Here is a 136611-nt window from a genome sequence, read left to right on the forward strand (position 1 = left end):
TGGAACAGGCTGCCCAGGGAGGTTGTGGAGTCTCCTTCCCCGGAGACATTCAAAACCCGCCTGGACGCATTCCTGTGTAACATTATCTAGGTGTTCCTGCTCCAGCAGGGGGATTGGACTAGATGATCTTTCGAGGTCCCTTCCAATCTCTAACATACTGTGATACTGTGATACTGTGATACTGTTTGGTGGCTCACCTGCCAGTGTTAGGTTTACAGTTGTACTAGATGTTAAGAGTCTTTTCCAACCGAAATTATTCCATGACTAATCACAGAGTATTTGCAGGACTAGAAAAGATATTTAATACAATGAATACCCATTTGACCAATATTAATCTATGTGATGATGCTGTCCTGTGTTCCAGGAAGGTTACTAGAGCCAGAATCTAACACTGTTTATAGAAAGTTGAAATAATATGGGTTGTATTCATCCTGCAGACATGAATCAGGATAGCCTCTTCATAGAACATAGTATCAAATGAAAATCTTGAAATGTTGTTCTGAATTGAAATCCAAACAATTTTGCAATGTAAAAAATATTTAAGCTGCTTTTTTCTTCCTCATTTTTTCCATATGAAGCCTGCACTTTTCAAATAAGAAAAATATTTATTCAAAAGATAATGTAGGTATTAGGTAAAATCATTGCTCATCAAGTAAACTTCTCACTTCTTTCCAGTTGCAGATCTCCTGGCTTCCTTCTTCCTCCCTAGTTCCATATATGTAGTCATTTGCATTGAGTGCGCATGATGCTAAGAGCTCATGTCATCAGCACAACTGTTTAGGGTTGCACTTCAATCATTCTGCTCCTTGTCAACATCATTTTTTATCAAAATCAAAAGTACTAACAGAAAGTGGTTTCCCACACATACTCTTTCAAGTAAACAAAAGACAACTTAAACTTTCTATTTATTCTTTCTTCCTGGAGTTAAGCCTTAAGTTCAAGCAGGTGGCATTTTTTTATATTTGGAGAGAATCAACCTTTGCAAGCAATGGTTCCAGACAGGCAGGGAGGGGATAAGGGCATTAAAAAGGAAGAGCTGATTTTCATCCTTGGCTGTAATAGTATAAGGCTATCATTTATTCTCACTGTGTATCAGTTTTCAGAACTAAAAATTTCAGTAAGAAGCTGTGGTCAGCTCATTAATTCCTTCAGTCATAACCTCTTTCTTCCTCACTCTTTCTTATAAATGATTTGGGTTAAAAGAGATAAGGCAGAACCTTTCTGCTTTGCACTTTTAGGACAAGAGAAGGCTTCAACCAGTGTCCATGGGACCCATTTGTGGTTGGTTAGTGTGCTCAAGCGTGCCCGTCTCCTGCTGTGATAAACACACTGGTCATTTACATGCAAGCACCAGTCTGGTTCTCATTTAAAGTCCTTTGAAAATGTTTCTAAGTTGCATTTGCTGTAAAACTGAAACGCTCTTCTGTCACTGCCCCTTCTGCCTCTAGCTGGCTGGTAGACTACTGATTACTTGTCTTTACCCATGACATGAACTATGCCAGCAATAACATAAATACATAATACTTAAATCTTGTTTGCATTAAGCTAACAGCAAGGTGTTGACAACATTAAGGAGGGAGAGAAACAGAGAAAGAAAACTTAAAAAATAAAATCTCCCAACAGAATGTAATTAGCCTGCTGCTCACCTTCTCCTGTATGGACTGTCAGAAGAAAACTTCTGTGTAATTATGGCATGATGAAATAACTCTTTTTTCCTTCTTCCTTGGCATAAATGAAGATCCTAGTAATACTCAACTGTTGAGTGGATTTAAAAAAAACTCCAACAAAACCTGGCCTGCAGATCACTGAAAACTGGCAGAGTATTCTAAGAAAATACCACGGTAGATTTGTGCTAATTCCGTATTTGACCCTTAATGTTTGCTGTTGGGGGAGGATACTGGGGTACATATACTGCTAGGTTGACATTGCCCAGTTGTTGCTATGTTCCTGTGGATTAGGAGAACTTTCCTTGGAAGGGCACTAACCCACTAATTTTGCTTTTCATGAGTGTTTGCATCTCCTGGCAGTAGCTGGCTGCAGGACTAAGCCCGTATGAGTTATCATTTCTAATAGAAGTGACACATTATGCTTAGCTGCCAAGTAAATGTTTCTGAAGGATTAAAATTCCATCTTTCCTATCCAGTGATGTGGAAGGGATGCCAAATATGGACACATATTCTCTTTTTAGTTCAAATGTTGAGACTGCAAGAAAAGCAGCTGAAGTAAGTCAGGCAGCTCTTTAAAGGCTGTCTTTATACTGAGGAATCATTTGGATATATGAATCAATATTTGTTATTCCACTGTTTTTAAAACCTTCTAACTTTTTAAAAGTGTGAAAATTCAAAACAATTGAAAAAGGAAATACACCAAAATAAACTCAAGTTTTCTTGGGTTTTGTATGACATTATTCCCCAGGTCCAGGTGAAGACACATAACAGAAGGGTTGCCCATTTCCCTAAGGGCCTACAATGTAAAAAAAGACATTATAAACAAATGCAATAATAGGAAAACACTGAGGAAAAAGCATGACAGAATTAAATACTGGGTTCAGGAACTTAACACTGCAACATCTTCACACCCTCTGTATATTTTATTTATTATTTTACAAAGCATTTTACTTTAAAAATGTATACGCACAGAGGAAAAGTAATTATCAAGATCCTTTTTTATAATAAATCTGCCATGTATTAACTCACAAAACCTCAGAAATCTCAGCTGCCTCCACTATTGATGAGCCTATGAAGCTGAGCAAACAGCCTAGCTTATTTTGCCTCCATTTCAGATTGCACCAGTGGTCTGTTTCAGATAATTCTAGTATTTGCCTCTTGGTCAAAGTGTATCTTGTCTGTCACTTGCTACACTATACGTCTGTGCAGCACATAGGATGCCTTCGTCCCATCCCTTGCTGTCATTGGAATGCTAGTATTAAAAATAATATATCAAATTGAGAATAACGGTAGCAAAAATAAGACAGAACTTTTATAAACCACAATACCACTTTCTGGGCTACTGATACGAAACTGGATTTTGACAGACAGAAATCAAAATAATGCTATCATGCCATCAGTTCCAACAAAGCTGCACCAGTTTACATTCCATAGTATATAAATTTAAGCATTTATAATGTTGTGAGTACACAGCTTTTCAACTATGATTTTTTTTCCTCATTTTTCTCCCCCCAAATGGAAACAAACTTACTGTCTACCAAGAGGAGATCTAACATATTAAATTAGATCATGGACCAACTGTATTAGATCAACATATGTGCTCCCAGAAAAGGCTTGCTTACTGTCAGTAATATAAGCTGACAGCTTTAGGATCAATCAACATCTTAAAACTCTCTTTTCTCTCATCTCTCTTCCCTCTCTCATTCCTTGAAGGAGCTTTGCAAAGTTTGTTTGTTTCTGCTTCAGAAGTTCTCTCACTAATACGTCCATAAGAAATAGATTTGCCTCAAGTAGCTTACATTAATCTGGGACACAATAATGAATAAATATTTGGAATAAATAATGCAGAATGTCTAAGTCTGATAATTATACTAATGATGACTGGCATTCTCCTGGTACCTTCCAATACCAAATCCCAAGGCACTTTATTGAATGAGTACAGATTTGGGGGTTGGGGAAGGAGATGGGGAAAGATCCCTAGCTACAGTAAGCTGTCAAAGCTTCTCTGATATTGGTTGAGCATCTTCACCATGCAAGAAGTCTGGTTTGTTTTTTTTTCATAACCCACACTATTAGCTATAAAATAGGATGCTTTTATTATAAAGTATTTTTTATGTTGGTGGCTTACTGGGTAAAGATATGTAAAAGGCTGATACTTAGGAGAACTAGGAGTGAGGTAGGAGGATACACCACCACTTGGAGCAGTTTATGCTTCACTGATGCCCATTTCCTGCAAGGACAGAAGCAGGTAGGTGACAGAGATCAACCAAAGGAAGGCAACAGCTGTTGCTGAGGCATAGGATAGTGCCCCATTGCATCCATACCACTTTGCTTCTGTGCTGTAGAATAGGTGTGGCCAACAAATAGCAGATGTCTTAGATGAGGACCAGCAAATAAGATATATGAGGCTGATGAGCTCTAAGGGTTGGGTAGACATGATAGCACACTTCTGAAAATGCCCACCAGCTCTGTCATGTTAATGAAGAAGTGTTGCACCATTCAGCCTTGTAGCTGTGGGTTGTTTTGTTGTTTTGATGGGTTGTTTTTTTTTCACAAACAGGGAGCAGTTCCTGGCATTGATGTCCACGGTCATGGGAGGCAGGATTCAAACCAGGGGCTTTTCTAATCAGCTTCCCCTGGACTTGATGTTCTCTAAATCCAAAGTGCAGGTGAGGGATAAATGGATGAAGGAGTTTCCAACTGAAGGATGACCCAAAGGTTGCAATTTCATAAAAGCCAGCATTAAAGGAAGCTGCTGGCTTTGGTCAGTATACTTAGCAAGATTTGGAGAACATTTCCAAAAGTAGTGGTCAATCTTTCTGCCAGAGAATCACTTTGAGCTCTGACAGAGAAGAAAAAGCTACTTTTTTTTTTTTTTTTTTTCCCTTTGATGAACAACTTTCTCCAGGCCACTTTGACCCAAAAACCACTTCCCCTGGAGAATTCAGAGTATCAGACCTGTGGGGTCCCCTCTTGATGAAAAGATCCTTCACTGTTGGTTGTTTTTTGTTTGGTTGTTGTTGTTTTGTTTTTCTTTCTGCTGGCAGCAGGAAGTAAATGTATTCTATATAAAGCTGGAAGGTCTTACAGTAGCTAGTGGTTGGAGTAATATCTGGACATCCCTTTCACAGTGGCCTGTGCAACACCGTAAATTTTGTGGACCTTCTACAAGTACCATGGAAAGCCTTAGGTGTCAGGGACATGAGAACCATTTTAAAAGTCTGCTTTGTCCCCAGTTAGATTCTAATGGAAGTAGAAAAGCTCCCAGATGTAAAGGGATAATTGTGAACCCGTGTGTTCTGGAGCAGATGTACACAGGAGGAGCACAGCAAGGACTTATTCACAGAGGTGCACAGATTTATCCACAGGGTCATAGTCTTTGATGAGCCATATACATCTTCCTTTTCATAAATGCTTCAGTGGGACTATTCACATGAGGAAAGATAATACAAAGATTTGCCTATATACGCATGGCAGACAGAAACACAATGTGCAGCTGGAGAGTGATAAGGGAAATTGATTTCTGTTTCCTTTTCCTTTTCACTTTATTTCTCCTGAGTGGCAGCAGCAGCTCTGTTCATCAGTTACATTGCCTCCTTCTCCTATACAGGAGCAAATTTTCCAACAAGCTCAAGCCCACTACATGTAGATATACTGAATAATCCGCCTCTTAAAAAAAAAAAAAAACAAACAGACTTTTCACAAAAATCTGCTTTATGTTCTTCAAGTTATTGAATATTTTCAATTTTTCTTTATACTCTTCACAAAGCTATAGGACTAAGAACATTGCTCTGCTGTGCAACTGTCCTAATCAGCAGGTGATTTGGAGAGATACATGCCCCCTAAACAAGGCTTTTATGTGCTAGATATAGTATTAAACACTTAACCACCCGTAAGATTTCTGTGCAGTCTCTGCTTGTGTTTAGGTTGCAGATGAGGCAATGTCAACACAAGCATGATAAATTGGAGGTTTCTTCTGCAGAGTGCTTGCACATACACAAGCAAACACTTCATTAGCAAGACGCTAAACAAAACAAAACCCACAGCAGTCCCTACGAATGTGTCAGCACGAATGTGTCAGTAAATTGCTTCAGGGTAAGAAAACACCCTCTGCATTAACTTCAGGATATCAGAGAGACTGGGAAGATGCTGCCTGGCTGGAAGCATCTCCTGTCATGCATGTTGCCTCTGTGAGAGGAGGCTGAAGATTAGAAATCCTCCCCTCCCACAAAGGGCTAATCTTGCTGGCCTCTGTCTGGCTGCAGCTGGGCTCCCACAGCTGTCAAGGATTTGGTACTTTGCCTGAAAGCTTATCCTGTGAAATTACTCAAGAAAAAGCAGCTGGAGTTGATGCAGTCTGGCACATGAGGAATGCTTGTGTCCCCCTCCAATTTAAAGGCAAGTTCTGAAATTCTGCTGCAGGGACCAATGCCCTTTAGGGAGAAGGGAAACATTTGGGTTTTCAAGAAAGAGTTGCAAATAATAGTTTCAATGCTGTTTATCTTTCTGCAATCAATTTGGAGAAAACTGCTTAAGAAATACACAGAGACAAGTTCTATTAGGAAGTATGTTTTTCCCTGTGTTTTTTTCTTCTAAGTTTTTATAATTTCTGACATTTCTAATTTCTAATTAGAAATGTTAACTTATTCAGTATTTTACACTCCTCCCACAATTTTTGCAATTGAGCACAACAGAAAGAGTGATACCTATGGGATTCATAGAATCATAGAATGTTTTGTGTTGGGAGGGACCTTAAAGATCGTTTAGTTCCAACTCCCTGCCATAGGCAGGGTACACCTACTAGATCAGGTTGCTCAAAGTGCCATCCAACCTGGCCTTGAACATTTCAAGGGAAATCCATGACTTCTCTGGGTAACTTGTTCCACAGCCTCACCACCCTCACAGTAAAGAACTTCTTCCTAATATTTAATCTAAATCTAACCTCTTCTAGTTCAGCTGTTTTCATTTTGTTTCCTTCACTTATATATTTATTCAGCTGCCTTAACTTTGTAAAAGGTAAATCAAAGGCATCTTCTCTTTCTGCCAAGATGGTCTGAGATGTATCTTGATTTTTTTTTTTTAAATTTTTTTTTACATGAACTTTGACAGTGTAACTCTACTGATTTCAAACATTACAATCTAAAGAAAACGAAATACAAGAAAAGATATTAAAAAAAAGTTATGAGGCTCATTCATAAAGTAGGATTCGTACCCTGAAAGTGGCGGAGCACATATTTAAAAAAAAAAAAAAAAAGGAAAAAAGGAAATGCAAATTATGTGAGATAAAAATAACACAATATTGGTAAGTTGTAAGTGTATTTCTGGAAGCATTGAGCCTGGACTGTTTGATGAATGATTTTCTCTGTGACTTATCAGATACCTGTTTCGTATGCTAACTTCAGAAAGTGTAATGTTCACATTCTCTAGAATCAAGAAGTCTAGGCTGTCTTCACTCATCCTTATCACTTGCTGATTCAAATTATTTGATTACAGGAATTCAGTGAAACTAAAAAAAGGTTCATTTCTTCCTAAAGAATTTTTCTTCAGAAGAACTTTAATACATTCGCCATCACTAACAAGTTTAAATGTTTTATGTTACATGTTATTTCTGAACCAATATAGCAAGGTAAGAAAACTGCCTTTTCTGGAAAGACTACCAACACATGCATTTGTTTGTTGTTTGTTTTGGTTTTTTTTACAGAAGCTTCTTTTCTCCCACACACCGCAAGCTAGCTCTTTAAATTGGCTTTTAAATTGGTAAAGACTTACAGATGTGATTTTAGTAGTAGCTCTGGTACAGTTATCTGCTTATATCAGCCTACTTCTAGCTAGTGAGTATTGGGGTTTATTTTTTTCATTCCTCATGGTGCTTGGGTGTTTCTTAGTATATTGTTCTGGTATTTATGCATCTCTGAGTGAGTTTGTTGTGGAATTAAATAAGTAACTGTTTGAAATATACTAGTTTACAGAAAAATTCGGTTAAAACCATAGGTTTTACATAGGTTAAAACTTTCATAGACAGAGGGAAAGCTTTTTTAATTATTTTTAATATTAAAAGTAGCTAGTATTTAAATAGTTTGTGTAGTATTGTTTCTTTTAAACAAGGTGCTGAAATAAGAGGCACAGTTCCAGAAAAATGTATATTGGACTTGTAAAACAACCCTGCCAAATTATGGTTGAATTGTTAGTCTTGATAGGTATGTTTCAGACATACTTGTGTCTCTTAGGTATTTTTTAATATGGATGCATATTATTTTAAAGACTTCCTCTGTATTTTTAACCTTCTCCAGATTCTTTGAAGATTTTTTTTTTTTTAATGTACTATAGAATCCTACATTTGTGGTACTGTCCCTTCAGTCTTTCCTCAACTGGAACATTTTCCTTCTTATTCCACTTCCTTTTGCCCCTGTCTTTAATTCAGTCTCAAGAGTTTATTTTTTTATTGCTTGTCTTATTATCTCTTTGTATTTCATTTTTAATTTTATATTTTATAGTCCTGTGTCATGGGTGTGATTCAGTTAATGAACAGCCTGAAAATTGGAGTTCATAGTGATAAATTTTCTTATATTTCAGATAGTTTTGCTTTTTTCATTCTTAACTTCTAAATAGGATCAAGTATGACTGGGAAGTGTCTCACTTTTCTTTCCCATAAAAATATTTGGGAGGGTCACATGGGCTTCTCAGAGGTTAATAAATTACGTAACTGGAATGAGTGGCAAAAATCAAAGCAGCAATCACATCAAAAGTGTTTACAGCTGTAACCCTATACTGGAGATGTTCAGAACTTCGTACCACTTAGTTTCTTGTTTACTGTATAATTTATATTAAATCAAATTATTTTCAGGCATACAACTAGTCTCTGCATGTGAGAAAACAACTGTTTATTCAATTACATGTTTTAAAATACTGCCAAAACTCACTTGTTGTCTCAGAACTAATTCTGTTCATGGAATTTTGATGCTTTCTGACTCTTACTGCTGTTAGAGTATTGACATCACAAATATAGAATTGTAAAATGAGGCTTTAGACAGAGCTATCTATGCCAAATGAATTGATTGCACAATGTTTTATGTTCCCTTTCTGAGTAATATTTGTGTCATTCTTTTTCAATTTTTGTCAAGTATTACATTTTGTATTTGCATTCAGTATGATGTTGGATGTTCACACCATTGCACTCTTCTTACCACTTCCCTCCCAAAATTATGGTGGGATTTTTACAGTGATTTATTTAGCAGTTCACTGGAATCTGACTCTTCAGTTTTATCACTTGCTTTGCTTTCAGTTTTGTAAACTTAGTATTGCCTGAATATAGAGAAGGGTTTTGGCATTTAACATACAGATAACTGTGCTTAAAATACCATTACTGTTGTAACAAACCAATAAACCCTGAAGAACTTGTTTGAAAGGCTGAAATTATATCCTTAATTTACATGCTTTTCCTTCTCCTTGTTAAGAACAGTGGTGATGAAGTGTCATCCTTAACTTTGAATTGCTCAACATCTGTTGGCTTGTAGCAGAGCCCAATCCTAAAATTATTTAAATGTAGTTTAGCACATCTGAATATTAAATGGTACCCTGAGGATTCAATCCAACAGCCAGGACTATAGTAGTTACAAGGTTATAATTTCTCCTGTGCTCATTTCGTGTTCAAGCATCTATCTAACCAGTTCAGTCAAAAAAACATAAAAGGGAGGAGGGGGGAAGGGAATCTGGATTCTATTTGTGGCAATATAATGGAGGTAGGGTTACCAATCTGTTTCTTTCCTTTAAACTTTCACATTAATTCCCCAGAGCAAGGATACTTTAAATTTCTAACAGCACTTCATGCCAGGTTTGCAAATTGCAGGGAATTCATCTGTTCTTAGGTTTGTTTCAGTTTTCCTTACAAAATGAACAGCAAAAACATATGCATATATAATGTATACATAACATGTCAGCTGAGGAACCCTGGAAGCTGAAATCTCTTTCTATCAGAAGAAAAAGGTAGAACTAATTTGAGAAGAAGCTCACTACAAAATCATCTAAGCTGGTAAAGGGTGGCAGGCTACTTCTGTGTAAAAAGCTGCCATTCTCAAGTGCTGCCATGACTTTGTATGGTGTTTACACAAGTTTAAATGGTGATAAATTCAGTAACTCTGTTTTAAATAGACAGATTGGTTTGCTAAAATTTGGATTAAGTTAATATTAAAAAATAGGGGGTTTGAGAATGTGGGTTTTAGTTTATTTTCTAGGACTAACAGAGTTCTTTTTTCAAAAGAACCCAGACAGCTTATTTAGATGCCTTTAAATAAAATGTAAGTAAACTCTGAAAAAAACGTTTTGTTTTACACTTAGATAGTGCCATAAATGTGAAATTTAAGATTTTTTTATTATTATTTTAAATAGTGATTTAGAATCATAGATGCTTTGAAAAGATTTAGTTTTCCATTCTTATTACTTTATTTCCTTTAAAAGCCGCATAAATTTCTTAGAACAGTTCAAGTGTTTGGGCTTAGTTAAAAAATGAATGTTGATACAATGTTGCAAGCCACACAGTAATTGTAGTTTTTCATTGCAAGTTTTGCTTCAGTTGAATGCTTTTTCCTTCTTGCTCACCAGATAATGTCAGCTGGCTTCATCCCAGAGCAACTTTTAGTTTTGTCAGGAGGAAGAATTTGCTTTGCTGAGGCAAATAAGAGCAATCACATTCTTTTTTTCCCATTCTTGGCACTTATTCATGTCTCTTTCTCCTAATTTTTCATCTTTCATATGGGGCCCAGAGCAGAATCTCATCTATTTACAATAATAGGAAAAATATTGAAAAAGAGTAGATCTTTTCCAAGCTCCATTAGCTAAGCAATATGATGCATGTTGATGGAAGGTGCTGACAGTCTCTCGTAACTCGGGTCTGGAGAATGGTTCCACAGCCAGTGTCAGCTTCATTGCTCAAAGCTCACCCTTAATGCTGCCACTTAAGGAGACCACATGAGGGATACCATTCTTTGACTGAGCTAACATTGCCACGAAACGTGCAAGGAGCTTGATTTCATACCTCTTCTGCTGACTTCTTGTTTGAGTGATGACAGTTTCTTTACAGGCAGAAAGTGCCTCAGGAGCCCCAAGTTGTCTTTAGGATTCTTTGATGTTTCTAAACAGCAAGGACATACAAGCAAATCATAGTTTTTTGTCAAATAACACCTGCAGTCTTGAATCACTGGTATACTCTTTACAGTATTACTCCATATTGTTTTGCTAGACTGTTTCTTTACAGTTAGTTCTTTGGCTGATTGTGAGGAGCCTCTTTGTGAGACCCATTTGAGGCCTGCTGATTGGTGGTGGTGTCTGAGGCTGTATTACTTCATGTAAATGTGTGCTTGGCTGAAAAACGTAAATTAATTTTGACATGAAGTGCAAAAGCTGCAAGTGAAACGTTTGCCTAGAACTCTATAAGGGCAAACCAGTGAGGATTAGAATGACACACAAGTACCTACACAAAACCAAGTGTAAAAATAACCTGTTTTCCAACATATCTTTGTCCAAAGGAAATAGAGAAACAGACTTGAACAACAGTGGTTTATCCTAGTTACTTGTTGCTTTCCAATGTGCAAATGATGTGCATAGCATATTTGTCAAAACATCAAGGAAGCACATCCAGGCAGTTGCTGAACACCTGCAAATCTCACTGGTGGAAGATGCAGCTGCCAAACTATAGTTTAGCTCCTTGAAATGGCTGACTACTGTGAGTAGTAACAAAAGCAATAACAAAAACTATTCAAAACCAGTCACAACTACCTTACAATATCTATTTTGAGGAGATGGGTTATATATCAGAAAAATCAAACTTCATGTCTTTACTGGAAATAAAATCAGATTACTTAACTGTTGCATACCAGTGACTATTCTGGTTGCTAACCAGAGCCTACTTAAGTTTTCTGACAGAAATTCTAGTAAGTACTTTTTTAAAGGACTCAGAAGGATCATGCACAACTGTTGAATGAAAAGCAGGAAAAGCACTGAAAAAATTAATTGCCATGTTTGATGCCAACAGGGGACTGTAATCAATGTTGACTCTGAATACCTGGGTCCTAAATTTAGACCACTGCATCTGCAGGAGATTAGCAAGTAGACACCAAATTGAGGTAATGAGTTTATGATTAAAAAAAATAATAAAACTTGTCTTCTTTCAAGGAGTTGCATGAGGGCCTTGAGGAACTCAGTCAAAGGCAAGCTGTGTGTAGCCTCCTATGGTTTCAGTTAAGACCTCTACCTCTATTTGCCTTGGTATTTTACAGACAGGTATGTATTTGCAATATTCTGTAGCCTGTCTGCAGTGAGCTGCTCTTTCTTCAAGACTAAGTAGAAAAAAATTACTTTACAGGCTTTCAGTTCTAATTCATTAAAATATTTTATTTACAGAGAAGGAGGCTGCTTGATTCTTCCATAATTGCTTTATTTATAAATATGTTGACTAGCCAACAGGTTACATTCACTTCAGGTCTCATTCATTTGCACTTTAAGTAAATCCCATGCTGTTTTAGCCATTTTTGCCTTTTGGGAAGACGTAAGTGGTGATTTTGGAAAAAACAGACATTTGTGCCTCAGGTTACTTTGCAAGTCTTTTGCTTCTCATTCACACAGAAAGTCTTGATTCTGACATAGAATCACCTGTATGGGATGCCTTTTTGGACTTCTGTGGGGCAAACAAGGACTGTATGAGTCATCTCTTAGCTTCATTCATTAAGTTCTCCAAAGAATTGAAAAGTTATAATGGCTTTTCATGTGATTTCTTATCATATTTATTCTACTGATTTTAAGACTGCATTACATAGAACAAAACCCACTGCATTGGTTATTTTATTGATGGATGTTGTGGACCTGCTGGGAACTTGGAGAACAGAATTGATCTTTTGTCTTTCCCTTCGTATCTCCCTTTAAGACTGACCTCATGAAGTAGACCACTTCAGTACCAGTGCATGATCCTAAAATAGATAGAATCATGTTTTCTAACATTTTATTTGAACTGCCATCATGTCCTTGTCTCATTTGTTGGTGTTTTGGTTTGGTTTGGGGGGGGGGGGGGGTGTTTGCTATTTTTGTGTTTTGGTTGGTTGGTAATCTTTCTCCTTGATTCGCTTCTATCTCAGGCTGTTAATATTCTTCAACTTTGAGTTAAAATGACCTGTGTGTAATTTGCAATTTGAACACAGAATTTCATTTATATTTGGCATTTAATCAACAGGGGGCAAAGCCCAATGTCAAATTAACACTATTCTGTTATAGAACACCATAGGAAAAGACAAAGTGTATTTTCTTTAAGTTTGTGTGTGAATCTTTTGCTCAGATATGCCTAGAACTGTGTGGAAATGTGTGCTGAGAGGGCAAGTTGCCTATATTTTTGTTACAAATATGCTTTTTTTTTTTGTAAGTAGCATTATGGATTAGGAGCATCACTATCAGCACAAATTAAACAGTCGGTGTTTAATGGCTTGCTTAACATCTTTTTTTTTCCATTATGGCCTAAGTCTCTCCTACACAAGATACCTGGTCTAGGTGTTCCCTTGTATAGAGGATAGACATGACAATAGTAGAGCTGCTGCTGTTCGTGGGCTGCAGCCTGGCTGCTTTCTCTTGTTTTTAACTGGTTTTGGACCCTAGACTACAGTTTGGAAGCATATGCCACATGTTTGTGTTCAATATACAGCATATGTGCATGCACACACACAAATACAGCATGAGTTCGTGTGACAGTTATGCTGTTCTGATCATTACCATGGGGACACAGCAGTTTCCCATGGCTTCTCTGTATGGAGTGTTTGAATACAACAATCTGGCTCTTTAGTAGCTCTGTAGCAGCAGAGTTTTTTTGCCCTGCCAGGTATTTTGTCATATTTCTCTGGAGCAGGGCTTTGGGTTTGTACTTGTGAAATACATGGAAGTCAGCATCATCTCTGCAGTTATCTATGCCTACATGTTGACATCCCTGGAGAAGTCAAGCCCATGAGTAAGGTTTGTGTTTAAGAAAACACTTTATTCCAAACCTGCGTGCTCTCCATAGGTAGTGGCTGAGGGAAGCTTGCTTTACATCCTAGAAGTTTGGACTGTAAGAAAACAAGGAAAAGACTAAGGGCAGTAGTAGAAAACAGAATGCATTCAGTTATTAAAAACCTATGGGCATCATGGGCAGTGTTATTTCCTTTTAAAAGTGAGGTTATGCAACTAAATTTCATATATGCTTTAGGAAAATATGAATGTTGATATTCATAAGAGATTATTTATTTGGTGAGACAGATCTTGCCGTTCTTTCCCAATTCTTTTCTTAGACCTCCAGTATATCACAAAGCTGAAGCATTTCTTAAACAAGATATTAACCATTTAAAGGCTAAAAAGCATTCTTTTCCTAAAGACAAACTATTCAGAGCTAGTATAAGGACTTGTCTAGGATAAATAAGTTCAAGAAAATAGTGTTAGTTTCAATTACCTAAAGGCTGGTAAATATTATTACTGCCTAATTTGATCTCTGGTTTGCTGCATTCTGTGTATTTTTACCCTATAACTTCTTTTTGAGTTATGACATATATTTGATATGGCTTTTAGCCACGATTCAACAGTTGCAGATAATGAAGATTCTACCACATCTATTAGCAGAATCTACTAATGGCTAATCACTTTGCTATTAACAGTGTGTTTTGCAACTTTATTGCGACAAATTTTCGGAATTTTTTTTTTTGTCTATTTTAAGTTTCCAGCTGTTGACTCTTTATCTTAAAAACTTGACCTGTCAGTTGTGGCCAAGTTGCTTTACAACACTATATTGGTTAAATGATATTGAGAGGCTTTCTTTCCTGTGTGTTTTTGGGGTTCACCCAGATGCTTTAATAGGTCATGTGAAAAATACAGGTTTGAAGAAGCAAAAAAAAATTGTGATGAGAGTCCCTCTCTCCCTAAATGTAAAATGAGAATTAGCGGAATTAGTGAGACACTAAAATTTCTGCATATGTACTATGTTATCCCAAGGATTTGTAACTCTCTTCCTCTCTTTTGAGCATCTCATGACAAATAACTTTTTTTAAAGATATGATTTTTAAAAAATATCATTATCCAAACACTCACCTTAAGGTAAGCTGACCCAGTGGTTCTGTGCATTTAAAATTATTAAATCTCTGCTAATATGTCTGTTAGAAATGAATGAAATAATGTTATGGATGAAGCTAAACTAAAGCACACAATTAATTAGATTTCATTTTCTGTTGTGGTGGATTCCTGGAGCTCTGTGGGCACTGACCAAGGATACATTTGCTTTTTTCATGTAGGATAATTGGATTACTAGGTAATATGAGTCTTTAGTCTTTGCTAGATAGAGATAAATGCTTGCTAAATACACTGAGCAAACGAGTAGCTTAAGAAAAGAAGTGACAAAAAAAGTTGTAGTGAATATAGAGGCTTTAGCAATATATCTTCTGGTGATGGAGAGGAAAAAGCTGTTCTGTTGTCACTTGGCTATTTAAACATATTGTGACAACAGGGATAGCTGCTTCTCTGCACACTTTAATAATGTTTCCCTGTATGCACTGAATTTCAAAAAGGGGTGTCTCTTTTGCATGTTTGCATGAGTGTCTGTGCTTTTCAGGGTGTCTGAAAATATTTGGAAAATTTTCTGAGTAACTCAGAAATATAGATTGGAAAAATTCAGGTGTTAGTAATTTCTGGGGTTGAAAATGGATATCATATTTGCATCTTGTGATCAGGAGTGAAAGTACACAATTTTGGAGTTGTGGGGGGACTTGTGTTTGTTATATTGTATTGGAACATAAAAAGAAATGTGACAGAAATAAAATGACTTTACAATTCTGGTAACTCATTCTACCAATCGCCACCCTAAAAAAAAAAAAAAAAAATGCCACTCATCTGTGACTAGTCATAGACCTTCATTCAAGAAAAAAGTGAGCATCAGACAGAGAAAAGATTATGAGCTGCACTGTTTGGTGGGGGAAAAGGAATAAATTTGGGGGGTTATGCTAATTTGATATTTGAAGCAATTTTCTGTGGAAGACCTTTCCTCCCAACCTGCAATTTATGGCCTGCTTGAATACTGAGGCAGAACCTGTTCTCTTTTGAATACCTGAGAAGCATAGAAGAATGCACAGTTGTAATTAACAGCTGTGAGAAATCTGAGTGCCTCTGCAGAACTCCAGGGCTGTCCTATGTAACCAGAGAGGGAGACTCAAAGAGACAGGATGTGACCAGCTTCTGTCCACCTTCCCTCAAAAGCCATCTGAGCTGAGTGTTTAACTCATCTGTGATGCTTGGAAAACCTGGCCTTTCAAGAAGCAGTTCCAGAGGACTATGCAAACAGCTTGAATGCCAGTAAGTGGGCAGACCACCTGCAGGAGCACTGTAATCCTGATGTCCTGTGATGAAGGCAACTCTGGGCTGTGAATGAGCTCAAAGGGTGGATCATGTTCTGGGAAGGAAGATCGCCACCAATTATAAAGCAACAGATACTGTCAAATTCACTTGTTAAAGCTTGTTTCAATAGACATCCTGAATTTGCTTCATTTTAGGAAGGTCAGCAATAAAGAGATGACACCCAGACCAGACACTAGAGACTGCATCTCCAATTTCTGTGACATTTTGTGGCTCTAGAATTCTGGGACGCATGCAAATATATTCTGAATTGTTTCATACATACCAGAGAGGTCAATCTCCTTTCCTTGCTGTTTCATGAGGAAGTGATTGATGCTTGGCAGTTCTGTATAATAATAAAACATTTCCAAAGTTTATGGTCAATAAATTTGTGTAATAAAGAATGCATCCCAATGCTATTATAGTTCATATCTCAACTTCAATAACTTCACAGGCTAAGATAATGTAAGTTTTGGTCATGCTTTTCTTGTTTTCAAAGAGCAAAGACTGAAATTTCTTTCAATCTAGTGCATGTTAAGGTTAGTGTCTCCTTCAACTAGTGATTTCTGCTGCAGTCAAAACTGTGATTTGTTTGTTTTTTTTTTTTTATGAGTCTTTTCAAAATAGAGTGGTCTGGGACTTTGAGTGGCTAATATTCATATGTTGCAGTGAAACTTTTTGTTCTCTTTTTCTAGGCACTTCTGAATACATCTGTATTTTTTTATTTATTTATTTGAAATACCACAGAAAACTGGCTTTCTGATCAGATATCTATTCGTTAGGTGTTTTGACATTTATTATCTGACCCAAAATATTGTTCAGTCACTGGATGAGTCTTCACTGCCTCTACCAATATTTGAAAAAACTAGTCAGGAAAAGAGATGTTATGAAAGCCTTTATCTTTCTTCAAGGCTTAGAGTTGATAAGGTCTTTGTTTTGATTTGTCCCCTTTTTTGGTTGTTTGGAGTTTTTTGTGAGGATTTTTTGTTTGGTTTTGTTTTTTTTTGTTGTTGTTATGGTTGTTGTTGTTCTCAGTCTCTCTTTTCTGACTTTGAATTCAGACACCAGCAGTAAATGGGGCTGATGAAGGAAATCCAGTCCTATTCTCATTGAAATGATGATGTGGATTTGTGTTAAGAGCTCATGTTCATGTGAGGAATATAAACAGGGTTTGGGGACCATATTAATTAGATTTTCAGTCACAGAAATTCCTAGCTGTTCCAGAACCACATTTCAGCTAGCTTTAGAAATAAGCTATAAAAGTTTTAAAAGCCTTTGTTTTCCTTTTGAAACTCCCTATCAGGTTTTTTTTTTTTTTTTCGAGACTTCTGGATATGTTAGGCAAGGTTTTATCTTTAATGTTTTCCATACAACCATGACAGCTAGGTACCAGTTCAGTTGCCAGAGTATAAATACAGAGATAGTGGCATAACCAGGCTTCAGACAACACTGAAGAATAGGGGAAGTTATTCTGTGGGTCCTGTACCACACCTGCTATCCTCGTCTGAGGCGTCTTAAGGGTTTTGCAGTATCACTATCTTTAGCTGTGTGTAAGCAACTGAATTAACATGCTAATATCTGATTCTGCTTCCATTTGAAAACATGAGGATGAAATTAAAATAGCCTGGGCTGAAAACCCCCTGAATTTCTCTTCATTACTAATTAAAAACATCAACATTTTTTATTTTTCTTACATTCTGTTTTGATAAAACTTCAAACATTTGTCTTCAAATGGTCTTGTCAGGAGATGCCATGTGCTGTCTGCTTTGTCCTCACACTTCTGTCTCATTTCTGCTGTTCTCATGCATGCTGATGGTATATGATATAGCCTTTTCTGCCTAAAAGATGTTGAATCCTATTTCTAGACATGTCCAGCCCTCAGCAATAGCTCGTATCTCTGACTGCTGACTTTTTCTTCTCACTCCACAAAGGCTGGGGCAATATTTTGTGCATTTAGGCAGTCCTTCAGCCTCACTGCAACTCTGGTACCTCAATTTATAATCTGTTACCAGCTGCTGTCCCCCTTTTGAAGAGTCACACAACAGTGACCTACAGGGAAAATTGATGCCTCCAAATTCCTCCATGAATGCCAGCAATTAATTTAAGCACAGAAAGCTTCATAAGGAGTCCTCAGTGTTCATGTATAGAAGTACTGGAGTAGACTTGCAGCTCTTGAGGAGTGGGTTTAAAAGAAGAAAACATAGCAATTGATGGCCAAAAGGAGACTGCATGTGGGCGAAAATACACAGTCACTTGTAAGTTGCAATCTGCTGAAACCCAGAGGGTTCTTTTAAGTTTGTCTTTTCTCTGATCTGTGTTTCTTTATTCCAGCAAAACATGTTTTTGTCCGGAAGATATTTTGTGCCTCAAATAAAACATGCAGCTTGGCATAGCTCTCTTTTAAACTGGTATCAACAATTATAAAGTTCATTGTGGAAACTGCACAAATAGAAATGTGAAGATTCAAGCTTTTAAGGAGAGCCTTTTCTCTTCGACTTGTGAGGTTGCAGCACCTATCTCTTCCTTGTAAAACTTGTATATTGCCAATAAAAGAATCAGGCCTCTTTTGAGGAGATAGAAAAGATAGGACAATTTTCCCATTCCTGGACTTAAAGTGACTCATGACCTTGTTCTGTGAACTGTTACTTTTAGGTAAAAAACTTGGGCTTAAATTAGAAGTATTTTTCTTTGTATTGGTCCTCTTTTTGTTTCATTTATTCTATTATAGTCAAACTAGGTATTGCTACAGAAACTGAACCACATTGTGTGTGACACTGTAAATACACAATAAGCTACATTTTCTGTGCTGAAGAAGCAAGTAGACCAAAGAGATGAGGGTATAAAGAGTAGGAGTAAAGAAAAATGAGCCCCTTTGTAAGTGGTGGGAACCTGAAGTTCAGAGCTTGTTCGAGGTCACTCAAGAGTTGTGCACCAGAGATGAAATTTAACCAGGCTTTCTGAATCTGAGGCTAGACTTGCAATCACAAAATATCTCTTCATCCAGAAGTTTGCAGTCACTTGACATTTGTGTTAATGCCTGACACTTGACTTCAGCATTTCAGCTTTGATAAGGCCACACTGGCTTCACTTAAGATGAAAAGAGTTTAAAAAGCAAAACAACAACAGAAAAGAAAAGCAGTTTTTTTGAAGGCTCCTCCATGGTATGTGAAAGATCTGTCAACTCACTTTCACTGAATTTGTGCCAGAAATTATCTCGGTAAAATCTTACTGTAAGGATAAAGCCTCAACAGATTAATATAATCAGTGGCTACTTGCACTGCTAGTTGAGACAAGGGAGGCAACTTGTCTTTTCAGCATGAATAGCTTAGGGAAATATTTGCCAATGCAAAACAGGTTGTTTCTACACTTTTTACAGAGATATTTGTTTATGGTAGAAATCACCTGGCCTTATGCCAATACCTGGCATGTGATAATTCTGAAGAATCAGTCTGGAGAGCATGGGATTTCACACATATTAAGAAAAAGTGACAGAACAAAGTGGGCTCATCTAACCTCAAGATGTGGGCTGTTATTGTTATTACTATTACCACCATCAGTAAATTCTCTGAGCATTTTCAGATAATCTAGGGATTGGCTGCGGGTTTGATCTGTGGGATATGCCATCGCACATTTTGGAGGGGGACTTATTTTCCATGATCCTTATGGCTTTCTCTTATGCCGCCCAGTCCTTTAGGGTAGGGAAAGCAGGTGGGAAGTAAAGCAGAAATAAGGCTGCACCTACAAGAGATACAGCTTGCGCAGAGGTAAATTTACTGGAAGAGGCCACCTTGTGGAAGCCAATAACACAGCTGCACCTTTCTGCAAACCACTGACTCCTGAGCAGAAGGATTTTTTGATTTCAGGACTATCAGTTGTTACTGACTAGGCAGGAGGGGAAAAAAAGAGCCCCTTCTTTGAGACCTGTCAGAGCAGCTTCATAGGGCAGACATACAGAGCGCTTAAGTTGTAGCACTTAACCTACTGGTGGCAAACAGCTTTGCAATTACAATATTTTCAAGAATATCTTCTCTCTTTTTCTCTCCTTTCCCTTTTCTCATACCCAGCTGCCAATTCTCCAGTAACTACTGGGAATCTGTTTATTTGTAAGAGGTTTTAGAGAGGCAGCTGGTCATAATACAAGCATCAACTCTCCAGGTTTCTAACTTGTTACTTGTTTTTCTAATACTGCTTGCCTCTGCTTCTGCTCTTTTCAAATGCTTTCATAGCTGCTAATTTTCTGGATTATATTCAGAAAATTATTATTATTATTATCATCATTATTATTATTATTTTAAACTATGTACTCAGAGTCACTTCCCTGTTTTCACAGAAGGAAGGACAAAGGCTGGGACAAGCATCTGTAAGCAAAGAATTGCTGTTATATTTAAAACTAAGTCAATAGCAGATCCTTTGAACAGGCAGTTCCTGCTAGGGGACATAGGTACCCAACTTAGAGGCAAAGGCACAGTGAGGAGGCAGGATATGGGGTACAATGATGATTTATGGTGTACAGTCCTCCCATGTATTTGGGGGGGGGTGGAGGGCAGTGTTTCGTTCACCTCTTGATTCCCTTTGGAATTTTTCTTATGTTATCGTTTTGACACATCAAGAGCGTGGTTGGTGGTCAAGGTTTGGCTTGAATATTCCAAAGTCAGAGAAGGCAAACGGTTTAGAGGGCAACATTTTAAGAGCTGGGCTAAAGAATGAATTGCAGTGTTTTATTTTCTTTCTTAAAGCAGACATGTAAAACACAAATAACCTTACAATGGGGTTAATGTCAGATTGTTTCAGAACCTAAAAAAATAGATGTACGCAAAATATATTAGTAACATTGGTGTATATTTTTCTACCTGAAAGATTTTGGGTTTTGTTTTTCTTGGGGTTTCTTAATATCTGAAGTTGTCAAATAGAATAGAGAATAGTGATATGGGCTTTGATTAAGAGGAGACATGTCAAATGAACTGTGGTGATTTTTCAATTTGGGGAGGCAGAGACAAGTTGGTTTTGAAGTACTTAAATGGGCGTTGAGTGGTTACATCTAATATGTTAAAGGAGTGACACCCTGTCTCCTAAATGATTCCTTGCAGTCGCCCCTGTTGGGATGCTGGGGGAAAACAAAAAAAAATTGAGTCTTTCTCCTGCCTGGCATAGCAGCAGAACTAGAAAAACAGACCAAACAAAAGAGAAATTGATCATAAGATGTGCTTGGTAGAGGAATCTGATGGGTAATGGCAAATGATGCCTCATCACTGTGTAGAGAGGACCAAGACCCGTTAGTCTGAAAACATCCTATGTTAACACAGCTTGTAAATCAGTGTGCTCTCAATGAAAGGAGTAGTGGGTAAGCTAGTGTTAATGTCAGGTTTATGTTAACATGCACTAAGGAAATCAATACAAGGTAACACTGTTTGCATAGGGTAAACAGATTTCTGGCATGCTTGCTGCTTTTGAGTATTCAAAATTGTGTACGCAGAGCTGTGTTTGCACTGCATTGTACAAATGCAGTGGGTAGCTCTCCTGTGTGGAGAAAGGAACACATTTCAATAAGACATCAGAAAGAGCTTAGAGCCAATTTCCCTGTTGCTTGGCACAGGGGTAGGGCCTGCCCTTTACAACAGCTTGTTTCTTTGGTCTGAATCATATTTGCTTGCACGTTAGCTTGTTCCTGGGGCAGTCTCTTTAACTCTGCCAGGGAAGTGTAAACTGAATTCTTTGTATGGAGGAGGGAGTGTGGGGGAAATCTTAGACACAACCAAAATACAGGACTTAGAAGAACCTGATTAAGGAAAAAGGTGCACGTAAGGGTGCTCAGGATGTTTCTTTCTTTGCCATGCATTTAGATCTGAAAGTCTATATGCAAACCTAGTCACAAATAGTATTTGATCAGAACTGGACTGTTTTTAAATGCTTTTTGTAATCCTAATCTGTTTTTTCATTAGTGGCTGAAATTTTCATAAGATGCAAATTACAGCATATCTAATAAAAACTTGAGAGAATTTGCATCTCTACAGCTCTGGTATTTCCCTCCTATACTTTGGTACTACCTGTTTTATACCTTTAATATCTAGTTTTTAGGTTAGTGTAACCTTTTCCTGGGAGAGCTGTTAGTGTGCTTGGTCTCCCACCCCTTAATGAACTGTGGATTGTTTACAGCTAATGAAGCTCACAGTAGCCCATTTTAATTTGAGGCTAATTTTCCTGGGTCCAACCAAAGCTTATAAACCATATAGAGCATAAATGGGGCCTGACTGAAGTCCTGAGGTTGTTCAGTCCTCAATTCCCTTTCCTGCCCTCATGCTGCTAAAAGTTATTTCTTTTCATAATGAGTTAAGGATGCGATGCTCCCAGCAGGACTGTGCTGTGGGGAAGCAAAGAAGTTTTGCCAGTCTTTGGCTGCTGCTGCTGCACCAGGTGTGGTGGACAGAGGCTTCAGGCTCTGAGCAATGTCTGTACCCCAGAGGCAGGGCATGCCAAGCTTCATACAGTTTTCATTTTCCAAGAATGAAAGCTTATTTTTTCACATCCCCAGCTGTGGAGATATCTCCAGTATGGGAACTGATCTGGTTTACATCTGATCATTTTGACCTGTTTGGGAACAGTTTCATTAAAGAAAAACCTTTCTCAGCGAGGAAGATAAAGAACTACTTCACCAAACAGCATATTTCTTTCTGTCCTTCTGAAAGAGCAGGTTAGTATTTTACAGTTAACTGTTAGGACATATTTCTCCTTAAAAGGATCCATCTTCCAGATCTCAAATGTGCAAAATATCTTTATGTGGTCAGAAACTTCTACACAAATTCCTATTTAGGTAAGAAAATTAAGCGGGGGGGGGGGGGGGAAATGTTGCTTTTTGCTAAAGCTTCACTCCAGAAACAACAGTATCTGCAGCATTTATTTCTAGATGGCATGATATTTGGTTTCTGCACCACAAGATGGAAGACTGATTTTTTTACTGCTTCTCCCAAACCCATCAGTATTAATAACCCAAATAATAAATCTAAAAAGAACTCAACTCCATCCAAGAGCAGCCTGTGTGTGTTGTGTTTTGCTTGATATAATGTTTCTGCTTTGTTTAATTCAGAAGCATTTATTTTTCCTTCCATCATTCATTTTACTGTATTACATTAGCAGTTGTGTGGGGATTCAGTTGATTAATGACTAATTTCCATCCTATGCATGCTCAAGAGGAACCTGTTCTCACAGTACTTCTCTCCAAAATAACTTATTCTTGAAAGAGGGGAGAATTTAGGGGAGCAAAACTTTCATGCAAAAACAAAAATCTCGTACAACTGCAACGGAAAAATGGGACATGTTGAAAAATTTGTATTTCAGTAGTTTCCTGGGTGAGAGAGCACTTACGAATTGGATGCCTGTATTCACGCTTTCCCCAGCAGCTGAAGATGTTACTTTTACCAACCAGTTTGTGTCATGACCCTCTAAGAGGTTAAACTTTACTGACTTCACTGGCTGTTTGAATTCCTGCCAGCTTATTTTGATTTCCTTCTTAGAGAGCTAGAAATTGATGGGTAAACACAGAATCATGATCTTTACTCCTCTGAGAGAGAACAGAAGCAGGAACAGCAAGTGTATTGCTCTAGGTCATGCTACACATTGCTGGCAGAATCAAGAACTGCTCCAAATCCAACTGTCTGCTTAGTTCTTCTTATTCATGCTTGTGGTATTCCTGGTCTGAGATTCCCCAAAATAGTCCATAAAACTCCCTGAATTGCTAAATGTATCCACTAAGACATCAAAAAATGGGCAGTTTTATCTCTCAGCAATGACTGAAGACTTCCAAACCCCACCCCATGCTTGGAAGTGTGCAACACTTCTGAGTGCCACTACCTTTGCAGGGAGGAAGTCGTATAAAAGTGAACCTGAGATTTTGCAGCACAGTTCAGTGAGGTGCTGGTAATAGCTGGTCTGTGAAGGATCCAAGCCTTCCTCTACAGGGTAGCCACATATCTTTTACTTGCAATATTTTAATCATTTGTATGTTCATTTACCCTTAATAATAAAAGAGAATCCAGCAAATACCATGGGCATTTTGGCAACCGTTCTTTTTCAAGGAATTACCTAGTTAAATCAGCATGTCAGCAAGTGAACTGAAATGCAGGTAGATACTGCATACACCAGAACTGACTTTCATTGTTTTGCATATCACAAAAGCCATAGACAGCTGGCAAAGGACACCAACAGACTGACCTTCTCTGGTTGCTTCCTTATGCTTCCTCTGAGGCTGCCACAATCTTTTAATAGGTATTCCAATGCAATCATAGATATTTCTTTTCTTTTATTTTATTTTTTATTTAGTTTTATTTTTCTTTTGGAGATGAAACAGAGGCAGAGTTCCCTTGCTAAATCAATTAGAAAGAAAACTACAGATGCTCTTGTAATGCTGCTTGCAGGAAGACGTATTTCCTGATAAATTAGTTCCTCTGACATTCTGTTAATGAGAAATTGAGAACCATGTTGTACTGCGTGCCTGGGCTTGACTGACTTAAATTTCCTTCCACTTCGAGTGTAACATATATTAGGGAAAAAAAAGTATAATAATTCCTAGAGCAAAGTAGATTTTTTTTTTTGCCTAATATGCACATTTATGCATCAGTCTAGACATATGATTGATAATATGCTGATAAGACTTTCCTTTGCCAGTTTCAAGGACGTACAAAAAAATGTTCTCTCTCTGATTACTAGCAGCTAAAGCATCTTGTCAAAATTTTTGGAAGTGAACTTGTGAAGTCAGAAATGAGCATGTAGCATCTTAACAACAAATCACAAGACAGAAGAGCTGCAACATAAAATCAGTCCCCAAACACAACATACTTATTTGGATCATCATTTTCTCCTATCTTAGATTTTGACTGTGAGTCTGTGATTTGCTTTGTGAATGAAGTTTTAGTCAACTTTTTTGGATGGACTGATATATAAGCATGTAGGTTCTGATACTGCAAGGTATAAAATGCCTTGTAAGAGCATGTCTATTGTCCACTGTGATGGGAAGTAAAAATGTTCAAATGCTGTATCTCTCTTCTTACGAATACAAAATTATTTCAGCATCAAAATGGTTCTGTTGCACTGTTATTGGACCTCATGAAGTGGAAAACAGTCCCAGATTCTGAAACAAAAATCATGCACTTGCTCTGTATGTTTTACTGGGAAGTTATCATCCATACTAGGGCTGGAAAATGAGAAGCAGGATCCCTCATCTGTCACAGTTCATAGTCACAGTGCAAACCTGCCCTCCCCAGCCCTTAAACATAAAATACCAGTCTAAAGTGTAACAGCTGACAAGTCAGCATGCAGTTCCTTTTGTTTTGGTCTGTGGAACATAAATTCCACGCAGAAGTTGAAGTTTGCAGGTATTAAACTACAGCAGGAAAAATTTCTAGATTCTCTCTTTATCAGTGTCTCAGGGACTTTTGCCATGATTTCTGTCTGTTTGTTTGTTTTGCAGGCAAGTTTGGTATTGAATGTGGGGTTTTTCTGGTGTTTTTTGCTTTGTTTTGTTTTGTTTTTTTCCTGCCAAGGGCAGTGAGCACGTTGTGCTGGCCCTAGTTAGCTAAAATCTCTCTCAGCACAACACAGACTCCATCCTGGGCTAACTCACAGTACTTAGTATGTTGTAATTCTATTTTTAACAGCTGAAATCTGTTAGCTGTTCATAAGCAGCCTGGTCTCACAAGATCATTTTTCCTCTGCAGATAATTACTTTTCCCCATGAGATTTTACAAAGGCAGTGCATATACAAGTACACACACATATTCTATTTTTAAAAAATCCTCTATTTGCTGTTTCATTAAGAAGTGGATAATCTTCATGTCCCTAGTGATACATTCTGGCTTTGTGTTCCAAGTTTATTAGTCTCATTTTTTATTAGATGACTTGCTTCCTGTTAGTCTTTCCTTATTTTGATATGTCACTTTGAAAATATACACTCTGTATTTGACAGAAAGTGGAACTGAAAAGTTTTTCAGTGCAGTTGCTATCAAAGGCGTGGTCCCTGACACAGCAGGGTAGGTCAGTAGTTAAAAGACTTCATGCTTTGCTAATGTAGATAAGAAAAGTTCTACTGAAGCCAGCAGAACTGAATCAGTTTGTATCAGATGGAGATGTAGTCAATATATTTAAGGATGGAGTGGATGCTTTTTAAAAAGTAAGTTAGGGTTTTTTTTTTCTAGCAACTATTTTAATTAGTCACATCTCATGTACAGTTCATATTACATTCATAGTGGACTAAACTATGAGATGTTACCACTCAGATGTATGTGGACCTGACTTCACAAGAATGCCAAGCTTACGAACATCAAACATTCTTTTGTTTCTGTTTCTAAGGTAAAAGTTAGGAGCTGAATTGCTAGATGAAAAGCTAATCTTTAAATAAGTAGCTAACCACGGTCTGCCAGCACAAAGTAATTGACCAATCAACACAAGTTCAGCCCCACAAGAAATTGTATTCTTTGCTTTATAATTAATTTATACAAGTTCAAGATAATCTCTCTGACCTTTACTAATTACTTACTAGGCAAAATTATGGACAAGTGCAACCCCTGCATTAACTGCTGTAAGCCACTGTTGCTCATCTGCAGACAGTGTTTGTGCAGTGCTTAGGAGGTCTTTTCCTTAGTGGCTTAAGAGAGGATGAAAAGTTTTCTCTCCATAAAAAAGTGCTACCAAAAATGGAAAAAGAAAATAAATGAAGAGAATGTCATCCTAGGATGCTATTTGCATCTGAGTGGTTGTATTAACAAAATTGCTGTTAACAAATGTCTAGATAAGCCCTCCTCGCCCCTGCACATATGAGTTGTTAAGACCAGCCTTTTTGCTCAGACACTTGAGGTGGTATCATACCATTTTTGTGCAGTTGATACTGCCCGTTTTATCTCCTACCACTCCTACTATACTCCTGAATACATATAATTTGCAGTATTTAAAGGCCTGGCTATGACTTCACTGAGCTCACTAGTAAAATCTCCACTGTTGTCAATGGCATCAGGTAAAAGCCCAGATAACTCCATATTTTACAATGAACCACCCAAGCCCCAGTCTCAAGGGCTGCTTGAAGGCATCATTCTCTGGATCTGCAACAAGGTCCTACCAGTACTCATATACCTAGCTAAGAGCCCTTTGTCTCTTGATTCTTATCAAGTGTCTGCTCACCATGCTCACTAATGCGCACCCAGTGATGGTGTACATTTATTGTTTTGAAGGAAAACTTGCTTCCTTTCCACCATGCTCTCTTGTATTTTTATCAGCTGCATATCTCCTCCCTCACCATTTAGTAACTTTGTATAATAGCAGGGCACTGCTTACAATAAAGTAATTTAGTTGCAAGCCATCAAAAATAGTGTGTGATCACAAAAAGCACAATGTTATACAAAGCAATACACCAGAGGAAAAAATCTCATCAAACAAAATCCAAAGCAAAGAAAATCAGAATGTGTGTTAAAGATAAATCTTATGTCATGACCTTAAAAAACTCCAGCTGGGACTCTGCTATTCAGAATAGCTCTTGGAAATTATTTTCAAAGGTTAACTGCATTTGAAAAAGGAACAAAATAAAGTTTGATCACCCAGGGATTTATTTGCGTGCTTCCCACATGCTTGTGGGAGCCACCAGAAGGCCCTGTACAGATGACTTGAACAGAGGAAGAAATAGTTCAGCTTTCCATCCAAGCAAGCAGGAGTGAATGTTCTGTAAACATTTGAATATCAAAGGAGGCTTTTTAAAACCAAAGCCCTACTTCACAGGAAGCCTAAAGCTGTGTTGAAGTCTAGGCTTGGTTTTCAATGCATCTTTTCAGAGAGACAAAGACACAGAGAAGCCTTAAAAAGCTGTGTTATGGATAGGTACCTTGAATGCAACCGTTCCAGTTTGATGAAGGGGAAATTAAATTCCTGCCAATTCTGTACCACATAGTCCTATGCACCAACAACTTCCATTTGCCCCCAATGAATCAAATACAAAAGTATGAGATAAAACCAGACCTTATTAATTTCAGCTTTTTTTTCTTTTCTTCTTTCTAGAGCTCCTTTCAAAGTGGTAGGACAGTTTTCAATCTCTTGGAGCTTCACTTTGTAAAAGTTAACTTCAGATATGCTCATTTTTGAGCAAGCACTGAAATACTGGTGCCCTTGCCTACCTTGTGCAAAGTCTCTGTGCATCTTACTGGCAAACTCAAGCAAAGGGGTTTTTTTGTTTGTTTTGTTTTTTGTTGTTTGTTTGGGTTTTTTTGTTTTTTGTTTTTTGTTTATAATGTCAAAAGTACAAATGGCTTCACCAAAGGGTTCATGTTTCTTAATAGTAGTTTAGTTGTTACTTCCAACTCCAGATGTTTCTGTACCACTAATCACAATATATCTGGAAGCTGTACTGAGGAAAAGATTGCTCTCACTACATGTTCATTATTATATTCCTCAATTAACACTAGGTCCTAGCTGGAGCTGGAAGGCTGAACTTGATGGGCTCAGCTCCACCCCAGTGCAATGCTTATGTCCACCTTACATGTAAAGCCTTTATGAAAAAAAATCTGGTTTTGATATAGAGAGCCTGACACAGGCAGGAACAATGTAACTATGCAGGAAATATAGGGCCAGAATCAGAAGTATGATGGGAGATAAAGATGGAAAAGAATTATGTCAGTATAGATCCACTGACAGCAATGAAAATGTACTGATTTACGCCAACTGTAGTCTTTACTAAGGTAACAATATAAAAGGACCACTGGGAGTATAACAAACGTTTCTTTGTAGCCACAATGTGTTACAGCCAGCCACGGCTGCAAGCTGCATGCACTTACTTCAGAGTTTAATTTGGTGCAGTAGTTATCATTATGATATGGTTTAGCAAACAATTTATGTTGGTTTTGTAGGTAGGTGACAACAGAGATCTCCCAGTAAAACTGTATCTTGGAGGTACAGGAAGAGAAGTGAGTGACATCTCAGAGGGCATGGCCACAGGAATCTGTACAGTGATATTTGTGTTGTCACAGTCCATCTATGTGAGCAAAGGACACTGAAGAAATGCATGACCATAAGGATCCTGCGTTCAGGGATGGGCAAATTATTTCATCTTGTGATGATCAATTCAACTCTGGAGGGTGTTGGAAGGGATAATTCTCCTGGGGTTATCAGGAGGAAAAGTTGTCCCTGCATAGGCCACTGGATTTGGCAGAGTCATCAGTGTGTTTCCAGTCTAGCATGTTTTCCTCTTTTCCTGCATCTATAGTGTGAATAGGTTTGTCCTTAGGTTTAGCAGCTTGAGAAAGGAAGGTAGGGAAAATCCATTGCTCTAAGAAAAACTGATGCAAACTGGCATTTCTATGGTTTCCCCTGGGGTGTTTGTAAATGACCCACCAGAGCTGAGCTATTTGGTCATACTAATTTGACATCATCAGAGGATATACAACTTGGGCAAATCTATAGAAGCAGCTCTGGCCCAGCAGAAAGTAATGAAATTTGAGTGTGCCAGAGATACTGTGAATGGTGAACAAACTGCAACCCTGAAAACCAGTGAGCATGAATAAAATAATAACAGTTCATACACATTACTTATCTGAAGAAGCATGTGGTAAAGATGATCTTGGTAGCTGTAGCATGTCTTGTGACCTGTCTCTTCTACATGGAATTGGCTCTGTTTGAAAGCAAAAGCACTTCGAAAACAGGCTGCTTTACATATTTTAAAGTAACCAATTATTAAAATATTTTTAAGCAATTATGCAGAAAGAATCATATTTCAGAGTTATTGACTCTTACAAATAATAGTTTAGAGAGAAAAAAAAAGCCAAACAAACAAAACCCCCACAAAACATGGCTGGCATTAGTAATTCTCACTGTGTTGCTTTGCCTTTGAGTGTTGCAACCAGGGCAAGACTGATGACTAAACTGGTCCTCAGAAGCACAGGGAAGACATAAATGTGATCTGGAGAACTGAAACTGGAGCGTGTGCCTCATATAAGCTAGGCACACATGGAATTTAAGGAAGTTTCCTTTATGAACAAAACAGATACATAATAATAGATATGTAAATATAATTATTATTAGTACAAGAAGGTGTAGAAGAATCTATGTTAAGAACATTTGCAGTTAGTAAAGCATGCACTGAAATAGATTGTCATGCTGTGTTTAGCACACTGTGAACTTCCCATGTTTTATCTCTGAAACAATTTGAGACCACCCATCTGCTTCTGTTCTGCAAGCTGCCTTGTGAGAGAAATTGCTTTGTATATCACATCAGCACATAGCTTGAAATATTAGTTTGTATTGTTGCTTTCTCTCTAGCATAGCCCGTATGAATAGTTGCCACCAAAGGATTCATGCATAGTCTAATGTGCTGTGGCACAGGAATATGTCCAGAGCAAGTTTCCATGCTGTGAATATAAGGAAACTATTCAAAAACAGGAGCAGGAATTAATTTCATTTCCTTTACTTTCCTTTCCATTTTATTTTTTCTTTTCCCTCTGGTTTTTCACTTCTACCTTGTTAACTGAGAGAACAAGGGAGTGAGAAGGGCAAATGGATAGGGAGACAATGTTTAGTATGAAGTCCTTGCTTTTGATATGTGCTTGTCTCATTTGTGTCTCTTCTGTGTGTGGAGCTTGTCTAAATGTCCGAACAGTGAAGCTTACTAAAGACTCCCTCATCTGTGATTCTGTTATACCTATCTGCTCTACAAAACTTGACCTTTTCCATGGTAAATGGTGTCTGAATTGTTAAAGCTTTTGGGGGGACAATAAAAGGGAATTATAACATTATTATATGTAAAGATGAAAAAAGGTTTGTGTGGGGTTTTGTTATTTCTGGGGGGTTGGTTGGTTTCTGATTTTGACTTTGTTTTCCCTAATAGTGAGAAATCAAAAGTCTCTTCACCATGCTGAGGAAGACACCAAGGCCGGTATCTTCTGCATAAATTCACCCTCTTGTATTTCTACAGGATTACAACACTGTGTGGCTCCAGTCTCTCTGTTTTTAGGGAGAAAAATGCTAAAACCTAAACCACGTTATAATGATCTTAAAAACATTTATTTGTTTTTTAAGTTGTCTATAAATCTGCAGAAGATTGCATGTACAAGGTTCAGTGTTCAGTACTGAAAAGATCTGCAGATGTTCAGCAGGACTCCTGTCATACTGTGAACATGAAAAACTTGGCCCTTTTGGGTGTTCAAGAGGATGCTGATTAATACTGAAGAAATGTGCCATAAAGAGCAGAAGAAATTTATAAGGCAGATCAAAGGTGTCAGGGTCTCCAGAACAGACTGTCATACTACATGGCAGGGCTGCGTGCACACCTGAGAAAGGAAGCAGCTGAAAGCAATGAGGCCAGGGGTTATTTCTGCTAAGATTTCTTGCACTTCTTTTTACACAGAGGTAGGTAGGTCAAAAGCAAAATGCAAATGGAAAGTCAGAAACTCAAGGGCAGTTACAAAGCATCTGAGGAATTAGCAGGCCAAGCACGTTTTGGTGGTTGCAGTTTTCAGTCAGTTTTCTTACGTGAATGATTATTTTGCCATTGTGGGTGTGAGAAATTGTGTAAATAAAAGATGGAGGGGGCAGGGAAAGGAGGGGGAAGAATCATGCAATAAGAGAAATTACTCCCAGAAAAGAAGCTTCCAAACCTTTAATCTTAGCCTCTCCTTTGTGTCCCTTGCTACTTAAATACCTCCTGTCCTCTGTCTTCTTTCTATTTTCACTGATTTCTGTACTGAGAGGAACAAGATCAGAAGAAAGGCCAGGATTCTGCACACACAGCTGAACACTTTGATGGTACTCACATTATTCTCATGTTTCTGATTAAAAACAGCAACTGAAGCAAGGACACACACCCCCCCCCCCCATCTGTGCAGTCATTTTTGGCTTGGGTGATGGATCAGCTGGTTTGTGGTTTTAACATAGGGGTCTCAAGGTGGTTTTAGTATTCTGTTCAAATGTTATTGTGTGGATAGGCAGCTATCAGCAGTCTGTGTGTTGCAAATCAAAAACTGAAATGTCATACAGATCAGGACCCTAGTAGTGTAGGTGTTGAAGAAAATTTGAAGTTAAAAAAATAAGCAGGTCTATCTCAAATGCAGATGATCAGGAGCCAGCAAAAACCTTGAGAAAAATGTATAATCTCGAGTCTTTGTTTTTTTCTTTCAGACCAGAATAATGCTCCAATTTTTTTTTTAATTCTTTTTTTTTCCACATTACAAGCAAAACTTCCCAAGGTTGATTTTTGTGTTTGCACTTGCTCAGTCTAAATTGGTTGCTATTCCACACTGTTTGCTTCAGCAACTTTAATTTCATTTAATTTTATCTGATTTTCAAGGCAATATTTTCTTGAAATCAGTGATATTTGGAAATTGGGGGTACCTTTAATGATTTGAACTTATTTTTTCAGAGTGATAGGCAGGTTTTGGATTACATCAGAGAACCAAATGCAAGTCATGCCAGTTTTAAGAGCTACTCAAACTTCTCTATCCCACAGAGAAACTAATATAGCAACTAGGCTGGACAGAGAAACTCTCTTCATGATGGTTAGTCCAGCTTTTCATCTTTTCTTTCTTCTTCCTTTACCTTATCTTCTAGTACCAGCAGGGACTAGAATCTTTTCACACCAGCAAATATACCTTCTAATCTAAAGCCATCACTAGTCTTATTAGACTAAAAGGTTTTAATCTCTGTTTGCTAGTAGTGATAGGCATTGTGAAGTAGGTGTTTTGAAGTAGTGAAGCATCTGATGCTTCCTTTTTTGTTGTATTTTTCATCTCATCAAACCTATTTATATTAATTCTCTTTCCCACTTAATCAGACTTCTGTCCTACTCTGCTAATGGTGTTTTTGTTGTAAAGATTTAAAAATATAGAGAGAAATAATACTTAAAAAAACGGTGAGAAAGAGGCACAGAGTTGATAAAATTCTTCAGCTATCCCAGACTCAGTTTCACCACCAAATGGAATGCAGAGAGCAAATACCCTTCACTTTGATTTGTGATCTAGCAGCTCTTAGAATTGCTTGGTGGGAAAGGTGCTGTGCATATGTTTAATGGCCTAAATTGCAAACAGTATTAACAAACAAGAAAGAGTCAGGAGGCAAATGAGGGTCTAAAGATGTGAATAAAATCAGATAGTACCAAGCACTAAGTCAGCAGTCCGCAATACTTCATTGAAACCTGCTAACCATCAAATCAGCTGACTGGCCCTGTCTTGCCCAAGTTGCAGTAGTGGTGGCCATCCTTGGCCTCGTTTGAAAAAACTCATCATGGAACAAGCTGGACTTATTTAAGTACCATAACTCTTGTCCTATATCTCCTGCACTAGAAAATTATGTTTATATAAGAGCAGTTTTTACTGTTCTTACACTTTCCCACTCTCAGCTAAAGATATTAATGATATTCTCACAGTATTTATTTATTAAGAAAATTTATTCTGGTTGGGGGATGACATTTATGCTGATTTTACCACAGCCTTTTCACTGCCTATGTCTTTTATTATAGCTGTATTTCTTTCATTGCCTGATGTTCATCCCCTCTTAGAAGTAAAATATTTTACGAAGCTGACCATCTGATGAAATATTTTTTCTGCTAGGTTCAGAATATACTTACGAAGTAGTATTGGAGGAGTGAAGATATATAACATTTTCAGACAGTGTGCGCAATATAAGGGTGATAAAGGTTTATGGGAGATAGAAGAGAAAGGAGGGAATCGCTTCCTTAGGGTGATTAAGCAGATTTTATTTACAGCACAAACTGGACACATGCAAATTGTGTATCCATTAAACACAATACTACTTTAGATTTCAGGCAGCTGGAGATGAATGCTTCAGTATTAATTTTTACCTACATATAAATGTTAGATCAAGTTAAGGTTTAGGATATATCAAGTATTCTTAAGGGGTTTGGGTTTTTTAAAGAAATCAGGAAAAGCAGGGGTGTTGTTCTCTCCCTAGAGAAACCATTGCAAGTAAAATAAAATGAAAATGCAAATCCAAATTTCCAAGAAAAGTAAATAACATAAGAGAAGGTAGTGCAAAGCTAAACCACACAGGCTATTTAGGCTCTGCCATCTTGTTTTCTTCATTCTTCTTTCACACCATTACAGGAACTGGTGAGAAGTGGGAGAAGTTAGGTTCCTTGCCTGTGTCTTGCCTCTAGCATCATATTCAGTCTTGCTTTCCAATAAATTAATCTGCACTCCCCACTGCTGACACTCTGTGCAGGAGAAGGGGTACAATTGGGGTTCACCTTTCCCATAGGAGAAGGGCTACATGTGCAGTGAAGCCCCTAGTAAAGAGGCACCAAAGGATCTGATGGAGGTCCCAGGAGATGCAGAGAGGTGGGAAACACTCGTGTGTCTGGCACAGAATTGAAGTAAGTGGCAGAAATGAATAAAAGCCAGCCTGGATCAGACCCAGTGATCAGTGAATGGCAACAGAGCAAGTTGCTCATCCAGGCATATTGTGAAACTGGTTTTTGTGCACTTCAAACTAAATACAGAAAAACACAGCATGTTATTTTCTTTAGAGTGAATTTCCTTGGGTGATGGTAGAACAGGGAGTAATAAAGCCTATTCTCTGGTGGGTCACAGGGCTGCCCTTAACTCCCAGCATTTCTTATGCAACATCTTATTGTCATCACACTGAGCTGCTGCTTTCCATCAGGTTTAGAACCTGTGAGTGACACCAGTTGGATCTTACCCTTGCTTGTTCATACACATATCAGGTATATTTCTTGTGAGTTAGATCATGCTTCTGAGAGCAAATCGGTGAACATGAAGCAGGCTGGCTTTTGTATCTTTTACTCAACAGCATGTACTTTGCACATATTCCCTTTTACCCCTTTCCTAATCTTTTCCACAGAAACAAAAATTGATAAAGTGAAAGAGAGAAAAATCTCAAAAGCTTTACAGGCTTCAGTTAAACACATCCATTAAAGTTATCCTCATGTGCTTATTTATAAACACAATTTATTCTGTAAGTCATTCATACAGCTGCTACTGCTGCTCCGAAAGTGTTTTCCTTCACTGCATATTTTACTATCAGCATATTTCTTTAGCTACTTTCCATTCGTCCTACCTTAGAAATAAAATATTTCATTGAAATGTCCATCTGATAAAATATTCCCCTATAGACATATATCTACTCAAAGAGTATTTGAAAAGTAAATTTGTATAATATTTAAGGCAGAAAGCATGCCAGCAGCAATAAATTAGTGGCAGGCTAACCTGCAGTTTGTAGGCATTCTCTTCCTGCAATAATATACAGTATGTCATTGTTAGTAAGGATATACATACTCCTATATGTCCCAGTTCAAGAAAGACTTACGGACATGATTTGAACAGTCAAGTGTTCCAGTTATCCAAACTGGAAGGGCCTTTAAGTACATATTTGAACTGTAGAATGAAGCTTCCCTGGGGAGTTTGGGGAGCTCATAAGGCCATGTTGTTTAAGAGTTCCCTAAATCAAAAAAAAGCAGAAAAGCTTCAGCAAAATACAGAAGTGAGTGTGTATTATATGTAAGCATGGTGTTCATTGCAAATTTAAGCATGGTTTTTAATTTAGAGCAGGTGACATTTTGCATTCAGAGCTCAAGGTTCAGAGTTCAAACCCCTCAGCAGAATATTCCATCAACTCACAGGGATTTCACCAGGGGCCAAATGTGGTTAGCTGCCAGCGTCTATGTTTCAGCTAATGGTGCTTCTGGTGAGTTACCCTTCCCATTGACTGTATTACAAAGCGTGAAGCCTGGTTTGTTGCCCACCCACTGATCAAATATGAAGAGCCAACAGGCACCTGTAGGTGAGCCAGAGGATTTGCTAGCAGTTCACTTTACACAGCTTCGCAGAGCACAGATTCCTGCTCTAATCCATCCATCCATGCTCAAGCTCCTTTCTGTAGCTTCAGCTATGTGTTCAGCTGGTACAAACTGGTATAGCTACTCAGCTTAAGTGGTGCAAATTCTGCTCCTTAAAATGCTATGAGACTCCAGTGTGACTGAACTTAAAATTCATGAACACTTGAATGTCCTGAATGTGATATACATTATGAATTACACAGGCCACAAGACAATGCAAAGATTTACCTCACTATACGTGAGCTCATTTCCACAATCTCCTACTTAATGCATTACATATGCTGATCAAGGAAGCCTGAAAACACAAGGGGATTAAGTGCAGAGAAAAGTCTCTCTGTGTTACTTCCTCTCAGGGCTGCTGTTCTAGGTACTTTGGCAACTGGGGACCATATATGTATTACAACAGACGCAGAGGGACTCCTCCGTATCTGACTAGTGTTTGTAAAAGGCCTTGCAAAAGGTAAGCTGTGTGTATTATTTTAGCCCCTTTGTTGACTCGTTACACAGTAAATAAAAGCCCTACAAGCCAGGGGAGGAATATACAGATGGATTAGAAGGTAAATAACTCCCATGCTCTGCTCTTTTCTAAAATCCTTGTTACACTGTCAGAGCATGGAAGGAGGCTTTTCTCTTTATACAGAAGTCCTTTTTCTAAAGTTAATTCCACCGCACACACACACATCCCCAGTTGTGATCTGATTTAGGCTTTCCTAGAGTATGCCTGAAAGGAATAGAAAGGTTTTGCCTCTCAAAGAAGCCAGGTGCCACGTGTTGTCCCTCTAGGCCTCTATTGTCCTTACCAGAGATAGCAGCTGCCAGTCCCTTTAAGTCTGGCAACTGCTGCCTTCCATGGGCATTTCACTTGGGGTCCTATGGATCTTACCTCCTCTGCTCTTTGCTGTGGGTGACTAGTGGGGTTTCTCTCCCTCCATTTGATGAAAGAATGGTGTAATGCTGCTTGGTAGCAAGAGCTAATGGGGCTGAGGGGCAGGAGATTTAAATCCCATATTTGTGTAGCATCACTCAGGGTGGATGTGGTAGCTCAGGTCTGCATTACCTCAGTGATCCTGCTTTCCCAAATCACTTCTCTTCTCCATAGTAACCTCAATGTATGCTTTTAAAGCTAAATGATACTGGAATGCTTAACATTATCTCTTTTTTTTTTTTTTCTTTATGCTGGTTATCCCAACTCTAATCTCAGTGAATGAGGAGCTAGGAGCTGGTGGGTTAGAACAGCATGCCAGTGGGGCTCACACTGCATGCTCTGTTCACCTGCCTGTGGCCCTGTTAAATGTGTAATCCCCCGTTTCTGACAAATTAATCTTTTCTGTATGCAAGCACTAACTGTGACACTACAAGAAGAGGATTATGCTTGCATACAGTGAAGAAGTAGCAGAGGAATGCGCACTTTGAGCGCTCCTTTAAGTTCCCGTTTCTTGTGTATCTTGGTAACAAAGTTGCATGGAAGGGTGAAAATGAGAATTTCTAAGACTAATATAAGTGCCTACAAGGGGCTTTGTGAAGGCCCCATAAAGTCTTCTTGATGCCATGCAAAGTCATCAATTAAATGAATATTTATTCTTTGAAAGTTTTGTTAGGAATGCGTCATTGAAATAAATTTTGAACTTTAAAGGAAGCTTTAGATAAAAAGCAGAGACTTGAGGCTAGAATGAGAAAGTGGATGTCAAATTTATTGGTGTTTTTCAGTGCTCATTTTCCAATGGTCAGCCAAACTGACCTGGACACCCTGTCTGCTGCTGGGGTACTTCTTTCCCTGCCACTGGGCTCAGGTGGCATATGACCTGGTGTGGATGGGGACATTGGACAGATTCAGAGCCTTTCCTCACATTTTCACTCCTTTTCATCACTTTGCCTCCCAGTTGTGCCTGTCAACACACATCCAGCATTAAACTCAACCCACATGTGGCTCCCAGCAGGGTAAAGTCCATGGTTTGTGACGCAGGTGCAGGTGAGAAGCCTCAGATGTCTGCTCTAGTTTGCTCTGCTGAAGGAAACTAAAGCATGTCTCCAGCCAGTCTGTCTTCCTGTCCTGCTCTCCTCTGGCCTTTTTGAACACAAGATGAGGAGGATTTGCTGCAAGATGCTTGCTGCTGCTATTACCATTTCTGTAGTTCTCATTAATTTCACAAAAGCCTTGTTTGTCTTGCAGCTGCTGGCAGCAGTTCATCGAGGGTGGAAGCAGGAGTCCCTTGAAGTGAAACTTCCTGTCTTAGAAAGAAATTTTATAGTGGTATAGTGTTTATGCCACAGATATCTTTAGCTATTTCATTTACGCATATTGGTGCACTACTTGTGCACTTGCTACCCGGAGTTCAGACCGTAATGTGGAGCAGCATGACACAGATATTACTAATTTTTCATCTTTGGGCTTTTCTTTCTAGCTCTCTTGTTAAAACCCAATTGAATTATGCCAGATATAAAAAAAAAAAAGTAAAGCTAACTAGTATTTGCCTTTTCTGTGGTAGGGTGATAAAAAGACTAAATATTGAATAAACACAGGCAGCATCTAATTGATAAAAATATTTGTCCTTGGGTATAGGTGAACACACTGGAGGGTAAGTCTGGGATACTTGTGAGATGGAATACTAAGTGAGATAATTCCTGCTGGTGATCCCAATGATGCAGAGCACTGTGCAGTGTCTGTAATGACTGATGTAGGCTGTGGGTATAGTGGAAAACGATTTCCAGTTCACCTGTCTGTTTGTATTCCTTTCTAAAATTTTATAAAACTTCCATTATTTGGAAAAATTATTCCTGTATTTTATGATGTATTTTCATTTCAAGCATAATATCTGCTTTTGAAATAAAACCTTTTGTCTTCAAGCAGTGAAAGAGAGAAAAAGAACAACCACAGATCATGAATATTTTTACAGTGCTATGGTGTATTAATATATTCAGATTTTTCCTAATAGAGATTTTGATTATTAAAAATACAAATTGTTTGATTAATTATAAATTATAATTTGATTTATAAGATGGTGTTACATATTAAATAATGCCAGATGGTGCCATGAGGGCATTAGCTCCTCGTAATAGATTCTGGATGACAAGGGAATTAAAAGGGGACAGAGTCCAGGAACCAAATTAAACAAGCAGTGAAACTCTGCCAGAATAAAAATAGATCCCAAAGCATTTCTCACTCTCCTTCTCTTCCTCTTTTTAAAAAAGTTAAACATTAAAAAAACACCTACCTTTTTGTTTTGTTTTGTTCTTTTTTTTTAATGCTTTCAGAATTTATGATTACAGCAGGACTCCAAAGGCAATACAGCATGGATTAAATAGTCAACAACTTCATATGCCTTACAAACTTCTTTCAGTATGTTTGCATTGGTTACTAAAAAAATCTATTGTTATGTACCACCATCTGAAAAATGTTTCTGGGAGTATTGTGTGCAGTTCTGGTGTCCTCAACATAAAAAAGGACATGGAACTGTTGGAACAAGTCCAGAGAAGGGCCACGAGGATGATCAGGGGACTGGAGCACCTCCCGTATGACGGCAGGCTGAGGAAGTTGGGGCTGTTCAGCCTGGAGAAGAGAAGGCTGCGTGGAGACATCATAGCAGCCTTCCAGTATCTGAAGGGGGCCTATAGGGATGCTGGAGAGGGACTCTTCATTAGGAACTGTAGTGATAGGACAAGGGGTAACGGGTTAAAACTTAAACAGGGGAAGTTTAGGTTGGATATAAGGAGGAAATTCTTTCCTGTTAGGGTGGTGAGGGACTGGAATAGGTTGCCCAGGGAGGTTGTGAATGCTCCGTCCTTGGCAGTGTTCAAGGCCAGGTTGGACGAGGCCTTGGGTGATATGATTTAGCGTAAGGTGTCCCTGCCCATGGCAGGGGGGTTGGAACTCGATGATCTTAAGGTTCTTTCCAACCCTAACGATTCTATGATTCCACGATTTCAAGCAGCCAGGTTTGTTCCTTGTGCTACTCCTAGGTAAGACCGTTGCCTTAGCACTAGTGGCTGAGGTATGTAATTTCCCTAAGTGAAGTTTCTCTTCCTATGCAGAATTAAATGAGGTACTAAGTTGACTTTACTTATAACCATGAGTTAAAAGGACCAGAACATATGCTGATACACAGAATAGTCCAAGTAGCACTAAAGTGAACTTCCCCTCCCAAAGATGTGAGGAGGAGAAAAAAATAGTATGCAAATACATAAATTGAAATTCTAGCTACGTAAATATTGTTAGCACTAAACTATGGGGGTTTAAAAAATAATTTGAATTTGATTTTTGAATAGAAGTTTTCTGCTTAAACTCATGGGTGGCATGACCTGAATATCTTTCTTCTCCTGGCCCTCAGTTCTGGCTTTATGTCAGGCCATTGTATTTAAATATCTACCCCTGCCTGTGCTTTTCTTTGCATCTTAAAGGAATATTCTGGCGTCAACTAAAATATGCATGTTATAATTGCAAGCTTTATTTTGAGTGGTATTCATTAAGAGGTTGCTTGTTCTTTGTCCAGTGATTTATTACTGTTATGTGAGCAATGTGTGGTGATGTAGTAATACCCTTGGCCATCAAGTATATTCTCGTACCTTTCTAGTTTAAAGTTTGGTGTCCTTATTTGATGCCATTTGTTGAACACCTACAAAGACTTTTCCATCTTGCTGTACATGGATTCTTCCGCACAATGAATGCAGGGAGGGTGTATGCGACTTAAAGCTCTGTAAAATAATCATTGCTATTGCAATTAGCATCTGAGGAGCCTGAGAAAGTCTCAAGGCTTTGCAAGTATCTTTTTCCTATGGGAGCTGTGTTTCTTTCTATTCAAATCTTTTTTTTTTTTAATCTTTCTGGTTTGTTTGTTGTTTTTTTTTTATGAAAAGAACAGTGATATAGTAAGGCTATCTTTCTTGAACTCAACCTCATGTATTTTATATTGACGTGTCTGATTCAAGAGCACTGTTTTTTTCTTTTATTCTTGATGTTCTTGTTGTGATATATCAACTTTCTACTGAGCAATGACTGATGACTTCAGGCTTTGCCTAATGTGCAGTGTTTATAAATGAATCAGAAAAGCAACATTGAACATATTTGCATCAGAAGATAATATAATGAAGTTGAACCAATTTTTTCTCTGAATTTTCCTATTTAAAGTGCACTGGTCTTCAACATAAGATGATTTAAAAAGTGCTGAGCCTGGACTTTTGGTCTTAAACTTCAAATTTCTACTGTAGGTGATTCCAGTATTTCCTATTTTCTTTTAGTACTGAACAAAAGAAAAACTTATGTTATCATACAATTTATGAAGGGAGGAAATTTTATTTTATTCTTCTTTTTATTTTTTATTTTTATCTTATTTTTTATTTTATATTTTATTTGTTGCATTTAAAACTACCTTAGTATGCTGTCTCTTCCTGCTAAGGTTAAAATATTTTATATTAATGTATTATTTTTACTTTTATATTATGGTATATTTTTAATGTAATAAACAGTCTATTTAAATATGAAGGATTTCAGTCACTAAGAATATTCCAGTAATTCTCATTCAAATATAGAAAAAAAATATTCCCATTTCAACTGCAATGTTACAGTGTTTCAGAAGTATTTAGTGATGAAAATCACTTTTTTTTTTCACTCATTTCTCATAAGTGTGTGTTTCCATGTTCTTAAGTGGTGGTTTATAGTAAAAATAGAACTTGCATATTTCTACTCAGGCTCTCTGTGCCAAAAATAGTAGCAAGAATTCTCTGAATGTCTTAAACTTCACAAAACTCAGTTTTAAAAAACAACAAAACAAACTTCTGACACTGCTGAGCTTCAATTAAAGACAACTAATTTCAACTTTGTCACAGTCAGAAAGTCTTTCCTGTAACTGTCCAACCTCAAATCGTGATCCTGTCACATCTGATAAAAATCTTATAACATCTAATTTAATCCAGTTTGGAGATGCAAATTGCTCTCAGGAGACCTCAGAAGCATGTGTGTATGTACTTGTGTATATGTTTCAATAGATATTAGGTATTAGTCAGGGAGTGGGTACTTTAAAACCATCCTCTCCCCAAAAAAACTCACTGCAAAATCCCCATCATTCACAGCAAAGAATGATGGTGTCTGTCATGCTCCAGGAAGGTTAACCCAGAGTTTCCCCTCCTCTTGGAACTTCATTTCTGTAATTTCTTCACAAACTACTCTCTTTCCTTCTGCAACTTTCTACCTCTAATTTCATGATTTATTTTCAAATATCTACACATTTAAAGGATTGAGTCAGCTGAAAGAAAAGAATATAAGCAGGAAAATATAACAATGTTGATAACCCATCATTTGATATTCTAATCCTGACATATATTATGAAACAAATGCTTCTGCCCAGTTGAAGCTGAACTGCTCAAGACACAGTAGGAAATAGCTTAACATCTGCAGTGCAGTTCAAAGGCACTTGAGTCTTTGATTTGTCTTCTCCTGAGTGCATGATTAATTCTCTGGAGAAGAGGCAGCCCATACAGCATAGGCTGACATAGGTCAGCAAGGTAAAATGGACTGGGAAAAACAGAACAAAACAGAGATGTTGTTCGGGAACTAGGTACCACGTTAGGAAAGCTAAGGCTCAATTAGAATTAAACTTGGCTAGGTATGTGAAAGATAACAGGAAGGTATTCTGTAAGTACGTTGCAAATAAAAGGCAGACTAGGGAGAACGTAGGCACCCTCAGGAAGCTCTCGGGAGAACTGGCTACATAGGATTTGGAGAACGCTGAGGTTCTGAATGACTTCTTTGCCTCAGTCTTCACTGGCAAAGGTTCTGACCGCATCACCCAAGTCTTGAAAGGCAGATGCAGGGACTGTGAGAATGAAGACCCTAGGCCCAATGTAGGAGAGGAACTGGTGCGAGACCTTCTTAAGAACCTGAATGTGCACAAGTCCATGGGACCTGAAAAAATCCATCTGCAGGTCCTGGAGGAGCTGGCTAATGATGTTGCTAAGCCACTGGCCATCATATTTGAAAAATCATGGCACTCAGGAAAAGTTCCCAATGACTGGAAAAAGAGAAATATAACCCCCATTTTCAAGAAAGGGAGAATGGATGACACGGGGAATTACAGACCAGTCAGTCTCACCCCTGTGCCTGGCAAAATCTTGGAGCAGATTCTCCTGGAAGGCATGCTAAGGCACATGAAAAACAACAAGGTGCTTGGTGACAGCCAGCATGGCTTCACTAAGGGGAAATCCTGCCTGACCAATTTGCTGGCCTTCTATGATGGGGCTACGGAACTAATGGACAGGGGTAGAGCAGTTGATGTCATCTACCTGGACTTGTGCAAAGCCTTCGACGCTGTCCCACACGACATCCTTGTCTCTAAATTGGAGAGACATCAATTTGATAGGTGGACCACTCGGTGGGTAAAGAACTGGCGGGATGGCCGCACACAAAGAGTTGTAGTCAGTGGCTAAATGTCTGGCTGGAGACCAGTGACGAGTGATGTCCCTCAGGGATTGGTGTTGGGACCGGTCTTGTTTAACATCTTCATCGCTGACATGGAGAGTGGGATTGAGTGCGCCCTCAGCAAGTTTGCCGATGACACCAAGCTGTGTGGTTTGGTTGATATGCTGGAGGGAAGGAATGCCATCCAGAGGGACCTTGACACGCTTCTGAGGTGGGCTGATGCCAACCTCGTGAAGTTTAACCATGCCAAGTGCAAGGTCCTACACCTGGGTCAGAGCAATCCCAGGCACAGCTACAGGTTGGGCAAAGAAGAGATTCAGAGCAGCCCTGCAGAGAAGGACTTGGGGGTGCTGGTCAATGAGAAAATGAACATGAGCCAGCAGTGTGCACTCGCAGCCCAGAAAGTCAACCATATCTTGACTGCATCAAAAGGAGCATGACCAGCAGGTCGAAGGAGGTGATCCTGCCCCTCTACTCTGCTCTTGTGGTACATCACCTGGAGTATTGTGTGCAGTTCTGGTGTCCTCAACATAAAAAGGACATAGAACTGTTGGAACAAATCCAGAGGAGGGCCACGAGGATGATCAGGGGACTGGAGCACCTCCCGTATGAAGGCAGGCTGAGAAAGTTCAGGCTGTTCAGCCTGGAGAAGAGAAGGCTGCATGGAGACATCATAGCAGCCTTGCAGGATCTGAAGGGGGCCTATAGGGATGCTGGGGAGGGACTCTTCATTAGGGACTGTAGTGATTGGACAAGGGGTAACAGGTTAATTCTTAAACAGGGGAAGTTTAGATTGGATGTAAGGAGGAAGTTCTTTCCTGTAAGGGTGGTGAGGGACTGGAATAGGTTGCCCAGGGAGGTTATGAATGCTCCATTCTTAGTGGTGTTCAAGGCCAGGTTGGACAGAGCCTTGGGTGATATGGTTTAGTGTGAGGTGTCCCTGCCCATGGCGGGGGGGGGGGGTGGAACTTGATGATTTTAAGGTTCTTTCTAACCCTATTCCATGATTCTCTATAGTTGGTATACTGCCTTTGCATTTCTTGCTGCTTTTCTGAAGCTATTGCAGAGGTAGGGAGTAAGAATAGGGAAACAAAAAGGATAGGAAGTATGAGAAGGATTCTATACAAAAGGAGACTGAACACATTGGAGAAGTAAAGATAAAAACCAAGGGATAAGGATAGATCTCTGAAGGAAGGTTACACTGTTGCTTTTGTTTCCATTCTCTTGTGTTACCTAATCAAGAAATAATTAAGCTTACCAGATGCATATTAACACAGACTGAAGTAAATGTCTGTCTTCTGTTTTATCATATTAATCATTGAATAAGAACCTTACGGGATATTGTCCTGGAGGAAGGGAAGGAAGCTTTTATCTGAATCATTTGAACCAGTTTCACTGTATTCAAATATTTCTTAAGATGATGAAATTTTTACTTTTCAGGACTAATCTTTCAGTCAGCTTAGGTTAGGAAGATGGTTTTATTTTACACCATAAAAATACCGCACCCCACCAACAATTAGTTTCAAGACTCTTCTTGAAAGTGCTCTTTAGAAAAGGACAATTTAAAATAATTTCTTTTACCAAAAGCAAAACAAAAGAGAAAAACCTGTTGAAATTTATATTAATATCTCATACGTAGCATAAATTAATTGTAGTTTAAAATATGAAACAGTTACACTGAAAACAGCTCATCATTGTGATTCTTACTCTGGTCAGTTTTGTTCATTAATGTTTTTGACACTGTCAGTCATCACATGTATGAAATCAGGAGTTATGTTTCATATTGCCAGTTCTTTAAACAACAAAAAAATCTTTTGGTGTCTCCTTCCAAAAGCATATATTTGAGAGGCAGGTTAGCTGCAAGCTAGCAAGAAGATGGGAGACAGAATTTACTCTGATGTAAAATTTAATTGCCTGATTTTTCCCTATATGCATATCAACCATAGAGATGGATCACCCCTGAATAGGTTTTCTCAGGTATGTAAATCTATTAAGATTATTGTTCTTACACAGATGAATCTGGACCGAGGTTTCAAAGACAGAAATTTGACAAAACATGAAAGATTGTTGAAATAAATGTGCAATTAATTTAACTTGTATTTGCAACACACAGAATACCAGTCACAATTTTTTTAACCTCCCCTGCTTTTCCTCTCTATTTATTGCACATTTAAATTCATTATGGAAAAAAAATAGGAAAAAAAAATCCTGATAGCTATTTTTATGATCAAATACCTTTTCCAATTAGTGCTGGCACCTCACTATAATCCCAATGAATGTTATTAATTCAGTAGTCTACATTCTATTAAGGGTTTCATCATAGCACTGTGTTCTGGAGCTTAATGGCTTTTGCATATTAATGCTGCAGCCTGTGGTCTTGTGTCCATTAGCACTGTGTGATATCTTTGGTTTGCATTCATACGTGTATATACAAAAACATCTAAACTTATGGTTATATCAGTTTTGATCAGGTGACTGCAAGGCTATGAAACTATTTTGAATTTACTTAAGCAATTATTTTTAGTAAGATTGTTGTATGTTCAAAATGTTCTCCACACAGTGAAAGATGTAGTGCCTGTTGTGGTTTAAACCCTAGCCAGACATCTTGTTCACTCACTCCCACTGAGTGGTGCTGGGCTGAGAGCAATCGAGGGTGCCCCCACCCCCGGGGCTCTCCCCTTCCCCGCCCCCTGAGGAACGGGGAGGAGGATCGAAAGAGTGCAACTCCCACGGGTTGAGACAAGAACAGTCCAGCAACCAATGTACACAAATCACCACCGCTACTACCAACGACAACAATGATAAGGGAAAATAACAAGGGAAGAGAATACGATACCACCTGCCAAGAAACGAGTCCAACCCGGAAGCTCGTGTCCTTCCAGGTAACTCCCAGTTACCCCCCACCCCGGGCATGACGTGCTGTGGTATGGAATACCTCCCTGGCTAGCTTGGGTCAGGTGTCCTGTCTCTGCTTCCTCCCTACTTCCCCTCCTCCCTGGCAGAGCATGAGCCTCACAAAGCCCTTGGTCAGGGTAAACATCACTTATCAACAACCAAAAACATCGGTATCACCAGCACTGTTCCCAGGCTGGAAGTCAAAACACCGCACTGCACCAGCTACCACGAAGGAGAAACATGACTGCTACTGCTGAACCCAGGACAGTGCCTTTATAAATCAGCAGGATACCATTACAACAACATACAAGAGAAGACAACTGTGGTGGTGGTTGCTAGTCATGGTGCATAGGTGTTGCTGATTTTTGAGGTCATGGTAAAAGTACACCTTACATGTACAATACTATTGCGAGGCTATGCTAAACAAAAAAGTGATTCAAAAACATAGACAAAGTGGTTTGTGGGAAACTGAAGACTGATAATAATTTGTGGGGGAAAAATTTTGGTAACTACTGGTTTATAAAAATCATTCTGACAGTCTACCTTACTTTCTGTTGACAGCAAAATAATTAAGAAAATATTTGAGCTCTCCAGCCTTCAGAGGAGTTCAAATTTTGGCATAGACTGCTTTTTTTTTTTTTTTTATTATTATAGAAGACTTAATCTAAGATTAGTTTCTGTTCTCTGAATTGCTAAGGGTACAAGGGTAAAGAAGGACAGAAGGACCTCATTTAATCATTCAGCATCACCCTCACCTCTGTATAATACTGATGGTAGTCCTTATTTCACTTTCCTCCAGTAAACTTATAGCTTCTCTTCAGTCTTTCTGGAAGACAATATAGATACATTTTTGACAATCAGTCAATCAGAATTTAAATTGTCCCATTAATAACCACTGGTATTTACATGTTTGTATCTTAGAATTTTCTCTATTTTTCCTCCCTATAATCCTGCATTTTTAAAATTTAGTCAAAATTCCTTCTGTCTGTGGATTTTAAATATCTTGAACATCTCATGCAAACTGCTGTTCCACTAAAGCTCTTCTTCCTAGCACCTTGGCACTTCTCAAGAGCACTCCTTTTTGTGCATCTTCTAATAATCCGGCAGCACATAGCAAAATCGTGACCTGGACTTGACATTTGTTCTAAATTGTTAGGCTTGTTGTGACACTGAAGCCTTCACAGAGGTAGGTAGGTCCAGTCATATTACTCCCTTTCAATATGTTTCCTAAAATAAAAAATAAAAAAATCCTTGATAATGCTACTGCTGCAAGTCACCTAGTCTTGGACAAGCCTTTGACTTGGAGGGAATGACCCTCTTGCTTCAAACCTGAGCACTTCCTGTGTCTTCCAAAACAAACATTACACAAGATCTATTTAGATATTATGCCCTCATCAGAAAGCACATTTAGAGCTGAGCAGTGAAATAGTTCTTGTATCACTAATTAAAATTCAGTGGTAAGGTTGTTTAATTACTCCCTCCACTGAAAATTCTTACTTTACTTTTCACATTTATTCTGGTAATAATGTGTTGAAGAGCTCATCAGCCTCTGAAGGAAGGCAACAATTTTTCTCGTGTACATAATCATTAAACTGACAAATAGGCACAGCACTATACAGTTATCAGTATTAGCACAGCAGCCCCATCACTATTAAAACTCTTTGCAGCAGGGGATTAAAGTGCATAAAGTGGGGGGAAAATGATGGGAAACAACTAAGTTTGAGATTCTTCCCTTTTGCTCTCCAAGCACCCCCTCAAATCAATTCATACTGACATTCCTCCTTCCTGCACAAAAGCAAGATAACTGAGTGCATTTGATTTTGTAAAAAATTAATGGCCTTATTTGCTTGTACTTTGTGGGTTAGGTTAAAATGCATTTATTTCTTTCATTTTTTTTTTTTCATTCATGATTGTAAGATCTTAAAGCTGATGGATGAATATAACTGCCTGCTGCAGACTGCTTTCAAATTCAGTCACCAGTTCTGCCAGTGAAATAAGCGGGGTGGAGGGAAGGACTCCCAGATTACCTTTCTGAATCTTGACTTGGGTGAAATAACTACTTTGCAGCTCCTCAGCCATCTTTTCTGAGTTCAGAGAGTCAGAGTGCAGGGACCACCCAATTTCACAAGAATAGGCTTGCCAGCCACAGACTGCTTCTGTGGGATATATAGATACAGCCGTATAATCAGATAAAGTTTTCAGGAGTATCAAGCCTTGCTAAACTGGGGAGAAGCAGAACTGCAGCAACTAGAAATGAAAGACCCACAGGCAGGTCTAGAGAGCACAGGTAGGACAATGTGCACTTTGAAAGGCTGATGTGGTACTTTTGAAGCAAACAAGAGGAAGTCAATAATAAGGTAAAAAATGCATTTCATAGCAAGTTTAGAATACGAAATAAAAGGGGAAAATACTCTGTTTCTTCACTAACTGAGCTGGGGATCTGAAAGGCTTGCTAAGCTGCCATTAAAAAAAATAGTGTATCTTGGAGTTGAAGATCAATTACACAATTAGCACTGAGGGAAATACCAGCTCCGTTTCTCATTTTGTTCACGGAATATTTAGCTCCAGCTTTCAGTTTTCATTCTGAAAAGCATGAATTAATACCAAGGGGATTTTTGGTGCTCTCTCTAAAAGGCAGTTAAGAGTTTTAGCCCTGACTTTGTAAGTACAGGGTAGCGAGAGCACAAAACATGACCACAGCTCAGGAAAAAGTTTCTCCCATTACTAAACAAGCAGGTTCGCTGTATTTCAGACTTAGTGATCAGCTCATACTTAGGTGCCTCAAAAGGAGAAGGCTGTCCCCAGCATGGTTATTTTACACTAGTGTATTCAGTTTTGCATATGAGATTGCAGTCTGGGAAGATGATTGAGGTACCCTTTGCTACACACAGCTATATCCTATTCCATTATTTGATTGATGGGGTTAGTGTAGTTGGACCGTCCTTTGGCAGAGATTTTCTCCCTGATGTATCATGCGCTGTTAGTGCCAGCTTACCTAAAAGAGAAAACACGTCAGGAGATCTCACTATTACTGCAGTAAGTCTTTGCAGTGGCCTCAAAAAGGGACTGACAAGAAACCATGTATCAAAATTTATACATGAAAGATACATCATGGGGAGAATCTCCCTGCACTTTATTCACTCTGTTGGAGGGAGGTTGACCTAAACCTCACACAATTTACTGTCACCAGGCCAACTTCCTTGGAAATGCACGACCCAGAATATCCCGACTTGTCCCTCAGGGCACCAGACAGTAATGCACCCTGTGTGGGATTGAAGGGGTGTGCGGTGTGATGCTTCCTCCAGCCCTTCCTTGCATCTTCTGGCGCAGCACTCTGGATCCAGAGATCTCTAGGCACTACAAAAAGGCATGGCGGCACTGCTGAACTGGGTGCTTTACTAGCACTGAAAATCACTTTGAATAAAGAAGGAAATGATAGGAAATTTAGTCACTCATGAAAATAGCAGCACGATAAATAATGTATGGAAATGGAATGTTTCTTTAAGAGGGAAGGAATGCTGAAGTTTTTATTGAGCAGTTAATGCCCTCTCTACTTATTATCTTTGAAGTTTTTAAACCTCTTGGCAGTCAGATATGTTCAAATGGAAGAATTTAATCTCTTCTACCCTGGACGATAGGTACCAGAAGTTTGATTTGATGTGAGGTTCCAGGATGTCAGTTTCATTTTACAAAGTTTTATGTTTTCTGTTGTTTTGTATTCTCAATAACATTTTACTATGGGTCCACAAACAGGGAGGTAAAATTCAAGACATGTCCCTGGAGTGTGATGCATACCTTCCACAGGCATTTTTGGCTTGGAAAATCGAGTATTTTCTATGGCATGAAAATTACGCTGTTTCCAAGTTTACCAGTGATAAACCAGGTGATGCAAAGTTCATCACTTTTAGGAAACACATCCTGGGCTTGTATTTTGAACTTGATACATTAGCTTACTGTGATGACTTTAGGCTGTTATTTATTCAACTTTATTTTCCAATCCTTTGAGGCATGTAAAAGAATGATGAAGAGACGGAAAACCCATGAAGCTTGTATATTTTTGGCAGTATTAACAGATCTTGTGATGTAGTCTTACAAATGAATGTTCAGCTTTTATTCAGAATCTATCCTGTATCCAAATTTCCCCACTGTATCATGAAACTAGGAGGCAAACTGTTCAAAGACTGTGCTAAACTTGTTGATTTGGATCAAACTTCTGAAAAGCTTACAGCAAATTTTATGGTCTTTATTTTCTTCGCTAATACACCTGTAATGCATTTTTGGAAGATTAGATTTAAGGTAATGGAAGATATGCTTTGATTTAGTATCTCTAATTATTCTTCATTACATTAAAACCTGCCAGAATCACTACTGGATGAACCTTCTGAGAGGGGGTGGTGGTAACTTCACCATTTGAATTATTTAAAATTATCTTATTATTCAAGCAGAAGTAGTTGGATCTAATGAGGTAACAAAGCAACACATTATGGGTGCAGAAGACCAAACTTAACTGATCAATTTCATCTGTCTTCTTACTACAAGCTACAAAAGTAATGGAGTTAAAGAAAGCAGAACACTTGAAGGCATGACTTCAGATGAGTGTTTGGATAACTCATGCCCAGCAGAATGCACAATTCAGATTTATGTTTTCATCTAGGGAGATAATTTATCCTGAAATCAATATTGTGCTAGGTATGACAAATAGCAATTATATGGTGCTTTATGTTTTCAAATCAAGAGATGGCTGTTTGCTGTTCTTAACTTTTGTGAAATTTTTTTTGGGTAAATCAAGTAAAAGCTATTTTCCCCAAATTATATGCTGGCACAGCAAGCTAAACAAGCATAGGAATCTTTCAATGAATGTCACAGTCCAGTTGGCTATGTCTGAAGTGCATCTATTCAAAAATTATGTAGCAGCTCCCCTCTCCAAACATGGCTGGGCTTAAAGAGCTTTCAGAGGTTCCAAACTCTAATTTGTTGTGCTGGGTAACCAAGGATCTCAATGATTATACTGGGTAGGATTTACTACAGTGTAATCTTCTTGCTAAAAGATATTTTCTCTTTTTATGTCTTTCTCTAAGTACTACTCAGAATGCAATAAGGTTTGTTTTATTTTCTTACTAATTATCTCAAAAAAAAAAAAAAAAAACCAAAGGAAAAACACCATCACCCCACACACAGAAAAAAAAGCCAGAATAACCCTGTGCTGAAAGCTAGCCAATTTACACTTACAAGTACAGCTGATTTAGAAGGATGTGATTATCTTTCATACTTTCCACCTACAGGTGTCAATGGTTGCATGCAAAGCTGCTTCTGACTGGAAAGAGCCCACCCTCTGAAAGTATATTGAGATACCTGATTTGAAAAGATGGTGCTGTAATCTGTTACCTCTCAAAATGGAATAAATGGAAGCGACATTGCACCTGCACTCTGATATCTGTCTAACAAAAAAAATATTTATGGCTGTATTACCAGAATTACACCATTCGTAAAAACTCCATTTGGGAAATCATTTGTTGAAAGGATACTAAAAATTCACAGTGTAAAGGGACAAGAAAATCGCAGCTCATATGTGAAAAATTATGGGGTTCATTGTCTATTTTTATTTTTTGTAACAGTAGGATATAATTACCTTTTTCTGTGTCATTTTTGGACCAAGAAATATGTCACTACAAAATATTTAGCTATTGAATTAGCTCATAGCACAGCCCTGTGATTGAAGAGTAGGGACAAATTATCAGCTCAGCTGGTAAAACTGTAAATGTCCTAATCAGCAGTCCCTGAAGCTGGGGATATGATGCATCCTCTTCTATGTCAGCTTCTTTCCTTCAGTATTGGATGTATCATCAGCAGTCATAAAGAGAAAATGAGAGAAATTTCCTCAGCTTGCATCACAAGTCCAAGAAAGAAAGGTATAGCTCAGAGAAGTCCATGTGCTGATTAGGAATGTATTCTGCTTGATCAGTAAGGGGTTACTGAAAAATTAATACCTGTGGAAGATCTGAGGGCTTCAGTATAATAAACAGCTGTTGCAGTAATATTTAAAGACCTCTTCTAAGTTAGTTAAGTGCTAAGCCTCCTACCGTTGAAAGTAAAATCTATCGGACCTGAGCTATATACTTGCTTGCATTTTAGAGCACAGCAGAAATATCCATAAAAAGAACTGATTGAAGTGTTGGGTTTTGTCATTTTTTTTTTTTTTGCTTGTTGTTTTTTCTTTTTTCTTGAGAACATTGAGACAAAACGCTGTGTCTATTTTTAATGGGACGTAATGAGCTTTTCAACTGATTAAATTTGAACAGTGACTTTTGTGCTTCTCCAGGTGAGCTGATGACCGCAAACAAGCTCTGTCTGAATGCAGATCTCAAAACTACCAAGCATGCCAAGCAAAGGGCAGTACTACTAAAGGCAGATTTCTGTGGGCTTTGTTATGGTGTCCCGCTTCTCCAGTCCCTAATAAGCCTTGGGTTATATATTTTTCAGCACATAGACTATTTGCAACATCCCTTTTCCTCCACCCTGTGGATTTGCTGCCATCTAATAATGCTTGAATTCATAGTGCTGTTTTCTGGGGGTGGGGTTGTTTCGCTTTTTGGTTTTTGTTTGTATGTTTGGTTTTTGTTTGTATGTTTGTATGTTTGTATGTTTTTTGTTAGGTAATTACAGAGTTCTGTTTCCTCTAGCTGGTTACTGTTTATTTTCACGTGAGAACTTAATATCATTCAGCCTAATCTCCTGCTCTCAAATATGATCGACAGTTGCCAAAGAGCTAAAAAAATTATTATAGAGGTACAGTCACATGCATAGACAGTATTTGTAATGTCTCCTGAAGAAGACTAAGAACTAAATAACTGGTTCTGGCTCCTGGATCCCTTGAACACCAGGTGCCTGAAAGTCATTTAGGTGTTAAAGCAGTGTGTAAGAACAGAAACTGAGGGGTGGGTTGGGGTCAGATCATCAGCCTCTGAAATTAATTTTCTCCTTTTGTTTCCTTTCAAAAAGAAGAAAATAGTAAGGTTAGGGTGCAGGACAGGGAAGTCCCAAACTGTTTACAATAGTAGCTTTGGAATTCAAAATGGGGAAAATGGGATGAAAAAAATACTGAAAATATTCTAATTTCTTCTCCTTCAAAATTACACTCCAATCCTGTATAAACGGGAAAAAAATATCTGTACAGTATTCCTTGTTGGTGTGTGTTTTAACCTGCTTTCTTTTGTGTTTGTAGTTTATTGACTTAAATCTTATAAAGATTCCCAGGCTCCAAATGTTTTACTGGGTCACTGACTGGGTCTATAGTTTTATAAGCTGTCTTGTTGTCAGGCTGTTCTCAGTAGATATAATGCTGTCAGGTGTGAGGTTATAAGGATGAAATAGAGAAAAGAAATAAATAGCAGAGGAATAAAGAAAGCGAGAAGGCATAAGGGAATGGGGCAGGAGGTTAAGTTGAAGAGAATGCTGGTCTTCACAGAGGGCATTTGTACAATGCCCTGCACAGTGAGGTTTCCATAACCCCAACAAGATACCAATACAGGGCTATGGGTTCAGCTGGATGGCACTGCTAATGAAATAAGTTAGGTTTTTATCCTTTGCTTCTGTGCCAAACTGGCATTTCTTTTGTCACACTCCTGTAACACTGAAAACATTGCAGTTCCTTCCTTCTATCTGTTTACCTGGTGGATAACTTTCCTCTGAGTACTATCAGCCTGGGACATAATTTCTTGAGCTGAATCTCTTTATATATTTTTTGCTCTTCTTCAGGATCTTTCTAGAGTCCTTTGTTATTTCTGTCTTGAGTGGTGTTTGAAGCTTCTCCTAAATTTAAATCATCTGCGAAGTTAAATAACATAAAATTTGTTTCTTCTTCCGGAACGTTAATTATTACATTAAGCAATCCAGACAGACCCTCTCAATTTTCCTCATTACATTGCGTTCAAGCACAGTAGTAACTAGTTAATGAACCCCTTAATTTTTCCATTTTTAGACCAGATCTGAAATTAACCTCAGTACAGAACACTACATGTTTTCTTGTCTCGGCCTCTGCTTAGTTAGAGGGCAAAATATAAGCATTGAATCACTGGAGGCTGATGAATCTATGTGAAGGGATTACTTAAAGAAAATAACTTGCTTGATACAGTTGGAGACCACACTATTTTACCACAGACAAAAGAAGAAGTTATCACTTTATGTTTTGTTTAATGGGGATTTTAAGGGGTTTAATCATAAATTAGGCCCCTACAAAGCAGGATGATTGGCAAGACTTCATTCTATTTGTTTTGTCATTTTTCCTTTGAAATTCCTTTTGATTTCATCAGTATAAAGAACAGGCAGCCACCTCAAAGGTTTAGAATGGGAGGATCAAACAAATTTTATCAGGCTGTAGGACAGAAATTATTTGAAAAGTTAAGAAGTTCATGTTATCTTCTCTCCTGTTCTTTCTCAAAACAATGGTAAAGGGTTTGCTAAAGTCACTGGAAGAAAATGGAGGCCTGCTCTAGCAAAAAAGTGGGAGTTTAGATTTTTAAGAGCTTTTGCCTCACAGCAGTCTTATGCCACTGAGAAACCGAGGCACAAAGAGATGGAGTGATATGGCTGTGTCTATAACAGATAGAAGAATCCCCACCAATGGTTCCCTGAATCACCTTTTTTTCATGAACTAATCCCATACAAGGTTGTGGAGGTCAAATATATCCCACTTTCTTCTTAGAAAAGGAAATGTACTGAGCTTTTTCTGAAGCAAGTAGATTTTTCATAGGCATGTGACAACTTTGTTTCTCCCAGCTTGAGCAGAGAGGAAGTCTTTTCCAAGATTTTGTATATGATTCTTGAAAAGAAAGATTAGGGGTTATACTGTTATCTCTTTAGAAAATCTTCTATTATTCATTTTTAAGAAAAAAAAAACCTGAGGTTGCCCATCCACTCCCATCTATAAAGAGAAGAAATTTGCACTCTGAGTCTTTTATGTTTATTTATGTCAATTGCTGAGGTGAGCAGCTCGAGAGAGGACGCCTTCAACACCGGAGCGGGGGGGAGCTCAGCGTCCAGGAGCCTCAACTCAGAGCAGCAAGAGCCACCGAGGGAGCCTCAACTCCTCGACAGGACCTGCCCGGGAGCCGGCAGCTCAGCTGACGAGAGCGAGCAGCTGACTCACACGGGGCGGAGCCAGGAGCAGCGGCACCAGCACTGATTGGTTAAAAACCTGTCCCAGCGAGCGCGGCGAACAGAGCGGGTCGGGGCGGTTTGCACAGGATGGTGAGCACGCATCGTATGATCAGGGCCCGGCCCGGTCCGGTCCGGCAGCTCTGCTCTGGCTGCCCCGGCGGTGGCCAGCGTAGGCACCCAGACAGAGCCGGTGAGAGGGGAGGCTGCAGCGCAGAGCTCGGGGTGTAGAGAGGAGAGTGCCTGCACTGGTCTGGTGAGGGGAGGGTGCACAACGGGCAGGGCTGCGCTCGGTGCTCCCTGGTGGAGGTCCTCCTGCAGCAGGTGGCTGAGCTGCGGGATGCTGTTAATAGGCTGTGAGATGTCAGGGAAGCCGAGACGAAGCAGGAATGCTTGCTCCAGGCCCAAACTGTGCAGGGGCCTCGAGCTTCCCCTCTACCTCATGAAGGAAAGAAGGAGGCCGTTAACCTAGGAAGCTGGGAATTAGCGACAAAAAAAAAAAAACAACAACAAAAAAAGGAGGAAAAGGACAACCAAAAGCAAGGGGCTTCCCCCTAAATCCCCTGTCCCCACGCAGAACCGCTTTGCTGTCCTGCAGGGGGCTAATAAGGAAGGGCACTCGAGCCAGAAACAGCCGGCTGATGCACTGCTAAAGACGATCTCTACTGGTGCTGCTAGGAAAAAGCAGTGGGTTGTAGGGGACTCTACACTGAAAGGGACAGAAGCACTTGTCTGCCGGCCAGACCCCATCTCAAGGGAGGTGTGTTGCCTACCAGGGGCACGGATCAGGGATGTGGCAGAGACGCTGCCTGCCCTAGTAAGTCCCATGGACTATTACCCACTCCTGGTGATACATGTGGGTGCTAGGGATATAGATAGTAGTAGCCTGGGGAACATAAAGAAGGACTACAGAGCCCTGGGGGAGGTGGTTAGGGGCTCTGGAGCTCAGGTGGTCTTTTCATCAATTCTCCAGGGTACAGGGGAGGACCTAAAAAAAGCTAGGAGGATTGGCCAGGTTAATAACTGGTTAAAAGGGTGGTGTCATAGTCAGGGGTTTGGGTGCCTTGAACACGGGACCCAAGCTTGTAGGCCAGGTCTAGTGGGGGCTGGTGGAGCTGCTCTGATAAAAAAGGGAAAGAGCAGTTTTGGTAGGAGGCTTGCCAGACTGGTCAAGGAGGCTTTAAACTGGATGTGTTGGGGGAGGGGGGCATCATTCCATCCCAACACACCCAGTTAGTTGCCAGAACCTACAATAAATGCTTGGAGCAATGTAGAGATATCCCAGCTGCTCCAGCCAATGAGCCGGCTTCATTTGGAGCTCAGCTCAGATGCCTCTATACAAATACCCGTAGCATGGGGAACAAACGAGGAATTAGAGATGTGTGCACGTCTACGGGGGTATGATATAATAGGCATCATAGAAACATGGTGGGATGGCTCCTACGACTGGACTGTTGGAATGGAAGGGTACAGGCTCTTTAGAAAAGACAGGCCTGGCAGGCGGGGAGGGGGAGTTGCCCTTTATGTTAGGGATAGGCTGGAGAGTATGGAACTCTGTCTGGGGACAGGTGAGCAGTCCACAGAGAGTTTGTGGGGCAGGGTTAAAGGGAATATAGCTATGGGAGACGTTACTGTGGGGATCTGTTACAGACCGCCTGATCAAGGAGAACCTGCAGATGAAGCACTCCATAGACAGACAGGAAAAGCCTCACGCTCGCAGGCCCTTGTTCTCATAGGTGACTGCAACCACCCTGACATCTGTTGGAAGAACGGTACGGCCCGGCACAAGCAATCCAGGAGGTTCCTTGATTGTGTAGAAGACAACTTCCTTCTGCAAGTAACAGAGGAGCCGACAAGGAGAGGTGCCGTGCTTGACCTCGTGCTCACGAACAGGGAAGGGCTCATTGGAAATGTGACTCCAGGGCAGCCTTGGATGCAGCCATCATGAGATGGTCGAATTTGAGATCCTCAGGACAGTGAGAAGAGCGTGCAGCAAGCTCACTGCCCTGGACTTTAAAAGAGCAGACTTTGGCCTCTTCAGGAACCTGCTTCGGAAGGTTCCATGGGATACAGCCCTAGAGGGCAGAGGGGCCCAAGACTGTTGCTTGATATTCAAGGATCACCTGCTACAAGCTCAGGAGTGTTGCATCCCAACCAGAAGGAAGTGCAGCAGGAGGGCCAGGAGACCTCCTTGGATGGATAAGGACCTCCTGAGGAAAATTCAAATGAAAAAAGAGGCTTATAATAACTGGAAGCAAGGACAGGTGGCATGGGAAGAATACAGGGATGTTGTCTGGGAAGCTAGGGACCAGGTTAGGAAACCTAATCACAGTTAGAATTAAACTTAGCTAGAGGTATTAAAGATAACAGGAAGGGATTCTACAGGTACATAGCAAATAAAAAACAGACTAGGGAGAACGTAGGCACCCTCAGGAAGCTCTCGGGAGAAGTGGCTACATAGGATTTGGAGAACGCTGAGGTTCTGAATGACTTCTTTGCCTCGATCTTCACTGGCAAAGGCTCTGACTGCACCACCCAAGACTTGAAAGGCAGATGCAGGGACTGTGAGAATGAAGACCCTAGGCCCAATGTAGGAGAGAAACTGGTGCGAGACCATCTTAAAAATCTGAATGTGCACAAGTCCATGGGTCCTGATGAGATCCATCCACGGGTCCTGAAGGAGCTGGCTAATGATGTTGCTAAGCCACTGGCCATCATATTTGAGAAATCATGGCAGTCAGGTGAAGTGCCCGATGACTGGAAAAAGGGAAATATAACCCCCATTTTCAAGAAAGGGAAAATGGAAGACATAGGGAATTACAGACCAGTCAGTCTCACCTCTGTGCCTGGCAAAATCTTGGAGCAGGTTCTCCTGGAAGGCATGCTAAGGCACATGAAAAACAAGGAGGTGCTTGGTGACAGCCAGCATGGCTTCACTAAGGGGAAATCCTGCCTGACCAATTTGCTGGCCTTCTATGATGGGACTACAGAACTGATGGACAGCGGTAGAGCAGTTGATGTCATCTACCTGGACTTGTGTAAAGCCTTCGACACTGTCCCACACGACATCCTTGTCTCTAAATTGGAGAGACATCAATTTGATGGATGGACCACTCGGTGGATAAAGAACTGGCTGGATGGCTGCACACAAAGAGTTGTGGTCAATGGCTCAATGTCCGGCTGGAGACCAGTGACGAGTGATGTCCCTAAGGGATCGGTGTTGGGACCGGTCTTGTTTAACATCTTCATCGCTGACATGGAGAGTGGGATTGAGTGCGCCCTCAGCAAGTTTGCCGATGACACCAAGCTGTGTGGTTTGGTTGATATGCTGGAGGGAAGGAATGGCATCCAGAGGGACCTTGACAGGCTTGTGAGGTGGGCTGATGCCAACCTTTTGAAGTTTAACCATGCCAAGTGCGAGGTCCTACACCTGGGTCGGAGCAATCCCAGGCACAGCTACAGGTTGGGCAGAGAAGAGATTCAGAGCAGCCCTGCAGAGAAGGACTTGGGGGTGCTGGTAGGTGAGAAAATGAACATGATCCGGCAGTGTGCGCTTGCAGCCCAGAAAGCCAACCGTATCCTGGGCTGCATCAAAAGGAACATGACCAGCAGGTCGAAGGAGGTGATCCTGCCCCTCTACTCTGCTCTTTGAGACCTCATTTGGAGTATTGTGTGCAGTTCTGGTGTCCTCAACATAAAAAAGGACATGAAACTGTTGTAACAAGTCCAGAGGAGGGCCACGAGGATGATCAGGGGACTGGAGCAACTCCCGTATGAAGACAGGCTGAGGAATTTGGGGCTGTTCAGCCTGGAGAAGAGAAGGCTGCGTGGAGACCTCATAGCAGCCTTCCAGTATCTGAAGGGGGCCTATAGGGATGCTGTGGAGGGACTCTTCATTAGAGACTGTAGTGATAGGACAAGGGGTAACAGGTTAAAACTTAAACAGGGGAAGTTTAGATTGGATGTAAGGAGGAAATTCTTTCCTGTTAGGGTCGTGAGGCACTGGAATAGGTTGCCCAGGGCGGTTGTGAATGCTCCATCCCTGTCAGTGTTCAGGACCAGGTTGGACAAGGCCTTGGGTGAAATGATTTAGCATAAGGTGTCCCTGCTCATTGCAGGGGGGTTGGAACTTGATAATCTTAAGGTCCTTTCCAACGCTAATTATTCTGTGATTCTATATTTTCTATATTCAGTCAGCTGATCGGAGCTAGCCTAGCTAGAGCCACAGCCGGCACGCTTCAGCGATGCGAGGGTCAACGGAGATTAGGAAAATCAGAGGGGATAGCGCAGAGACATCGCGATTCCCGACATCTCCCGATCCCCGAAGCCCCAGCAGCCCTTGCGAGAGAGAGGCTGACGTGGCGGGGGGCGTTCCCACGGTGACGGCGACCACTCCCCTGCTGCTTGCCTTGAAAAAGCCTTTGAGAGGGCAGCGACACAACAAGCAGGTCGTGTTGCTGGTGTCCCAGACTGCGCACCAATATGGTTGCCTCCAGAAAGAGAGCTTGCAGTAAGGTGACTACAGCAACTCAGACAGAGATCCCGTCCCAGACCGTGGCTGTTCAGGTCTCTGGGTGCAGGGAGTGCCAGAGCCTGCTGCTGCCGGGGGAGGGAGGACAGCATTCCACCTGCGTGAGGTGTGAGCAGGTAGAAGATCTGCTTAGCCTGGTGGCAAGACTTAAGGAGGAGGTTGAGACACTGAGGACCATCAGGGAGTGTGAAAGGGAGATCGACTGGTGGAGTAACTCCCTGGCGGGCCAGTCGAAACGGTTCCAGGGAGATACCCCCCAAAAGGGGAAGGACCCCCTGCCTTCTCACACAGAGGGGGATGGCCCGAGGCAGCCCCTGCCCTGTAGCTGTTGCGCAGAGGTAGGGGACCAAAAAGACGACGAGGGTTGGAAGCGAGTTCCAGTTCGACGTCGTGGGAAACCCTCCCCCCTTCCTGCCCTGCTTCCCCAGGTGTCCCTCCGTAATAGGTTCGAGGCCCTGGATCTTGAAGGAGAGGTAGGTGAGAATGTGGGGCAAGGCCAGCCCACAAGGCCACATAGGAAAAGGGAGTCGACTTTGCACCTCAAGACTGCCTCTGTTAAGAAAGAAAGAAGGGTCATTGTAGTAGGGGATTCCCTTCTGAGAGGAACAGAGGGCCCGATATGCAGAGTTGACCCTCATCATAGGGAAGTGTGTAGTCTGCCTGGAGCCCGGATCAGGGATATCACCAGGGCGCTCCCCAACCTGGTGCACCCAACAGACTATTACCCGCTGCTGGTCTTCCAGACAGGTGGGGAGGAAGCTGCTTCCCGCAGTCTGAGGGGGATGAAGAAAGACTACAGGGCCTTGGGGCGGATGGTGAAAGAGTCTGGGGCTCAAGTGATCTTCTCCTCTCTCCTTCCATCTTCCACTGATGTGGGAAGGAATGGGAAGATTCAGTTCATGAACAATTGGCTTCGAGACTGGTGCTACAGGCAGGGCTTTGGATTCTTTGATAACGGCTGGTTTTATAGGGCACCAGTCTGGACAATGACAAGTGAGTAAGGTTTGTCTCACAGAGGGAAAAGGATGCTGGGGCACGAATTAGCAGGGCTCATTTGGAGAGCTTTAAACTAGATTCGAAGGGGGATGGGCTTGTAGCTGGGCTTGCCCCAGTGGGGCAGCGCTCCAGAATTAATGAAGACTGGGAGGCCTCCTACAATCCTAGGGTGAAATCGGTGTGCTCAGCTCGCTCCCTGAAATGCCTGTACACCAATGCGCGCAGCATGGGAAATAAGCAGGAGGAGTTGGAAACCTGTGTTAAGTCAGGAGATTATGATCTGGTGGCAATTACAGAGACGTGGTGGGACAGCTCACATGACTGGAATATAGTCATGGAAGGCTATGTCCTTTTCAGGAAAGACAGGCCAGCCAGGCGGGGTGGTGGGGTTGCTCTTTATGTGCGGGAGGAACTACAGTGCACAGAGTTCTGTCCAGGGACAGATGATGAGCGAGTTGAGAGTCTGTGGGTGAGAATTAAGGGGCAGGCTGGCAGGGGGGATACTGTTGTGGGTGTCTGTTACAGACCACCGGATCAGGGTGAGGAAGTTGACGAGACCTTCTACAGGCAGCTGAGAGCGGCCTCACAGTCACAGGCCGTGGTCGTCGTGGGGGATTTTAACTTCCCTGATGTTTGCTGGAAGGACCACTCGGCAACCCAGCCACAGTCCAGGAGGTTCCTCCAGTGTATGGATGATAACTTCCTCCTGCAAATGGTGGATGAGCCGACCAGGAGAGGAGCGCTGCTGGATCTCATCCTCACTAACAAGGAGGATCTGGTCGAAGCAGTAAGGGTTGAGGGCTGCCTTGGTTGCAGCGACCACGAGATGGTGGAGTTCAGGATCTTGTGTGGCAGGACTAGTAGAATAGCAAGTAGAATTGCAACCCTGGACTTTAGCAGGGCAAACTTTGGCCTTTTCAAGCAATTGCTAGGGGAAATCCCATGGGCAGGGCTGCTTGAAGGTAAAGGGGCCCAAGATAGTTGGTTGACATTCAAGGACTGCTTTTTCCGTGCTCAAGATCGGAGCATCCCGACACGTAGGAAGTCAAGGAAGAGGGCCAAGAGACCTGCGTGGCTAAATAGGGAATTGCTGGGTATGCTCAAGTGGAAGAGGAGAGTTTACAGGTCGTGGAAGGAGGGGCTGGCCACTTGGGAGGAATATAAGGCTGCTGCTAGAAGATGTAGGAAGGCAGCTAGGAGGACTAAGGCATCCTTAGAATTAAACCTGGCAAGAAGGGTCAAGGACAGCAAAAAGAGCTTTTTTAAATACATGGCAGACAAAACTAACACCAGAGGCAATGTAGGCCCACTGATGAACGGGATGGGTGCCCTGGTGACAGAAGATAAAGAGATGGCAGAGTTACTGAATGCCTTCTTTGTCTCTGTCTACTCTGCTGCGGGCAGTCCTGAAGAGCCCTGTACCCCTGAGACCTTAGATGAAGTCAGGTCGATGGAGCGGTTTGCCTTAGTTGATGAGGAATGGGTTAGAGACCAGTTGAGCAATCTGGACATCCATCAATCCATGGGTCCAGATGGGATGCACCCGCGGGTGCTGAGGGAACTGGCGGAAGTCATTGCTAGACCACTCTCCATCATCTTTACCAAGTCTTGGGAAACGGGAGAGGTGCCTGAGGACTGGAGGAAAGCAAATGTCACTCCAGTCTTCAAAAAGGGCAAGAAGGAGGACCCGGGTAACTACAGACCGGTCAGCCTCACCTCCATCCCTGGGAAAGTGATGGAACACCTTATCCTTGGTACCATCTTAAGGCATATCAAGGATAAGAAGGTTATGAGGGGCAGTCAACATGGCTTCACCAGGGGGAAATCATGTTTGACCAATCTCTTAGCCTTTTATGAGGAAATAACACAGTGGATGGATGATGGCAGAGCGGTGGATGTGGTCTACCTTGACCTCAGCAAAGCATTTGACACAGTCTCCCACAGCATCCTCACGGCTAAAATGAGGAAGTGTGGACTGGATGATCAGGTAGTGAGGTGGACTGCGAACTGGCTGAAGGAGAGAAGCCAGAGAGTTGTAGTCTATGGGGCTGAGTCTAGTTGGAGGCCTGTGACTAGTGGAGTGCCTCAAGGGTCAGTACTGGGACCGGTATTATTTAATATATTCATCAATGATTTAGATGAGGGAATTGAGTGTACTATCAGCAAGTTTGCTGATGACACTAAGCTGGGAGGAGTGGCTGATACGCCAGAAGGCTGTGCTGCCATCCAGCGAGACCTGGATAGGCTGGAGAGTTGGGCAGGGAGTAACTTGATGAAATATAACAAGGGAAAGTGTAGAGTCCTGCATCTGGGCAGGAACAACCCCAGGTTCCAGTATAGGTTGGGGAACGACCTGTTAGAAAGCAGTGTAGGGGAGAGGGACCTGGGGGTCCTAGTGGACAACAGGATGACCATGAGCCAACACTGTGCCCTTGTGGCTAAGAAGGCCAATGGCATCCTGGGGTGTATTAGAAGGGCGGTGGTTAGTAGGTCGAGAGAGGTCCTCCTTCCCCTCTACTCTGCCCTGGTGAGACCGCATCTGGAGTATTGTGTCCAGTTCTGGGCCCCTCAGTTCAAGAAGGACAGGGAGCTGCTGGAGAGAGTCCAGCGCAGGGCAACAAAGATGATTAAGGGAGTGGAACATCTCCCTTATGAGGAAAGACTGAGGGAGCTGGGTCTCTATAGTTTGGAGAAGAGGAGACTGAGGGGTGACCTTATCAGTGTCTATAAATATATAAAGGGGGAGTGTCACGAGGACGGAGCCAGGCTCTACTCAGTGGCAAACAATGATAGGACAAGGGGTAATGGGTACAAACTGGAACACAAGAGGTTCCACTTAAACTTGAGAAGAAACTTCTTCTCAGTGAGGGTGACGGAACACTGGAACAGGCTGCCCAGGGAGGTTGTGGAGTCTCCTTCCCTGGAGACATTCAAAACCCGCCTGGACACATTCCTGTGTAACATTATCTAGGTGTTCCTGCTCTGGCAGGGGGATTGGACTAGATGATCTTTTGAGGTCCCTTCCAATCTCTAACATACTGTGATACTGTGTGATACTGTGATAAATATTACAAAAATGTACAGACTGACAGATGCTATAGTATTTCTGTGATGTATTTTGATACTCCATTTACAACTTCAAAGCATTCACTCATTGAATTATTTGTGAAGAAAGAAATGTATGGTAACAGCCCATAATCTGTTTACATGGTTTGTTGTAGTGCTACACCAGATGTGTTGTGTATGAATTATTGCTTTGTCACACTGGCCAGGAGATCTGAAATGGACTGGATCTTTCCGAGGAGATTTCATTTTGTGGGCTGTGCAAGAACAGTTTCCTTAGCTTTGTGCAAAATGATTTTAAAAAATCCAGGTGAATGTTGACAACATCTTTTAAAAATGATGCTATGAATCTTGGCTGTGTAGTTACATTTTATGAAATAAAAGAGAAGAATTTGGGAAAATTACCCAGATACTTTGGTGCTTCTTTCCAGATGAAATGTGGATGGTGTTGTTTTCATTGAAAATCTTGTGAGATCCTGTCAAATTTCTTTTTAAAAATCAACAAGATACAAGAAGTGATATTACTGGTAATGCAGAATGACACTGGAATGTCTCGGTTTTCTCAGTGTTCAGTTCCTGGGCATGTCCTGTCTTTGCTTTCCAGCTTGGTGTTTTCTCCAATGGCTTCTGGTGAGCACCCGCTTGATTGCACACTGAGACTCTTATGGCAATAAGCAACCAAATATTTATGAACACAGAAGAGTTTGTTGTTTTTTTTCATTTCTCTTAGACCAGATGAGATAACTTTGACAATCCAAGGCTGAATCTGTTTATTGCTCACTAGGGGATCTCAGAGTCCTAAGATACAATGAAATTGTTGACTGAACTTCAGAAGGGTTTCCCCTCAATATGCCTGGGTTTTTTTTCCTTTTTTTTTTGCTTGCTTAATTGCTTCATGTGTATTTCTGCTCTGTGGGAGAGTTAGAGAGTGATTCTGAAACAGGAGGATGTCATATTTATTCTGTAGGCATTAAGAGTTCTAATTACTCCCTGACGAGTTGCATTCACAAAGCATTCTATTTATGATGCTTTTTCTTAAATGATTAAACATGTATTGGTTAAATATTTGCTAAATGTAAGGCCATCACATCCTTGATGCTGCTTCCCAGCAGGAAAATAAGAACAAGAATATAGTAGGTAGCTGTTACACGAAAGTCTTTCCCAACAGTCAGTAGCTATTTATCAGAGAGATACAGGCTGCCCTGTTTTTTTTAAAAATATATACAATGATATGACATTTTTTAATATGTGGTTCCATCTGAATGGTTTTGGGTTTATCTGCTCTTCATCATATAAATAAAACCTTTTGAGGTTTGACTTTGTAAAGATACATCTCGGGTAGCTCGTTAGAATTGCTACTTTGTTTCCAAATTGTCAACAGCATTTTTTTAAGTTCTCACCTTGATCCTACTGGAGATCAAATGAAGTGCACGCAAAGAAAACCAAAGGACACAGAGTGGAAATTAACCAGGAAAAAGCACTGAGTAGCTGCCGTAGAGATGTAGGTCTCAAGTGTTACCTCTGCATTTTCAGTTTGTTTTGGGGCCCTTCCTTGCCTGCTGCTTTTAATCTTTTCTTCCCTCATTTCATATTGACTCTTGTGACTCCCTTCTTCTATTTTTTCTTCTCTTGACACTATTTCCCTTATCTCATCCCTTAGTAGTTCTGTTTTCTCAACAACTCCACCTTCTTTTCACAGAGGCTGCATGTTGAGATTACCATTCATGTTCTGTATCACAGCATTTTCAGTTATCATAGAACCATAAAATAGTTTGGGTTGGAAGGGACCTTCAAAGATCATCTAGTCCAACCCCCCTGCAATGAGCAGGGACATCTTCAACTAGAAGAATTTGAAGTTAATAACTTTCTATTTGCAAAGTGCTGTCAGTGGGAAGGATGAACCTGGCCTCTAATAAAAAATCCATGAAAGATGGTGGCACCTGCGCATGAGTTCTCATCTTCTGTTCAAAGCATGGTTGTCACGAGCTTTGAATGACACTGTGTGTGTATGTGTGTGTGTGAGCTCACATGAGATACGCACTGGGAAGAGCTGGTGGAAAATCATGCTAGAGGTTGGCATTGTTAGAGGGAATTGGGTGCTGACTAGTCAGGCAAGCCCTTATTCCAAGTTGTCTCCCTTCTCTCTTGGCAGGTTTGTCATATTTTGGTTTTTTGGTAACTTGTTCTGTGCTCTCAGTATGAAACACATGCACATCTTTAAATGATACTACTTTTATCTTGATGGAAATACCACTGTCATCATTATATCTTCTTTCATGAAAACAATAGCTTTTAAGAAAAATTAATACAGAGGCATCAAGGTCAATTACTCTTGGTAGTGCATAAAATATATGAGCTAAAATAACCACAATCATCATGGATATTTTATTGGTCCAATAGGACATACCAAAATAAGAGGGATGAAATTCTCTAAGGTGTATCTATGTAATGAAGATGGAGTGAAGCATTGGGTTCCACACAGACTTAGGACTTGAGGTCATGTAGGCGCTGTATTGAGGACTAGCAAAAAATCCTTTGAAATGTTATTCTTCCTGGCATTGTATAGACAGGCACCCAGAAGAGCTGCAGCAACAATGTATGTCAGGGGATGAATCAACTGAAGTACCGTGTGCAGGCAGTACAGCTTCACCATAGTATTGAAGACTGAAGGGATAACTACAGGCCTAGGGAGACAGGGGAGGTTCAGAAAGCCATGGCTGGCTGGGGAACTAGCTTTACTCCTTACAGCAGGGACTGGGTAAACCCCGTTATTCTGAGATGTAATACCGCAGCCTTCCAGTCACTGACCAGGTCTTAACATCACCAAGAAATGCATTTTTCAGTGCTGAGTAATCTGTAAATTCAGGAAACCTTGAATGTGTAACTCTTTGAATGTCAGGAGCAGGCTGTATGTGGGACTGCAGATAAAAAGACTTGACAAAATGGTTTTCTTCAAAGCATTTTTATTTCCTGGGCCTACACTACTATATAACATGTAAATTCAGAACAGCTTCACCAAATCCAGAGATGGATGGCATTTACTCTACTGCAGGCGAGATCAAAGTGAGGCTGAAAGATGTATGCATTTTAGTGCCTGTAACATTATTTATTATGCACACAACCTGACAATTCCTGAGCTTCGTTCCTGCTGTTAAGTGTCTTCCTCACAACCTGCAAAGGCAGATTCTTTAATTAACCTTTAAATGATAATTACTTCACTGGCAGTGCACCAAGCAGAATCAAAGTAACTCAGCTTATACTGTATTAGATTTGTCTCCTGAAGATATGTTAGATTACCTGGAGTATCTTGGTGAAACTGAAGGACACTATATCTATTTGCTGTGTTCTACCAGATCTCTGGACAGATAGGATTCAATGCATGGAGCAGGGCAGATTACTTGGTTTTCTGAGAAGCTTACTGAGTGGAAAAGTAAGACTATGCAGTCAAGAGTCATTTGGGTATCCACATGAAAATGTACCGGAAAGCGCAAAGGAAAAATGGCCAGCTACTCTGACTTCGGAAATGACCTAAAAAGACCTTACTGTGACAAGCATTGCTGTGCCAGTAGGAAAACACTTGCTATGATACTTGACAAATATACATCCAGAATGTATTAAATAACTGATATCATCACTTGCTGTTATTTTATGAGCTGAAAATGGAGGAGTTAGTATGGGGGGTTAGTTGACGTGCTTGGCTTCTTGGAACTGCAGAGAGCAACAGGGCAAATCCTCTCAATACATGGGAGGTAAATTGATTTCTCAGGTATTTAAGATGTTCAATTTCTAGACCATTCCCTCATTCCTCAATGAATTTTATGCAGTGGCTTCATGTTCAAAAAGGTGCTTGGTGACAGCCAGCATGGCTTCACTAAGGGGAAATCCTGCCTGACCAATTTGCTGGCCTTCTATGATGGGACTACAGAACTGATGGACAGCGGTAGAGCAGTTGATGTCATCTACCTGGACTTGTGTAAAGCCTTCGACACTGTCCCACATGACATCCTTGTCTCTAAATTGGAGAGACATCAATTTGATGGATGGACCACTCGGTGGATAAAGAACTGGCTGGATGGCTGCACTCAAAGAGTTCTGGTCAATGGCTCAATGTCCAGCTGGAGACCAGTAACAAGTGGTGTCCCTCAGAGATCGGTGTTGGGACCGGTCTTGTTTAACATCTTTGTCAGTGACACGGACAGTGGGATTGAGTGCGCCCTCAGCAAGTTTGCTGATGACACCAAGCTGTGTGGTTCAGTTGATATGCTGGAGGGAAGGAATGCCATCCAGAGGGACCTTGACAGGCTTGTGAGGTGGGCTGATGCCAACCTTTTGAAGTTTAACCATGCCAAGTGCAAGGTCCTACACCTGGGTCGGAGCAATCCCAGGCACAGCTACAGGTTGGGCAAAGAAGAGATTCAGAGCAGCCCTGTAGAGAAAGACTTGGGGGTGCTGGTAGGTGAGAAAATGAACATGAGCCAGCTTCAGTGTGCTCTTGCAGCCCAGAAAGCCAACCGTATCCTGGGCTGCGTCAAAAGGAACGTGACCAGCAGGTCGAAGGAGGTGATCCTGCCCCTCTACTCTGCTCTTTGAGACCTCACTTGGAGTATTGTGTGCAGTTCTGGTGTCCTCAACATAAAAAAGGACATGAAACTGTTGGAACAAGTCCAGAGAAGGGCCACGAGGATGATCATGGGGCTGGAGCACTTCCCGTATGAAGACAGGCTGAGGAAGTTGGGGCTGTTCAGCCTGGAGAAGAGAAGGCTGCGTGGAGACCTCATAGCAGCCTTGCAGTATCTGAGGGGAGCCTATAGGGTTGCTGGGGAGGGACTCTTCATTAGGGACTGTAGTGATAGGACAAGGGGTAACAGGTTAAAACTCAAACAGGGGAAGTTTAGGTTGGATATAAGAAGGAAATTCTTTCCTGTAAGGGTGGTGAGGGACTGGAATAGGTTGCCCAGGGAGGTTGTGAATGCCCCATCCCTGGTAGTGTTCAAGACCAGGTTGGATGAGGCCTTGGGTGATATGGTTTAGTGTGAGGTATCCCTGCCCATGGCAGGGGGGTTGGAACTTGATGATCTTAAGGTCCTTTCCAACCCTAACTATTCTATGATTCTATGATTCTATGTTATATCCTGGCAGTCGAGTACTATCCCCCAAATCAAACCTGTGAAGAGGTGGTAGGTAATCAAGTAGATAAAGGTGTATTTTTGCCTGCTGCAGGCCTCTCCTTATGTTGTGTCCATAAAAGCTATAGTAGAAGTGACTCCCTCAGCCTGGGATAGAGATACTAGTGAGGTGAAAGTGTGTGTCTTAAACATGTGATTATTCATGCAGATCCATCATTTTAGGGAAAGCAATGATGCCAGGGCTAGCAGCATCCCTTTTCCCCACATACTTGCGATTGTTTCCTCCAAGACTACAGGAAGCAACTACCATAGGATAAATGAAGGAAAATGGTGGATAAACCACCTTTTGTTTTCAGGACATTTTCCAAATCTGATTGGAACTGTCCTTGAGAGTGATGGTTCTGTCTTTTGTTATTTAAGTGCAAACTGTCCTTAGAAGCAGAATGCTGCCACCTTCTTTGCCTTTTTGAATCTCTCAGCAGCGTGTCTCTGTGGAGGTATGTTTTACCCTCCACTATAACCACACTGTGGTTTTGCACACAATTCACTGGTTCCCACTTATTCCCACATGTTCATAAGCAAGTCTCTCATCTGAATGACTGCAATATATTGCCGTCTCCAGGCTAGTAAAGTCAGAATAAATGGATATGACCACATTCCTTATCTCCAGACTGCAGAAACTTTTGTCAATCCACGAGATAGACTGGGCAGAAGCTGAATGCATAACAAAATCATTTAGGGTCATGGTACAATGATTAGATTCCTACAGCCTGTGTTACTGTAGATTAGTACTCTGACCCCCTGGAGAAAAAACAAATTTGAAATTCTGTGCTACAGCCAGATGCCAGGCAGACCATCATAAACAGTGTGTGAACCTGAGAAAAACATGCATCTTTTTAAGGTACTGAGATCTCTTCCCAGCAAACCCTAATCTCAGTCCTAAAGGGAAAGCTCCATTCAGCTTGCAGTGCTGCACTACAAATGTGACATCTCTGGCTACTTGCAGGGATCACAGCTGTGGTTTAGTAAGCTTTAGGAGGTGTTGCTCTTTCTTGAAAGAAGGAGAAGTCAGAAATGTACAAAAGCTCTAGCTCAGTGGCAGAAAGTTTTCAAAAGCTTTGTGCCACAGCGCAGAGAAGACTGGAAAGGGATTGCCTTTTGTCACAGAATCAGTTATGTTATTCCTACAATATGTCTGAGGGACCACAATGTACTGCCTTGAAATAAATGAATTTTGGCTGTCTGGCTGTCATTTCATGGCTGTCTGATTACACAGTAAAATGTATTCAGCAGGTTAAAACTAATGTTCATTTCCGGTTTATATATTTGCTCCTGGGGCAGGGGTTTGTCAGTGTTCTTCTACCACATAGCTTTTGCATCCCGGTAGCTGCTTTGTATATGGCTTGGCTCATAGAGAAAACAGGCTTAATCCTGATTTACAGGCAACCCCTTAGAGTGTTTGAGAGCAAGTGTTTTTTTCTGAAGTCTTGGCATCATGTAACGAGAGAACTTTAGATTTCTATAGACACACTGCATGCCTTCCATGGAGAAATATGGTTGTGGGAAGCTAAATTTCTAATACAAGAATCAAGCAGGGAAGTATAATTAAGCCCCATATCATAAGAAGAACAAAATCATTCTCCTAACAGGGCACAAACCCAAACAACTCCCTGTTCCTTTCTTTTTATATGGCAAAAGAAAGAGAAACATTTCATCCTGCCAAAAAAACCCAAAAACAACAACAAATAAGTTGTTCACAAATGTGATCTTATTCCAGCAATGTCCAACCTAAGAGAACAATTTGTGCTTCTGCCAGTAGATACTGCAATTGGATACTATTTTGTAGCAGCCGAATTGTTGTAACTGCTGTGGAGGCACAGCATGCTGCTAAAAACCTGGCAACTTTTATGAAAGCCGTTTATATTACTGTAGACTTTCTATAAATAGTGGCAATAAAAAGCTAAACTGTTTCAGGAATAAGATGCAGATATTAGAAATGGGTTTTGCTGCAACAGTAATGCCTTTTGGCAAGTGTGCTGGCATTTAAAGAAAAAAATAAAAATAAAAACAATGTAAGTATCTCTTAGAGATAGCAGTCTCGACAGCGAGCAGAACCCCTTCCCCAAGAGAGAGGGCACTGGCTGCAGAAATTACACATAATTGGTTTACTTACTAATCTTGCATGAGAATTGGGGCGGAGCACTCCTCCTAGATAGCAAAGGCATCTTTTTCATGGATGTAACTATTAAGAGGGGAAGGAACAAGTTTCTCGGCTGCCTTCTGACGCATGGCTCCACTAGGGACAAAACAAAACAGCTTTCCAAATATTTATGTAGAGCCATTTGGACTCATATATTAGGAGTTTAAGATGGGGGGGGGGGGGGAAGGTTTTGGTTGGTTGGTTGGTTTGGTTTTGTTGGGTTTTGTTTGTTAGTTGGTTGGTTGTTTTTTTTTAGCTGTGCACACTAGAGTTTTTCCTTTGGGTTCCAGCGGCTTTTCCAGTGGAGACCTTGGAAACCAGACCACTGATTTATGGACCTCACTGCAACTTGTCACATCGGATGTTAAGGATATATATTTGAAACCTTTTAATTACATTAGTTTTGTTAGTGTTCATTCTAGGCATAGTTTGGTTTCTAGAGTTAAGAGAGATTTTCTTTTAGAGTCAGGCTCAAAAGCATCTCCAGAAAATGCCAGAGTTGAAAATGTCTGGAGTTAAGAAATGCTCTTGGTCTAGTTTTATATTCTTTACTAGGCATCTCCTTTTGGTCATCACTGGGGACCAGTTGCTAAGCTTTGGTTTGAACTCTTTAAGCTGTTCCCTTATTCTTGTTTTCTTGTGTAGTGGTGATGCTTTCCAGCCAAAGAGTTGCTGGGCAAGAAGGAGGGGAACATAATAAGAATTATCTTTGTATTTTTAAGCTCCAAAATCCTTTCGAACAGCTGTATACTGGAAATCAGTCAGGTAGACTCTGCTACACCTGGCAAGAATAATCTATCCCAGAAGTCCTCCCTTTTAAAGGAGATGTGTATAAGTCTGCTTTCTGCTTTCCTGTGTGATTTAAAATACTGATACAATCCCACACATGCCCAACAGCAGAGAATTTAGAAAATTTGAGATGTTGTAAAATTATAGGAGACTTATTTATACTTAATCATGGGCTAATGGAGAAGTGTGGGAACTGTATGTGAAGTGTATGGACATTTTCCCAATAGAAAGCTGTTGCAAATATATTGGACACCTGCTCCCCAGCACAGCAGTCCATCTAGGGTTTGCATAAGTGTATCTAAGATTAGGTTGTAGTTCATTTCTACAGCAGTAAAGTGATGCCTACCTAAGCTGTGTTCAGTGCCTACTATTTATCCTACCTGGAGCAAGATAACAAGAGGCTATGGTATCTGTGCCTACTCTCTTGAGCTTAAGTGATTATTTCTCCCACTTTGTGGGAGGCTGTTAATATAAATATGGTTAAATATAGTTTTCCCCTGTTTTTCTTATTGTTCCACAGAAGCTTGAATTCTATCTCCCCCATTTAGTATAAGCTGTCTTGCAGAGCTGGGTACAATGTATAACACGTTGTTTTGGGTTTTTTTTTGAAAATGAGACTCCCTCCCCCCCTTCTATTTGTGGACTGCTGGTGAACATATCACTGTTTTCTCAAAGTTATTCAGTATGAGAGTAATTAGAGACATTGAAGCATGACATTTAAGGGGAAAATGGAAAAGGAAAGATGATTCTCTAGCTGTATATAGTTTCTTTAGGGATGGTATTTACTGTGCACTGAGATTCAACACTGAAGCTGTTTGCACTGGATTCTCTGACTTCAAGGCTTTGCTCCTCCTATTTGAATGGTAAGCAATCGGGAATCAGTGTAGTAGAGCTTTCGGCAAAAATAATTGCTCTCTACATTAAATCTGAAATGTTCACTTGCAATCGAATTATGAAGTAAAAGTTTAAGCCCAGACGTGAATTCTAAAGGTTTATGAATATATCTTAAGAAACATATATAAATGTATGCTGAAAAGTGTGTAGAGCATATTTTTTTTCAGACAATTCCCCAGTTTATTCAATAAATAATTGTTTCTACAGTTTTCACTTGATGAGGAAACAAATCCAAAAACTAATTAGAAGTCAGTCTGCTATTAGTAGTATCAGTAATTAGAATTGCCAAATCTATTTGAGAAGAGGCATGGAGCTGAGGGAGGCAGTCTGCTGCCTCCAAAACCCTTACCTCCTTTCCCAAGTGAGGACTTAAACTCAGAGTTTCAGCATGGGCTGCTTTTGAAAATCACTTTCAAAACCATCTGGGGGAGGCAGGAACCTCAGGAGGGAGACCTCAGCATGTATGGATATGCTACCTTTTGGACGGCTTTAGGATACCTAAGAGCCTGTGTGCTGTGAGCCAAGGGCAAACAGGACCTGCAGGGTACCAGAACCTCTCTAAAGAAGCATCTGGATGTCACTCAGCGTATGCAACATCCTATGGGATGACATTAACAGAAATTGTATAGAATCACAGCAGTGCTATGGTTGGAAGGTACCTCTGGAGATCATCCCAGGCCAAATGTCCTGCTCAAAGCAGGGACAACTAGGGCAGGTTGTCTACAGCAATGTCCAGTTGGTTTTAATCATCTCCTGTAACAAGACTCCACAACCTCTCTTTGCAACCTGTTTCAGTCCTTGGTCATCGTCACAGTAAAAAAGTTTTCTCTTGTATTTTGAGGTAATTCGATAGCATGGCAGCCTGGACTATAAATCCTGTTATGTCTAACTTGAGTACTGTGGTCACCACCCATGGTTTAGACACCTCCAGGTGCTTTGCATTTGAGCGGGCATGAGAGTGGGAAGTGCAGGCAGCTCTGTGCAGGGCTGGGAGCAATGTGCCAATGACAAGAGAGGTCGCAAATCAGTGTCCCTGTAGTTGCTATGATTGCAGCATATTAAATTAAATTCCCAATGGTCAGATTCAAGTGATGGGCAAGATGATGTGACTTTAATTTAACTAATGCTTAGATTTTCTCATGTCCCACTAGGGCATGTTATGGTTCCCAGTACATGCTGCTACATTTAGAAATAGATACCACCTGTTCTATGTGGCACACTGTTTTGGGGGGCAGGGAATCATACTTGTCACTTCCCTGCCTCTACCAAGAAGGCAGGAGCTGGGAAATCTCACCCGACCTCTATCCAAGGGGAAGAACATCAGCATCTTATGCACAGTTTCTGAAATTTCCTAATAAACGTGCATGAACAATTCACAAAGCAGGTAGGAATCAGGTATGCTATACTAGGCAAGAAGACATTGATGGGGCTTTTGCAAGGAAATAGGAAAAAGCAGGCTGAGAAAATTTGGGCTGTTCAGCCTTGAGAAGGCTGCGTGGAGACCTCATAGCAGTCTTCCAGTATCTGAAGGGGGCCTAGAAGGATGCTGGGGAGGGACTATTCGTTAGGGACTGTAGTGATAGGACAAGCGGTAATGGGTTAAAACTTAAACAGGGGAAGTTTACATTGGATATACGGAAGAAGACCTTTACTGTAAGGGTGGTGAGGCACTGGAATGGGTTGCCCAGGGAGGTTGTGAATGCTCCATCCCTGTCAGTATTCAAGACCAGGTTGGATGAGGCCTTGGTTTAGTGTGAGGTGTCCCTACCCATGGCAAGGGGGTTGGAACTAGATGATCTTAAGGTCCTTTCCAACCCTAACTATTCTATGATTCTATGATTCATATTCAGTGCAGCAGCCCAATGATGTAGCTGCATGAACTGGTTAATCTGAGGTAAACAGAAGCGTGAATTTAGAGCTGTGTAGAATCCTCTGGTCACTGCCTGGGTGCTCGCTTTTCTCAGCAGTAAATGCAAAGTAGCTCATGTTGTTTCTCACTGCATGCAGAGTGGGCTTATGGCCAGCTAATGTGCTATACATCTATGCCCAGACTTGCCTCCAGTGCTCACAGCCCACGATACATAAATAAATCAGTGTATCTACCTGACAAGCTGTTTCAGGCTAAGAAACTTCTCAATAGAAGATACATGTTTTGGCATGGAAGTGGGAAAGCTCCTAGGTATTTTAATAGTGACCTGCTGGGTTGGACCAAGGGTCCATCCTGCTTGGGGCTGTCACTGAAGGGGTCATGGAGATTGTTTGAGCCTGCATGCTGTTGGCAGGCGGTTCCCTTGTGCTTCCCCACATTTGCAGCCACTGGATTAGAAATGTGAAAAAGCACATCCTTGCCTATTCCTTTTGGTATCTGTGGGGACCTGTTGACCGTGATTTATTTTATCTGTTTTGAAGCTGCTGCCGCTTTCTTCCTCCAGTGTCCTGTGGCAGCAAATGTTGTGGGCTTTATTTATTTATTATTTATACAGGACAGTGTAACTTTGGCCTCCCCTGAAGATCAAGACTCTAGTTAATACTCTTCTGTCGTAATAGCCATTGGTACCTCTCCCAATGGACAAAGTTGGCCATTGGCTCCCTCCCCGTCATTCTCTGGCTTTCTTTCATCTTTCCACAACAAAAGCAGCAATAAAACCCAACGGCAGGTTAAGGAGGGTTGCAGCATCTCCTGCTCAAAGATGGAGCTGCGTGCCTACTTAACAGAAGAAATTGAAAGCAGCACTCGTGCTGTGCTCTGAGAGTCATCATCTTTCATCTTATGGCGACTGGGTAATCAGGAACTTACTGACTGTCACAGCTAGGACAAATCTATTAGGGAAAAAAATAATAATAAATCTACACACATTCATTATATGTGTCAAAATCTTACCATCCCTATAGCAATTGACACATATATAATTGTATATGTCTAGGACATGGCTCTGCGTGACATAAGGTGAGTGTAGGGCAAAATATGATTCCTTGATTCTAAACCCTTTAGGAAAGGGACTATGTACCCTTCTCTTTCTTCTATAGACAAAATGTGCCTTAAGTATGTAAGGTCTTAAATGATACAGTAGCCTGCTACAGTCAACAGGAACTTCATTTCCTATTAGCATCACACCAATCAAGTTTCATCAGCATGAACAATCACAGAAAGAAAATTTCAAAGCAATGCATGTAGTAAGAGAAACAGGATTATAAGCTAGCGCTGCACCAAAGAGACTGCAGAAACAGTGCCATGCGATTCCCCTGACCCTTTGAACAAACTGCTAACTCAAATAGCTCATAATAATCAATAGGTTTAATATTTGAAACAAAGAAACCAACATAGAATTCTGAATAATGAATATGTTTGAGGAACTCTACCCTCCCCAGAGATGAGCAAAAATAAAAGGTAAAATTTATCAGATACACTACTGGGAATTCAGTGATTTTTGTTCTGTGGGAAGTGATGTAGGCAGATATTATCACACTGCAGATCCACTTAGCAACTTTCATAGAAATCATTTATATCTACCAATTTCATTGCTGTCATTAGGACTTTGCCATTTTGTACTCAAATGGACTCACTGAATCAGCTGGAGTCAGTGAGATTTTGCTGCTTGCTAGCACAAGAACTTACCAGTCCCTTTCACTGTATTTTTATCGCAGTCACAAGCATCTTTGTTTTTTCCGAACAGGAATAAAAGGATTCCAACTTGCAGTTAAAACTAGATGATTTGTTTTTATTCTGTTGAGAGAAGCAGAGGAAACTTGAGAATTTGTTTTTGTTGACATTTCCCTGATTTTTTTGTCATCTTTTTTTCTCTACAGAAAGCTTAGGGTACACCAAGTGTTCAGTGAAAGTGGGCTTCTATTAAAAAAAAAAATATAGAAGCAAAAATATTCAAAAGACTATTTGTCCTCAGATCCCCCTGAGAAAAATTTTAGTTTAATTTATTTGGTTGCAAGGGAACAGAAGCCCTGAAACTCCCTTGCTGGCTCCTTCCACTTGGGATGCTGGGAATATGGTTCCCATGAGATTTGCTGGCCAGTTCTGTGGATATCTGAAGTGTAGATTTTTTTCTGAAAAAAAACAAAACCAACCAACCAACCAACCAACCAACCAGAAAAAAACAACAAAACCAAACAAAGAAAAACAAACAAACAAGCAAACAAAAAAACCACCCCCTCCCAAAAAAAAAACAAAACAACAAATCTAGAGAATAAATTATCCTATTCCTGTGCACCTCTTACTCTTTCTTTGCTCAGGGAAAGCTCTCTTTGAAAAGGCTGAAAATAGTGGGTGTTTTGTGCTGGCTGGCACCAAACACAGTGTGATTCATGACTTGAGGATGTTAGGATGCTTCACTGCAATCTCTTGGCCTGGAAACCAGCTTGGAAACAGGGCTGGAAATCATAGGATATCTCTGTCCTATTTATGCTGTCCATGTGGCTGCCACTTTTCATTTCTGCCCTAGAGGAATCTCACTGCCCATATATAAAACACGTAATTGATTTCTTTGACTTCATTTATTTACATTCTGACAAATAATTTTTAATCAGGCTATTTACTAAATTTATTTTCCCCAGAAATAGCATGGCATTAACTTGTGACAAATGACATTTCAGCTTGTGACATCTCTCACTTAAATTAGTTTCAAGTGATTCTGAGTAAATTTGTGATTATATTAAGCATGGGTCTTAAAAGAGTATTTTGCTATTCAGTATTTCACACAGTAATGAGGCTTACCTTTCCTTGGCAGTGTGCAATGAGTCCGGAATCTTCAAGGGCTACACCATTAAGGTTTTGTAAAGAAGTGCTAGAAGAGTTGAATCTTATGAGTATTAAGAAGAAAAGATGATAGAAGCATGTCACAATAAATTCAGGTTCTTAAGGACCTGTTAAAGGGAGTGGGTGGGAAGATCCTTAGTAATCTTCATATATCTGACAGATATCAGAGTAACGTGTATCAGTGTATCACTCACTGTGTGCACTTTAATCCTGCTTTGAAGTCTTAATAATCTGTAGGGGTTTATGCATTAAGTTGTTTCATCTGCATGCTAGTAAATAATGTTTAGAAAGCATAAAAATTCAACAGTTTAAGAAGTAAACATTAAAAAAGAAAAAGCAATTGGTTGAGATAAAGTAGGGAGTTTCCAAATGAAAATACTTGTTTTCAGAAGACTGAAGAGAGTAAGACATCATTGTGTCTCCATTTCTCACCAGGTAGGCAGAAAGACACACAAGAGAAGGCCACCACCTCTGGTTTGGGTGTTGCTTATGACCTTCATGTGGCTTCTGCCTGAGCCAGTACTAATCCTTGCCCTGAGGTCAGAGAGGAGACTGTTTGCCCTGCTCTTGGCAGTGGACACTGGTTCATTCTTCAGTGGACATTCTCCTCACCATGGGCAAAACCCCTGGAGGAGGGCCAGCCCTAGAGCTTCTTACCATGAACACTGTGAGCAAGATCCCTCCAAAAACACTTGTTACAAAAAGTTGAAGCCAATGCTTGACGTACAGTTTGTGCTGGGTGCTTCACAGGCAGGAAGACTGCCTGAGCACAGTGTGTTGGTGGTAAGTTGGCAGCTTTCCCTGCCCCTCCAGGGTGGGCTTGGTGGGCAATTCAAGCATGTTATTTTATACTGTCAGCTTGCTTACCCTCCTACCACTGGTAGAAAGCTCTCAGACTGCCTACTATGTGAACAGGGAGCTTTATTTAGTGCAGTTACATGGAAATGACAGGTCTTTCCCATTCCTGTGGTACTGCAGGTATTCTACTGACTAAAAACTCAGCTAAGATAAATAGTATTCAAGATATTCTGTTATTCTAGGTTTCAGCTGTGTGCTACTACATATTTAAAGGCTTCTTAAAAGAAAATGTATAAAGAAGCAGATGTAATGTCTACCCCAAAATGTAAAAGGTCTCAGATCCCGAGAGATTATGAGAAACCAGAAGGTTCTCTTAATGGCAATAAAGGCCTAGTTTGATTTTTATGGATTTTTTTTATCATTTCAAAGTATTCAATTTTAACTTAAGTCAAATTTTCTATCTTTTCGCAAAAATCAAAAGGAATAAAATCTACTTTAAAGCAGTGAAAAGGCGAGAAAAGTAAAATAAAGGCACAAGTCTCAACTGTTTCAATGTTTAACATTAAATATTTCAAACTATGATTTATGAAAGCCAGAAATGTCTTTTTGGACAGAAAAAAAAAATAAATCCCATTGAATGATGGATCTCTGACATTAAAAAAAAAAAAAGGCACTAATTCAAGAAAGAAATAATGTCAATTAACCATTATTATTCCAACTCGTCATTATGTCTTTGGTTTTGTTGAAGAAGGTTTGTTTTTTTTTTGGGGGGGGGGTTGGTTGTTTTTTTTGTGTGTGTACTGTTTTTACTAAATAATTGTGTTTAATCTGAAAGAAACTGAAATAAATACCAGGGGAAAAAAATAGTCTGTAGCAAAAAAATATGTGATTTTGTTGTACTGTGACTTCAGTTACTAGAAACCCTTGTTCCAGTCTTCGTAATTTTTCTTGATTAACCAATCTCTAACAGTATAACAAAAAAGCACATCATTTTAGACTTCAAAACTTTCTCTTTACATTTAGCTTTGGTTAGGTTTGCATCTGTCTTTGTTACTAAGTCACTTGCCCTGGACAAGCAGTCTTCAATACGAGCTTTATAATTTATTGCTCGTGCAACTGGATTAGAAAAAGCTTGCAAGGTTCAGGTTGTTCTGTCTTCTCTAGGACTACGTGATATATAAACACAGAAAATTTAGGCTAAATACGGTAATAAAATCTTACATATCTTGACTTCTGTAATTAGCTACTGAATTAGATTTTGTATTTGATATGTATGGAAATTTCAGCTCTAATCTAGAAACTTTATTTATCAATACTCTGAGATTTAAGACTATAGAATAGAATCATACCATAGTTAGGGTTGGGATTAGTGTGCACAATGGACAGATCTGATGAGAGGGGAGGCTGCAGGTCAGAGCTCGGGGTGCAGAGAGTGCCTGCACTGGGCTGGTGAGGCGAGGGTGCGCCATGGGCAGGGCTGCGCTCGGTGCGCCCTGGTGGAGGTCCCGCTGCAGCAGGGGCTGAGCTGAGGGACGCTGTCAGTAGCTGAAAGATGTCAGGGAGCTGGCAGGGAGCTGGACTGCTTGCTCCAGGCCAAAACCGTGCAGGGGGCACAAGCGTCCACCATAGCGCAGACACGAGGGCAGTAATCCAGGGAGCTGGGAGCTAGTAACATAGGAAAAAAAAAGGAGGAAGAGGACAATTAAGAGCAAGGGGCTTCCTCCAAAATCTCCACCCAGACACGCTCTGCAGGAGGCTAACGAGGAAAAGCACACCTCACCCTCGTCTCACCAGACCAGTGCAGGCACTTTCTGCACCCTGAGCTCTGCGCTGCAGCCTTCCCTCTTACCGGCGCTGTCTGGTGCCAACGCTGCCACCCCCGGCGCAGCCAGAGCAGAGCTCCCACAACAGGGCCTGGCTCTGAGACGAGCGCTCGCTCCCTGGGTTGGGTTTTCCCAGCTCAGAGCAGGGCCGTACCGCCCTCAGCGCAGCTGATGGCTCCTGGGCAAGCCCTGGCGGGGTCTCAGGGCTTCCTGGGTGGCTCTCGCCGCTCAGAACGGAGGCTTCTGGATGCGGAGTTTCCTTTCGGTCTGGCGTTGAAGGCTCGTCTCTGGAGCTGCTCACCTCGGCACATGCTAAAACAAAATTGAGATTTGTTTCCCGCTTCCTTCATGCCAGTATGTATCTTTTGATCTCTTCAGCTGCAGAGCTCCCTTCTCTTGGCTGGGTCCAGCAAACATCTTACTGGGGAGGCAGTGGAGCTTATACACTAGGAAGAAAGCACAGGAAGGCAGCTGAACGACTGATAGGAAACTAGTGAAGCACAGTCAGCTTTTTGCAATTCTCATCTAAACTTCTGAAAAAAACTGACAGGTATTGGCTTCCCAGTCAGTGGAAACTAATCCATGTTCATGAACATTTTCAATTCCTTGCAAAGACTTCTAGATGATTCATGTTACAGTAGGAATCTTCAGGGAGGAGAGTGTTGGAAGGGAAAAATAAAGAGGAGGAGGCTATATTCCTGCCATAGCTGTATTTTCTATGCCATTTGCCTCCCAATATACTGCTAAAATTACTCATCCCCAAGTGTTCGGAGAGTGTCCATGAAGTGGGAAATACAGCTCTTCATAAACCAGAGAAAAGTGATCTTGTTGGTTGAATTCTGCTTTCTTCAGGGTGTCCAAATTGCAAATGAGCAGAGTTGCTTTCATTAAAAGTCTTTTAATCATATGAGATTCAAAAAATGTTAGAAATAACAGATAAAGAAACAAAGGAGTGAAATACTAAAGTATAAAAATAGTGATCAAAAACCTACAATTAAACCTTTTTTTTCCTGACAGAATGTCTCTGTGAACAGTAGCTTTTTTGCAGAACATGATTGTATGACACATTTAGATTTCAGTGGTTTTAGAGCTCTATTTTTAATTAAAAGCATTTTGAAGTACTGACAGAACTGGTTAAAAATATTTTTACTCAACAGAAAAAAGTTAATGGCAATCAAAACAACATCATAGAGATCTGAGTGCAGAGATTTCAGTCTTAAGTGTAGAAAAAAATCAGCATATACATATAAACTGGGGATTTTAAAACAAAATGTTATTTTCCATTAATAAAACTGTTTTCAACCTTGTGACTTCTTAAACTGAAGAGCTGTCAAGAGCCAACTTTAGCTAACCCATTGCATTCATATATCTTGGAAAGTGGTTGAATTTGGAATATTAATATACTTTTTTTTTTTTTTTAAAAAAAAAGCCCTTACAATTTCACCTTTTACTTTTTAAACTTTCTGCCTTTAAGGCTTTATTGTATGCCAGATTTAAATCTGACATTTAGAGTAAATTTCAAGAAAGCTCAGAAGAACCTGAGCTCTCAAGTCTGTGATACCCTTTAACAGCTGAGTCATTCTAGTCCATATCTGCATTAAAGAAAAGAGAGCTGGGTAATTTGATGTTCTTGGACTTCAGGTTTGTGGGATGTTGTATCAGTATAATCACTGCAATGATATACACAAAATCTGCTGTTATTCTACAACACCATTTCTGCCACACTAACGTAATAACAAATGTGGTGATGGTGTGGAGCAATTTGAATTAGTGTGGTAGGAGTATGTATAAACATGCATACTAAGCTTTTCCCTGCTTGAAAGAGATTACATTAAAATAGTAATATGCCAATTCACGCAAACTGTAAACTCACTAAGGAAGTCATCAGTGTGTTTTATCAGGCCTGCCCCTTCCTATGAGTCATGCAATATTTTGTGCCCCTTTCAAAACCCTCTCACAGCCTTCAAATATTTATCCAGTGAGATCTCTATGACTGTCTACACACCCTCTTATCCTGAGTCTATTCTTACATTTGATTGCAGTCAGCATTTAACAAAGGAATCAGGTACACACTTCCACAGCAGCAAATCTATCCCTATATTTTTTTTTATTTAAAGCTGTCATTTGTCCATTCCCACCTCTCAGCCACTAAGTATTGGACTCACCCCACCTTGATTCTTTTTCTTTGATGTGACAAGAGCCTCATGGTTTTCCTCTTTGTTGTGACAACAGCCTCAGTTTCCCATAGCTTCCAAGCAAGTATAGTTGGGAGGTGTATATATATGTTTCTAGGTATGCAGTTCTTTTATAATTCTTTTTCATTCAGATGATTTGTGACTCTGCAAATTGAAAAAAGATGCTTTGTTTGTCAACTTGTTTTTGCTTTAGAGAGGAAAAATGTTATAAGAGAACTATGTTTGTTTGTGACTATTATTCTGGCTTCTGTCCCATTTTTACATCTGACTTCATTATGTTTTGGAGAAATTATTTCTTTTTGTATATCTGGGTAACCATCCATCTGCAAAACTAGCATTTAAGCAGAAGAAATACGGAACAAAAAGGTGTTTGTTGTTTTTTGTTTGTTTTTTTATTATTATTTTGTGTTTGGTTTTCTTTTTTTATTTTTAATTTATTTAACATCTCACTAGCTTTCCAACAAAAAGATTGTAGGTTTAAGTTTCCTTGTTTGAGAGCAAGGGTGATAATTTTCCACACTGCTATAACTCAGCTAAAAGAATATTCCTGTATAGTAAAGACAAAGTGCATATGTCTTGTTTTAATCCCAGCTGGTAACTAAGCTGAAACAGGCACTGTACCAGCTAGTAGGAAGAAAATTAACTCTATCCCAACTGAAGCTGAGACAACAAGCAAACTGGGAGGTAGAAGAAAAAAGTGGAAGAACATCCCAATGACTTCATGCCAAACACTGTCTTACTGCATACCTCAGTTTCCTTAACTACCTAAACATAATGTGTTTTTTCCTTTGCAAATACTGCTATATCAAGTCTTAAAACCTCATAAATCCATGGCTTGGAAAGCACTGTGACAGAAGAATATGTTTTCTTGAACTTGAATCTTTCAGAAGCTGAATAATTGGTCCTTCTTAGTTACAAATTGCAGAAATAAAAAGAATGCTACTTCTATTATTTTTAAATAATCTATTTCAGCTCAGAAAACATAATTCCTGTTCACACTTGACCGTTATATCTGCCATTCACCTGCATATTTTTCTTTTTGTTCCTGTGGTAATTGCAATACCCAGTGTACATGTGCATCTTTGATCACTGTGCAGCTGATATCGCAGTGGATAGCAGAGAGGTAAGAGGCTTCCCTGTGCAGCAGATTGATCTTTTTCTGGTCTGTTGGTTATTATATTGGCATGGTTTACAAAAGTACAAAAAGTTTTTAAAGATTACCAGAATCAATTATTCCTTTTACAAAGTGTCATGGCCTTAATAAAAACTACTGAACAAACAAGAATAAATAACCCAACCCACCCAGCCAAAAATAACCCTCAAATGATGTTTGAGGTGAGATAAGAAAGACTTGCTTTTAGCTTGTCAAGATTGTCTGTGGCTGGAAGCCTGTATGTCTAATGGCAGAATATATGAGCAAGAGGATGCTCATTCCAGCTCCCATTTGAGGTTGCATTTTATTGAATCAAGAAAAGTTAAATACAGATTACCAGCTGTTGACTCTTCCTTCACTAACAAAGAATTGGATCCCCCAGTAATTACTTTTACTGTGACTTTTATGAGCCACTTGTCAGACCCAAAATTTGGATTAGCATCTCATTTATAAGAGCTAAAGGGTTTACCTGAAATGTGGGACATATGCTGGATGTGCTCATAGGGATTAACAGTGAAGCAAAAATTCAGGTCCCACAGAAGCAGGTAGAAAAACCTCCACTAATGTCATTAGAAGTTGAGTTGAACCGTTAAAAATTTCCCGAGTAAAACCAGGACATTTCTAGATATGCCTACAAGGAAAAATGCCTCTGGAAGTTTTCTCCCCGAAAAATGTTGATGAAACATTTGGAGATTTTTTTTTTTCATTTTTTTTCCCACCCTGTGTCTGATCCAGTTATCATGCACAGCTCGATATGAGCCAGTTTTGGATATACGTACTCCATATCACTCTGTTAATCTAGAAAGGTATATTAATCTGTACTTACATTTAGGTCAATTAGTTTTCCTACAGTTTTGCAGTGAATGTAATACATAAAAGGATAATGTAGATGTGAAAAATAGTGCAGTTTGAGGTGACTACAACGGGAAGAGGGGTTTGTATAAATGGCAAGTGTATTTTAGAAAGTCATCTTTTGAAAGCACAAAGATGACTAATGCCTTCACTTAGAATGAAATAACTCTAGAAATAGAAAAGTTTCATTAGTACTTCTTCCCTCATCACTCACAACAACCATCGGCTGCCTACTGGGTGAGTGGGTGGAGGAAGTATTCTGAAAGCCCCTCAAAATCAATTAAAACATTTTAATAAATTCAGTGGATGTTGAATCATCTGGAGTGAGCACTGAAGGGGGAATGGCAAATTCCCGCAAAACTTACACTTGCTTAGGAAAGTTCTAAACCAAGCATTTTTCTCCAGAAGTGCTAACATCTCTTTCATATTCAAATTTGCCACTTTCCCAGCTTGAAACTCTTAGAAGCATAGCATCTAATACTCAGTACAACAGTAATAGGGATAGCACTTTTTTCTTACCCAAGCCATCCATCTATATAGCTAGGTGCACAGTGAGGAGAGTCCAGAAGAGGACAAGAATGTCCAAATACATAAAATGAAGAAAGATTTAAAAAAAAAAAATATTTTCAAGAAAGAAAATGCACAGGAAGTTGCTGTGATGTTCCTAAGAAACGAGGAAGGTCACTGAAAGGCAAAACCAATAAACTTGAGTCCTGAGGATAGAAAGAAGCCACAGGCTCGTATTGAATCAAGGTATATGAAGGGTAGACACTCATAAAAGCTTTCCAGTAGCAGGAATCAGGAAGCAGTGAGGGATTGCCGAGGATCACATCCCAAAAAAGTTAGGCAAGTGCCTGTCAGGGGAGAGTTGGGTAAAGCCAGTCTTTTTGTATGTTACATCTCTTATCCTCAAAATTAAACTAGTTGTATCTGTTGACTTGCAACATGGTGTTCTTTTGAGTATTAATTACTTACCACCTAGCCAGACCCATGAATTGTAAACAACTTTCATTTATTATTCTTATGTTCATCTCCTGTACTCAGTCACATGACTGGCTGGGTTTTGTGGTCTGAATCTTCATTAACTAAAAGTAATCTTTGCCTTTTTTTCTTTTCCTTTTTTTTTCTTAATAAGTGTTCACCTTGCAAATTCAGAGCAGTAATTTTATAAGAAAAAAAAAACACAACAGTTTTATGATCCTTGTCTTGCTGAGCTTACTAGCTTGTCAGTTTTGGATTTGGTTATATTGCTATTCAGTGCAGGCAGTTGACCTTATTTTTATGACTTTATTCCCAAAACAATTTTTCTGAAGTAATTCTAAAGTAATTCCCCTTTAATTTCATATACATTATTGTCTTTGCCTACTAAGCACCAGTCAAAGTAAGATTAATCCTCTTTAAGGAGGAAAAAAAGGGGGGAGGGAGGGGGAGAGGGAGGGAATGTGCTTTTGAAGCTGATATCAGTCAACATGAATATTTTTCCTAAACTCTTGCATTATACAAGCTCAAAAAATATTATAGTTTCTAATGTTTCTTAAAAAGAATGGGCTGTGTTTAATATATTAAATTATCACAGTTAAAACATAGAAAAATCAATTTTTTCTTCAGTATCTTTCATTTTGCTAGGCATTTTAAATCTAGCATGCATATGATTTATTCTGAATTCATGTCTTTAAAGCTTTATTCAGACAATAGTTGTCTCAGATCATCCAAAGAAGAAATTCAAAACCAACAGTAAGTTAGATAAATTTAGGATCTTTATTGACCTGAAATTATACACCAGTTAACAAGTTAGTTAAGTATGTTTTTAAATCCATCATTTTTCAGCAAATAATTCATCTTAACTTTTGGCAAAAGATCAAAGTTAAGCATAAATTTAGGTTTTAAATCTTCAAGAATATTATTTAGTGCTTCTGTAAGTAGGTTAATTAATCCCTGGTAATTAACTAAGACCACCCTGAAAGTAAATACTGAATTTTGAGTCATTCATTCTTGTGGTTTGGACACTTTTGTTTTCCTTTGTTTCCTTTTGGACGTCATTTGATGACAGTATTAAAACCTAAAGATGGAGAGAAATTCACATCTTACACTTTTGGTTGGGATATTTTTTTTTTTCCTCATAGTGGGTAATTCCTAGAGGATTCATAGGCTCTTAGCTGAGATCACTGTGTGTTGCCACCTTGAAAATGAGAGCTCTGGTGTCAGGGTGGAGTCCCCAGCACTGTCTCACTGCCGAGTGAAGTCTCAGAAACTGTGATTAGAAATAGGATTATATTCACAAATCTGCTACTAGCTCTTAAATCAGGACCGAGGTCATAGAATTTACTAAACATGATGTGAATGAGAACAAAATAAAAAATTAAAAATTGCTATTTTACATCATGGTTTGGCTTTATTAACATATAAACTGTCATACTACCATCTAGAATTCTTTTATGTTAGTTTTTTATGGTACAGCTACTCTGTTTTTGGGGGTGGTTGATTTTTTTTCTTCCTGCTTAAGAAAAAAAAAAAGAAAAGGAGAAAAGAAAAAAGAAAAGAAAGGAAAAGGAATACCGAAGGGACAAGGATGAATAAGCAGCCATTTTTTCATTTCAATTTATTAATCTTACAGCTCTTCAGAGGGCTGTATACATATCACCAAGCACTGATTCACAAATGTAATATTGACTGCTAGGAAACAAACTCTCCATATAGGTGTGATCTGATTTGTATTTTCAAAGTTTGACAGGGTCTACCTGACTGAAAAGGTTTTAGTACATACTTCATTTTTGTTGAGGAGGGATGGCACTTTTTTGGGGGAGGGGAGTTTCAGTAATACTGGAAAAGTTCAAAAAACAACCTACAAAAATGTTTCTTTGTACAGCAGACCTGAATGAGCAGTACAATCAGGACAGTGCAGCTTCCTAACAGTTTCAGGATATTTGTTAAACTTGTGAGGGATTATGGTATGATTTGGATAAGGTAAACAAATACTGACAGTGAAACATTTTCTGAAAGTTGACTGCTGTTTTCTAATAGAAAACAGTCTTTGGTGGAAGGAAGTTGAAGACTGTTTCATACCAAGGACAGGATGCTCATTTCAGACAAAGAGCAGTTTACTTGTTGGGGTAATTCATCTAGAGATATGTTGAATTCTGCATCCCTGGAAATCAAAGACTGAAAACTTTTCAAAACTGGGTCAAATCAGAATCATAGCCTTGATGCAGAAATGCAGACAAGAATTGCCTCAGATATTCCAAAGCAGAAAAGCAATAGTTTGTAAACTGTGCTATAGAGGGTGCTGGAGGAAATGACACTTCAGTCTTTAAAAATGGTTAATCTGAATTGCTATTTTACATCATGGTTTGGCTTTATTAACATAATAACTGTCATACTACCATCTAGAATTATGTTAGCTTTTTTTTATGGTACATCTACTGTGTTTGTTTTGTTTTGTTTTTTTTCTCACAACATCATGTTCTGGTCATGTTCCTTTTTGCTTTGTAATCATAAATAAGAAATGTATTTTTAATTAATTTGTTTTATTTAATTAGAGGCACCTCCTCACAGTTTATGGGAGTTAGGTCTCTAAAATAGAATATTCTGGTTCCTGATACAACATTTCCGAGGCTGAAATCTGAGTTACACCTACTACGAATCCAGCCCACTAGTGACATGCTCTTACATTGGATCACCTAAACCTGGCAGCTCTACAGCTGAGAACCACCATTGACAAATGAGCCAAAATATGGTCAGGCAGGTCATTTCCCTTGACAAGCAGTGTGCTGAAACTTTATCGTCCTTTCACTCTACATGTTTTTTTTTCATAATAAGATACCACTTTTACTTTTTTGACAGATACTGCCAAAATTAGATACTTCCAAAATTGATATTTGTGCTAAGTAAAATAAATTCTATTCAACTGATAGTGCTCTGGCACCTGTCACTAAGCCACAAAAAAAAAAAAAAAAAAAATAATATCCTTAGGAGAGCATTTTATACGTGAGAGATGCTAGGATCTATCACAGACCAAGCAGCCAAATGAAAATAAAATGTGTGACTTAAGCAAAGTAATAACAAGTGGATTTCAAAATACCATAGTTGGCTCCTTTATTTGACTCCAGACATGGAAAACAGATACACTGACCCTGCAGGATTATCCTTTCAACTCTACTGGAATCCAGATTTCAATTTAAAAATATATCCTAATTTTAGAATTCATTTTTAAAATCCATTTTCTTAGGAACAACACTTCTGTGACTGACCTTGAGATATTTGTTTCTCTATAAAGCTACTCTGAAATACCCTGCCACTTTTTTTATTTTTTTTTTCCCCCAGTCCCTGGAGCTGAGATGTATCATTGCTAGTTTCAGCATGATTATTTGTTCTGCAGAGGGAACTTACTGTGTAATTATACCTACCAGTATCAGTAACTACCATCAGCTACAACACAAAAACCACTGCTGGATAAGGTAGTCCTTCTCAGAAGCCTCCTTCAGTTATTCTTCTGTTAAATCACGCTGTGTGACTTGCAAAAATATCCCACAACCAATTGCGTGCAGCATCCTAAGGGAAAGGGAACTCGAAATCACAATGGTTTCTAGATAAAATACAAATGATGACACTATCATCTTTCCTCCAGATTCTTTCCAGGCTCCTGTGATGCTTGCAAAGATGTGACACATTGGTATGGTTTCTAGCAAGTGCTGATAACACCTTGCTTACAGTATAAAGATACCACTGAGAAATCTCAAAGACTGCTTATTTAAGGGTCACTTGTCGGTGTATTATCCACTGACATTTGGGCATAAGACTTGCCTGTGATTACTGCATGAATCAGTAGTATATAAAAGGTAGGATTCCCAGTTTTGTCCAAATTACCAACTAGTGCAGTGCAAGAAGAAAGATTTGGGGTTTGATTTGCATGTCTGCACTGGGTGTGTGCCAGCAAAGAGGCTCATGGAGGTTGCTGATCTCAGCTGCACACCCCACGTCTCTGCACAGCAGGGGATGGTGCACCCACTTCACAAGTGGGGCTTTCTCAGAGGCAACCTGGCTTTGGCCAAAGGGGAAACTGTTTAGGCACACATGGTGCCCTTGAACCAGAACACTGTGCTTTCTAGCATACATGTGAGCACTTTGAAATGCTAGCACTGATACTCCAGTATATTCTAGCTGCTAGAATTACTTATTTACTTACTCATTTCCTAGCTCATACCAGCATGGGATTTTGGTAACATAAAGCATTCAGGAAGTAAAATGATAATGTAAGAAGAAGAGTTCTCTATGATTTTCTCTAGAACTTACTGAGCACTTACAACATTGGAAGGCCCAGTGCATTAAGCATCTGAGCGCCATATAAGCATAAAAGAAATACTGAGCAAAACAATTATTATCCACAGTCACAGATTGTCACATGTACTGACAGTGTACATTCCCTCTGGCAAGGACCTCGTGTACCTTTAATTTTTTGTACCACACCAGATGCACACACAGTTCTTGATAATATTTAAATAACAACACAAGCAGTAGTTCTGCTTTGATTTTATATAAGGCACTCTTGTTCCACCAGATATTTCCAGGGATGAGAAATTTACGGGAATGCTTGCTGTTGTGTGTGATAGCAGCAGGGTTTTATTTGGTTATGTGTGCAGGAATAGCCTGAGGAGTTCACAAATGTGTTAGATTTGCATTGAGTGAAGAACCTTAGAAACTGCTGTGATGAATAATGAGGAGAAGCACAAGTACATGCAGCAAGCAGTCAGTTGGTGTGTACCACTCTTGCATTAATACAAAGACATCTTGTCTGTGAAATCTAGATGGTTTTATTCAGTTCTCATATGATGGCAAATTCGTGAGGTCAGAATGAGACTGCAGATCAGAACATTTTGTTCATTACAAGTAAGAGTTGCCAGGTCCACAGAATCCATCACTCATTCCAGGAAAGATTTTAACCATGGTTTTTTGCAGTCAGGCCCACCTCTTGCTGCTCTGAAGACATCTGCATACAGTCTGCATTGCTTATTTATATACAAACATCTGGAGAGCTTACAGACTTTGCTCTGTTATTCCAGTACAAGGCATGGACAATCAGTTCTCCCAGTGGGAAATTAAAGGTAAGTCTAGCTCACCCTCCACTGTATTGACAAGTATTTATTGAGTGTCCTCTTTGGCCTTTCTAAGTCTGACGAAACATTAAAAAGGGAGTTCTATCTTGTCCTTGGAAATGCTGATTGAAGACGGTAAATCAGTGATTATATTGAACACGGATAAAAAGTAGTCATATATCACTGGGGTTTAATCTCTTTTGCAGAAAGGAGAGCATATTGATCAGATTCGGAATGTTGAAAGTTAGGTATACCTTAAACGAAAGTTAGGTATACCTTAAATGACAGTATTGGCACCTAGACATGCATCAATAAGGCTATTTTGGTGTGTCTCATATTATTCTGCCCAAATTATTTCATTGGCTTTTCTATCATCCTTCTGAAAAAAACTAATGATCTTTTCAGTTATTGTTTTATGCCAGGATGTTGTTTGTTGCATTTGCAATGATGTTACAGTTTTCTGATGCTGTTGGAATCTCACTGAGATTGTCATTCGTTAAATTACAGGCCTTGGGTGTAAATGTGTAGTGAACTGACTTCTTGGTTTCAGTCTCTGTGTCTCTAGTGCAGTTGTCAAAGTAGCCTTGCTTGGAAGTTCCAGAATTATTCTTAAGTTACAAAAAAAAAAGAGCTAAAAAAATGAAAATGAAAAGGTAAATGACACTCTAGTTTTAAAGCAAAAAGAGAGAAAAAAAAAGTAATTTCACGTTATTTTCTACACTATTCTTTTCTTTTTCTTGTAATTAAGTTGGTTTCAGATCTTCACATTTTCTCATTACTTTTTGCTCTGATTAAAAAAAAAAATAATGGCGAGAAAAAAGTATGCGTAAGTTTCTCTAGATCATCACCTGCAACAGAAGACAAAGCAACTATAAACTATTGAAAAGGATATCACCCAATTTTGTGCTGTCCATGTTCTCTTTCTTCTGGGTAAATGGGCATACAAATGTTATCAAAGTTTTAGTCTCTGGAAAATGTCTCTAAGGCATCACAAAGGAGGTGGAAAATTGCTGAAGCTTTCTGCTCTTACTGTATTAGCAATATTTTCCTGCCACCAAAGGTCAATCATAGTATAAAACGGACTGGATAAATAGTTTATCTGTTTATGGGCATATTTACAGACTTGACATATTTAAGAGATACAGCTAACATGGAATACACTATTCATTTTGTGACAAAAGCTAGCCCATTTCTTGTTTTTCACGTTGGTTTGATGAAGAACAGAGCTGATTTATCATTTGGTTTGTTTAATTTGAAAGAAGTCCCTTTGTAGATCAGTCTTCAAAGTAATTATGTCCAGATCATTAAATGTACCTTGAAAGTACCATTGTTAAGACAATCACCTGCTTGTTTCCACAAAAAAAAAAAAAAAAGTCTTTTGCACATGGGCTATGCTCCTTGTTTTGTATACAAATATATGAAGGGACTACACATTACTGACAGTTCAGGGAAAGCTTGAAGAATGACTGCTCTGCATCTGAAGAAGAAAAAAACCTCAGGGCTTGCATTTTTAGGGTGAAAGGGAGAGAAGGCTAGTTCATAGTTCACTGTTTAGTACATAAAGAACTGGGCTCTTGCAGTTATTCTTTTTGTCACTGGGAAATTTGCAGCTAGTTGGAGCTATAAGCTAGTGTTTATTAAGATGATAACACACCTGGTTTGATAATTCTTCGTCAGTTCAGACAGTAATCTGTATAGTGGCAGAATGGCAAGAAGCTGTTATGACATGTATGATGTTGTATCTTTAAGAAAACCAGAACTCTTTGGATGTGAATTAAGTTCTAGTGTCACTTACAATCTGTTCCAGAGCTGCTTTCTTTGGAAAAAAAAAAAAAAAAAAAAAAAAAGAAGTATTCACCCTTCCGCTGTCTGTGCCATATAGCTGAATTCACATAGAATAGTTCAGGTCATTTAAAACAAGCATCTTGGAAATCAGGAAAATATGCTCCTTAAATAGTCCATCAAAGTCAGAATGCTAATGTGACTTGCTCTTTGCTGCTGCTGTTGTTTTTCCTGAAAATCACCCTTTAATGCAGACTACAACAATTTTGATACAAGCCATCAGAAGAAAACACAGATCCTGTATCAAGTTCCATTTTAAGCTCTGTTTCTTTAATCTGTAAAACAAGTCATAACATACACTGAAGCACTGTCTTTTAAATTAAACATTTGCCAAGATGCTATACTATGGTACTCTATGATGGTAAATGGATGAAATTAAATTCTCTGTGTTTGCCTTTGTAATAAGATAAATGGACTTGCCTGTCACTGCAAAGACCTTAATTTATTACATTTTGGATTAGATTCAGTCATGAACCACCAATTATTTGCACTGTAGGTTATTTTTCTTTTGTTCTTTGCTGTTATCAGTGCCCCAACTCATTGACTGTTTGTTGTGCACAATTTGTGACACTGTTGCAAATTTCTGGCCTTTTGCAAAAATCCATATGGAATCAGCAGTTTCTGCTATGTGTTTTCGGGATGGATTGTGCTCAGCGTGGAAGTGGTGTGGTGGTGTTCTGTTTTGCCTGTTGCACATCCGAAAGAATTCCCCCAATACAGCTGCACTCATTCCCCTGCTTCAGCTATGCTTTCAGGCATTGTTACCTTTTCTTTTTGGATTTCCTTTATAAAGGCAGAAATTTTCCGTGATCATCACTGACTTCAAGGGGTCTGACACAGAGAAATTTTCATTGACTTACTGCTTGTCTCCTAGTACTTTGCACAGCAAGTTGTACTTTGCGATTTATAATATCCAGAAAAGAGCTACCTTTTCCTTACCAGTTTCATCATTATCTGTTGTCTATTAATTATAATTTCTTACCTCTCATAATGGTTCCCAAGAAATGAGACCATAAGTTAATAAGGAGCAGCCATTCTGCACACTCATTATTATTTATCTGCACAGATTACTGCAGGATGTATGGTAGGATCTGACACCTGGTCCAGTCCATCTGGTCTCAGTCCATCCTCACAGCGTGGATCTCCTGGATATGTTGGCAGCAGTGTGCCTCAGCTGTATGGCTTCAGTCCCCACTTGTTACGTCCTCATTCTGACATAGCCACGCGATGGCCCGTGCAGTGGCAAAATGGGAAAGCAAACAAAGGATCATTATTTTCATCAATCTGATCTCCTTTGACCAGCCTTGTGTGCTGGTGAATGCTCTGTGCTCCTCAGCTGTGATTTGATTTGTGTCACCACCTGTCCTTGTCCTCAAAATATCAGTATGGGAATACTACACATGTGTATCTAACACTGCTCTGTACAACTACATTAGGGTTTGCAATCTATATATGTTCCTGCTTCAGCAGGTCTTGAAAGCTTCAGAGGAGTTTTAGCAGAAGGTGTGGACCATGGACACTGGACTGTTTGCTATATAAACTAGCCACTGATTTGGCAAAGAACTCAAGAGAAGTTTAGGATAATTCCTGTGATCTGGACGCAGTTGAACTTGAGGGAAAGAATCGTATCTTGGTCCTTCGGATAAGATCTGTGCCTAAGCCCAGCTGAAGAAATAATCACTGAAGCTTTTCTGTTGGCTGAATGTATTGAGGATCTGTCCTGGGTTCAGCAGTAGCAGACATTTTTCTCCTTCTTAGTAGCTGGTGCAGTGCTGTGTTTTTGACTTTCAGCCTGGGAACAGTGCTGATAACACTGATGTTTTTAGCTGTTGTCGTGGTTTAAACCCAGTCAGGTAACTCGTTCACTCACTTCCCCCCCCCTTTCTTGCCCTCCCCCTGCTCTCGGAGGGATGGAGAGGAGAATTGAAAAGAATGCAACTCCCACGGGTTGAGATAAGAACAGTTTAGTAACTAAGGTATAACACAGATCACTACTGGTACCACCAACGATAATAATGATAAAGGAAATAACAAGGGAAGAGAATACAACACCTCAGCACCAGCCGACCGATAACTTGCCCCCCCTCAGCCTGACCAAGCACCGACCGATACCTCCTCCAACCCTGCAGTCTCCCAGCCCTTCCGGCTAACTCCCAGTTACATCGTGGGCATGACGCGCTGTGGTATGGAATACCTCTTTGGTCAGTTTGGGTCAGGTGTCCTGTCTCTGCTTCCTCCTGGCTTCCCCTCCCCCCTGGCAGAGCATGAGGCTCACAAAGTCCTTGGCCAAACCAAAACATCATTGTTATCAGCTCTGTTCCCGAGCTGAAAGTCAAAACACAGCACTGCACCAGCTACCAAGAAGGAGAAAAATGACCGCTACTGCTGAACCCAGGACAGCTGTTAAGTAATGCTTACTCTGACCAAGGACTTTGTGAGGCTCATGCTCTGCCAGGGAGGAGGGGAAGCCGGGGGGAAGCAGAGACAGGACACCTGACCCAAACTGACCAAAGAGGTATTCCATACCACATCACGTCATACCCAATATATAAACTGGGGACAGTTACCCAGAAGGGCTAGGTCACTGCTTGGGTTGAGCTGGATATTGGTCAACAGGTGATGAGTGGTTGTATTCACTTCCTATGTTATTTCCCATATCATTATTATTATTAGTGGTAGCAGCAGTGGTTTTGTGTTATACCTTAGTTACTGGACTGCTCTTATCTCAACCTGTGGGAGTTACATTCTTTCAATTCTCCTCCCCATCCCTCTGGGAGCAGGGGGAAAAAAAAGCTGGGGGGGGAGTGAGCAAGTGAGCAAGTGGCTGTGCGGTTCTGAGTTACCGGCTGGGCTTAAACCATGACAGGATCACTTGTTATGTTGCTATCCTCTGTAAATGTCGTTCAATAGGAAAAAAATACAAGCTGTTGAACTTGCCTTAGGGGACATGTCTTTGGCTGTTTAGTCAGGAAGTGAATGGAAGACCTGTATTACCTGGGTATCTCAGAGTGTGTGATAGTCTCTATCATATTAAGATGTAAAATAAGTAACACAAATTCTAAGGCCCAAAGAAGTTGCTTTGATCCCATTATCTAACCCTTCTTGTAATATAGTTGATATAATCATCCAGGTGTTTATCATAACATTTTCTTAAGGTGCACAGATGTGGATTTGGAATAAAAGAAATGTTGCTTATTCTCACCTCCGTAACCGTATTATCAAAACATCAGACGTTTGTGTCTTCCTCTGTCACATGAGCAATTCACTTACTGATCAAGGTTTTCTCTGCCTGTGGCTACTTAATCCTCTGTGTTTCTTTTTACATTCTTGTATATCTTTTCCCTTTCTACAAACAGGAAAAAATCAAAATGCACAGTGACTATATAAAATTTGCATACTATACATACTGTAATTTCTCCAAAGGTGACATACTGTCAGCATGTGTAAGTTATTTATTTTGAAAAGGTGTGAGATGAGTTCCAGAAAAGTCCACAATGCTAGGAAATAACTCCCTCTTCAAAAACACACCAGCTGCTTCTCTTTTTCATGGGGGTGTTTTGCATCGTGCCACCACCTGACATCATTTGCCTTGGAGGCTCCAGGAAAGGACAGGAATGGTTGCTATGTTAATTAGAGGAGAGCTATACAACCTGATGTTTTATTTATTTTCTTGAAGAGGGATTTGTGTGTCTTATCTTGTTTTATGGTGATATTTTTATGATTAATTTTTTCAATTTTAGTTCAGAATCAATTCCCCTGAGGAGCAAGTGCTACAGCAAATCGCAGAGGCCCCCAGTGCTTGATATTTCTCATTAAAATTAACCCACCCCTGACTGCAGTTAACAGTCATCACATCCTCAAGGAACCTAACATAGCTCCTGATGATGCCACAGGCAGAATTAGACATATACACTCTTTAAGCATTTATCTTTAATGACTGAGATTGTGTATCTATTGTATTTAAAGTGCTAGTTTAGAAACACTGCAAATACCTGGATGTTGCAGCATATCATGCCAGGAAGGGAACAGAGTTGTCTAAGTCCATCTCACAGAGACTGAAATCTGAACATCTTCATGGATCTGTGGTGGTTCTTTTGCTTGGCAAACAAGTATCAACACTTACATGAAATTAACTTTGGAATTGACAGAACTCATAGAGTATGTAGTTGTATTGCTATAACTACAAGGACCTGTCATATTTGAATGGAGTCAGGATAAGTCTGGACATATTACTCCCTGCTGATCTTTCATGTGGGCACCAATGGTAGCCAAGGGTAATGTGAGAACTATCAAAGAGGATTTCAGACCTCTATGGATGTCAGACAAGGGTCTGAGGGCCCAGGTATTTTTCTCCTAAATTGTACCAGCGATGTGAAATTTGGCAGCAGCCTGGGCTACAGTGTTCATGAGATCATGGAGTTCAGTACCGTGTGAGTAAAATCACAACCTTGGACTTCAGGAGAGCTAACTTCAGCCTCTTCAGGGACATTCTTGGAAGACTCCCATGGGAACAGGACCTAGAGGGAAGAGGGGTCTGAGAAAGCTGGTTAATATTCAAGGATCATTTCCTTCAGGGTCAAGAGCAGTGCATCTCCATGGGTAACAAATTGAGCAAATGGGGGAGGAGAACTGCATGGATGAACAAGGAACTATGATGGGGAAACTGGCTGGATAGATAAGGGGTCAGCAGTGTTATGTTGTCTACCTGGACTTCAGCAAGGCTTTTGACACTGTCCTCTGTGATATCCTCATGGGTAAGCTCAGGAAGTGCAGGCTGGACAAGTGGACAGTGAGGTGGATGGCAGAATGGCAGAGCTCAGTGAGTAGTGATCAGTGGTGCAGAGTCTAGTTGTAGGCCTGTAACTAGTGGTGTCCCCCAGGGGCTAATACTACTCCATGAACTAGCAGTGGGCCCTTGTGGCCAAGAAGGCCAGTGGTATCACGGACTACGTTAGAAAGATCATTGCCAGCAGTCCAAGGGAGGTAGTCATTCCTTTCTACTCAGCCCTGGTGACACCTCACCTGGAATACTGTGTCCAGTTCTGGGCTCCCCAGTACAAGAGAGATGTGGGGGTCCTGGAGCAAGTCCAGCAAAGGAGTACTAGAGTGATTAAGGGTCTGGAGCATCTCTCATGAGGAACAGCTGGGGGAGCTGGGCCTGTTCAGCCTGGAGAAGAGAATGCTCAGGGGGGACTCTGATCAATGTATCTGAAGGGAGGGTGTCAAGAGGATTGGGCCAGACACTTTTCAGTGGTGCCAGGTGACAGGAGAAGAGGTAGCGGGCATAAACTAAGCCACAGGAAGTTCCACCTGAACATGAGGAAGAATTTTACTCTGATGGTGACTGAGTATTGGAATAGGTTGCCCACAGAGGTTGTGGAGTCCCCTGTTTTGGAGATATTCAAGAGCCATCTAGGTACAATCCTGAGTAATATGCTCTAGGTGACCCTGCTTGAGCAGGGAGGTTGGATTAGATGACCTCCAGTGGTTCCTTCCAGCTTCAACCATTCTGTGATTCTGTGCTAAGATTGCCCCATAGCAATTAAATGAGCACAGCTCTCCCCTTGGAACAGAGTTGGATTTGGACCTGCATGGTCTAGAAAGCCAAGGATTAAGGCAGAGAAGAATAGTTGTGTCTCCTTTGGTCTCAGATTTATCATAATTCAAGTTTAGGATTCAGAGGGACAGACTAAGCTGTCACACATAACGAAACCTTTGTTGAAAATCAATGTTTTCATTCCTTTCTTGTGATTCAGAAGAATCAAAACCAAAAGGCAAAGACCTGACTTTTATAGACATCTTACTTTAAAGATCCATTTTGTATAAATAACTTGACTGAACCAATCCACACAGCAGCCTTGGTATTTATAATAGTCCCTAAAGTGTTCAGCCATGTATGGGGTATTATTTTTTCTAGATGCTGTGTATAAGTCAACAAGAAAAAATATTTTCCAGAAGCATTTATAACCCAAAAGAAAGCTTAAGGCTTAGGTGGGGTGAGGAAAAATGTCCTACAAGAGGAACACTGTTTAGTACGTACTAACTTCAAGCACTTCAAGACTAAAATCAATCGCCATTCAGCAAACAACTGAAGCGTTTTCCCACTGAATTTAGCTCATAATCTATTTGGGGCTAACACTGTTTTACACTTGGGTAAACACTTTACCTCAGCAGGATTCATTGCAATATGAATGACAACAATAATATTAATGAGTCTCATTAATTAGGATCACATATTGCCAAATTACCTCTGAAAAATACCTTCCCTATTCCAGACTTTATACACTTTATTGTGGTTTTTACTGAAAAACTGGGTTTACCTATGAGCTTTCTGCCCTGGCTGTGATTTTTAAAAAGAGAATGCTTTTTATCCAAACAGCATATTATTCACAATTTCTCGGTGTTTGTCTTATGCTAACTACATTAGCAGCTTGCCTTCTGTGCTTGCAGTCTTGTTGCTAATAATGTTACAGATCATATAATAAAGTTAATAATAAGAGCAGCTGTGTCACTTTCATTGTCTATACCACCAATGTACACAGATGAATAGAGGCTGCTGTGATAATTTTGAAAGGGCTCAACAACCCTCCACGTGTGGGAGCCATCAGGTGCGGGAACATTTTGCCATGGTTAGCACTCTTCTCCAAGTCCCCTGTTTGGTGAGAAAAAAAGGATTTTCATACTGCTTCCTAGAGGTCCACCTTTAGATTCTATTAAACCTATTATCTGGATACAAGAAAACTAGTCTGTCCAAAGGAAATGGTACAAAGATGCAGTCTGGTTTTGCTCTAGTCGTCACAGATTTGAACAATGTGTTCTTGCCAACAATTTTAATGCATCACTTTACAAAGCTGTTTATGCAGGATTTGAATTAATTGGGGTAAATTTCATTATGGTGACTAATATGCATGACACTGCATCACAATATGAAACCTATCAAGACTGGATTGTTTATTTTATTGTTGTTGTTGTTCTTTTGAGAGTATGCAATTTAAGAGCAAACCCACCCCCTCTCAATAAGATCTTTGTCTTTTCATAGGCTCAATCTCTGTTCATATTTCCGAGATGTGATCATGGTTTTGAAATGTCAATTTATATGCATAATACCTTTGTTACATACACTTCATAAAGAGCAAAGATGGTTTATAATATACATCGAAACTAATTTTCTTGTAGTTAGGTTTTTGAGCTTTGTAAAGATAGACACTACAGTGTTTCCTTGAAAGACTTTCAATTAGTACTGGCTCAGGATACGTCCCTCACAGACCAGTGACTCTTTTTGGGTTTGCATATGAACAGCCCTTACTCCAAATGAAAGGCAATTTGAACTGGAACTGCCTGGGCTTGTTTCTTTCTCAAAGCCTTGTATGCTGTGAATTTTACCCAAATCTTGGTGCTAATGCACCTTTGCATCCTTTGAGAAACTAGGAAGAATCTTATAGATTGAAGCATAAAATCTAGAGAGTTTCTGATTGGTTTAGGTTTCATCTTAAACATTCCTTTGAGTTTTGATGAAAAATGTCTCAATAGCATTATATCATGAAAAATCTCCCCATCAGTCTAACTTCCATATGTCTAACCTAGTTAGATTTCTGTGAAGCTTGTCATATTTTGCTATAAGAAAACAGATTAATTAAGAAGAAAATGAAAAGAATTAGTAGAAGGCCTGTAAGATGCATGTGAAACTGAAATATAACAAAGGAAATATTAGGCTGAAAGGAGCTTTGTAGATGTGATCCTCGACCTCTGTCTTCTTAAATACTATTTGTGCACAATAAGCAATGCACATTTAAAATGTGCTAATATTGCAACGGTAGAAAGGATGCCCAATAAGGAAGGATCCAGGTATTATATAGGATATACTGTGTGACCTTTATGTCCTGGAGTAATGGAAACAGAAGGTCATGCACCCTAAAACTAATACAAGATAGTGCACTGGTAATATTAAATATTAAGAGGGTGTTTGGGTTAATCACAGTATGGCTATTTAACATCTATGGAAAAAAAAAATTGTTCTACTGTGTGTCCTGGGTTCAGCAGTAGCAGTCAATTTTTCTCCTTCTTGGTAGCTGGTGCAGTGCTGCGTTTTGACTTCAGCCTGGGAACAGTGCTGGTGATACCGATGTTTTCGGTTGTTGCTAAGTGATGTTTACCCTGACCAAGGACTTTGTGAGGCTCATACTCTGCCAGGGAGGAGGGGAAGCTGTGAGGAAGCAGAGACAGGACACCTGACCCAAGCTACCCAGGGAGGTATTCCATACCACAGCATGTCATGCCCGGGGTGGGGGGTAACTGGGAGTTACCCAGAAGGACACGGACTTCTGAATGGGACTCGTTTCTTGGCCGGTGGTATCGTATTCTCTTCCCTTGTTATTTTCTCTTCTCATTGTTGTCGTTGGTGGTAGCGGTGGTGATTTGTGTTGTACATTGGTTGCTGGACTGTTCTTGTCTCAACCTGTGGGAGTTGCACTCTTGATTCTCCTCCCCGTCCCCTCGATTGCTTCCAGCCCGGCACCGCTCACTGGGAGTGAGTGAACAAGCTGTCTAGCTAGGGTTTAAACCATGACTCTGTGTTTCACAAAAAGCGTTTACAACAGAAATAGCAAAGTATTAACAACCTTATGTAAAGCCTGTATACTTGTTTTTATTCCTCTTTTGGGTTTGCATGACAACGTTTTGGTATCAGGGGGCTAAGTGGTGGCTCCTGCAAGAAGCTGCTAGAGGCTTCCTGTATCCAACAGTGTCAAGGCCAGATGGCACCAAGTCAGACCCATTGCTGGCCATCAGCAGTGGTGGTAGCGCCTCTGGGATAACATAATTAAGAAGGGGAAAAATTATTGTGCAGGAGAAATTGCAGCCACAGAAAAGAGGAACAACATGAGAACCAGAGTTCTGCAGGCACCAAGGTCAGTGGAGAAGGAGGGGAGGAGGTGCTTCGGGCACCAGAACAGAGATTCCCCTGCAATCTATGGTGCAGACCACGGTGACACAGGCTATCTCCCTGCAGCACATGGAGGTTGACAGTGGAGCAGATATCAAGGATTGGAGATACCATATAGGAGAATCTTTTTTTTTTTTTCTTTTTTAACCTAATAAACTCAAGGTTGTGACTGATTTCTCTAAATTCCTCAGGAGAGAGAACCTGCAGGCTAGATATGAGATAAAGGGCAAGGTGGACAAAGAATAAAATGTGTATAAATTAATGTAGGCTGGAAATCAGAAAAATACCCCACCTCATTTTCAGAGCTATGATAGGGTATCCTATACTGAATTATGAGAAACCTGCCTATGTAAACACAGACACACAGCTACATTAATGGAAGGAATTATATAAGGTGTCAACTGTTGACAGGATTTTGATAGCCTCTGATGGACCTGATGGGTCAGCTGAATCCTGTCTAACCTTACACATGCCTCTCTCCCTAACTGTCATGCTGTGAATGTCTTGCTCTTGCAAACTTTCGTATTAGCAATCTATCCTACCATCAGAATAACATGTGAAAAGGGATATTTCTACTCAGAGTGAGGCCTTGTAAAATATGTGCTTTAGAAGCAAACTGAAGTTACTGCTTTTGATGGAGAAAACTATAAGTTCCAGAGAAATCTTACACATTTTTGTTTCTTTTGGTTTTGATTTCCTTTAGAAAAAAAGCAGTCGAGTAGAGTTTCCCTAAGAAAGACTTTAAGGCTACTTAATGCATGCATAGAAATAAGACAGCTAACACTGCCTTCTCTACAAATAATGCTTCAGGTTTCAGGATTGCTTCCTAAGTCCCCAGGTGTTCAAACGGGGAAGATAACACACAGCAGCAAGTATAAGAAGAAGTGGTGAGGAGCACAGTTAAGCTCTGGCATGCATCCACTGATGTACAAGAAAGGTGAACTGTCAGGATGCTGTGACTCAGTAGAAGTATCTAGTGTCAAATCTTGTAAGACTATATAACACAGAATGTATTAGATGCTAATAAACAGCCATTAACCACCCAGCATTCAGATTTATCAATTACCACAGTGTTCTAGGCCATGGACCTGCTCACCGTGGCTGACAGCGTCACATTAATGAATCTCAAGACTTAACCTCCTTGAATTCATGAATAACAATTTGACTCCTTGTAACTTGATTACTATGAAATGGAAACTTTAGTTGAGTTTAAACCGTGGTTATGAGGTTGAGATGAGAGAAAGACAACCCTACTCCATCACTGGTAATTTAAACTCATATAAAACCAAGCACCTGTCATATTGATAAATGAGTTTTCTTGTTATCTTGCTGTCGGTATCATTTCACAGTCATATTCCTATTAAACATCCAGACAAGACTGTGAAAACCAAGGTACAATTGTCTTCATTTTATTTCTCTTCCAGAGAAATGGGTAAAGGTCACAAGATGCTTATAAATCTGATTGATTTCATTTTCTTTGAGTCATTCCCAGAGCACAGATTAATTTACTTGTATATGCAAACGTAAGGTTTTTATAGTCATCACAGAAGAGAAAGCTGTTTATTGTTTACTGACTCCAAGCAATCAGGAGATGTCCCAATGGGTTACATCTTTCAGGGTCCATTTCACTGTGTGTGGTTAAGAAAAATCAATTTTTTAATCTGTTTTACTTTAGATTATTGCCTCAAAAATTTGATGATATTCTTAGCCTGAAGAATGAGCTGAAAGTATAACGTGAACAAGCTCCTTTCTTACAACTCCATTATGTCATATTATTTTCCTAGACTAGGTTTTTTTTTAATTCTTTTTCAGTTTTCAGAAACAGAAAAGATACGGGAATATCAAGAAAGAAGGAAAGAAACAAGGCCCAATATTTAAAAACATTAAACATGTCCTGCATTAAATGATATGACTGGATAGAAAATTGCCATGGTCATTTCAGAATGTAGAAGCTATGCACAAGCTGCCACTTGTTATCAGTATGAAGGAAGAGAACCATCTCATCCTGACCTATCTGATGGTTTTAAGATTAGCTCTATAATACTGCAAAGCACTTTTATCCTTCTACAGTTTCGATGTCATAAGTCCAACATGATTATAGTGAATTTATATTCCCTCGTGCTGGACCATGGTCTTAAAATATAAATTTGAATGTTCATAGATTTTATTACCAGGTGCACAGAATAGTTTGTGAGCATGGAGGGAACATTAATGTCACTGCTGAAGGAAATGGTAATGATGATTTTTCTTTCTTTTGTAGAAAACTTGAAATAAACAGAAGACTCAGATTCTGTTGCTTTTCCATATTTCTTCTCTCCCTAAAGTGATACAAGGCGCAGAGTATAGGTTGGTCTTTCGCTTTGAAGCTGTCTCTGTGTAGAGGAAAATATATATATATTATTTGATCATGAAACAGGAGGTGAGAGAGGATTTTGCTTTACAGTTAACTAGTCTCTCTCCTTTTGTGAGAAAAGATGTCTGCTGTTAGAAGATGCTTTAAAAATCAGTTCTGTACTTTAGATGGTGATAAATAAAAGTCCTAGAGAAGGGAGCAGAAGGACCCTTTCTAAAAGGGGCAAAAAGGTTGTTTGTACATTGACAGTAAAGTAATCTGATAATGTGGTCCTCAGGACAGCCTCCTATGGAGGATCACAGCCCAAGGGTGATAAGTGCAGCCAAGCCTCACTGTTCTCTGCCATTGCCTTCCAGCAACAGATCCACCAGTTCTGCTGTAGTCTGTGCAACCAAGAGCCAAAAGCAGCACTTAAAAGTCAGACCTGGAGATGGGAAAGTGACAACAACACAGTAATTATCAAAATGTTTCACTGTATAATTTCTCTGAGAACTGAAATTGAGTCATGTCAGACATAGCAGAGAATTGAAGCCATTTCTTGAGTGAACCCTTATCTGTAAAGTCTTTATGTATCCAGGGCAAGTACGTGATACTTCCTTCTGTTAAGTCTGGAAAGAAAGGAATGAGGTGTGCTGAGCTCTTTGAAATAAAGATCCTGTAAGCCAGCATTTCAGGAGCATGTTTCAGGCTTCCATCTGTCAGGAAAGGGGATGAAAGATGTCTTTTTCTTCCCTGATATTGCTTACTGATTAGGTCTAAGATGTTCCTACTCAACATTCTGATTGCTTTGGATCCCACCTGAGCATCTGAATTTTCTTTCAATTCTGTGCAAGAGTTCAAATCCATGTTCCTACTAGTTAGCTATTGTAGCACTTCTTATTAGGTTGTTACTGAAACCTGATTTACTGATTAAGACCTGTGTAATTTATGATGTTGCATAAGTCAACACAAAGAATAAAATCCTTATGCTTCTTATCTATTTCCTCAGGTTACCCTTTCTTTTGAATCAATGGCCATGCAAAACAGCTCATTAAAACCATGACCCTTTGGGATGCAAAAATTTAACTTAGCTGGAAATGTGTGAAGTTTTGCTTTTAGTTAAGCTGAATGTCATCCTTTCTTTGAAGAAGACAAAAAAAGACAAGGAAGGAAGGTACAATTTATCCACTGTATTGACATTTGGGTTTAGAAAGTACAAAAATACGTGAGCTGCACATACCATTAATATTAATAATGTTAAAAAAAAAAAATCCTCTCACAAGGGCTTTGTGTTAATCTTACATGATTCAGCTCCTGGCTACATAATGAAGTTCTTACATATTTAATAAGCAAATTGAAGTAGGCCCAAATGAATGAACAACATAGCACTGTAAAAAGAAACAAGGAGGTGGAAATTCTTGTCAGATAAGCTGGTTGAAAAAAAATTTAATCTACTGACATTTTTATGTCTTCTATCAAATGTCATTGTGAATTGAAAGTGGAATGTCTGAAAAAAAAAAAACAGCAGCAAGTTTCTATATAACCTGATGAATGTAACTCCATTGTTTCCATGAAATCATATTAAAAAAGGTCATCACTCTACGTATGAAAATACCATGGCAGCTGCTCTATTGCTCTTTCAATTTGAAATAAGCACTTGAATGTCATCAAAGAGAAACAGCTGATATTCTGTAATTAAAAAGTCGATTTTGATTTACAATGAGGAAGATTATAAGACTAGATCCTTCCATACTGCTGATGTAGGCACGCAGCTTATTTGGGAATAAAAGAAGCTCTCTGAACGATGAAGGGAAAATATGATTAAATTAAAACGCCTAGGGTCTGAAAATGTGCATGTGAAAGGAACTGAAAAATTCCCCCTTCTTGTGGTATTCTACAAGTAACTCCTTTGGGTAAAGCCTTTGCCATAGCAACAGATAAAATCTTCATGAGGTACAAAGTTTTGCTAAGAAAATTAAAGTTTTCTATTCCAGATCAGTTGATGTCTTGAAATTAAGTCTGGCATGAGATTATCATCAGTTTAAAGATGCACTTTTTTAAGACTATAACAAAAAGAGTCTGGGGTGATTTTAGGGAATAAGATATACATGCATGGTGCATCTTCCTGATGGAGATGAAAAGCAGAAATCAGAATCCAAATGAACAGTGATTTCATTTACCCTTTACTCTGTATACTCTCCTGTTATCTGTTCTTTCTCTTTCATGTCTCATTATTCTTGATATCTGCATTGCTACAATACCTTTTAGCCTCTCCATGTCTTCTATGTTTTTCATGTTTTTTACAAATGAATGGAAGCAATGGGATAGATCTTGGCCTTAGGGTGTAACTTCCCATTTCTGCTTGCTCAGCTTTTTGCTTTGCATTACATCCCTTCTTACCTCTCACTGTATTCTCTGTTTCTTCTATGGAAAATCAGAGATCCAGGCCTTCCCTCATCCCTGTTCTTGAGTTTATTTTTCAATCACCAACAGCTCTCCATAGCACCTGTTCCTCCAATAGGCCTTAGTTTCCATTCATGGCGAGGCTCTCAATGATTATTTTTTAGGATTTCAGCTCTCGTGTATTCTCAATAATGCCTCAGTGGATAGAATGAAATTGAAATTTTCTCATTCTGTGCATTCTCTTGAAGGCTCCTAAAAGCAGAGCTGCAAAGGCCTTTGTTATGTCATCGTCCTCTTCACTGAAAGGCCCCAGTTCTTTTCAAGAGAGAGGGAACTAACTCAAAAGAGGATCCTCTGATTGTCTAAAAGTCCTGTGAGTTTCTTGGCATTTGTACTTTTGGACTTTCAGCTGTGTCAGTTACACCTGCAGATGGAAATTTTCCACAATGCCAAAAAACCACTATTGGTTTTCATGCTACCTTTTTGCCTTTACCATCAGGAACATCAGTTTGTGAATGAAAATTCTGTGTTGCAAATTGCTGAACACTTAAACTAATGCCCCTTCCCCTTTTCATGTTTTGTACCCTGGGCTGTGTAGTTATTTCTCTCCTTTTTATTTTGCTCCCTTTTTTATTCCTCCTTGTATGAGGGATCATCCTGGCATTGTGAAGCTGGGACTGCAAGATTAGAATGACAATGTGTGAAATAAAAACCTCTGTCTATCACTTTGCAATCAGTACTCTGCAATGCTCTTCCCTGGCTGCTATCAAATCTCCGAGTTACACTTTTACCAGCTGATTTGCTTTTTTTTTTTCTTTTTTTCCTCAACTCAGTCCTTCAGTGCTTTTTTAAAGCTGGCAGGTCAGCTGAGCTGCCTCCCCTCATCTTCATCTTGAACACAAATGCTCAAGCTTTCAGAAGCGTGGGACTAAAGCAGGCATTGAAATAGGGCTCTGAAGTCTGGGTCATGCTTTTGCACATGTTGGCAGCATATTGTACTCCTCACTGAGGAGCATTCCCACTCACAAATGATCTCTGGGAAGAGCAGGGAAAAACATGGCACCGCTTAGGGCTCATCTCATCATTATCACTCGTCAGCATCACCTTGATTATCATATTATCACATCAGCATCAGTGACTGAGGTCAGAAGTGCACTGCTACCGTGTCCTTAAGCTGGTTTTGTGGGATGTTTAGACTGACATGCAGACTTACAACACAGGAAGGAGATTCCCACCTAAAAAGTAAAAAAAAAATTTACAAAAGTAAAAAGGGAAGTTATCAAAAAAGTTTTCAGCTATTCCAGATCAAGAAATTTCTTCCATGCAGGTGGCAAAATATTCAATACTTTACACTCCCTTTTCTAAAAACCTTGAGGTGTGTGATTAAGCTTACTTTTCGGGGTAATTTTGGTATTAAAGTACCTATTGTACTGCCTCTGGCAGTTCATTCAAGGACAGAAAGTTTAAAGGACAATGAAAGCAAACTCAATCTAATGGGGAAAAATCAGTCTTTTCTTTAGAAAGCCAAATTTTATTAATTTTCCTCTGGCTGGCTTGTAACAGTGGGGAGGGTAAGGATGTTCATTCCTGGCTCTTTTTATCTTTTCAGTTCAGTGCAGACTAATGCAGTTAGTTACTTACCCTGCTTCCATGCACATGGCCATCTTCTGCTTTTGGAAGTGCACGTTGTTTTTGTCTGATGTTTTTGACTTCATTTAAATTAATATTGTTATATGTATTAATAATTGGCCTTTGAATTAATAATTGATTCTTTTTCCAAGCAATTACTGTGGTTCCCAAGCACTCTGTATGCATTACATCACCCCTGAACTATGAAGACTACAAAAATGCTTTTTGCATTCAGTGCAGGTTTGAATGAACTGAAATTCGCTCATGTTCCAGTACAGAAAGTTCTAGATTTCAGTCTTCTCATACAATGTCCAAATACTATTTTTTTCCTCCCAGCAGGCTAATTTACCCTTTGGAGTAATCAATGGAGTGACTCCTGCTAACTAAGCAAGTGAAGAGCTGGGGCCAGCAGCTGTCTGGGAATGAGGCAGGAGGATGCTGTAACCTCTGGTCAGTTGAATGCAACACCAGAAAAGATAAAAAGAAAGGAAGGTGAGTCTCCGTTGCGCTCCTGTCTCTTCAGTCTCCTCCTCAAGAAGCCGCTCTTGGGTCTGTACTAGAAAATTTGGTGATTTTAGCATGGCTTAAACTAGGAACTGAATGTTTGGCTCAGTAGGGACTTGCACTTTACACCACCAGTCACAAGTCTGGTCTCTGTTGCAGGTGGATAAATACCCATGTCCTTTTCCTTGCCTTTCCATTCAGAAATGAATGTGTGAGAGAGGAAATAAAGTTCACTGTAGACAAAATCACAGATACTATATACACCATAGTGATTTCTTCTCAACCTCTCCTTCCTAGTATACAGGGGACCGCCTATGTGTGTTCCCTCTGCAGCAGAAGGTTTGATTTATCTCCTTCATGCAGGTCCATGGAGACCCAACTTCCCTCTTCCCATTTCTCTCTGAAAGTTAGAACTCTGAAAAATGGCCTTATCTTCCCCTTCCTGTACACAATTCCTGGAAAAAGAAAGAGGAAAGCAGAATGCAGCATCTGCAGGTGTACACTCAGTGAAAATGTCAAGGCTATTCAGAAGCTTGTTCTCTATAGCAATTTAGCTTCCCTGCATGTCAAAGACTCCATCGCTTAATCTTCAGTTTGTCTTGGCATCACACTGTGTGTTCAATCTTTGATGGCTTAGGAAACAAGGCTCCCATCACAAAAACATGGGCCAAAATGTGTTCAAGTGAGGCATCTCACAAAATCCAAGGCCTTCTATGAAATCCAGCTCACCGGTGAACAACGAGGATGATGAGCAGCAAATGTTCAGGCTCCAAACTGCTGCAGTTTCTATTTTCAAAGTCCTGAAGGGGATTTACAAGCCACTTAGGCAAGTGGAAACAACTCTCAGTCCTTTTCAGAGCTAGGAAATTGAGTCACAGAGAGGTGAAGTGAGCACACACATAGCAGACTTGGCCATGCCTGGGCTCCCAAAAGCTGACCTGGGTCTCTCCTGGGCTTGGATCCTCCAATCCTAAGCAAACCCAAATGGTGACAAGGCCTTTTGTCCGTGGTCTGTCCAAACACCTGTGGAAGCACCAGGATCTGAAGTGAGGTCTTCTCAGTCTTGTGCTACTGCTTTTATTTTTTTTTCCTCCTTCTACACACATCCTACAAGGTGTTATTAAGCATGCTGCTTGTTATCTGTTATAGACTACTGTTGTAACTAATATGTGAAGTGCTTCCCTTACAGTTTGTCTTTGACCATACCAATTGGCAGTATCTATGTAGTGGGCACCACAGCATCTTTATAGTAGTATTCGGTGCTTGGCAAGCTCTGAGCCGAGCTCAGCCCTGACTGAGACGTTCAGAAATGTTCAGCCAAAGGCAAGATTTCCCACGGTGCTTGCCCTCCTGTGCAGCCTGTCTGACACCATTTATGAAATATCTTCAGTTTACTCAGTTATCCAAAGGGATAGTATATCTCTTTGAGTAATGCCTGTGAGCTCATCACTTTTTTTCATGTTACTGAAACACAGCTAACTATATGGCTCTGAATTTTGGCATTTGTGTCTCTTCAGAACCAGAGCTGTAAATTCCTGGGTTTATGTATTTATCTAATTTTCTCTAGCAATGGTTTGTTATGAGTGATGATTTAATACTTTTTGTTCCAGATGAATCCTTTGTGAACATCAGCTAATGAAGAGTTCAGCAAAAAAAGAACCCAGGATGTCTCACCTTTGTTTTAGATGTCTCAGTTTATGTCTCACCCTAAGGATTGCTAATCCCAGTGGTCAGGCTAAAATGAAAATCTAATCACTTGTCTTCCTCTGCATGGTCAGACCTTTAAGTCTTTTGGTTTTGTTTTTATTTGCTTTAGCTCCACATTTTTCAATTTTGTTCAGGAAAGCGCAGAAGAAAAGACAGAGTTAATTTAGTCTCTCAGACGAAAAATCCCTCGACACTGACAAAACCTACTATGCTTGTGCCAGGTCTCTAACAGCTTGGAAATCAAATTAGGCACAGAAATGTTACAGATACCATTTGCTGTCAACAACCTCAAGAAAAAAAAATAGGCACAAAAAAAACAAACCAAAGAGAAAATGCCTTCTCCAGAAATATCACTTCAGCTCTAATGCCCTTTTGCCAGGTGGTTGGGTATGAAATAAGGGCTGCAAAACAATGATTTTAAAAGTCATTTGAAAGGGAGCAAAGAGATTACATGCCAGCTTGATAGTATGACAGCAAGAAATATCTGAACTTGCTTTGCCAGTGATGAAGAAACCTCACCAGATTCGCTCTAGGTTGAGCTCACTGGGGTGGAGGAAGGGAATTTAATCTCAGTATTTGTCAGACTTTCCCAGTGCAGTGGCATATGCTGGTCAGTATAGCCTTGCTGCATTTTCTCACAGGGAAATTGAATGCCAGTGCATTGAAGCTACCTTGGTTATAGCCAGCCTCCCTGAAGGTAAGAAAAAATGCACTAGATCAGATTAAAAAAAAGGCTGGGGGGGGGAATAGATTCTTTCTAGCCCAGTGTCTAACTGTGGTCATGAGCAAATGTCTAGAGCACATTGAGAACAGCACAAGCATCCGTGACACATTAATTACCCCAGTGCACTCCAAAATACCATGTCAATAATAATTGTCAATGGATTCTCTGTTACGAACTTAATCACTCTACTATTGAATGTATATAAACTATCTACAACATCCTTTAGCTACATGCTCTATAAGTTTCCTACTCCCTATGGGGTAAATAACCCTGTTTTTTTCTGTTTGTTTTGAACTTAGCAAGTAATAGCTTCACATAGCATGCCCAAATTCTTGTGGTTGTGAAATGATGATCAGCTCCCATCCATACTCTCCATGTTCCTTCTGCTTCCAAGCTCTTTTTTTCTCATCCACAGGATTCTCTATACATTTGGTAAGCATTGCTGCTCTCTGAACCTTTCCCAGTTCCTGTATGTCCTTGGCAGGAAGGGATATCTTGCTGCATGTCCAATGTTTTGGGGTTGACAGCATCATCTGCTTTTATTAGAGCCATCTGAGCTTAGTTATCTTCCCTCTTCCACAGCGCATGGTCTCTTCAGCAGCATACCAGCTCACAACATATGTGCTACAGAGCTTGCCCTGTCTTTCTTGGGAGGTGAAAGGGGCTATGAACTCTTAGCTGGCCTGGTGATTCTTCTGTTGGTGTTCCCCGATGAGCTTTGGAGGTAAATTCAGTTGTCATTGTCAGTGAAGGCATGTTGGGCTAGAAATCTGAGCCAACCTGACATCTCCTATATACATGGTTTGATGTACTTTTTTTGTTGATGTTTCCATGTCCTGTCTTGCCTTGAAAAGACATCACCACAAATGGAAACTACCTATTGGGGTTTGTACAGGCTTCATCACTTTAGTTATGCCTGAACCGTGAGCAGAAGCTTTCACAGCATGTTGGTGATGCTGCAGTTATGCCCTTGTCACAGTTAAAGCTTGAGGCTAGTAGGTAGCATCGGGTAAGCTTGCAATTTCTATTTTAGAGAGATTTTTTTTTTTCCTCCCCCCCCAGTATGCATAAGGTAACTTGTCATATTGAGCTGTTTTTCATCCCCTACCAAGTTGTAAATGTAATTTTGCCAATGTATGGTTACTACTTCTCAGCAGGCATGTAATGCAGATCTTGGCTTTTTGTCTTGTTTTGGGAGAAAGGGAAAGAGACAACACCAAAAAAGAGGAAATATGGGAACAATATGTTAGAATCAAGCAAGAAACTAGGAGAAATATTTCTAAAAGTTCACCTTGTTTTCTTAAGTTACTGGGCAATATTTCCATGAGCTACTCCTAACTAATCAGAGAGGATGTAACAATATGGAACTTTCAAGTATGGATAAATTTTATGATTTTATGTTGTTACTCCCTCTTAACATTTTGCCTCTTTTCACTATGCCATGTTGAAAGGAAGATGTTTGTTTTGATCTCTACTTCTTCACCACAGTGGGCAGCCCGTTTCTGCAAGAGTACTTAATGCTTTGCAGGAAATCCTGTTGAGGGTTTTCAAATGCCTCTTGTTTGCAGACACCAAAAAATAGTTGGAAGTAGGGAGAGAATAGTTAAAGATGAGCTGAAGGTGTGGAAAATGTTTTTAAGGAGAAAGTTGATAAAACTATACAGGAATATCAAATTTTATGCTCTGGGTCATTTAAAATTGGACAGTACAATATATCCATCAGAATGTGAACTTATATTGGACTTGAGGGGTAGATTAAACACTCTGGTTGGCTTTGGGGATGAGATTTTCAAAATCAGTCAATCTGCTCTTTCTATTTAAGCGGCAATAGTGTTCAGTCAGCATTCAGCACATTTTGAATATCCCAGGATTTGTCTCTGGGTTTATAAGCTGAATCTTCAGTTCTTTATTAAAAGAAATTACCCAGCAACTCAAAGACATATTTTCCTGAAATAAGATGTGTTTGCAGGTTCTATGCTGCAAATATGCAGTTTTATTTTGTGGTATTTGAAAATCTGTCAAGAAATCCCATATTTTTGCAGCATCTTGAATCACTGCTGAGCCTCTTTCAAGGTTAACTGTCTCTTTCCCTCAATGTGTGATTGACTTTCAGAGTAAGATTATACTAATAAGTCTGTCTATACTACTGTTGTGAATCCCTGCCTTTGTTATGTTTTCCTTTGTCTGACAGTGGAAGGATAGAAAAGAGCCTACATTCAAAACACCCCAATTTGATCAACCTTGGCAAGAAGAAGCAAAAACTTACAAAAACTTACTTGATTTTCTTTGAAGAACAGATGGGAACCATCAGCACATACAGTATCCATGCATCATCACCTGCAATGCAAGTCAACCCTGGCAAGCTCTGCAGCATGCAATTGTTCTGCTTGAGCTAAACATGCAGCCTGAGCCAATTGTAGGAGTCACAATTTTTAAGACAACTTCCCTGGCATAAGAGGCTGGACTGACACCTCCTGAGGTCCCTTCCAGCTCACATTTCTCTATGACTATGATTCTGGAAGTGAGCATCCCTTCAACCATGTCCTTAGCTCCTATAATGATTCCCTGAAATTATTGTAGATCTGTAGTTTTAAAACCACCAAAGGATTGCTCTGGGTTCTTATTGATTTCTGAAACTGCTAAAGGTAGGCCACTGTTAAGACATTTTAATGTTTGAGGTTGCACAGGTTTTCTTTCCGAGTATGTCATCTGGTCTCTTTCCACTCCTGGGAGGCTTTACCTCTGCACAAGTGGATATCAGTGTTACCATGTTTCTGCATGCTTTTCCCTTGAATGGAAGCACTGAAGGATTTCTTGCATCTTTTCCCCTCAGGTGCGCTCCTTATTTTCACAGCTGTAACTAAAAAAAGTTTTGGAGTACAGTTTGATGGAGCTAAAATAAGATACATATAATTGCTTAGATAGTTGGCAAGCCACTGAGAAATAGCAAAGACCAATAATCAACTGGGAATAGCTGAAGCACATAAATTATCTACAGCCCCATAGATAACATGTTTCACCTGTTAAACTATCTATTAACAAGGATTGAATTAAACCCACAAACATTCATCCCTGTGCTGCGTTGTTTTCTTTATCATGCTATGACAGTCACTAAACGGATTATTTGTTTCTGTCTCAGCTGCCTCTGGAGAAGGGAGAAGTTTGAAGACATAAAAGACTAGTGAGATAGTAATCATTGATTCACACCATTTCCCTTCCAGCAACTTGCTGTAAGCAAGAACAACAAAAAAAAAAAAAATACAAGACAGAGAAAGAAACAGAGCCTGAGGAGAAAACATTCATATTGTCATTTAGATGAACTATGCAGCTATCTCTCTTGACACACCTATTCCACAAACATGTTTCTTCTCAACCTGGTATTCATTTTCTGTCCTTCTTCATTATATTAGCAATTCTTTTTTCCCCTCCTACTCTGCCTACAGTCTGAAACACTTGCTTATTTTTTGGCTATATTAGCCAGGTTGTTTGTATTGCTGTCTTGCAGGTGACCTAGAAGCTCAAAATAATAGCACATATTTCTTTGTCAACATGTTACACTTCAAGCTTGCTGAAGACATTTTATGTGTCCAAATTGCAGCGATGTATTTTGAGGATAATAACACAGAAGTGGAATTAATGCCTTCTGGACCTTTCTTTTCTTGTAAGATTGGACTAGCCTAGATAAATGGTTTTCTCACCTAGCTTATTTTCTGTTTTCTTTTGTTTCAAAACTCCCGAGTTTAATAATGTTGTTTTTTTTCTAGATCTCTCCATAGAATTTTTATGTTTGCTTCACTTGGTTTGTTGTTATATATCAGGATCTGTCAGTTCTGGCTCTAACTAAAAATAGAATAAATTCAGACATTCCGGTATCATGAAGGTGTGACTGGTTTCATGTACATTGCAAAGTGCCTGGGACTGAGACTTACGTATTTGTATCTACCAGAATGAAGTTTCTTCACTAGGATGAGGAATCTGGTGTGTGTTTGAGATTTGTGACACGATTGAGGCCATGTTCATGGTAAAGATGAATTAGTTTCAGAAAGAAGGTACAATTATATTTTTATCATCTCCCTCATTTACCTTATCATTAAACATGTAGGAATATTGTATTTTCAAATCTGAAACAAATTTGGTTGAAAATAGCCACTACAGTCAAGGCAGATGGGCACATAAATGTGAGATGATTACAGGAATTTTCTATGTCTTAAGAAACAAGTCTAGAGAAGAACTGGTGATGAATAGTTATTTCTTAACTATCTATTGGTGCAGAGAAAGATGTGCTGTCAGAGTCTATTGCAGATAACGTATGGCAATAGAGGCCCACATTCCTCAGAAAAAGTGTAATGATAAGGATCTTTTTCAAGGAATATCCACAGGCTTCAGAAAACAGAGATCGCATTTGTCCCTCATATAAGACTTCATCCACATACAGGAGCAGAAAGTCCTGGTCCTACAGATGTTAGGATGTAAGAAGGTAGGAAAACAATGGAACATAATAGAAGAAAACAAATTTACCTTATTCTTAACACATGGAGGATTTAGCCACATTTGAGTTTAGTCCCAGGTCCTCACATAGAGTTAGGTGCCCTAAGCCCATTGGCTTTCTTGGGAATTAGTTATTTAAATCCTTGTGATTTTTTGTGTGTGGGTGCCTTACCCAAGGTCATGCATACCATCTGCAGAGTTCAGGTCTGAATGGGAACGCAGTAAATTTCACTCTACCAGCTTGCCCAGGTTAATCTGGGTACACAGATAAAGTAGGGTATTTCTGACTGTTATATCTCACCTGGTTTTGATGTGTTTTCATAATACTGCTGCTGGACACAGTTACAGTTTTTATTTGGTTTTAACACAGAGAAACACACACCTTCATGGAAGGAAAAAAACCCTCTGAAATTCAATTATAAGCCAACAATCCAATTTGAGTGTAATAAAACATAGAAATTAACCTGTATAGTTAGGGCCTAGTTTTGTAGAAAGGATGCTGGTTTGTTTTGCCATAGGTTTTCACCATTAGCTCAGTCCAGTTATTCAGTTCCTTTTCCAGATAATGTCTGTACAAACATATTTATTCAGATGCTGTGCCTCACACTCAATCCCGTTAGCTGTGCTGCACAAACTGTGGCTCCAGTCTTGAGCACCCCAAGAGTGAGATGACAAATCTGCTTGTGGGGTCCGTCTCAACCAGCAGCATAGGAACAGTTGGCTCCATGCATTGGCTGTGCAAACTGAAACATAGCTACCAAAGGCAGCATAGATAAAAGCATTCAGTTTCCTGATGCTAGGCACATGAGGAAGAGGAAATGGCTATTTCCTCATAAAAAACAATCATGCTTAATTTATTTAGCTTGGGGGGAGGGGGAAGGGGTGAAGACTCATAAAGGTGGTGGAAAATCAGGTATGTTAATATTATAGAATCATAGAAGAGTTAGGGTTGGAAAGGACCTGAAGATTGTCTAGTTCCAACCCCCCTGCCATGGGCAGGGACACCTCACACTAAACCATGTTGCCCAAGGCTCTGTCCAACCCAGCCTTGAACACAACCAAGGATTTTCACATCTTCCTTGGGCACCCCGTTCCAGTGCCTCACCACCCTTACAGTAAAGAACTTCTTCCTTATATGCAATCTAAACTTCCCCTAAGTTTTAACCTGTTACCCCTTGTCCTATCACTACAGTCTCTAATGAAGAGTCCCTCCCCAGTATCCTTATAGGCCCTCTTCAGATACTGGAAGGCTGCTATGAGGTCTCCACGCAGCCTTCTCTTCTCCAGGCTGAACAGCCCCAATTTTCTCAGCCTGTCTTCATACAGGAGGTGCTGTAGTCCCCTGGTCATCCTCGTGGCCCTCCTCTGGACTTGTTCCAACAGTTCCATGTCCTTTTTATGTTGAGGACACCAGAACTGCACACAATACTCCAAGTGAGGTCTCACAAGAGCAGAGTAGAGGGGCAGGATCACTTCCTTTGACCTGCTGGTCATGCTCCTTTTGATGCAGCCCAGGATACAGTTGGCTTTCTGGGCTGTGAGTGCACACTGCCAGCTCATGTTCATTTTCTCATCGACCAACACCCCCCAGTCCTTTTCTGCAGGACTGCTCTGAATATCTTCTCTGCCCAACCTGTAGCTGTGCCTGGCATTGCTCCGACCCAAATATTATTAAAAACTGACATAAACTATGGATATTATTTATCATGGAAATTGGATAATGGTTTCTGGCCTTCAGAGGGATAAATATCTAGAATTCCCTTCAATAGCTGGAAATCATTTCAGAGACCTCACTTATTTAAAAGTGTATGGATCCCTTTTCAAAAGTAGTCTCTGAATAGCTTAGTAATTTCGTTTTTTAACTGAGGAATGTGATTTACTTTGCAGGGAACATAGTGAGAAAAAGTGAATGAGTGATTGTGGGATCCCAGAAGAGCTACTAGAAACTAAATAGCCAGAGGGGTTCAGCTGTGAACAGTGCCAGTAGCTCAACATATAGGGTGTAGGATGTCTTGTTTGTCTTGTTTCCAGGCCATTTTGGAGTTTGCCCTACTGCATCCTTTCAAATTAGCCATATATAAAACACAGTAGCCAACAATACGGTGAATAATGTATATGAGCCAGAGAATAGTAAATGAGACAAGAAATAATATTTTTTACACTCAGATATTGGATTCATGAAGGTAAAATGAGCCACAGTATTTGAAATGTCAAAATCATTGCCCTGGGTTCAGCAGTAGCAGTCAATTTTTGTCCTTAGTAGCTGGGGCAGCGCTGTGTTTTGACTTTCAGCCTGGGAACAGCGCTGATAACACCAATGTTTTTAGTTGCTGTTCAGTAATATTTACTCTGACCAAGGACTTTGTGAGCCTCATGCTCTGCCAGGGAGGAGGGGAAGCCGGGAGGAAGCAGAGACAGGACCCCTGCCCCAAACTGACCAAAGAGGTATTCCATACCGCAGCACGTCATGCCTGGGGGCGTGACTGGGAGTTACCCAGAAGGACACGGATATGGGGTCTTCTGGGTCGGACTCGTTCCTTGGACGGTGGTATTGTATTCTCTTCCCTTGTTATTTTCTCTTATCATTGTTGTCATTGGTGGTAGCAGTGGTGATTTGTGTTGTGCATTGGTTGCTGGACTGGCGGGGGTGTGAGTGAACGAGCTGGCTGGCTGGGTTTAAACCATGACAATCATCAATATAGCTTTGAATGTGTTTGGGTGTTAATTTGTATTTATAAATTAAGCTAAAAAGTGTGGCAAAGAACAGGTGACAGGCTTTTACCAAAGCATTTACTCCAATAATTTCCTGTTGATAAAAGCATTTAGAATATGTCTAAGAGATGAAAGGGATTTTCTGATCGACTGAAACAAGTGTGAGGGTTAACATCTCCCCATGTTCATGGATATATGTAGGAAACCCCGAAGCAGGTAGCTTTGATACACTCTGAACCTTTTTGAGCAGATTTTAACAGCTTCTGGGTATTCTTGTGGGTCAAAAGTCTTTTGAAATGTGTAAGGCTAATATCTCCCTAACAAACACAAAGCAATAATGCTTGATTTCAGGGATCTCTGCTGGAAGTTGGCAATCTTCTCAGTCACTAAAGCTGTGTCTTCACGTGTATCAAACAGCCAGAGGGGGGGGGAAAAAAGGAAGTCATTTCTACATGAGGAAAACAGGTATTCTTAACAGATGTAAAGCAATATAATTCCAAAATGTACTACAGTTACAACTCAACTTGCTCATCATCTCCATAGTGGTTACTGTTACCATTCTATCAGGATTTCCTGTTTTAATCTGAAGAAAAAGCTCAAGTGCCAGAGTAAGTTTTCCTAATGTGCTGATTTTTGGTGGCAGCTTGCACTGGGGGCACCAACTATCTCTTGCTGCATGCTCTAGAAAGTAGAAATAAACCCACATTGTCTCAGTTGAGTACTTACCCAACAAGAAATTTTCATCTCATCAGGCACAGTGCTGGTGCCTTGAATTCTAAGCTTTTTTGCCTTGTGCTGCTGTAAACTGCTATATGAACTCTAAAGCAAACCAATGCACATTTTTCTTGTGTCAGTGATTCTCTTTATTCCCATATCAGGATAATTCTTGGTGAGGTCACACAATGGGCTCTTTTGCCTGCAAGCAACTGCTTCAGAGCTGACAGCAGATTGCTCTGAAATTTGAACTGCAGCAGTGGGTCTTGTTTATCTCAGCAACAGGAAAGGGAGAATTATGTAGAAAGAAACTTTTCTTTTTTTTTTAATTTCTTAGCATCCTGTGGTCTTCCTCGCAAACATGCTCAGAAGCAGGATCGAAGGGTGAACAGTTGAACTGTGTATATTTATTTATCTTTTCTTCAGCTCATCTGTCCCTCTATGTTGTCGGGCTTACCAAAGCTGTTTTTTTTTAAGCTGATCCTTTTGTCAGCATTTATGTGCTGAGGAAGACTGTGAAAACCTGCCCTGTGCTTCCTTACTCAGTACTGTCAAGAATTCCTTTATATCGGATTAACAACTAGAAAATTGTGTGTGGGCTTTTTTGTTGGTCTGTGGTGGTGTGTAAAATCCGTTTGGAGTGAAGGTGATGTGTGAAATGTCTCTGCAGTGGCATTTCACATACCCAGAGATTCTGCAGTCCTTAGAAGTTTACTATAGCTGGAGGAATGGCTAAATGATGAACCAGCCTCTCTGTTGTCAAGCCACAGCACAGACTTCCAAAGTGAGCCTGGTGCTGCTTTCTTTCCTGTCTCTGTTGATTTGTGAATCCATGCTTGTCAGAAAGTGTGATTTTGGTTTTGTTTCTCACACTTCCCCTGAGCTAACTGTGACTGTTATGGTGTTTCGGATTTGGTTTCAGGTTCCAACCGAGACTTTGATATAGAGGTCACATTAAAAAAAAAAAAAAAAAAAAAAAGGGGAAAAAAGCTCAGTTATAATAAGCTGGCGTTACAATGTCTATGGGATTTTTGGTGCTTTGAGATAGTTTTCCAGCCTGGTCTACTCGACATGACCATTGTAATTGCACACTTCATTTTGTGAGCATGGGCTGAAGGGTGAACAGATAGGAGTTCAGCTGCTCTGTAACCTGTAACCAAGCTCATGGAACAGCTCTTCTCTCCCTGGTCTGCATACTGGCATTCTCCCCGTGTTCACTGCACTGCAATATCTTTTTGTTTTTCTTACTGCTGAGAATACTGAGTAAGGAGGGAGATGTGGATGAAACCTGGAATTTGGGAACAGGAATTTCAGGATTGTTTCCAGCAGGTTTCCTCTGCTTGATGCCTCCATTCCTCTATAAATATGAAAAACATGTCAGAAAATGTTAAACTCAGGTAAGTGATGGACTTAAATCTCCCTCAGACATGGAACTGAAAGAAGTCTTTACATTTGGGATGTTGAGCTGTTTTGAGGGAAACTATGGGCTGTATGGAATGCAGAATGATCAGACATCAGAGGACTTTAGGAAGATCTTAAAACTTATCTTCATTACCAGTGAGCAAGATATGTTTGTACACTGCATTCTACCTGGAACTCCTAGGCTCAATTCAGATCTTTAAATATGGTTGTGGGTTATAAGAAGCCAGAAATTCTGGTCTGGTTTCTTGAGCTGACACCATATTCTCACTATCCCAGTTTCCTTAAGTCTAAAATTGAAATAATCTATCTTTTAAGAGGCAGCATGCTGATGATTTGTTTCATATCATCTCACTCTAAAAAATTAGTGTTATGAAACTGTCCCTCCTTGCAGCATGTGATGATAAGGAATCACTATACCTTTAAAGCAAAGACAAAATGCAAAACAGTTGCTCCTTCAGCATTGATGGGTTAACATTTTATTTATTTTTTTTTGTATCCCAGGCGATCCAGATTGAGAAACATTATTTTTCACATAATTTTTCTCTGAGGCTTCTTGTTACAAAGCTTCTTAGCTCCTCTGAAAGGTTAATTGTCAAACTTTAGTTTAGGACTCTATAATGTACTTCACAACTCCATACCTTGACTTAAAGTATTAGCATGAATGTGGCGGGTGATAAAAGAGTTGTTTTTCATATTATTTTGAAAGGTTGAGCTCATATTATTATTCATGATTGAGTAAAGAGGTTTTTATTCCAAGGTACTAACAGCTTCTGAATTTCATCTGACCTCCATTAAAGTTGATTGAAAGGTTTATCTTGATATCCATGTTCTTTGGATCAGATTCTTTACCTAGGATGAATACAATTCACTTTTCCTTGGTCATTTGGGGCAGTATTTTCAAAACTTTGTCAAAAGAATGAAGTATAAAAACAGATGGTGGTTAATCAAATGTTTGTGTCCCCTTTTCCCTCCCCTCCAGTGAATGATGGAGGAATTGTGCAAATTACTGTGATTGATTGTTGTTCCCCTTGCCCCATCTATTAAAAAAAAGCTATAAGACAGATCGTTATAAAGTCCTTGAAAATATATTGAGGGAAAAGTGCTATGGAAGAGTCAGGTAAAGGAAGCATTGCAGAAGTTTCTATTTGTTTTCATTTTTTCTCTGACAAGATTGTACAACTCTGAATGTACAGTGAGGTACAGGACTGAATGTACAATAAGCAGGAATGTATGGGCACCTACAGAGCTGCCAGTTCCTCAAGATGCAAGTGTGTCTGGTGTCTGTTTCTTCCTTTTCCTCATGCTGTGTCCCCTAAGTTACCACTAATACAGGATTTACTCAGCTATGGCAGGGAAAGATCAGCTGCAGCTGGTTTCCCTGAAGGAAAAGACAGCTTTAACTTAGTCATTCCTTTGGGCTGGGTGCTGCAAAACTTTGCCTGCTCCCTTGCTTGAGCCAGGCTGTAGGGTGCGCCAGGTAATATCAAAAACTCAGAAAAGCATGTACATATGCACATGTGGCACCCTGTGCAGGAGCCACAAGCATCCACCCTAGCACAAGCAAAAAAAGGAGGGGAGTATGAGGGGAGTATTAATGCAGGAGTTTGGGAACTTGTAACAAAAAAAAAAAAACAACAACAAACCAACCAACAAAAAACACCACCACCACCACCACTACCCCCCCCCAACGAAAAAGAAGGAAGAGGACAATTAAAAGCAAGCATCTTCCTTCTAAACCCAACATCCGCACCCAGAACCACTTCACAGCTCTGCAAGAGGCAACACTCACCACACCAGAGGAACAAGCAGTTGCCACACCAACAAAGAGGATAACTACCAGTGCATCCAAGAAAAAGTGGTGGCTCACAGTAGTAGGTGACTCTCTTTATATATGTTTCTGTGTGTATGCATGTATATATGATATGTATGTATAATATGTATGTATAAATAAGGATGCATATTTATATATGTTATCTATGCATACATAATGTATCGCTAGTGAAGCTACTGTAAGGCGATATCTAAGCCAAGTAAGTAATAAATGAAGATGATATTAATTTTGGACAGTGCTTTCCTGGCAGGAAAAGTCCTATATATCATTCTATCACTGGACTGTGGTCTGGAGTTTGCTATACCTCTAAACAAGACTGCTGCAGAATATTATCTCTTGCAGATAAAAGTTGAGTGGCTATTTCTGTAAAGGAATTTTGTCTCTCTGAGCACAGATTCAGGACACAGCTGCATTTAAGTGAACCTTGTTATAGCACTTCTTAGATCATACCAGAGAGACTTATGACCTTCATAAAGCCAAGAAGGACAAACATTGCTGCCTTAAAAGCTTTTAGAAACTGAACATTTTTCATGCCTACTTGTCTGTGACAGTAATAGTAAATTTGCTGTTCTCTACATGGCTCCAAGATACACTTTCCCTTATTACTGAACCACACCAAAAAATACTGTAGTAATATATGATTCTGGCTTCAAATGCAGCTGTACTGCTTCGGTTCATTTCCATGTAACTTAGTACTTTTAACACAGGTGGTTCTTCTCCCTTTAAAAGGTGATATATAGAAGTCCATAGAAAGGGGCTTGTTTTTAATTTACAGCTTTCTTAGATCCAGACATCCTTAGAAGTATTAGTTTTTCCATAGTAGTAGCTGCTCTTGCCATAATCTGGAATCCTTTCTGCTCTGTGTATCTACTAAGGAACAGGTCCTTGCCCAAAGGCCTTTCAATCTCAAGCAGTAGATGATTTCTACTGTTTTCATCATTATTATTGTTAATTATAATCATATTATTTATAATATTATTGATTGATTATTATAATGATATTAGTAATCATTATTTATTAACAACATATTATTATTAATAATAATAATGTACTAAGTAGCATAGTGCTTCACAACCTTAGGACTTATTTGGCCAGAAGTGAATTGATAAACAGAAAACCTTACTGCCACTGAAACAGGAATCCAGATTATTTATCTAGACCCTGTTTTGCTGCATGCTATAGAGAACAATGGTTTCCGACATGAAATATCTTATTACTTAAATGTAAGACAAGAAAAAATAGGTGTGGGCTCCGTGGAAACAAAGGTAGACTCATGGTAAACTTTTCTGAAAGTTCAGCCCTCAAGAAAGCAGAGTCTGGCTTGATCTTTCTTAACAGTGCTCTGATATAAATAATTAACACTTTACTAGAAGTGTCCTTCGGGTAGCAATATCCAGTCAATTAAAATGCCCTTAGCTTTACTGTTCTTTTTGCTTTCTAACAGTTTACAAAAACAGTACTCACGTTCCCTTTTTATGAATGGCTAAGGAGAATTTGCCAGGCAAGAAAGCACAAGCTTATCTGTGCAGTAGTTCCAGGATGTTTGTTTTGAGATGATTTGACATGTTTCAGTTTGTTTGTATAGCAATGGAATACGTTTTTTTTCCCAGGTGGCATGTGTAAGGCATTGTGTGCCCAGATTTCCAAACCCAGCCTTAATAGACCTTAATAGCTCAAATTGGAAATTGGAAATGGGCAGAATATCCTCCTGTGGGAATTTTTACAGATCTTGGTCAAAAGCAATCATATTCATTTTTATAGATGTTAACCAATAACACACTGAGAATCTCCCTCTGGAATAGAATTCTGTAGAAGACTTAACCCCCCAGATGACAAAGTAACAGAGCTACAGAAAACAGGTAATTTTCTATTAACTTTGACAGGAGTTGTTCTTAAGATCTGTATAACCAGAGATAGTACAATAAGTTAAAAGAAAGAGTAAACAGGAGAAACATTAAAAGAACTTTATATCTTGGGTTTAAAAAAAAAACAACAAACAACTCAAATCACAGGAGAAATAGTAAAAAAACAAAATCACTTGAGATATGATTTAGTGTAACAAGAGGGGCTGAGATGAAGCTAAGAGTAGTGCTGCTTGTGCTTCTGTGTTACACTTTTCAGTTGGTTCACAGACTTTTGAAGTAAACCCGAGGATCTGGGCAGCGAGGGAGATGCCCAGTGGATGGGTCTCATTTTGGCTGATCAAAGCACCAAAATTCAAATGCACCTGCTCTAGAGATCAAACCAAGGATTCTTGCCAGCCAAACATGCAGAAGAAATGACTCAGCATTGGAATTCAAGATCTACAGGAATCTATGAGAGTTAAAAAAAAAAAAAAAAAAAAAAGTTATTGTGTCATCTTTTTTCTGTCTTTCTTATGTTTGTGTTGTGGTTTAAGTGCAGTCAGTAACCCACGCAGCCCACTCCCTCACTCCCCTCCCCTTTCTCCCCCCCACTGCCCCATGCTCCCGGAGGAATGGGGAGAAGGCTCAAAAGAATGTAACTCCCACAGGTTGAGATAAGAACAGTCCACTAAGGTATAACACAAACCAATACAGCTACCACCAGCAATAATAATGATAAGGGAAATAACAAGGGAAGAGAATACAATACCACCTATTGATACCCAGCCCAACGGAGCAGTGAACTAGCCCTTCCAAGTAACTCTCAGTTACATCCTGGGCATGACATGCTGTGCTTTGGAATACCTCTTTGGTCAGTTTGGGTCAGGTGTCCTGTCTCTGCTTCCTCCTGGCTTCCCCTCCTCCCTGGCAGAGCATCAGACTCACAAAGTCCTTGGTCAGACTAAACATTATGGAGCAACAGCTGAAAACATCAGTGTTATCAGTGTTGTTCCCAAGCTGAAAGTCAAAAACATGGCACTGCACCAGCTACTAAGAAGGAGAAAAAATGTCTGCTAGTGCTGTACCCAGGACAGTACCCATCACTTATTCCATACCATTCATGTTGCGCTCAGATCCCACATTTTCAATATGCCACCACTCTTGCATATATATATATATATATGTATATGTAAATCCACAGACAGAGACAGAGAGATATCATTCCTTAGTGCATGGACCAATCCCTATAAAGCTGCGGAGTCCACCCATTCCATGATGTTGGGCTCCATCTCTTGTAACAGTCTTTCAGAGCAGGAGAGGCTGTGTGCAGTGTTCACACTCGTGAATAACCTGGGCAGTAGTGTCCATTGCTAAGTCCACCCCTCGATCTTGGGTCCATCTCTATGTTGTGTCTCTGCTCTGATGGCCTGAATGTCATGGGCCCACCAGGCTTAAAATAATTCACTGTCCCCTTCAGCAGTTTCTGCAACTTGTTGTCGGGGACTCCATACAGCTGTCTTCCATCTCCAATACTTCCAAAGCACTGGAGAGGCCCAGTGGACTAGATATTCACCCATACCGTCCCACACACCCTACCAGTCATGACTTTCCAGCCTTGGGGAAAACCTCTTGGTCCTCCTATATCGTCATCTAATCTTAGACAAGACTCAAACCTGACTGCTTAACTTTCGAGATCAGACAAAATGGTCATGGGTAAAACACTGTATGCGTGCCAACATACTGATCCCCATCACAATCAGCAGGCAGGTCGCAAGGGTACCCAAAGGCCATTCAAAACCTTCTGAACTCTCTAACGATGCTGCTGTACTTGTCACTGGGGCTGGTGTAGCTGCTGTGCTTGCCAGCTCTCTCAGCAACAGCTTCTCTTTTTCTGAGTCCAGCTCTTCCTCCTCTGCCTTGCTGGAAGTGCTGTGTGGTCTCCTGCATCATCTACTTGTCCCAGGTGCCTGCGGCTGGACCCAGCTGAGGCTCCCAAAGTTGGTATCTTGCTCTCTGCATCCTCGTGGGGCTCGGGCTTGCAGGGCTCTGTGGGCGGCTGCCAGGGGATGCTCTCGGCCACTGCAGGGCTGGGCTCCGCTCCTCTGCAGGGCCCGGTTCCTCTGCCGCCTCCTCCTGCAGCTCAGAAGCCACCTCTTCCCCTCCTCGACCGCCCCGACCTCCTCCACTGGTAGCCACTCCCTCCTGGCCTCCTTGGTCTCCACGGCCGCTCTCCCTGGCCTCTTTGGCGACCGCCGGCTCCCGGGGCCGCTTCCCCTCGGCTCCCAGCAGCCTCATGGAGATGGAGGTGAGGGCGAGGGCCAGGACGGTGAAGAGCAGCCGGACGGCCAGGTACAAGTCCACGGCCACGTCCGTCCCACCCAGCTGCCGGAGCCCGCCCGTATTACAAGTAATTACCATGAAGTACAATGAAACAAGAACCTTAGCCCAAGCCCCCCACCTGGTAAATACTAACACAGCAAATACCGGCTGTAAGTAAGGTACGGCATACTGAAACTGTGAGATCAAGAGCAACAACTTTGAGAGCAAATAAAGCAGCGTTGTAACAAGTGACTATTAATCCAAAACAACGAATGCTTATCACAAATACCATTAGACACACTGAGGTCAGATCTGTCGTTACCTCAACCCTTTGTGCCCCACGTTGGATGCCAAAAAAGAACTGTCATGGTTTAAGTGCAGTCAGTAACCCATGCAGCCCACTCGCTCACTGCCCCCCCTCCCACCCCACTCCCCCCCTGCTCCCAGAGGGACAGAGAGGAGAATTGAAAAGAATGCAACTCCCATGGGTTGAGATAAGAACAGTTTAGTAACTAAGGTATAACACAATCACTACTGCTACCACCACCAATAATAATAATGACAAGGGAAATAACAAGGGAGGAGAATACAATACCACCCATCAATACCCAGCCCAATGAAGCAGTGAACTAGCCCTGCTGGGTAACTCCCAGTTTACATCCTGGGCATGATGTGATGTGGTATGGAATACATCTTTGGTTAGTCTGGGTCAGGTGTCCTGTCTCTGCTTCCTCCTGGCTTCCCCTCCTCCCTGGCAGAGCATCAGGCTCACAAAGTCCTTGGTCAGACTAAACATTACTGAGCAGTAACTAAAACCATCAGTGTTATCAGCGTTGTTCCCAGGCCAAAAGTCAAAAACACACCACTGCACCAGCTACTAAGGAGAAAAAAGTCTCTGCTACTGCTGAATCCAGGACAGTTTGGAATAATAACGTTAAACAAACCAAACACCTCAATGTGCAGGCATTTATTTTCTTTCAGAAACAAAAGCTGAGCATTTCTGTGAACTGAGATACTACATATTTTGCAAGACTCACAATAAATTACTAAAGACTGATAGTACTGGACTTAAAGGATGCAAGACCTATTCTATGTGAGCCCTTCCTTCAAGCTCAGTGTCACTGACAATGTATATACTTCCTCAGGGAGGAGAAAATATTTTTTTGTTTGTTTTCGGAAACTGTGGATGAGACACATGTTCTATAGTTCAGTAATGATGATTCACAATGAGGTGTCAAATATCAATGTTCTTTAGGACATCTGGAAAATACTGACTGGAAAATTAAGATGAGATTAATATTCCTTCTGATGTTTTTATCCTTTTCATGCCTCATCATCATCATCATCATCATGCCCACTGTACCATGAGATCAACAAGATTAGATATCTTTGAAACCTGCTTACCAGACGAATGTGATATTCAGGCTGATGTAAGATGCTAACAACTGACGTGTAAGATTCAGGTGACAAACTAGATGTTCATCTTTGTTCTAAACAAGTGAGGTATGAATCCATGATGCATCGATGTGTTGACTTATCCTCACCTGAACCATAAGTCATAAATATTCCAAATACATATTTTTTGTTGATTGTTCATGGTTCAAGTGACAACGAACACTGGTCAACACAGAAGGTGGAGAGAAAAAAAAAAAAAGAGAACTTTGAATAAATAGAATTAAATAATTTTATATATAAAATATATAAAAATTAGTATACATGAATAGTATATAATACATATATTTTATATGTATATTATATTTGTAATATATTTTTGAGGATGATAAGGGGGCTCAAGCACCTCCCCCATGAAGAAAGGCTGAGAAAATTGGGGCTGTTCAGTCTCGAGAATGGAAAGCTGTGTAGAAACCTCATAGCAGTCTTCCAGTATCTGAAGGGGGACTATAAGGATGCTGGGGAGGGGCTCTTCATCAGGGACCGTACTGATAAGACAAGGGGTAACGGGTTAAAACTTAAACAGGGGAAGTTTAGATTGGATATAAGGAAGAAGTTCTTTACTGTGAAGGTGGTGAAGCACAGGATGCCCAAGGAAATAGTAAATGCTCCATCCCTGGCAGGGTTCAAGGCCAGGCTGGACAGACCTTGGGGTGACATGGTCTACTGTGAGGCATCCCTGCCCATGGCAGGGGTGTTGGAAATAGATGATCTTAAGGTCCTTTCCAACCGAAACCATTCTATAATATGCATATATGTGTATGTTTATAAAATATACATATATAATATACTTGCAAAACTGAGTATTTGCAGAATGCACCTATACATTATATATGTAAAATCCAAATAACCCATTCTCTATGAGCACGCTCCTGGGTTATATGGAACAGACTGGTTTATGTTGCCAAAAATGAGTATGAACAGGCTGGACAAGCATCCTCTAGTCATGACATAGCTATATTTTCTTCTTAAGATTGCTTTTCAGTATCCTGCTGGCCCTATGATTTGATATCCTTCTAAACTTTTAAACTCTGAACATAACTTGATGAAATATAACAAGGGAAAGTGTAGAGTCCTGCATCTGGGCAGGAACAACCCCAGGTTCCAGTATAGGTTGGGAAACGACCTGTTAGAGAGCAGTGTAGGGGAGAGGGACCTGGGGGTCCTAGTGGACGACAGGATGACCATGAGCCAACACTGTGCCCTTGCGGCCAAGAAGGCCAATGGCATCCTGGGGTGTATTAGAAGGAGGGTGGTTAGTAGGTCGAGAGAGGTCCTCCTTCCCCTCTACTCTGCCCTGGTGAGACCGCATCTGGAATATTGTGTCCAGTTCTGGGCCCCTCAGTTCAAGAAGGACAGGGACCTGCTGGAGAGAGTCCAGCGCAGGGCAACTAAGATGATTAAGGGAGTGGAGCATCTCCCTTATGAGGAAAGACTGAGGGAGCTGGGTCTCTATAGTTTGGAGAAGAGGAGACTGAGGGGTGACCTTATTAGTGTATATAAATATATAAAGGGGGAGTGTCATGAGGATGGAGCCAGGCTCCATCAGTGGCAAACAATGATAGGACAAGGGGTAATGGGTACAAACTGGAACACAAGAGGTTCCGCTTAAACTTGAGAAGAAACTTCTTCTCAGTGAGGGTGACAGAACACTGGAACAGGCTGCCCAGGGAGGTTGTGGAGTCTCCTTCCCTGGAGACATTCAAAACCCGCCTGGACACATTCCTGTGTAACATTATCTAGGTGTTCGTGCTCCGGCAGGGGGATTGGACTAGATGATCTTTCGAGGTCCCTTCCAATCTCTAGCATACTGTGATACTGTGATACTGTGAAATGGTTCAGCATGGAAAGGACAAATTCTTTCTTTGGATACATGTGTTATTTAAAGGAAAAGAAAAAAACAAAACCAACAAAAAAACAAGCAGCTATTTCATGTTCTCAGTTATGATAAATTTCTTTCCTTCCTACTAGCTTGTACAATGCCCTGCTTTGGATTTAGTATGAGAATAGTCTCAATAATATACCAATGTTTTAGTTGTTGCTAAGTAGTTCTAAGCCCAAATCAAGGACTTTTCAGTCTCATGCTCTGATGGTGAGGAGGGGCACAAGAAGCCGGGAGGAAGCAGAAACAGGACACCTGACCCAAACTAGCCAAAAGGGTATTCCTTACAACAGAACACTGTGCTTAGTATATAAACCAGGGGAATTGGCCAGAAGGGATCAACTGCTGCTCTGGGACTGTCTGGGTATTGATCAGTAGATAGTGAGCAATTGTATTGCTCACAGTTGGGTTTTCTTTCTTTTTTTCTGTTCATTTGTTTTATTACTCTCTCTCATTTTATTTCCTTATGTTTATATTACAGTTGTTGTGAACAATAATAATAATTATTAATAATAATGCAACCACCAACTTTATTTCAATTATTTAACTGTCCTTGTTTCAACCCATGAAATTTTTACTTTTTTTTTTTTTTCAAATTTTCCTCCCCATCCCACCCTAGGTGGGGTGTGAAGTGGGCAAGTGACTGCATGGTACTTAATTGCTAGTTGTGGTTAAACCATGTCGGGCTGTCTAATGAAGAACATGCTCTTCTGTCCAGCAGAGAATAAGTCATTGGAGGATGCGTCCAGATGACATGAAAGAATGCAGAGACTTAAGAGACAGTGCAATATGGGAGTAAAATAAAATTTAGAAGTGCTCACCGCTTGTGATCAGGAGTGGTCAACTCTTGAGACAGATGAGAGGGGCTGGGGAGGTGGTGAGGGGAAGAAATGCTAAATAACAGAGTAATTAAATGTTTCACAGAATGTAACTTTTAATATGGCATTGGGAAGCAACTAAGTAAATTTTCCTCTTCCTGACAATTACTGGTTGTTTATTGCTCAGAACTTTTGTTACACAAGCGCCTAAAGGGTAACTAATGCATCTTCTTTATGGCAGTCTCCAAGCTTCACGCAAGAATATTGCTGGGATCAGATTTAGGATCAGATAAAAAGGAAGTGGTTTGGAAAGGGCATCACTAAATAAATGCATTCTAAAATAAATGTTGAGTAATTCAGTCATCAGAATATATGAACACAGTGAGCTCCAAAGTGAAACACAGTGACCAAAGAAATTAAAGGAGCCGAGTTGCTAAGCAGAGATAAATAGGGGTCTAATTGGTTTTACACATCTCAATTGAGGTACTTATCCATGTGCAAAAAACTCACAACATTAAAAATAATCTGATTTAGAATTTTTTTTTCATGGAAAGCATTAGGTACGAAGTTCTTCTATCAATGTACTATAATAACAGCAGAACAGAAGATATTTGCAATTAAACACTTGAAAGCTTCTGTTGTGGTTTAAACTCAGCCTTCAACTAAGTACCATGCCATCACTCACTCACTTACTTCTCCTTCCCCAGTGGGATGGGGAGAATTGCAAAAAGGCAAAATCCATGGGTTGAGATAAGAACAGTTTAACAATTGAAATAATAATAATAATAATAATAATAATAATAATAATAATAATAATAATGATAAAATAAACCCAAGAAAACAAGTGATGCACAATACAATTCCTCACCACGCACTGACTGATACCCAGACTGACCCAGTGATTGGTGCCTTCCAGGTAACTCCCCCTAGTTTATACTGAGCATGATGTGCTGTGGTATGGAATACCTCTTTGGCTAGTTTAAGTCAGGTGTCCTGTCTCTGCAAATTCCCAGCTTCCTGTGCCCCTCCTCACTGGCAGAGCATGAGACTGAAAAGTATTTGACTTGGGCTTAGAACTACTTGTCAACAACTAAAACTCTAGTGTGTTATTGACATTATTCTCATACTAAATCCGTAGCAGAGCACTGTACCACCTACTAGGAAGAAAACTAACTCTATCCCAGGCAAAACCAAGACAGGTTCATATCCATATCCATAAGCTGGTAGGCAATACAGTTCTTATGAACTGCGGCCCTAAATAGGATATACGTTCTCTTTAAAAAAAATTGGGCCATTGAATGATATAAATACAATCTGCAAATTCTCACAGGTCAGTAGTTACCTTTGTAGTTAAATGGGAATTATGTTTTTGAATATGTTTAACTGCTGTATTCTGCTGATGGATGTCAAAGTAGCTCCAAAAATTTTGGTATCCATATGACTCAGGGAAGAAATAGACCTATGTGCATCCCTTGTTAGCTACCTCTTCAGTATTATTTTACATCAGTCAAAATTAGTTTGGGATGCCATTGTCAAGAACTTTCCAACCTCATGCAGATAAAATAAATTATCTAGTAGCTAGATTATCAACTATCATGTTTTATTTTTAATCTCCTCTTTCCTTCTTACCTCATTCTTGCTGTTCAATGAGACAAGGAAAGTGAGAAGGATATATTTAATAGCTGACATATTCCAGCTGGTCAAGGATAGGAGCTTCAAACCTGCTTACATAAGATGAAATTTAACTTATGCCTTACTGGATGGGGTCTTTAGTTGCTAGAGTTTGCAAGGTGACTTCAACTCTATTATGTGGGAAGTCTGATCTGGTCAGTGTGTCATAGCTTTACTCAGACTCAACCTGCTCCTTCAACAAAATTCCAAGGCCTTAGAACACTGTTTCTGAACTATTTTGGACTCATACCTTTCTTCTATCCCTTGTGTTATACGTCATGTTAACTAGCTGGGACTTCATTGTATAAGTGAGTTAGCTGCCATCAGTTTTTCTTCAATACCAATCTGGTTTTGGCATCATCAACATGGAAGTCGCCATATTCAGTCCAAAAATGCATAGTAGCTGAGGCGGGACTTTCACAGGAATGAACTGATCTCACTAGTGTTGAATGTGAGATCTTGACTACAGCTCCTGACTAGATCTATGTAAGCCACATTTCTGATGCAGGGACAAGCATACCCAAATGACTTTGGAGTTCAGGATCTTTGGAGTTCGCTGCAGGTTTCCCAGAAAGTTTAAACTCTGTCTTGGAGCTATACACTTCCAGCCTGGCTACTTTTCTTTCACTTGAAGAACCCTGTAGGCACAAAAGTGGTGCATTAGTTGTGGCTTTGAGAACAAAAGCATTTAACAACTAAGTAAAAATCTAGGCAGAATACTGAGAAAATGGCCATGATTAAAGCAATAGTTCAGTAATGCATTTGCTGAACCAGTCTAAGATGAAGTCAATCACTGACATTCTAGATTATTTCTTAGAAGAAAGCAAAGAACAGATGGGCACTGCTCTTTGCTTTATCTTAACGAAATATGTATAATTCAATGAAAAGAAAATAGTCTTCTGGTTGAAAAAACATGCTTTTAAAGACAGAGATATGTCATATAAATACTGACTTAACTAAATGAGTTTTGTGTTTCAATGTACTAAGCTTTAATTAAAATAGTAGCTCAGTAAATAGAAACTTATAATAGTTCAGCTAAAAAGATTAATATAGAGATTTTTTTCCAAATGGAAAGTAAGCCTGTTTCATATCCTTCTATGAAAGTTTTAAAATATGCAATTTTGTTTCTCAAAACGGTTTTCTGTTTTAACCAGCACAATGCCCTTCAAGTGTTCTGAATATTGATGCCCTAAAGTCCACTTAGCAAGGAAAAAGAAGATGAGAAACATATCTCTGGCAGATCTATAATAAATGCTGAATGACAGTGAGTCTGGAAAACAAGGTGGTTTTTTTGTTTTGTTTTTTGTGTTTTTTTCTTAAATGAAAATCAAGATCACCAAATTGCTAGATTTCCTGAAGAGTGTTGTCATTTAGCACTAAGCCCAGACAAAAAGAATATTGCTGTCAAAGTCTTGTGGGCGAGGTGAAGACGTGGTCTGATTAACCGCACCTCAATTCAGAGCTTTGGATTGTGCACAGCAGGTATTTTTACCTGAATGAAGACCACAAAGATTTTTTTATGAACTGAAAGGCTCTTTATTCACCTCTTTCCCTACTAGTATGTATCTTCAAAGAAGATGGTAGCAAGCTGAAAGTGGCATTTAGGTGCAATTTATTTCTTCATGCTGTGGCATGGCTTCAGTCATCTGATGGGTTTCAGACTATGTGAAGCCATGGCTTTGTAATGTCCCATTGGACTGAACACAAAGGTTGACAAAGTGGAGAGCACAATAGGGTATGCATGGACTAGACTTATAGAATCATTTAGGTTGGGAAAGATCTTTAAGATCATTGAATTCAATCATTGACTTCTACCATAAACCTAACGCTGCCAAGTCTACCACTAAACAATGTCCTCATGTCTACAGGCCTTTTAAATTTCTTCAGGGGTGGTGACTCAACCACCTCCCTGGGCATTCTGTTCCAATGATTGATAACCCTTATGCTGAAGAAGGCTTTCCTAATATGCAATTTGAACATCCCCTATCACAACTTGAGGCCATTTCCTCTTATCCTGTCACTTTGTACTCAGGAAAAAAAGATTGATGCCTACAGGTAGTTGTAGAGAGTGATAAAGACCTTCCCACTCCTTTTCCCCAGACTAAACAACCCCAGTTCCCTCAGTCACCCCTCACAGGACTTGTTCTCTAGACCCTTCACCATCTTCTTTACTCCTCTTTGGACATCATCAGGAATGGAGAGAACAAAGGTAAAAGGCAGAGAAAAACCATCCTCTCTTCTGATAGAATTGCAAACTTGTCCTCAGGAAAAGTAAGCGAAGGAATGCAAGTCAGCTGGGAAAGACAGAAGGGAACAAAATACTTGGAAAGGTTTCTTAATACCCACTGCACAACTGGTGACTGTGCTGCTTTCCATCAGGTGGCTGTTTCAGGAAGACTTAACACCCTGGTTGGAGGCTGTTTCCAAAGGTCATAAGCATTACAATTTTATTTATTTGCTTGTTTTTACACTGCTTTTATTTCACATTCCCTACCAAAAGGGGCAAAGAGTGGAGACCATCACAAAGCCTGGAAGACATGAACTATAAAACAGAGAAGTAATCAGCAGGAAACCTGCTAAGCTGACCACAGAAAGAAATAATGGAATACATAACAGAATACCTTAAATTGTTCTAACTGGTGCACCTTTAAATTCCAGCACCAAGGGATTGTGACTTCCCCTTTGGGAGTATATTTCCTTTGCTTGAATTAACACAGCACAGGCAATTTTTCCACTCACGTTTCACATAGAAGGTTATTTCCCAGCAGTTAGAAGCAGATGCTTAGCTGCTTTTAAAATTTGAGGATCTGTGTAATTGAAGCACTAAGTTATTCTGTGCACAAAAAGACCTCAATCAGTTGCTCCTCCCTCACAACATATGCCAGACTTCAGGGGTTAAGTTATTTTCTTTTTCTATTGAAAGTGTACAGCACATCCACTTTATAGAAAACTCTTTCCAAACAAAAACACAGAGAAAAAAAACTTTTTCCTTTTTTTTTTTTTTTTTCCCTGACCTAATTTGTTGGTTCTAGAGGAGAGTTTAATTTTTTCCTGTAGTGCTGTTGAACCAACATGTTTTGGTCTCCTTAAAATCAACAAGTTTAATGCTGAATGTATTCATCATGATCTTGAGTTCATTCAACATGAACCTGAATTACTCTAACCTGCAAGAATGTTGTATAGGATCTGTAATTACTACTAAATACAATGTTTACCAGTTAATATTAAACAAAATATTACAGCTACAGAATTATACAACCAAGTGTTGTAGAACTGGTCTATTGAACTCTATCCACACCTTCTAAAAATTCTCTTAAATTTCAGAATAGTGTTAACAGACTGTATATGTATACATAAATATATGTATATATCTATATACATATAAATCTATTTGTTGATATATACACAACCTTCTCTGAAGCTGGCTAGGAAAAAATTAGATAATGTCTTCAGAAAATGTGTCTCACTTAAAAAGTTTTCAAGGTACTGAAACAAATCAGCCACTTGTGAAACATAATGCATTCTAAAGACACTGACTTTGGAATATCTCATATCAAATAATTTACAACCTTTCTTGAGGGTATATGTTAATTTTCTTACAAGAACTAGAGCCGAGCCTCTTAAAGGTATTTTACTGTGTAATTCCCAGTGAAATCAGTGTGGATTAGGGACTTATACCGGCATTAGAATTTTAAATAATTGTGAGAGTCTGGATATAGTCTCTTAGACACAATGGCATTTATAGCAATTATGAAAAATAACATTCAAATTATAAGTGAAGTAGTTTTCATTATTAACTAAAACTTATCTCTGTCAATATAGCTAAGGCAGTCCCCCCAGATGTGGAAGCATTCAGCTGTGGATTGAAACTGTTGTAGATGAAAGGCAATGAGTCTGAGCCACAGTCAACACCCTGATAAAGTTCACCTATTAAAAAAAGAACTCTTTCAGTAGCTGTCTACTGGCTCCTAAGGGGCCCAGTGAATGTCATCAAATGCTGCCTACCCACAGACCTTAGCAGTGTGTCTTGGCCATGCTGTAGGCAACTAGATTAATTCACTTGTCCTGATCCCATTATAGAGCACTTATTTGTCCCTTCTTTTAGTATCTTCATTTTGATGCTATATTGTTTTGGTTTTGTAGTTGCTTTCTTGCCCCTCAAAATATTTACACTATGGGCTACTAAGAGTGGTTTACTTCTGTCCCAGAGCAGGCTGCCCTCATTTCTGTGGTGGGCAAAGTATGTCCTGGGCAACATTTGTGTTATTAAAACACTCATGGGCACCTGGGATGAAGGTGATGGGTATGTTCTACAGGGAAGATGATAGTATTCTTTCCTGCCCAGCTTCCACAGGTGGCTGAATTATGTTAGCTGGTGTAAGCATACATATATACATGCAGGTATACTGCTATATACAGAGTATATAAATGCTGCTTTCTTACCAAGCTAATGGTACAACAGTCCCATGCACTTACTCCTACAATCACTTTCCTTTTTTATCCAGCAACTATCATTTTAATTAGCCGTCACTAATTAAGAAAAGCTAACAAATATCCAGGTTTATGAAAACTGATGATTATCTATGGTTTAAATGAGTAAGGAAAATAGAAGTTAAGCTCATTAAAGCGTACAGGGGTTAAGGACCAGGAACACTAGTCAAGCATTGCTCAAAACTGTAAAGGAAACTATTGAGTTAAGAGCATAGAAATTCAGCAGAAAATCCCCCCTCCCTGACTCCCAACTATTCCTCAAGAGACCGGAGGAG

At 40.0% G+C, this 136611-nt stretch overlaps 1 long non-coding RNA gene across 1 annotated transcript; it reads left to right on the forward strand.

Moving 5' to 3' along the window:
* Positions 1-651: 651 nt before the first annotated feature.
* On the forward strand, positions 652-113038 carry LOC133274046 (uncharacterized). The gene is made up of 5 exons (XR_009745020.1): positions 652-1841; positions 4228-4336; positions 108097-108249; positions 111002-111124; positions 112884-113038. It is a non-coding gene; the product is annotated as an uncharacterized LOC133274046 (long non-coding RNA).
* The last annotated feature ends 23573 nt before the right edge of the window (positions 113039-136611 follow it).

The sequence above is a fragment of the Pezoporus flaviventris genome, unplaced genomic scaffold (genome assembly GCF_033815535.1).
Source record: "Pezoporus flaviventris isolate CSIRO_AGI_PZ_B2104156 unplaced genomic scaffold, CSIRO_AGI_Pfla_v1 ptg000001l, whole genome shotgun sequence".
NCBI classification, from domain to species: Eukaryota; Metazoa; Chordata; class Aves; order Psittaciformes; family Psittacidae; genus Pezoporus; species Pezoporus flaviventris.